Below are 144,179 nucleotides of genomic sequence, written 5' to 3' on the forward strand. Positions count from 1 at the left end.
TAACTTCAAAAAGACCTTAGGTGTTAGTCTACAATGGTGCTACTTAGTGCCACTGTGGTCACATTTTTAACAAATGAGAAAATTTCAAGACAAACTCCAGGCTATTTGTGAATAATGAGTCATAGAGAACCGTGGAACACAAGCATTTTTCTTTGTTTGTCATCAAAGTAAACTCACTTAAAAAGTAGCTAATACAGAAAGAGGACTGACTAGTGATCAGTCTGTGAGGCACTTGAGTACTCAACATGTTAGGAAGGTAAATTAGTAATACAAGGAAACCGTGAGTTTTGATCTTCCCCCCACCCCCTGCAGCTACAGGGAAATTTATAATCTATCACATCTCCAGGATGAAAAAATTGTCATTTCTTTAAAATGGCCATGGTCAGACAACAGGGAATTAATTAATTCCATTCTAACCTAAATTATTTTACATTTCCATTCTTTTCTATTGGTTTATTAATGACTTTGTTTCCTTTTGCAATAGAAATTCTATTTCAGATGAGAGCAAGTGTATTCTTTCACAGTGAGAGTTCAAGTAAACTAAGATTATATATGAAAAATCCAAAATCCAGCTAGTGGTTGAGGGGTAAGTTTCATCAGAGCCAAAGATGGAGGTAGAAAAATACTCAAATTCATCACATAAGGAGAAATGAAATTAAAAATATACATTTGTCTTGCTTAAAATAAGTGCCTTTTTATTAATTTAGCCAAGCATCTTCAAGATGTCTACATTTTTTTTCTACTTCAGAGTTGACAGAGGCTAGTTTCTTCTGGCTTCTGCACAGTTTCTCTAGCTGCTTGTCTTTCCAGAGCTATGTTAAGCAGTCCTGACCAGTGCCTACATACATATGGCATTGTCCCATCATTTTCAAATCAAAATATTACAGTTTTTAAATAGAAAGGTAAACAGAGAGGCAAAGAATTGAAGAAGAAAAAAATTGTTGAGAAGGTTCTTAGTAAGAAAATTGAAACAGGAGGGAATGGCATACAGAGAAAAATGCAAGTTCACACACCAAAGTTAGAGGATTTGGGATTAATTGAAATCCTCAAGTGGTGCATGGTAAGTGACTGCCTATTTAGAGCCAATAGATAGGTTTCCGTGAGGTTAAGGAAGCGAAAAATCCCATACGAAGCTAGTGAGATGTTAAATTCTAATTAGAAGTGTTAATTAAAAAAAAACATTTCCAATTTCATCAGTGAGAGTGCTTTTGTTGTTCTGATTCTCTTTGCTACAGTGAACCCTAAGTATCCTAACTCATTTTGTCCCAATATTATTTACCACTTCTATAGGGTATAAAAAAGTTGACTATGACTATAGAAGCAGGGATTATTACAGTGGCACCTTCTACAGTGTCTGTGATAAGAGGACTATCAGCACTTCCACTGGATGAGACTTTTCTGGGCTTGAAAACTGAAGTCATATAATTCACACTGGGCTGAAATTTGGGTACATAACTTCCCAGCCTGTAAGAAAATACCCTATAAACTTTATGCATATTAAATCGATTGAGCATTTTTTAATTAACTGCATAAAACCAGTTTGTTTCCTCTAGGTTCAAATGTTGCTCTGTGCAATGCCAACTAAAAAGTGCAGTTATTTAGCTTGACATTTTGCAGGTCATTAGCCCATGGCATGGAGTAAGTACATGGCACACAAAGAAACAGGATGTTAGTGGCAACTACTTCTTTACCAAGAGCTCTCAGTACTCACACTTCCAGAAAAAGAGCTTCTCTCCCCCTATACTGTGTATAAAAACTGCTTGCTGCCCATGCAGGATCTATGCCATGCTCCTACAGGAAGGTGGGATGGTAAAAATCCAGCAAAGAGACTGCCTACATTTAGACAGGCAGTAAATTGCAACCCCCAGATTACTGGCCTGTGTCAGGTAACTGTCCTGAAGAGAGGGATCCTTACAATTCTTTGATGAGCCCGTTGAGTTATGAACAGAGTCAACATCTTCCCTTTCAGATCTACAGTAACATTTCTACAGTATATGTTGGTGCTTATTAGCAAAGTAAACTACACAAGCTCCTACAAAGCCCAATACATACTTATTTTAAAACACATACTTAAAAAGAAATAATAATGGGATATAGCTAAGAGCACAAATCTTTATTGGTTTAGATGTTGATACACACATTCCTGTATGCTTCAAGTGCTTTGAAAAGGGGGAGACATTTTAAATACAGAGAACTCTGAAAACTACAAAGGTTAAGGAACCACAAGGTATGGTTCCTTTTGGAATGCTGGTTTTACAACTCAATATGGGATTAAATTTAAATCTTTTGAAGTACTTTGCAAAAGGAATACAAAGCCCAGTAGAAAATAAAAAAAAAAAACAAACCAGACACCAAAACACAAAAAAACCAACCAACCAACCAACCAATTAAAAAAATACCCAGAAACAAACTCAAAAACCAACCCCCAAAAAAATAGCAAACTAACAACCAACCAACACTGAAATCACTATAGCTTTGCATTAGAGAGTCTCCATTTATGTCTAATGATGAAGGAAGATCAGAAATGAGATAACTTGATCTATCTCTGAGTAGAAGAACATGAGATGCTTTCCTTTTGCATGGCTTAGCCAGAAGGCTCTTACAAAGATGATGATTTTTTTCACTAAAATGTGTACTCTGGGCATGGAAAAGTACTTCCCAGTAGAAATTTTGATAAAAATAAATTTTCTAGCAAAAACCTTAATCTCAATACTTCAAGAACAGAGAATGAAGAAACCCATTTTAATGAAAGATCTCTGTCCAGTTTAATCTAGCATAGTTGGCCTTGTTTAGCTTAGGAGGGTAGTCTTGCATATTAACAAAAGACCACAGCCGCTACAGAAAGGTAAAGCAGCAAGTAACTGACTTGATTTTTATGACTTAACGCATGTACATGTATTTAATCTAATGCTTTGTCATGTATAATTCAGTAAGTTAAGGCTAGCTTCTGGTGGCAGATCAAAACTATGACAAATATATATACAATTCCCCTTAGAAAACATAAGATCAAATTCTGTATTTCACTTCATCTGGAAAGGAAAGATCATTAGAGAAGAACATTTCAAATGTGTAAAGAGTATTTAGAATTTTATGTTTTATATCACATAAAGGTGAGGTACCTTTTCAGCCTATGAACTACTATCTCTTTCCTAAAATAATTCTGCATAATTGGAAATTATGTATTTTTTAAAAAACCTCTGCCATTCTACATTCCCTCTCATTTCATTACATAATTAGAAATTGTTATTCTCTGTATAGCAGGCAGTTTTTTTTCTTGGCACAATTACTGGACTGTATCTTGTAGATTTTTCTCTGAAGTACTGAAATGGAAGGATACCCCCATTAGCCCTTGCCCCCAGCTCCCTTAACTCTCCAGGCAAGTTTGATGAGTCACACTTTTTTCCTTTAAAGCTTTAGGATCTTGTGCCAAATTCAAGCAGTGTTGCCAACTCCAGTGATTTTATCATAAGTCTCCTGATATTTAAAGCCCTAGCTCCAGTACTCATTTGGTAACATTAGAATCTCTGCTTTCATTAAAAATAAATAAATACACAAAATCAAAGCTTTAAGACTTGAGAAGTGTGACAAAAGAACAAAAAAAGCCCCATTCAACAGCAAAACAAAACAAAACCCCACAGAATATGTAAGGCTCAAAGAAACCCAGATGGGAAATGAAAACAGAATCCTGCTTAATAGAAATGTCTTGCAATCTGTACGGTCTTTTATACAAATTGTAAAAAAACCAAACCCATCCCCATTAACAGAAAAATCTTGCAATTTGTAGTGTAATTTACAGGATGTAAGGGTTCTCCTGGTCCTGAAACAGCTAAGGCTGGAAATACTGTAATCACTGCTCATGGTAAGGAAGCACCACCAACCTCAGGCAAAGTTTGACCTAAAAATAGTTTGATAGTCTTAATCATGTTACTTACCTAGTTCCTGGCTTCTGAGCATAAGCACAGGCAAGAGTGCAAGAGGACCTTACAGGTTTGTAGTACACTGCTGTTCCTTGGTCACTGGGACAAGAGAAGGACAGATCAAGGTACAGGGCATAGCTGTGTTTGGAGTCCCAGGAAACTGCTGGGAAAATTATAAATTTTCTGACCCCACCCACTGTGAAACGTAGTTCAACTTTCAACCATGTGGTTCTCTGATGGCCATGGAAGAGTGGGGGGAATAATCCAAATAGACACTTGTATTACTTCTAACCTTGAGAAATTACAAGTTCTTGTGTTTGTGAGATCCTTTACACACTTACAGGGAACACATCCTGGCTTACATACCTTAAAGAACATCTTTCCAAAGTCTGTCTACTACCTTCTGGAATATAATTTTTCCTCAGATAAAACTCAATGTTCTCAGCTTTCAATATTGTTAAACTGTTTGATTGCCTATGAGACAATGCCACAAGTTTAGTTAGAGCATTTGCAACTTTCTCCACATGAGCAATTCTTCATATTTGCTGACACAATGTTTTATCATCTGACAACTTTTCAAATTGCCTCTACTTTCTTTCTAGGCTGCCTATTTTTTCCTTCAGAGAAAAGAAAAGAAAAGAAAAGAAAAGAAAAGAAAAGAAAAGAAAAGAAAAGAAAAGAAAAGAAAAGAAAAGAAAAGAGAAAAGAAAAGAAAAGAAAAGAAAAGAAAAGAGAAAAGAAAAGAAGAAAAAAGAGAAAAGAAAAGAAAAGAAAAGAAAAGAGAAAGATTAAATAAAAATTTTAAATAACAGACTTTAACTCTACACAATATTAGACTAATCTCTATGTTCTGACATACCTGTGGTGATGTTTCTGCCATGATAATTTTAACTGAGGAATGTTTCCTGTACAAGTCACCGGAAAAAAAAATCCAACACCCAGAACCAAAAATCAACCATCACCACCACCACCACCAAAAATACACCCCAAAACAGGGTTATTTATCTGCTCTGGAATGCAAGAAAAAAAATTAATTTTTTTTAAAATTTGTTATTGTTTTTGTTGTTGTTAAGATTTTATTTTAACTTTCTTTACTATTTTTACTTCATGGAGCATGATTTCTTAGCTTCCCTCTAGTGAGGATTATATCTCAAAAGATCAAGATAATTATCAGAATTATGGAGGTTTTATATCAGTGGCCATTCATAATTGATAAAAACTCACAGGAATAGGGTTCAAGAAGGATTTCCAGTAATGTCTACATCTGCTCAGAGATTTTCCTACAGCATGTTCCACTTCGGTTTTAAAGATGTCATTAGGTAGAGTGAGGTAAAACCAGACAACTGACCACATAATCAAAAGTTTAAAATGTAGAAGTGCATTCACTAGAATAGCTTACTACGCTTTCCTTTCTCCAGAGGACCTGAACTGAATTTATTTCAGGTTTTTCAGTTTCTTTTAAATATTCTGGTCAGATTATATTTCAACTCAATAATAAAATGCAGATCAGCTGTCAGTGTTGGAGAGGAGGTAAAGATAAACTGGTTAGATCTGCTGATTCATCTCTGTGTAGCTGACTCCTGAAGTCTACCATCCTTATGATTTTGGGTTCTTGTGGCTGTGACCTTCAAGACATGTCCTCTTCCTTTTACAAACAGAGAAAGTAGACTTAATGAACAAATTGTTTTGGGCTGGTGGAAGAAAAACACAGCAGCAGAAAATTTGTCCTTCTTAAAAAGGCTGTTTGTAGCTCCACTGAACTAACACAATCACCTGTATTATTAAAACGGATCTTTCTAAAATACGTTATTTTCTCTCATTAAGTCTTTATATTCACAGTATGACCTATGAGAAAAATACCTTCTCTTTACAAAATCTTCAAATACTCTGGAAACCCTAAGATTTAACAAGATGACAGAAAGAACACAATCATTTCTGCTTTGAGTCATACCCTATAAAATATGACAGTTCTGAAGAAAGGAAAATGTCATTCCACCTTGAATCAAATTTTGAATACAGTAGTAATGAAATTATCACTTCTCTCACACAAATACGTGAACAATGCAAGTTTCACACAGCTCCAAGTTTAATTTGCTAATGGAAAAATTGCCTACTGCTCAGAGAAGTCAGTGTGAATGCTACCGTTTTGTAATGGGGTCTGCATTATAATATTTGATTATATTCTAAGGGGTTTTGTGCGGCAAAAATATCCACTGATGTAAAAATGAAAAAGACTAGTTGAACTATGAGGAGAACTGAATCAGGGTCTATGCTAGTATTGCCAGGGTTTATTTCTGCCTTGACAATACTAGCAGGTCAGGCTCCTATTAAATATCCATTGCAACTTGACTTTTGGCAAAATATGTAGTTTTACAAGGGAAACAAAAGCCACAATTCTCTAAATGAAAGCAGAGGATACATTAGGCTTCATGTAGCTTTTCTTGCCAGACATGATTGGTGAAGCCCATCTATTAGATTTTATTTATTTAGTAATTGTGCAGCAGTTTTCCAATTCCATGCTGACTTCCAGGAATTAAGAGCTACAATAATAACACGCAGTACAGTGTGGGTTTTTTTTTCTCTAACTTGCCCACTTGCATGATGGCAGGATCAGGCATTGGGCTGACCTTTGACCCAGTCTCGGTGGGAAGTTAGAGAAGATATTTCTCTGTTACTCTTCTTTTTAACAGAACACCATTTGTCATGCTCATTCACTGAAGGTTTCTTTGCAGATGATGTCATAGCAAAACCAAGCAGGCTTTGTCAGAGCTGCATCCCATGTTGTTCTTGAAATTGTCCACAAATCTTTTGCTATCACAAACTTAGTTGCTGAGTTGGAATTAAGCATCAGATTTCAAATTGAGGTTTAGAGCTGATTTATTTCAAAGTTTTATTAGGAGTGAGGAACTGAGGCCAAAATCAAAATACCTACCAATTTATAAAATGTGGGGCATACTATAAGAAAAAAGAAGAGGATTCTAACTTCAGAAATTGTAAGGCACACTAATGGAAAGAAGAGGAGGGTTCTCTTTTTTCCATCAAGTGCTCTTGCTCTGTTAAGACCAAAAGATATATACGCACAATAAAAATATCTTCTGACAGATTTTTATGTTGATTTGCTTTTCCATTAAAATATATTTTTTGTTTATCATCCTATTTTCTATATTGGTCGAGGCATTTTGGTCTCATAACTTCTCACTTGGTTTCATAAAGACTTTATTTAACTAAAAACCTATTTCATTTAATCTTGCACCTCCCTTCAATCTCAGCATACTTCCCTTTTAGTCTTGTCTTGATTTTGTTACCTCATTCCCACCAGGCCACTAGTGCCTCCAAAACTAGGAAATCCCATTTTGTTACATAGTTCTACTACAGCAGACAAACAGCAGTTTTTTCCTTCTTATCCAATGACCTAGATCATCAAAATACAATCTACTCTCAAATAGAATTACTAATTTTTTTAGTAAGATAAGGCAAACTTCAACAACTATTGTATTTGTTGTCTGCATAATACTAAGACACAAACATTGATCTTTATGTAGATTTTCTTCAAATCTTTATTTGGTTGTAATTTCAGTTATTTAGCCCAAATAAAACCATTTTGTTCCAGCTCTTATCAACATCAGTGTCTTTTTTTGCAAACTTCTTGAATCAGCATTCCTGTGTCAGTGATTACAGATACTCCAGATAAAAAATGCTGCAACTGCTATTCCTGTGTGGGCACCTTAGTTTTTGTGACACTCATTCTTAATTGCTGAATCAGAAGAAACAGCCTTTTGACACAGACACTTTAGACTTCTTCACTAGCTGCCTTTCTCCCCTTAGGATGTTTTGGTTTGGGTTGGGTTTTTTTTTTTTTTTTTTAGTAGCAGAAGGAAAAGAAACTTCTAAACAAAAAAACAACCAACCAACCAACCAACGAAATAGAGAAACAAAATCCAATGTAGAGGCTACAGCTGGGATCAAAATTTTTCCAGCCTAGAGTCAACCCACAAAACTCCATTTAGTCAAATTCCAATTTCAATGGCACATTCCCCTCTTTCCTTTTGTTTTCTTCATCCATTGGAAAGAGGTGTGACAGTCTGGCTCTACTGATTGTTAACTCTCCCATGACTGAAAGCCAAAATATATCCCGTAAAATTTTGCTCATACAGAAAAAGCATCCTGCATTAAAACATTTCCTCCTTCAGTTCTTAGAGAAGGACATTCAAGGAAATTTGGTGAGTAAATCAATGACAAGGTAACGGCCTATACAGCAAGAGGCTAATTATAGCGAGACAAAATGGAGGAACAATTCTTCTGTATTTCACCTACCATGTGTTATCCTGAGTCCCCACTACCTTGCATGCAGGAATCCACTAAACTATGCAGTATTCTGGTAATAGTGAAAATGTTGATTTACTTTACCATAGACAAATTGTTTATACAATGACACCCATTCTACAAAATAAATATATTTTTATTATATAAATATGGGAAAGAAAATAGGAATTTTCTAAAATAAGGTCACTCATGCAGCAGTCTGTGAAACAAAATCTTTCGTATGTTTTTCACATAAAACACTGTTCTAAATGCAAGTGGATCTGTAACCTCAGAGATTAATAAAAGAAATCCTTTGGTTTGTTTGTTGTGGTTGCTTTTATTCGGGTGATGAAAATAGAACAAAGCAGACTATGTTCAAACAGCAGTTATTCAGTAGTCTTTACAGATATTGTCTGAATCTAATTGGATTTTAATGAAATGATATTTCCTTTGTGATAAGTACATAAAAATTATGTTTTTAATTAACATCACAAGGTATAAGCTATAGATACCAACCCTCAACTGAAATAATATTACTTTAATGTTTGCTTCATTAAAAAAAGGACAGAAGTAATAACAACGTAGCAAGAAACGTGTGTAAACTAACTGGACAATGATTAGTGCTGGACTCTTTTCATCCCAAGGAGCTGAGCAATTTTCCTCATGCCTTTTTCATTTGCTACTTCTCAATTCTGTGGTGTTTAGCCATGAAAGACTTTACAGAATTTGTTTACACACTTGAAATTCATTTTGGGGGGGAACAGACACTTGGACTGGAATATCAATATGACAGGCAAAATATAAAATAAAATAAGTTTTCAAGGAGCTTTTGTAAGTGGTACAAGTGAAAATCAAATCAAATTGAATCAAAACAAAATAAAAAAACCAAAACCAAAACAAAACCAAAACAAAAAAAATAAGTGATGAAGAAACAGTGACGTCCTGGCACAAAAACCCCTTGAGATACTACGCTCGTCAGTAATTATTTCTATGGCTTGTTACAATGTAACACTGCAAACATAGAATTGTAGAATAACTTCGGTTGAAAAACTCCTCTAAGTTCATCAAGTCAAACCAAACCCCCATCACTGTCAAGTTCCCCATTAACCCATGTCCCCACATGCCACATTTACACATCTTTTAAATACTTTCAGGGATGGTGACTTAGCTAATTCCCTGGGCAGTCTGTTCTATTGTTTTAGAACCCCTTTGGTGAAAAATCTTTCCAAATACCCAATCTAAACCTCCCCAGGCACAACTTGAGGCCATTTCCTCTTGTCCTATCACTTGTTACTTGGGAGTAGAGACTGAAACAACCTCACCACAACCATTTTGAATGGCTATATTAGGTAAAACCAAGAGTCTATCTAAAATTTCCTGTCCTGTCTCAGGTAGAGGCTGGAACTGATCTGTGAAAAAATAATACAGCAAGTATAGACTGATATGCTGTCTCAGTGTCTGCTAATTGATAGATTCATTCTCCATGCCAGCATGATCTATTTGTTCTGTTTACTCAAATAACTCGGGAGCAAAGAAATACCCTGTCAGGGTACCACTTTGACTTATATTTTCCAAGAGATGAGAGAACAAACAGTCAGGAAAAAGGAAAAAAAAAAAAAAACAAAAGAGCTTTTTCCTCCACACCTGAATTGTGCTACCCATTGGGCACAAAATCATTAGCTTATTATTTTGCTTCGACAGCTACAATGCAAGGGAAAGAGTCAGGATACAGAACTACTTCTACTCCTGGGTCAGAGCAGCCCTGTGTTGCCCTTTTTAGTAAAGCTTGACAATAAATTTGATATAATGTGAGACATACATCAAACAGATGGCAGTTCAAGGTATAATGCACAGTACTCAAGTGGGCAAGAGAACAAAGAAAAAAAAGCTACGTTAGCTCAGAAGTTTAAGCCACAGCAAGTTATTTATATTTCCAAGGTGTTCATCCTGGCAAGAAACTGACAGTGAGATTTCCCTTGGCCAGAATCTGGGTTAAGCAGAGTGAAGGAAAATCACTTTATCAGTTTAAAATGTGTGTTGTAATTTAGACCAAAATCCTAATCTAGATGGTTTGACTTGGTCCAAGCCCTACAGTCTGTCTTTACAGCTCTGTCTCTAAAGCAGGGTGGGGTGGTGTGTCTCATGTCCTTGAGGTAAGGAAATACTGACATCAAGGCACAGCTCTGAACCATGAGTCCTGCTTGGCACCTTTTTTCTTTCTGCTTGCAATTTTCATCCAAAGGAAGAATTGACAAATATGAATCTCTAAAGGCCTCTAGTGTTATGGATGTAACAGAGCATCCTTACCTGGTCACTTCACCCTGGAGAACCTGGATGAAAATATCCTTGCTTGGAAATATTCAGACCTTTTTCTTCCAACAGTGCCTTCATTTGGTGCTCCCTGAGACTCCCATGATTTATTCATACTGAAGTATACTTACCATTATGTATCTGCAGTATCATTATTTCAGTTTTTTATTCCGTAACATTAGGTTAAACATTTTATAAACTGCTGTGCAGGTGACAAGTTTATTAAACCAGGAAAGATAATCATTGTATAGAAAGAGCATTACACCACAAGTTTCACAGAATTCTATTGTATTTATCCTATTTGTCATGTGACAGAAAAGGACAGTGCTTTTCCATAGCTAAAGTCACAAATGTAAACATTCAGACATTCAAAAAGGGACTTTAAATCATCGAAATACAGATGATGAAACATGAGATTTTTATTCAGCCTTGACCCACAATCCTGTGCTTAGAAATTCATTAGGTATCTAGATCTTTCTGGGCTTGTACTAAGGAAGAAGGGAAAGCGACCCTTTGTCTGTACCTCTGATTGCAGAACTAGTCAATTAAAGTTAATATTCTGATCTCTTTGCATATTAGCTTTGATAATTTAAACTGGAATGTCTTCTAACAAACAAGACATACCCTCACGTAGAGAGACTGCGTATAAACATCAGGGGTATAAAAAGGCATCTTCAAGTTGTTCAAAGACATCTAATAAAGTGTATGGTATATTTTAAACTTATCTGTATCAGGCTTTTCACTACAAATTAGACTGCAGTCACTTTCATGTAGGTATATACTGACTGGAATAGAGTCATAAGATCATTTAGATTGGGTAGTATAGGAACTACCTTAGCATGTAATAACTGATAGTAATGTTAGCAGTAAATCCTCTAATGAGAGCATAGAGAAATATAAGCAAATTAATTTTCCCCATACTTTTAAAATAAAATGCAATGATTTAAAAACAAATAGCAGAAATAACTACTCTGAATTAAAATTTTTACCTGACAGGCCTATTCCTTATTCCTAATCTTGTTTCCTTAGTGTGTTGTCTAAAATAGTTCATTGAAACTGAGGGTTGAAACTGCAGTTCTGCATTTAAGATAGTTGTAAAAAATGCATTAAACTCTGTGAAGGATCTGGAAATAATTGGTGTCTCTCAGCATATGTCAGTGACAGAAGCACAAACACAACTGAATTTGAAAAGACATTTTAAAACTATGTTTGAGAATGGTTATTACCTATTTTGTTTTCTAACTGGATAAACCTGCAAGATCTCATATTTGTAGCTAGCCATCTGAGAATAAAAAAGCCCGATTTCTGTGGTGCTTAGTAATGTGCATATTTTCTTTCATGCTAAAAATATTTTATCTCAGTGTTTTATTGAAATCTGATGGGATTATCTTCTGTCAGTGTTTTCACAATGGCAAAACTGCCCAAGAGCATTTGAGTGCACCCTGTATCAACCCAGCTGTGCAAAGCCCTCACTGATCATGGCAGATACTCTTGTGCATGTAAAATATTTTTGAGTAAAAATGGCTTTGTGGAAGATGGAGGGAGAAATTAGTGGGGGGGAGGGTGGGGTGTGCTAGGGGGGTTGGGCTGCAGAGTTGGTAATTTAGTCTTTGAAACAGTCATACTATAGTGAAATGGAGTTTGATCTGCAAGTGGTGCAAGTAGGGAGGTCTTTACAAGCAAGGTAGAAACTGGTAACTGCATAAAGGCAGTGAAGAAGCCCACTCAGTACTCCCACAAATTAAATTAAAGACCTGGAAACCTTGCTCTAACAGACTTTGAATGGTGAAAAGGTGGACACCAAATTTTTATATTATTTTTTTCCCAACAAAATATAAATCTCTCATGAATACTCATTTCTATCTTGACAACAATTTTAGCAAGCAGTTCTGAGCTGTTTAATAAATGTTCTGCAATCACAGGCAGAAACAAAGCTGCAAGTATTGGCTTAGGCAAATAAAGCTCCTTCAGAGAGCTGAGACAATTTCATATTTGTAGTGATCTAGAAAGTACAAGGAAGTCAAGGACACACATGCAACTAAAAGACCAATTTTTGTAATACCTGATTTATCTTTGTCATGTGACTGTAGATAGAACAAAATTATGCCAGAGAGTGACAGAATTAATTTGAGTCTAAAAGCCACTAAAATATAGTCATATTTTAACTGTTTTAATAAAAATCCTATTAATTATAATGTTGTTAAAAATATACACGATACTTACTTCCAACTTGTGACTCATCAAAAAAAAAGCTTGAATTTTTAGTACCTTAAACTATTTAATATCACTGTCATTAAATACTAAGAAAACTACTATTACATCAACACTCATACCCAAAACATTACTGACTACACTCATCAGACTTTTCTCATCATCACAAAAATTGTTCATGACTGAGCATTTATTCTTGCAAAATTTTTATTCCTGCTATACATGGAGCAAATTGTATACAGTCTTGAAATGTCTCTTGAGCAAACAGTTGAGAGCTATTAATAAACAAAATGTGACATGAAAAATCAGGGTATTTCAAGTGCCCCAAAAGACATTTCTTGGCAACTCTCTAATGACTTATTGTAAAAGTATTTATATATCATGTTTTTTAAAGCATATCAATAATCCTGGAAGCCTCACACAATTATTATAGATTATTCATGATTTTCCATTAAGAAAGCTTCAGGAAATATAATGGAAAAAAAAAGCCAACCAAAATTAGCCCAGTTGATCCAGTCATCACCATTAATAAAAGGTAGCAAACATTTTTCAAGTAACACACAGAATGAAGATGCATTCAGTAAACGAACAATTTTTAGAGGTGCTGGTTTTTTGTCGTCTTCCATTCTTTCCTTATTGTGTGAAGTAAAATAACATACAATAAATGAAAATGTGAAACTAATCTATGAAGAATTTATTCTGATCACTTTGCTTGTCTGACCAAACATGTTTTCTCTTGCTATCTCTGATTTTCTTTATTTAATAGCATCCTTTGCATCTGCCAGAGTGGTTCCATGACCAAAAGGATGATCTTGGTAGGTAAGAGCAGGCAAATGCTAATTTTTTTTGCCAATCAATAAAAAAATGAAGGGGAAAAAAATAGAGGTTTTTGTTTGGTTTCCTGATATTAAACATTGAAAAAGAAAATATTTTAAATTTTAGCTAAATCCATGTATGTTTTTTACATTTTTGCCACAAACGGCCAAATCCACAAATAATGGTTGTGTTTGGCACAATGAACATAAGACTGTAAACAAAATACTGCTGATTTGGCAAGCAGAGGGAGCAAAGTCGTCCCAGTACATCATGCAAAGTGCCACACAGAACAGGCTTGATAGACACACAGTGTCCACACAGTGACCAGGAGCAGCCCTGTGACATAAGCCATCTCTCAGGTGCTTTTGCTGTCCACAGTGGGGGCACCCATGACCTTAATTGCAAACGCCCTTGACTGCAAGAGTAACAGCAAGCCTTGGGATCTGTACGGCTTGTAGCACTGACTCTGCTTTCTGACACGTAGACAAGCCCTCGAGCAGAAGCTGCTGTATTACTTACACTTCCATTAAAGGAGCTCACAGAGCTCGCCTCTTCCTGGCACTTGTCCTGGTTCCTTGGTCCTTCCAGAAATTGCCAAATTAAGATGTAAAGGAATGAAAGAGTAGCTTTTCACTTCCTTGTCATTTCAGTGGGTTCCTGCAGGGTTTGTGCCAACTCAGATGCTCAAGTCATATTTGATTAAGCTAACTACAATCAAAGAGGAACATTTCCAGGCCAACTCTAATAATTAAATAACAGAAACAGTACTACCAAATCTGTTGCCCATCATGGTATGCAATCAGAGTGCCTATGCATGTAAAGTAATTACAACTGTGGTTATCCCAAGCATAATTCTATACAATTAAAGGCAGTAGATTTTCCAGCGTATTCCCCTGATGTGTAATCCTACAATTGATTTTTTTCTATACTCTGTTAGAAATCATATAAAAGTGTTGCAACTCAAAGGAGAAAGTATTCTAAATATTCCATCTGTGGTATATGTTGGTTGAATCTTATGAATCATGTTTATTTCTTTTTGATTAAATATGAGTTCTTATTTCAGATTAGATGGTTATGTATTAAAAAACTTAACAATGCTACCTTATAGCATCAGTGCTAGTAGATAACAGATTGTAGATTACGAATGCATATTTGGCATAGGCAACAGTGTTCAATGGCATGAGGTATCCTAACAGATTCATCTGGTTTTCAATCACTTTTGACTGCTTGCAAATACGATACCTCTTTCAGTAGGTGTCAGAGTTTGCAGCTCTCTGCCATGAACTTAGACAAATTTTGTGACAGACTGTTGTCACTCACAGCTGTTTGTGTCTTAAAAGCTGCTAGTAAACAATTGTCAAGGAACCAACCTCGCGTACGCCTAAGGAAAGTGTGTTCTGAGTGAGCCACCATTTGGATGTCTTTATGTTCTAGCCCAGATTCATTCACAGCTTGTGTTACACTACACTTAACTTTCTTCAAAGTTAATCCTATATGATCCTTAGCATATTTAAAGTTAGGTCAATTTATTTTGGATATGAGGTCTGTTTAATTCTTTTGTTTGGTGTGTTTGTTGTGGTGTTTGGTTTTTTTAAGAAAAAAGATAATATATATGTAGTCTTACTTACAAAGGGATACAGGTGTGTATGCATATTTGTGCAGGTGTACATACATATTTGGCTATTATAACTCTGATTAGTGGGCAGTTGGTAAATAAACACCAAGTAAATAGCAAGAAAAACTAAGATATGTGCAAGAATAAAATGAACAAGTAATTGCTATGTTTTATATGAAGCAGCATACTTAATGCATTATCTCAATACAGGTTGCTACACAAGGGTAAGAAATCTAGGATTAGTGCTGTAAAAAACACAGTTGCCATTTCAAATTATATTAGATGAGTTGAGATCAGTGCATAGTGGTGGTGAGGAAGGGCTGCTCTTTTTTTCAGTACTTACTTGACATGTCCTATATGTTAGAGATTTTAAATACATCTTTTACAGGTAACTGTCTCGTGGCATGGACTCTGTTGGAGTCCACAACATAATATAAGCAAATAAGTACATTTTTAGTACAAATACCAGCATTTCAGACTAGGGCTTCAAAGCAAATCTCAGCTGTAATTCCCATGTATATTATCAGAATAATTCTTACTGAATACTGAAATCCTGTTACGTCTTACCCTTTTGTATGACTACCTAGGAGTCTTTAGCCTGACTGCATGTCAAAAACCAGCAGGGTGATGAAAATCAGTGTGCATGTTCCATATAGTCATCTGCTATTCCAGATTAATTTTAATAATTTTCGGCTTGCTTTATATGATACCACTGAACATATGGCAGCAACTTCAGAAAAATAACAGGTTCTTAAGACTACCTGTAAAGATCAGAACACAACAAAATCCTCGTATGCAGATACATATGAACCAGTATAAGTTTTAGTTCTGCATTCTAACTGCTCTACTTTAGTGCCCATCTAAGTATGATAGCTCATTGTGAAAGATACCCATGGAATTAGAATCACTCATGTCTTCCATAGTTTCAGGTTTACTCTGGAAAGATCAGGGAGAGAAAACAGGGAAAGCTGTCTTTTTTCTTTAATTTATTCCTCTAGAATCTGGACCACAGTCTGTGACGGCAACTCCTCTTTCTGAGGAGGATTATTAATTGGAATACTGCTCTATCTATAATAGTAGGCTTCAACTGTAACCCACGACAAAAAATTATACTTGCTTATCAGCTACCAGATCATTTTTAGGTTTTTATCTCGAGAAGCTCATTTTAACATCATCTGTAGCACCTACAATAGAGCTGTGGCCTACTTGCATGCAGTTACAGCTTCCACCATTTTCTAGGGCTTACTAGTTTAGAAATAATCATACCTAATATCATGCATACCTAGTGAGAAGTCATGGGGACAGACATGAACAATACCATCACATAATTTCCCTGAACTTTATTTTAATTCATCCTGTGCCTTGAACCTATCATGAGAGTGTAAAGCTCTCAGCAAAACAGTGCAGTCCATAGATGGTAGAAACTTTGTTACATAAAAATATAAAACACTATGAAAATACTCTGTCTCTCATCTGAACAGGTTACTATAAATTTATCTATGATGGTTACCTCTTACTATTATGCATTTAAGTTCAAGAACAACTCCATGATATTGAATGAAATTGAATTTTGATCTTTCCATCATTCTTACCAGTCTGCCACCACGTAATTCAAATGAAAAAGAAATAACATGTGTTGTGCTCAAAGCTGAGTAAAGCTCATCGTAGCATCAATATGTGTTGTATTTTATTTTAATTTCCTAAGGTCCATGCCAAGGAGTTGTGCATTCCAAAAGTGTCAGCTCATGGTTATGCTTAATTCAATAAGCTTCTCAGAATAATATCATGTCACTAATGTTTGCACTCTAATTGAAGGATAAATTAGTAAAAACAATAAAAAGAATACACCAAAAATCTTCAATTCCGTTCCATTTGACTGAATTTTCATAATGGCCATTTTTTCTTCTTCCTTCTCCACCCCACACACCCCCTCTCCCAGATCAGTCTCTGTTTATATTCTACTGGTTGGATTCTGGTCCAACTGCAGGGTCTTGTAAGGAAAAGCTGACCTCAGAAGCACACTAAACAATTTTGTACAGATAACAAGCTGGTCTACTAGTACTGAATACACAGTTTTGTGACTCTAAGAGAAAAAAAAGATATCAGCAAATAGTGCCTTATTTCAGCATCAACAATCATAAAGAGGTTTGTCACTTTGTGCTCAGTATTCCATTGTTTACGATAGGAAGATTAAATCTGAAATTTTTGACTTTCTGCAATTATAAACTCAACCTTAAGCATAGCATTAATGTCATTATTTGCATGAAATAATATATATAAAGAGAGAAAAATCAAAGCAAGACAGAGGGTATTTATTTCTCACCCATTTTGTCATCTTTTATATGTCAGTTTTCTGAGCCCTACATGAGCTCTCCTCCATACAGTGACTGTGGCCTGCTGATCCTCCTTGGGATAGTATTGGGGTGTGAACATGGGATATTTAGTAGCCCTGATCCAGCAAACAAGCTTCAAGATGTCTCCTACAGAGTAACTACTAAAGGGAGCAGAAAAATGAATTCACACTGCTTAATCACAGACACACAGAGCTTTCAAGAGAGTAAGACACTCCCTCCACCATAAACAAAGGGGGATAAGTGCCTCCAGTGAGTCAGGCCTTCTGCTTAGGCACTGACCTTAAGCACTTAAGTGCTCTAGTTATGTGCCTAAAATTAGACAGTATGAACCCCCCCAAGTCTATTGATAACCATAATAGCATGACTCATACATCTATTTAAGTCTGTGCAGTGTTCAGTACAACTCAGTCCCAGCTGGGACCGTGAGGTTCTAGCATGATGCGTGTGGATCATAATAAAATGCATGGAATCCCTTTCCCCTAAATATAACTATGCAAAAGATCAGCATTTTCAATTAATTCTGTCTTATATATCTATTTTAGAATAGTATAAAATGTCCTTTGGAAGTGCCTACTTCTCTGCTGACTCTAAATGGGAACTAGAAGATTAGCTTAGAGTAGATACCCAACTTTCAGGGGATTGTAGTCAGGTGAGTCAGATCCTACCGAGCATGATTAGGATTAGAGTTTTGTTACAACAAATGCCAGAAGAACATACTGACTGGCCCTGATGCATATTAAATTAATGTCAAAAGTCACTAACTAAAAATAGCCTTTGTTTCCAAAGACTGCTGAACAATGATCATATGAATGTTACAATAATAAGGTAGTCAGTTTGAGCAGATAATAGCTATTGCCATTTTCTTGCACAAGTCAGAGAGGTACCATATAACATCCACTTTGCATATGTTTAAATGACACCAAAACCAGTTTCTCTCAGCTTTCTTTTTAAGAACAGAGAGACATATGTGCTGAACATTCAAGGTAAGATGTAGATCCTGTAGCACCATTTCTTTCCATTCCAGGAAAACTGCTGACAGTAAATGACAAATAAAGGACCTTTCTTTCAGTCACTGAGAAGTACGTAAGGAAATGTTTGAAGGATTAATGGAGAGAGAAACCTCCTGACCTCCTTCCTGTATAGTCTGGGTCACGGGAATGTCCTTTTTCAGAGAGCATGTAGGCAAAGAACCCATCTCAAATAAAACAGGGAAAGAGAAAGAGCAAAATGCTTTTTAAAATTGGCTTTTCTCCACTTCCTAGACATTCAGAACACAGAGGGCATGCCTGAATGACCATCCAACATATTTCTTCTGAAGTAACTAAAATCTGAAAAAACCAACCTGCCAGGAAGCTGCAACTTTATGAAACCAGTAGGTAAGCAAGTAAAATGACTGCAATCCAATTGGACAGAATGACAGAAAGGTAATGCTCTAAAGGATGCATACTGCACAAAGGTCTAAAGGCTTACTCTTACTTGGTTTGAATTCTGGTAGCTGTTCAATGATCCATGTTTGGATACTGCTTTTTTTGCGTTAAAGGATCACGTCACTGCAAAACATACACACACGAACATACACATAAACACTCAACAAAATCAAGGGCTGATGCCCCATGAAAGTTTCTAAGGCACTATGTGCTAATAGTTGCTTAAATAGCACTATAGTTAATCCAGACTGACAGTTTTGCAGAAAATCTGGCAAAAACAGTAATCTGGGATCTTGTTCTAATATGATAGGAAACAAATGGGGAACTTCTAGCTTGACGTACAGCTGCCACCAGGTGTTACTGCTTTGTGTATTTCTCTGTGGATACCCTAACAAAGGTGCATCAGCATATCAGTTCTTTTTTCAGTCCTTTGAGTGTTTATTTTTGTTGCTAGGAAAGTAACATCCAGAGTTTAGGAACCTATTGATTTAGAGCTGGCACAAATAAAAAGGCCTTGTCACATCACTGATGCTTATAGTGTATGACCACACTGCAAGCACTGCAATATGCTGTCAACATATGAAAGCTAGCCTAAAAATTAGCTAATTCAGATGCCACAAACCTAGCTGGAACAACAGGGAGCTCACTAAGTGCTTCCTGAGTGAATATTCACCCACCTCTCTGACAGGCAAAGCTCCATGCTGTGTGAAGTTGCTAAACTGCTCTTGGTAGCAATAATAAGTAATCCCGTTGTGCCTCCTCTGCTGTGGTCACAGCAGTGATGGTGGTATAGAGACAGATTTGGCTTGTTGACTGTGGAGTGCTAAAAGAGTCACAGGTTATTTTTGCACAGCAGCCAGCATATGTGATTCAATCCACAGAGAGCTGTCACTGAGGAAGAAGGTGCTATTTTAATGTCATCAAGATGGAACAGGACTTCATACCATTTTCCAGCTCCAGTTCCCTGCACAGATGTTAGAGATGTCAGCCTACATTTCTGCTGTAATTTTTCAAGAAGAAAAGCTTTTGTTTTAAAATCTAAATATTCTGTGTAATTTTAATTTTTTTTTAGAAGGAAGACTTTCCTTGAAATTGTATCAGATCCAGAGATCCTTGAGGATCAGTATACTCATAATAATACATGGATCATTTATACACTTAGACCATATTGTCTCTTTCAGAGTCATCACAGTCTAATATCAAGGTCTCGTGTTCACATGCTGCACTGAGCTATTATAGACTATTGTGTCAGGCTTGCCTGGAAGAGTGGGGAGCACTTGAATGCATGGATTATTGGCGCAATAGACTGTAATGGTATGTCAATTGTCAAGGCCTATGTGGGATACTTTCCTATGCGGATCATTAACAAAGGAGCTGACACTCTATCATGTCAGTGCAGCTGCCAAGTGCACACACCAGCTCTGCATATTAACACCCCTTATGAAATTCTGAATAAGGAGAGTGTGTGCCCACTCCTGGCACTTGAAATTCACTCCATTTATGTATATTTAAATATTACATACGTGCTCATGCTGCAAAAAAACTGGGGCAAGAAAAAGTGGAACCCCTTTTAAAAAATTAAGCAAGACAGACTTTATTAATGAGCCATGACTTCCTCTTCTATAGCACTTCCCAACAGTGACCTCAGAATGCTTTATAAACAAAGTAGCTTAGGTTATCCCCAGGTGACTTGTGGTACCCCTATTTCATACATGGAGAACTGAATCACAAATAGTTACAGAGGATGCTCAAGTTACAACCAACACTTCTGAGACCCAGAAGAAGAGGCAACAGTGTACAATACATAAAAATGCATTGTGAGAATCTTTAGAAATACATGGAACTATCCATATCTCTCTCTTTTCCTTCTCTGTGTTTGTGAGCAGGGTTCTGGTTTTGCTCACAGCTCTTCTGTCACAGGTACACTTTTAGGCATTTCTCATTTTCTCTCTTTTATTAAGAAACTTAATACTTCATAAAAGTATTTCAGAACTTCAGAAGATATTTACTGCATCCAGTAGATGACAGTAGAAAGATGGTTCTCTTTGGTTTGTTCTCTTATGGCCATAGAAAGCAAAAAAATGAAACTTCTGGTTGCAACAGTTTTGTCCTAATATGTCTAGATCTTGATCCAGTCCATTATCACCATTGTTAGTGAGACCAGATTTTACACTTGCTCAATGCTTCAACTGCAGGTAGTAGGTTCTCCGCTTATGGAGATGCATTTTCTTAGTGAAGATGGTCTGTTTTCTGTAGGCTGGAACATTTTTTGGTTTGTAGGGAGTATCAAGAATAACCTTTCTTTACAGGTAGAATGTAAAAACAGTCATCTGTATCAAGACATTACCTGGACAAGCTCCATCCACCCTTGAACACTGTAAATTATTTTGAGTCAATGACCATGATGATAATGGAAAATTATTTATTGATATCTTTGATGCCAAACCTACAGGCTGAAGCAAAGCCCACTGAGGAAAGCAAAAATCTTTTTACTGTTGTCTAATGGTCAAGAACTCAAAGCTTGGATTTGGGGAAGATATTCATACAATAGCCAGAAGATAAAGCAGAGAAAAGAATTAGTAACACTCTTAAAAGTATTTACTTAGGTGACTTTACTAAGACTAAAATAATGAAAATTTTATATGTAGCCAGTAAATATTTCACTCAAATAACTTGTTAAATTGTTTAGTGTTTGTAGTGTTTGGTTGTTGATGCTCGAATTGGTGGGTTGTGGTTTTTCCTTTTTTGTGGGGGTGAGGCATCACAATATTCTAATCAAAATATCAAAAGGAACTGAAAATAGTCCACTGTTCCTAAATCTATTTTTATGACATTCTTGCCTGAGTAGATATTTCTGTCTGAAAGAGTTTAAATCGAAGCAACTTTTTCAAGTCCACAGGCACGGAACCCACCTAGTCATTAAACAAAAGGTAGCACAAACTTCTAGGCAAAGAAATGGGAACTAAAAATACAAATTAATACAAAACCCATAATTTTCCAGCAGTCTATTTGGTTTAAAAAGTAGAAAAATAAATCTGTACAAGGTAAGAGCTAAACATAATAAAGAGTTTCAATTAATTTTTGCTGGAATTTATTTGTGGAAAGATCATGAGGCAATCAAAGCAATGGATATTATAAAAGGAAAATGAGTGATGAGAAAAAGATATAGCCAGAAGGTTTGAAGATTACGATTATGAGACTCCAGTCTGATTTGCTAGAGGATGTACTCATCTCCTGGAGAATGAACATTCCCAATTATTATTTCCAAGTTCAATAGAACTCAGGAGTGAGAAGAGCAGTGAATACTGGACGTGATCAAGGTTATGCAAGCTGGAAAACATAAATAACAAGCAAACGGCATTTGTAAAGTAAATGTTGCATCTGAAAGAAAGAGATTCAATTTAGTACAGGTATATTTAAATTTATAAAATGGTGAGATGCTCTTCTATGTTAATCTGTCTGCAGAATCACAGACAACAAAATGGTTGAGGTTAAATAGGACCTATTGGGATGATCTAATCCACCTTCCCTGCTCAGACCAGGATTAACTAGAGCAGGTTGTTCATGGCTGTGTTCAGTTGGGTTTTGAATATCACCAAGGATGCAGACTTCAAAAACTCTCTAGGCAACCTGCCCCAGTGTTCAGCTATCCTAACAGTTGAAAACATTTTCTTATGGAATTTCCCAAATTTCAGTTTATGCTTGCCACATCTTGTATAGTCAGTCACTGAGCACAAATGAGAAAACCCTGACTATAGTCTTTACTTCCCCATCAGGTATATATATACATGTGGGTAAGATCTCCCTGAGCCTTCCTTTCTTCAGGATGGACAATCCCAGCTCTCTCAGCCACTCCTCGTATGAAAGATGCTCCTCTCCCTTAATTATCTCCGTTAATTATCTATACTATCTCCAGTATATCTGTGTCTTTGTTGTACCTGTGAGTGAAGAGATGGACCCAGATACATCTGCTCTGCCTAAGCATATGGGAAGGGTCACTTGCCTAGACTGGCTGCCAATGCTTTTCCTTATGCAGCCCAGGAAGCAGTCGGCCTTCTTTGCTGCAAGGTGACACTATGGGCTTATATTCCATCTGATGTCCAACATGACACCACGGGTCTTTTTTTTTTTGTAAGACTTCTTTCCAGCCAATCAACCCTCAGCATGTACTGGCCATAGAGTCAGATGCAGGACTTGTAATTTGTCTTTTCTGTACTTCATTAAGTTCTTGTCAACTCATTTCTCCAGCCTGCTGAATGGCAACACAGGTATATGAACCACTCTTCCCAACTCCATATGATCTTCAGCTTTGCGGAGGGTCTATTCTGTCCTAATTCTCGTCAGTAATGAAGGTGTTACCCAGTATTGGTCTCACTATCAATGTCTTGGGTGCCTTGCTATTGACTGACTTCCAACTGGACTTCATGAAGATGATCACAACCCTTTGAACTTTGCGGTTCAGTCACTTTTAAATACACCTCCCTATCTGATTATCTAGCCTGTATTTCATTAACTTATCAGTGAGGATAGTGACAAAAGCCTTGCTAAAGTCAAGGTGAACAATATTCACTTCTCTCTCCTATGTGTTCCCTGTGTCAAAAGTCTTTTAGGAGTGACAACTTACCGAAAATCCAAGCATGGGACTTTGTGAATGGCAAACAGTTAGACAAGTCTTTCATTGCAAGCACTGCTACGGACACAAAACTTACATGAACTTAGTTACATGACCTACTCACATGAACATTAGCATTGTTTTGGGGGATTTGGGATATGTCTGTGTCAAACCAGATGAAACTTACTTGCAATATTTTAATGAGTTTTTAAATTTTCTTTCTGAGCATGAAAAGACCAGTTTGGATGAAGGCAATTGAATTGGTTGAATTCTGCTAGGTTATGATATTATGGTGATTTCCTTGTAAGGTGAATACCTCTGTTGCTGTTAATCATTTCAGTCAAGTGGGGCATGCTTAGTTTACAGCCTATTCTTGACAGTGCCAGTGGACATCCATGCATGTGAAACTTCCAGAATTCACAGCTATTTCCATTACTCTATGGCAGTCATCCAAATGCCTAACTGCATCAGATGTAGTAGACTCAGATGTCACAGGGAATCAAATTCACCAAAACATTTATGGAAACTTTTCTTATTAATATTATCATTGTTATTTGTCAAGGACTACATGAAACATGCAGTATTCTCTGTTACACAAAGGAAAGCAGCATTTGGTGCACGGGATACAGCAATACCAAAGAGTACAATTTCCAACTGATCATGGCTGCTCACTGCTTACTGTAATATTCTAGAAACACTGTTCAGTATAACACTTCTGATTATCTGCATTTGCTTGAGATAAAGGAATGTGCTTTGATCACTTGAGACTTTAGACAAGTCCATTAGTTATCTCTAAATCAGTATATTGATTTTTGGATTGTTTGTTTAAAAGTGTGTAAAGGAATTGCTTACAGGCTGGTCATTCAACTTCATAACCTAAAGGAATGTGGCCAGCAGCTACAAGGTATTGTGGTAACAGAAGTCTTACAAGAAATACATACATGGCATTGCCTCAAGACACTAAAAGATTTGGAACATTTGATTTGGAAACCAGAAGTAACAAACTCTGTGCTGTTGGCTTTCAGCAGGCAACCTGCTTCTTTTATTATGATTATGCAAACCACTTCTTATTATATAAATAATAATAAATTAATACATATATTTGATATATTTATAAATAACATCATGAGATCTGATTTTTTTTAATAAAGTCTTGAAAACATCTGCCTTTGCCTGCTATTGCATTCATGTTAAAAAGAAACACCTTTCTTTCAGACAAATGGATCACTTGGGCCCAAATATTCTAAACATCAATAAAGCTAATCAGGCTTAATATTGAAAGGAGTATTTAACTGAAGATTAAGCTGAGAAAACAAACTGAGAAGCAGGTTCTTCTCTTTCCTCAATTGCGAACTGAAACTGAAGAAGCTTATCATAATCAAGTGACAAGTTGAACTTAGCACTTACAGTGTCTAGCCTTATGAGCAAATAGTGATATTTATTGATGGTATTAATGTTTTTAAATAGGCTTAGACCTTTTATAATACCACCGACATTTCATTTTATGGAACATGGAATGTAGAGGCTGTAAAGTCATGATTAATATTGCTAACAGTAATAAGTGGAAGTGCAATAGTCATTTTTGTGCATATTTACTTATGTGAATGGCTTCAGTGTCTGAAGAAACTCTATAGGGATGCAAATTTCCCCAGGTTTGGAAATTGATTGACTTCTGAAAACATTGCCCGGAGGGACAGAAAAGAGTTCAGATCATATACTTTAACTGTTAACTGACCAAAGGCTGTGATAGTCACTTCAGAGGTATGTATCCTAGCTGTGCAATTAGCTGTATTATTTAATGTTTCCCAGCATGTGCTGCTGTTCAGTGGTGGATTTGAATGTGTTCAGCATCTCACTTCTGCAGAAAAAGATGCTAATCATCGAAAGACATTTGAAAGAAAATTACAAGATCAGAATAAAACTGAAGTAAGTTTTGAGCAAATGAAAGAAATCAGAACAGAAAATCAGCTCTACCCTTGCCTAGCTTTGTGAAAGACTGCCAATTTCTGACTGCTGCAGCTGAGCAGTACAGTAAGAGTTCTGAAAGCGAAGCTCTTAGATTACCATTGAAGAAGGTCATCCATACATACAAATAAACAAAATTTGTAAAATAATAAAGATTATGCTATAGTAGAATGGTACAAAAAAGAAAAAGGTAACAGGATGGTAAAAAGAACTTTTATCACCTAACCTTCAGACTAACGTGAAGATAGCCAATTATCAGCTCATCTATGCCTCAAAGATCTTCATTCTGCTTTTTGTTGTTATGTTTCCATTTTATGGTTAAGTAAATCTCAGTACAATGACCAAAAAATATACCCGGAACGATATCCAAGATCATAGATTATAGACTGTAACTTAACTGACTGAAGTGACAGTGCTTAGATTTCAAGACTTATCAATTTTTTTTTTCCTCTTACTTGTTTTGTTTTTTAATTTATGCAATTTCAATGAGTGCAGGTAGTGGTTGGGAAGAAAGCCAGAACGGATAGGGAATTTCTTATATCTAAGTATTTTAAGATTTATAAAATAAGGGGGGAAAAAAAGATTATTTTCCTTTGCAACTTAATTGAGCAATTTTTTGTCTGTGGAAATGGTTAAAAATTGTCTAGAATATCAGATATATGTGCAGTATCTTGTTGTAAAACCAGTCCTTTTCTTCTTGAGTGTAAGATAACGCAAGCCTGTTTGACGTACAGGAACTGCTGTGAAACAGTGGCAACTCACTTCAAAGAATGTACAGAAAATTCTAATTCTTGGAATACCTCTTTCTGTGGCTGTTTTTCAAAATGGAATAATAATCAGGGAACATCACTAGAGATGCCACACTTTTTGATTTCTTGGCTAGTGGTTCAGCTCTGTCAGTAATATCGATACCCTGTTCTATGCTTTCAACAAGGATTGTAGTTGTTCTCTTTAAAGAAGGAGAAAACACTTCTCAGTTTTATTCTGATATTTAAAAACTCCCTAGGGCACAGACTACCCTCTGAATACATAAGGCTGCATCTCCTAGTATAGACTCCCATAATGATAGAATATTTTATGTTGGAAAAGTTCTCTTAGATCACTGGGAATAGCTGGTAACCTGGCATTGCCAAGTTCACCACTAAAACATGCACCTAAGTACCACATCTACCTGTCTTAAATACTACCTCCAGGGAGGGTGACTCAACCATTTCCCTGGGCAACATGTTGCAGTGCTTGACAACTTTTTCCATGGAGAAGTATTTCCTGTTCTTCAATCCAAACCTTTCCTGGTGCAACTCGAGGTCAAATCCTCATGTCCTATCCCTAATTACCCGTGAGAAGAGACCAGACCACACCACCTACATCCATTCATGTACTTGTAGAGAGTGAAAAGGTCTCCCTTGCATCTCCTTTTCTCCAGACTGAACAACCCCATCTCCCTCAGCCTCTCCTCATGTGACTCATGTTCTAACACTTCACCAGCTCCATTGCCCTTCTCTGGACATGCTCCAGCATCTCAAAGTTTTTCTTGTGGGGAGGGCTCAAAACTGAACACAGGGTTTGGGGTGTGGCCTCACCAGTGCTGAGTACAGGGTGACAATCACTGCCCTGGTCCTGGTGGCCACAGTATTGCTGATACAGGCCAGGATATTTGTCATTGCTTCTGTGTACAGAGGATAAAGTTCATGTATATCATAAATAAACTGACATGTTTCAACCTGGTTTCTTAGTCCCTGCTTCATATTAGTGGATAGCTATCAAAAAGTTTTTTAGGTGGATAGTGATCTTATCCTCTGCTTTTTAATCATAGAATTTTAATTGTTTAGTTGAGAAAGAAAGCATCCTGAATGGTAAGAATCTCATAGCAGTTATTCAAGGACAAAATAGTTATTAAAAAGGCAGAAATATTCTCTCCATGGAGTCACTGTCTATCTGTTTGATCTACTGAGGAATTAAAGATTTGATATACTGGGTAGCCATGGTTTGTTTTTTGGGTTTTTTTTTCAGTGATAGTACTTCTTCTTACAAGCGCTATGCATTTAGATATCTGCAAAAACAAAAATGGTTTTTGGATAAATCCATATATTATATTTATCTATTGATATATGGATGCTTACTTTGAAAACTTGACTTCTGGCCATGAATAAGGGTATCTTTGCAATATTCCTCTGAGGGAAAGAAATACAATTAGATCTGTTTTACAGAGATGAAGGAAAGAGATTAAGGACTAAACTTAGAAAGGTACCTGAGGACTATTCACAAAAGGTAGCTGTAGTCAGACATTTCCAGAGCATAATTTACAGTGCTTGAAGATGGGCTTTGAATCAACTCCTGGAGTTTCTCTCTCTTTGTCTCACTTTGTGGAGTCATCCTGGGATGATTAGTTCCCCTAGGCTAAAGTTTGCATTTGACAATATGCAGGGCAAGCCTGAGTGTTTCAGACATGTCTTTTCAATTGCCTATTCCCTGTGCTGGCATCCAAAGCCTTAGTCTACATTTTGGGTCTCTGTGCAGTGAGAGGAATTTGGGGGCAGGAACAACCAAAATCAGGACTCTGCTTAGGGAGTCCAGTGGGCAAGGATGTGCTTTGAACACTCGTCCCAGGATTTATGATTGCTTTATTCACCCACAGCAGGAGGTCTAAGGAGTCCTTTCTGGAACTGCAAAACCAAGGCAGTAAACAAGTACTTCTTAGCCAGGTACCACCAATGTACTTAGCTCTGTCCCCCTTTCTCCCTAACTCCACTTCTTGCATGACTTCTGATGGTCCCCACCCATCTTCCTCTCCCCATACAACAGCTGCAGGCTAATCAGTGTACTGATGATTAGGATACTTCACTTTGATCAAGAACACATCCAGGAGACCAGAAAGATGAACTGGGGAGTATTGAGATCTCCCAACAAATGTGGTAAGGAGAGGAAATTCATTTCATAGAACACTTTGTAGCATTTAGGGTACAGACTGCACCTAAAATGGCTTGTTGAACTCTCTGTAACTGTCTTTTAAGATGGTGAAAATGTTTGTGGCAGATTACCCACCTGTCTCCTGAATCTTAATCCACTGTCTCAATCATCAGATAATGAAATGAAGAGGAAATACGTTAGAAATGAAATAAAATGGAACTGTTTTCTTTGTGGAGGCTGGAAGAACTGTCATATGTATGAATGAACCACAGAAACTTGACATTTTTTATACCATTTCTAAAGGTTGAATACTGTCTTCGATACACTTGTTTTTACAGCAATATTCATTTCAGCCTGAGAATTACCAGCTGGTTTGGTTGCTGTTCTTCTGCCTATTGAAGCCAGAACCTTGTTTGGTTCTCTATTATTTGCCATTATTAAAATAGAGTTTTATGCCAGATTTTTAACATGTGAAAAACATAGAGTGACATCTAAAAATCTGTAATATGTTCAGGCTGATGAGAAATAAAGTGATTTAATGCACATAAATACTGATTTTAAAGATGGAAAAACCACAACCTTTTTTCTTTTTTTTTTTTTTTGCTGATTCATTCAAATTTCAGTCAAGAATAAAATAATGCAGCTGAGTATCTGTAGCAAGTGGAAACTCAGGGTATGGATTACCAGAAGCTGAGAAATCTCTTACACCAGAAAGGTTGGAAAGTTAGATGTTTTCTGCTGAGTTTGTTCTCCTTCATTTCTAACACTATTCTTTACAGCCTGTGTCCATGTAGATCTGTGGAAACTGAGGGTATGGATTACCAGAAGCTGAGAAATCTCTTACTCCAGAAAGGCTGGAAAGTTAGATATTTTCTGCTGAGTTTGTTCTCCTTCATTTCTAACACTGTTCTTTACAGCCTGTGTCCATGTAGATCTGTGGATGCTGGTCATGGTGGTGTGTCTTCAAACACTCATCTCTCAGTGATCCTATCTGGGATCTTTATGAAACTCACTGTTGCACAGCTGAGTTTCACCAAGCTTGTGGATGTCACAGGCATCAGGGCATAGATAAGTGGGGAGGGGAGGAAGAGTGTCAGGTACTATGCCTGTGTTCCAGTGTGACAGGGAGACCAACACCTTCAAGGAACTTGAGAGCTCAGAATTACTCCTGTGTCCCATAGCTTAGATAAAGTGCTTGACTTTGACACCAGAGCCTCAAATGTGAAGACAATGCAGTAAATACCACTGTTGCATTGTGATGCTTCCATGAGATTCTCATCATTGACAGTACAGCTTTGATACAGTTTAGTTGTGGGCACATATCCAGCTCGCCACTGCATGAACCTTGGGGGTTCAAAGACAACCCAACAGTTCTATTTGGGGCAAAATCCCATAAGGAAATTGAGTATATGTTAGATCAATGTCTTCCATCATGTAGGTGCTATTTTATTTATTTGAAAGCAGAAAAGGCAAACTTGGAATTACCAAACTGTGGCCTGAGTCTCATGCCTTTACCATGTGGATGTTAATATAAGGCCTAACGAGTAGACATTTGGATTTGGAAGTTCCTTGAAGATGTACTTTCACTTCTACATGAAAAGAGTATTTGACATGACAGGCAGTGAGGATATATATTAAATAATTATGTGAATACTAATAATAAATCCACATCCCTATATCAGCCTTGCATTAAAATACACTTTATAACATATGGGAATGAATTTAATCAAGCACCATGCTACTTTTTTATTAATACTCATTTCTGAATGGGATATGAAAATTCCTACAGACTGAAAAGAATGTTATTCATCTGTACCCATAGGCAGGTTGAACTGCATCACTTGGAACTTCTTCCTCTGTCACCAAAATCCCAGGAAGTCCTTACTGCTTTTTGGAGAAAACCATATGACAGAGGGCAGCCCACAGAAATGAATAATGACTCTGCCAAATTTATCTTGTGTTTTTTTGCACATTCAGGCTTGTAAACCTCCACCACATCAACAGTCCTGGGGTATTCAATGTAGGCCTGGTAACATCTTAAGTGGATCACAACCAGAGCAGCTTGAGAATCATGAATAGGTCCTCTTACCCCACCACTGTTCTTCTGTGACAAAGACATTGTAGCTGTAAATTGCTTATTTCAGGTTAATATATCAGATTTCTTATGGTTGAGGGCAGAAGTATATGCCATTGGCACTTCCTGCTTGGGTCCCTTCTGCCCTCTCTTCATGCACTCCTTTGTGCAACTTCAGAATTCTAGGACCAAAGGGAAGAAGTTAGCAAGAATCAGCTATTTGGGTACTCTGTGAGTGATATGATGAGTGTGGGGATCTCACTCAGCAGCAGGCTATAGAAGCAGAAAATTTTATTTGCTCAATGGTTTCTAAATCAGATTTAATGCAAGCTAATTGGACAGGCAAGTGATAGTTACATTGAGTTTGGATCTCACTATATGGCCCAGGTAACCAGCATCATATCCTGCTTCTCAGATCAGAATTGCAGAGGTGATGTTTCAGTCATGTGGGAAAGATAAGGACAAAATATTGGGAACTCAGCTGTTTTGATAAACAGGTAGCAAATCTCTGCACATACACACCAATGAAAATGTTGACTCAAAGAGAACATTTTCCTGTGTACTTTCAGTGCTTCACTTTTTTTTTTTGCAAAAAAAAAAAATCTTTATCAGATAAAAAAATTAGTTTCACTGGTCTGGGTGGAACAACCATTCCCTATTGAGCTGTAGTTTTCTCAATTGTACTCTGATTTCTGTTCCGTAGAGAGGATAATATAGAGATCACTTTCTCTGGTCAAACTTTTAAGGAATAAATAAATTAATATTCCTCTCACATCATAAGCATTAGAACTCTTCTGTTTGACAATTTGGAACATTTAATGTAGCCTCTTTCATGCTTTCCTGTGTAGCATATTTCTCTTTAGTAAAATTAGGGGGTGGGGAGACAAATTGCAGTAATAAGGGTCTGAAAGGTGTGCAAAACATACAGCAAATAAAGTAATTTTCCAGTGAGTCTGTGATATTGCCATTTCCTTTAGCAGTGTTGAGTCTCCTTCATAATAGAAGTTGCTGAGGGCTTAGAGTACTAGAAAATATAAAATACCTAGGGGACATATTCCAGTACTGTACATTAAATTTGAGGATTTTACATGTGATAAAGTATGTCAGTGTTGCTTACAGGGAATTCCAGTGATACCTCAGCTTTCTTGGACTTATTATAAATCCTTTGTTGGAATTATTGCGGCTGGTTCAATAATTCAGATTAGCCCTCATGTTTATTAATGCACTACATCTGTGCAAACAACATGTCAAGCAGAGAGTTTATTGTAATTGCCTGAGCAAACAGAACCTGAAAGAAGCAATTTCCAGTTACAATGTGCTATGACAAGTAATGAGGTAATTGGCATTCTGTCCTGATTACTTCCACCTTCCTTTTCATCAGGTCTATATTGTGTGTGATAGATAGTTTTATAAGAAATGAAGGTGTTTGATAATATGGTCTGCTGCTGCTTAAGGTTAGTGATTAAAGACAATCATAATTTTCTCTCAGAGATCTTATTAGCTTTAACATTATTTATTCATATGTGTAAGATGTGGGCCCAGAATCTCTCTTTCAGTACTATACATACACTTAAAATGTAAACTCAACTACAATCCTATTGAATGCAAAATATCTTTGAGATTTCCAAGCTCATACAGCACATCAACTTCTTGTGATAAAATATATGCTCAAGCAGAAGGATTAAGATGAACTACTTCATGTCTATGGTTAAACATAAGCATTTCTGGTATAATATATGTTAATTTAATATCTCATTTGCAGTGTATCAATATTAATAAAATACTTAAAGGTATGATCTATGGTTTTACACAGACCTTCTTTTGGGGTGAAGCTTTAACTTTCCAGAAAAAAAAAAATATTGTGCACTGTCTTTTGTTTAATATTTAGTTCTTAAATATTTGTCCTCGACCAAAAGCAAATAGTTACAGGCTGTTTTTGTTAGGTATCTTTATTGTCCTACTGTGGGTACTGAACATTTGTCTAGTTATTTTTCAATCTTACTGAAAGTATTTTGAACTTTACTGGGAGAAGGAAGTTCAGAAGAGAAATCTATGCAGAAAACTCAGAAAAGAGCAGTGTGCTTTCTCACTTCAGCAAAAGTATTTTGGACATAAAGTCACAATAGTTTTTGGGGGGTTTTTTTGCTAAGTATTTGGACTTTAATAATTCACTATTTCTCATCACAGGCATGAAGTGTTGTCAAACCCTATTACACAAAAATAAACACCAAAAAAAGGATATTATGGCAAAAAGCATTGTAGCTTTCAAATCAAAACAGGCACATAACATTTCATTTCATTAAGATCTTTGAGCAACAAAATGAGAGTTGCAATTTAAGAATGTATGAAAACACGCAGATACATAGAAAGAAAAATCTTGCCTGTTCATTGAAGTTTGTGGTGTATGAACACAGCCATCAGTAAAAAGACTTGAAGAGGATGTTTCTTCCTATCTCAGCTAAAGGCAATATTTACCCAAAAGTTGCAAAAGCACCTTCACTTATAGCACAGAAAATGAAAAAACAGATGACCACACTGACTATTTCAGATGAAGCAGATAGGCAACTGCAGGTATGAGAAACCAAAAGATGGTAGGAATGAAGTGTAAATTTCAAAAATATAGTATCCCATTAAACCTAAAGTATAAAAGAAGCTAAAATTTGCGTATCTGCATGTCAGTACTCCATACAACACTAGGTCAAGGGATCCTGCTGTTATCTCTTCTACATGGTCATTAGTGAGAGTGTTTGTCCTTTCCATGGTACACCTTTTGATGGAGATGTCAACTAAGCTCATACATTGCTAAGCCCCAAAACTTTAGAAAACTTTGCGCTAGACAATTTCCCCAGTGGTCCTAAATTATCTGCTTGTGTGTGGACATGACTCCTTACACCCCCCTGCTCTAGGGAGTGAGGAAGCACTGTTAGGAAGTGGGCAAGGCAAGTCGCTCTGAAAAAACTTCTGATTTAGCAACTTGACTGGCCAGGACATCTCCCAGGTTGATGTTGTAGCCACTGTGCCAGAGATTGTGATGGCTGAGGGGCCAAAGAGCCCCGAAATAGCAGAGGCCTGCTGGTGGACCAATTCCGCAGTTTAAGAACATCCCCTGACCTCATGGTGAGAAATGAAAAGCCTCTCCTGTCAGACTTTGCGGCGCTATGCAGACTCGGTCTGTTTGAAGTGGCTTGCTACCCTCCACGCCCCCAGAGTTTCCCCATTGGCTCCCTTACCCTAGTCCCGCCTTTGTACCGCCCCTGTGCCCTCAGATCACTGGTTCCTGATGCTCTCCTTGCTCCTGTATAAAAACCCTGGGACGGCTTGGTCCCGATCTCTTTTGCCTCTGGTCCCCTCTGCAGATGCAGCAATAAACCATGTTCTGTGCAATGCCATGCGGGAGAGCCCTCCTGACTCTTTGCTTCTGGTAACACGCAAGCTATCCAGCTTGAGGGTGTGATGAGAGGCCGCGCCAAGAGCCGCGCCGGTGAAAGGAGTAAGCTTGCTGCAGTGCTGTACTGCACCCACGGAACAATTCCTTTGCCAGGGACGTTTCCCTGGAGGGAAACGCAGCTACCCTTCATGAAAACACACACAGTGCGTTAGGTTGACTCTTACCTACCAGGCTTAGTAGAGATGGTAGGTGGTGGTAATAGTTTAGCCAAGCACTGATGGTAAAATGATACAGTATTTTTCTTTCCTCTAGAGAATTAAATAATTTCAAAATGTTTCATGCCTCCAGATATGCAGCATTATTTTAAGATTTGATAATTTTTTTGTACAACTTTGTAAAGCCAGCTAAACTCATTAACTTTCTTATTTGTTCTCTTTGACAAAGGATTAGTGCATCTCCTACCTCATCCTTTAATTTTCCTAACACGTTTGTACAATAGTTTTAGTGCTTATTATTTTGCCAGATATTTTGTTCTACTATGTTTCTGCTAGATGTTTCTTGCTGTTTGTAAGCAGGTCAAGACTGACTCTTCCTTTTTGAGTACACTAGTTCCTGTTTCACCTGTTCTTATGCTGGTTGCATATGTGAAGATGGGGTAAAAGAAGAAAATTAAATATGATACACCTAAAGATTACAGCAAATGAAATACAGGAAACAGACAAGTTGAGAATCATAGGTGTTTTCTTCAGACTTGTTTAATTATAAAAATACAGTGATAAACACAGCAGTTCAATAACCCAAGTGTAGTGCTTACAAGGATAAGAAATTTATACCTTCAGCTACTGCAAAAGCCAAGTTTTGGTGACATAAGCAAAACTAAGCTAGAAGTTTAGTAACATGTGAAGTTATAATATCTGAATAATACCCACCTCAGTTGTTTGTTTTCTTTCAAAACCCAACAAAAACACATGCCCTGGTCATCCAGGCTGTCCATGGGAAATTGCCACTCTAGTACATCAATAAAAATTTGGGGCAGAGCAGTGGAGTTGTCAACTCCTGATTGTTCCATTCAAGAAAGTCTGTAAGACTCTTCCATTAGCATAGCTGCTCTTGAGCCACTGCATAACTTTATGTATTTCCACTGGGAATCGGTCCTTTATGTTATCAAAAGCAGGAGGCATTTCCTCAATTGGTATGAAGGCTGAGGCTTGTAGGTAATGGAGCTTCAAATTGAATTCTGGATTAAATCCATGCTGAGTTGCCAATCCAGTACTTTGTGTTCTTTGCCAATAGCTTTGGCTCAAGTGAAAGAAACAGGCTTTGTTCTAAACTGGTGCAAATTCCTTGGTTGCCGTGATTGTAGCTTGTTCAAAGTGAGTGATCACATATGTGAGTCTTAAGTAGAGCTGTGCAAAACTTGGCAGCTTGAGCGCACAAGGGGTTTGGTGAACCTTCATTTGGCTTCTATGTTTATGGGTTTGAATTAGTGTTAGGAAAATTAAAGGATGAGGTAGGAGATGCACTAAAAGGAAACATCTCAAGGAAAATGAGTCACAGAGAGACATCAAAAGTAGATGCAATTAAAAGTGAGGGACTGTAAAAATAGTTTACTACAATTTAGATATAGTTTTATTATTTAAATAGATTTGATTTAGTTTAGACATAATATACAGTATGCAAAGGTACAATCTTAAAGAGAAGCTTGCTTTATTTAGTTTCTTTTTTACTTTTTTTCCTTTTTTCCTTTTTTTTCTCTTTTTTTCTTTTTTTTCCTTTTTTTCTTTTTTTTTCTTTTTTCTGTGGAAGTGTCTTCCTCACCCACTGGAAATAAGAGCAAAAACATAACTTTCCTGAATGAACACCGACAATGATTTACTTAGTTCTGCATTGCTCATATTAGGCTTTATAATTTGTATGTATTCCTTGCCAGAATATTCTTACTCATTAGCTGTTTGCAATTCTTTTTAATTTAAGATTTACACATTAATAAATTATGTGTAAGTAGTAGGCTATGGTAAATGGTTCTGCTAAATAGCTGCCTTAGCATCAAACCGTCTTGGAGGAGAACAGGCCCTTTTAATTGTGTCTTCAAATCTTCTTTGTCCTCCAATGTTGCATTAGAGTGAAGAACTGGTGGTAGGTTGAAATTCTTTATATTACATGATAGTAATTTAGGGTGAGCTCATTGAGTAACTAATGAAATATACTTAAAAATGTAACTTTATAATGTTGCCCTTCCCACTCTAAGCACTGGTATTATTTCTTAGTAACAATGGCAACGAGATATTCTGATATGTTACGCTTTTATGGATCATGGTGTTCTCCTTGGAAGAAAACATACTTTTATGGGTACCACTGCCCTTGTTTTTGTACCCTGCAAATATAACTGGTTGACTAGCATTTTCCACTCCGTCTCCCTATTCAAAATTACCCTTGTGACATTTTCAACCACTCTCGGTGAAGAAACCCTGACCAAGACAGAGAGACAATCCAAAATACTCCTGTCCACCACCTCAAATTCTGACTTCATGGGGCCATTGGAGTGGTGAAAATGGGTGATTTACTCTTAATTTCTCCTGAGGATCAACTCTACTTGTAGAATAACCAGGGAACCCTTAAGTTGCTTTTAAGGTGAGAAGGATAGAAACTAGTTTGTATTAAAGATGTGACTTTATTTGGGATACCTACGGGAATGCCATCAATGTGACGATATAAAATGCATCTGTATTTTCAAGGCAAAAGTTCAAGATTTCAAAACCAATAATGAGCAGCATAGGGCAAAAAGTAAAACAGACGTGGATGAAAATCTAGGCTATCTATTAGCATCTGATGTTGACTCAGCAGGGGAATCCTTCCTCTGAGTTGTTCTGTAATCAGTGTTCCTGTATTTATGCATCTCATTTTTCCAAGAGCAAATGGAGCAGAGCTGGTGACTCTCACCAGTCCTTTGCATGGTAGCAAATCAGAGGTTTTAGCCAAGTTTGAAGCAAATCCCAACACAAAATTATTTTAGCACAGATGTGTAGCACAAGACTTGTGGTAGAAATAGCAATTTATTTCCAAGGACTTTTGATATGAAAGGGGCTGTCATTTGTCAGTGATCATGAGAAAATTCATGTCCATCAATTCTACTGGTTATAGTTTTATTTGACTGGAAACATAAACCATCAGTCTAATAACAAGAGAACACTTTTATTTCTTAAACATTATAATGCGATTCAGAAATTAGGGTATAGTTTGGGATGCACCTGCAGAATTTCTGATACACTGGTTGTTTTTGACTTACAGCACACACTTAAATATTTTAGAGCTAAATACTTAGATATGTCTAATTTTACATTCAAGAGAAGATATTTAAATATTGCTATTATGAAATTGAAATCAATTTCTAGGAATGAAAAAATCAGCTCCCAAACTAAGTTGAAAACATACAGCTAAAGAACAAAATAAAGAGGAATGTAGGAGAAGTGATGTAAAGCATTGTTTTTCTAAATGGAAAGTCTTGAAAAAAAAAAAGGAAGGTATGTCTGTTATCATTTATATTAAAATTATCCTATTGCATTAGCAAAAAAAATTTAAAAATACATTCCTCCTATAAAATGCCATAGGATCATTCAGTAGATCCATGAAAACAACACAGCTTATTAAAACTTTCTAATTTTTACAACAGTTTGGAAAGAAACATTACATTTTTATCTGACTGTTTACATTTCATCCCTTTAAGAGCTTCATTGTGAGATTATATACTTTGGTTAACCAAAGAGGAATTATAATTTTGGGTGTAAATCCCTACAAAGTAAATGGTGATTTAAGAAAATCACAGGGTGAAGTCAACTAATTTGGTTGGCAAGAAGTTTCTGTGAGGAAAGAACTTACAAAATTCTTTAGAAAGAGGAAGGTAATCCATGTAACAAGAAAATAGTCTCACTGGTTGAAGTAAACACCAAAACACTTACTGAACATTCACCTTAAAAAGTATATTCATTTGCAAGATACCTTGAATTTAGTTAATGTTCACATAATTTCCTGAAGCGAGAAAAATGAGCAAATGAAAATAGAGATAGTCTATAGCTGTATACCTTTCCTTTTTTTTTTTTTAAGACACAAGATATATTTAATAAAAATAATAAAAACCCCAAAATACATTTGGGATTTCACTGAATTGCTTTCTCACATAACTCTGCTAAAGATAAATGACAACAAAACCAATATGTTGTTGTTGACTGTTAGTATTTTCATATGAGATTATCAATAACAGTAAAAACAATCATATGAGGCCTTTCCTTATTACAGCAGTTTTATAATCCTCCATAGAGTTTAAATAATATGAATTGGTACAGTCAGTAGGGGAAGTGATGTAGGATGACTTTACAGGGGAAGATTTTAGGCCTCAAAGATGTGAACAAATTTTTTTGCTTTTCCGTTTCATGTATTTCACAAGAAAGATTATTAAATCTTAGTGTCACCATGGCTAGCACTTAGTAATTCTATAATTTTTCTAATTACAGTATTTCTTCAACCTGATGTATTGCCAGTTAACAGTTCATTTTCCAGCCAGCTCTTATTCCAACAAGTCATAATTGCCTGCTACACAGAGCTCTTTACATAGGATCCACAATAAACTCTTTCCGTATAATTAACTACCCCACGAGAAGGTCTCTGGTCAGAAAGTTTTGAAAACCATTTCTTGTCTTCCTTCTGCATCTTACTACTACTGTAAGGGCCCAAGAAACAACTCATCATCTTCCTATGCGTGCTTATGACTTTAAAGAGAGACTGGTTCTGGGGAAAATATTTTTTCCCCTTTGTCATCAAAGTTTACCTTGTATTTATGGAAGCCAGATATTTTCTGCCTTTCTATAAACCAGTATATATGGCAAATTAATCCAAAGTGTGTCTTTTATGATCTGTTCACTGAAAGTCAAATGTTTTCAGGAAACAGGACTGAAAAATATTGTGAAAAAAAAATTACTTGGATCTAGTTTGTCTGGGAAAAAAAGCAAATCTCTCTTTTGAAAAGCTAGAAAAACATTTATGCATTTATGTAATTTTGAATGGTGCTGCTCTTCATTCCCATACTTTGTGACTTTTTGTTCAGTGCCTGCTTGTGTTTCTTTTTATTAATTTTCTTCTTTTGCAAAAACCTCACTTGTTTTCTTTCCAGGTTTCCTCACTTTCTTTCTTTCCAGTTCCTCTGAAACTTGCAAGATGGTCCTGTGCTAAGCTGGAATGAATGCAGTTTTGCAGTCATATTCACAATAGTTTATCTTTCTACAAACATTCCCAAGAGCAAGATTTGATCACATGAAAGCTCAAGAGGAAAAATAATTATGACTATCACAAAGGGAATTCAAAATACCAGCAAATTTACAGTTTTTACATAATGAAGTGATAGCCTTTTCATTTAGCAATTCTACTGATTTTCTCTACCTACTCAACACTTACTCCAACAGTTACTAAATTTGCAATGTATCTTCTTTATTTATTTTGCTATGATTGTCTTATTTGCTTCAGTGTATTTTTGCTGTGTGTGACTTCTGGCTGAATCCATTCAGGGATTGAAGTATCTGTGTGACAAGTTTGTTATGCAAATTCACCATTTAAGAATTACTATTATTTCTGAAACATGTAATTCTTTGATATGTACCAGTTGGCAATTCACACTGCAAGATATTTGAGCTCCTGAAGGTGGGAAGGGAACACTCCCAGAATGTGACTCTGGGCCCTCACACAGAACCTCTGCTTTGAGGAATCTCGTGTTAGTAGTCGAAAAAGTGACAGTGCCAAGTTCAGTGAAAATTAGTAAAAGGGAGAATTGGTATCAGGTTTCTTCAGTGAGCCCATACTGACAAAAGATGTGTTCATATGAGCTCCTGAAACTCACTAGGAAAGTGGCTTGGGCTGACTATGCAAACAGTTTCTTTAGTGCTGTTTGAGTTACGTGGAATTAAAATTTTGGTGATAAGGGTGGAGCGAAGTCATAAATGTGAGCTTCAGGATATGGAGATAGCTCCAGCTATTCAGCCCCTTAAAATATATCTAAGATGTTGTGCTCCCTCTGACCCTAACTGAATTATCTAACTGAAATAAACTAGGTTTCATTACCCACTCTTTCTTTACTCTTTCCTGCTGATGAGGTTTGGTAGCATTTCACTCCTTATCTGCTCTTTTCTAAGTTTCAATAGGTTTTCTATAGTTTTCAGTTAAGGGTCTTGGAATTATGTCAGAATCACAGAATGGTTGAGGTTGTCAGGCACTTCTGGAGGTTGTCTGGTCCAATATCCTGTTTCATCAGGGCCACCTAGAGCCAATTGCGCAAGACTTTGTCCAGATATCCTTTAAATATCCCGCCTGCGGAGTCATCCTCACCGTAAAACCTGTTTCCTAATATTTAGAGGGAACATATTTTCAGGTTGTGCCCATTGCCTCTGGTCCTGTCAGTGGGCACCACTGAAAACTCTCTGCACCCTGCCTTCAGTTATTTGTACACATGGATGAGAATCCCCTGAGCCTTCTCTTTTTGAGGCTGAACAGACATAAGTCTCTCAACCTCTCCTCATATATGAGGAGCTTCTGTCCCTTAATCACTTCGATGGCCCTTTGCTAGACTCTTTCCAGAATGTTCGTGTCTCTCTTGTAGTGGTAAGCCCTCAACTGGACCCAGCACCCTAGTTATGGCCTGACCAGTGCTGAGTAGAGAGAAAGGATCACCTCTCTTGATCTGCTGAAAATATTTTGCCTAATGCGCCCCAGGATACTATTCACCCTTGTTGCAACAGCAACACATCGCTGCTTCACGGTCAACTTGGTATCTAATGGGATCCCCAGATCATTTTCTGCAAAGCCACTTTCTAGCAGGGTGGCCCCAGCCTCTACATGTTCCTGGCTGTTCCTCCCGATGTGCAGGACTTTGCACTTCTCCTTATTAAAATTCTTGAGGCCCCATCAGGCCATTTCTGCAGCTTGCCAAGGTCTCTCTGGAAGACAGCAGAGCAGCTTGGCTTATCATCCACTCCTCCAAGTATGGTGTGATCTGCAAACTTAGTGGGGGTAGACTCTGGCCCATCATTCAGAGCATTAATGAAGTTGTTGAATAGAACTGGACCTACTCTTGACCCCTGGGGTACACTGCTAAGTGCTGGTGCTGGCCTCCAACTAGAATTTCTGCTTCTGATCACCCCCTGGGCCTGGCCATTCAGTCTGCTTTCAATCCACCTCAAGAATGAGCTGAACACCTGAGTACTTCAGAATAGCTATTATAATGCCAATTTTTTTAATTTAGTGTTTTATATTATAAAAATATTACAGTGACTCTTAGATTAGTTTTATCCCAGTACAATACAAATAATATAGTTTGATTGTAAATACCCTGAAAACTGACTTAGCTGCTTTTTGGCTAAAACTTTAGTTTTCTAAAATGAGCTAAGGTCAGGAAGTCTGCAAGCTGAATATTAACTCCCAGGACACCAGGAGCTGAGATTCATATAATTGAAGAACATACTTAAAAGTCAGAGTCATAGCATCACTCTAGGGAGGAAAAATGGAAAGTAGCCTTGAACAGATTGTAAATATCAGCACTTTAGGTATTCTCATCTAACAAAACATTACTTAAATTCTTTACATGTAATTACTTCTTCCACAAACCCTGTTTAGAGCAGAGGAGTCCTCTGCTGAAATTAAGATATTATTTACCTAACTACTAATATAGACATTTTTGTTTTATTTTAGCTGCCAGATTAATTTGCTGTAGTTAGGACAAAATGAATGGCAAGGGATATTAACATCTATCAATAAATAAATTAACTCTTAAATTTAGATCTAAACAAACAGGCATCTTAATCAACACTTGGGAAGAATTTTGACGTCTTTGTCCATAATACAAATTTTAAATCCAAATGTTGCCCGATTCTGGAGGAGCACCTCACCTGGGCAGGGTGGGTGTGATGTGGAAGGGGCAGGAGAGAAGACTAGGAGCAGGACAGAAAGATTTGTCATTTCACTACTCCCTAACAGTGGTTGTCATGGATTCTGACCTACATGTAAAGGACTGTCTCTGAATTTTACATCTTCATATATGTCTGTAAAAACTGTGTCCAAGACCTGAACTGCAGGAGTGTCCTAGCACAAAAATACAGTGCCAAGTTTCCCCTTCAGTTTTCATTTTCTGTTCTTATAAATCCTGGTCTTGTGTCAGTCCCATGAGACTTCCAGCAGATTGGGTTGAAATCATCTCACTACATTGCCAAGTGCCCCACAGTGTTCTCTTTCTGGAGAATACTTGTCAATTTTTAACAAAATAAGAAACTTAAGTCCATTCTTGAAGTCAATAGGCCACGAGATAATGATTGGTCTTAATAAACTTGATTTTTGTATTCAATTGTAATTACTCTTATGTATGGATTTTCATATACACTTTTGTAGAAGTACTCATATTTTCATAATTCTGACCAAATTCTAAAATAATCAGTATCTTCCACTTATTCGAAAATGAATGAAATTGTAGTAAATTATTTCTAAATGTTTTCATCCCTCCTCAGCAGAAAGATAAAGTACTGTTGACCAGAGGAAACGTACCTTTTTTTTTTTCCTATGTTTTGTGAATTTTAAAATTGGACTCATATGAAAACATTAAAAACTTCGGGGATAATGAGAAGGTTGAAAGTGTGGATTGCAGAGACTCCAGAAGCAGAAGTTAAATGTTTAAACTGTACTTAGTATAAGGGTAAAAATTAATGTACAGAAATGGGTTGTCTCTTTTCTTCTTTAAATAACAATAAATGAAGATAGGCAGAATGAACCGAAAGTTAGAAAATTTACTTCTGTTTTTTTGTATGTATTTTATTTGCCCTAAAAAATATGTCTTTTTTTTCCTTTCACCTACTAGTAGTCATAATGTCTATGCTTTCCTTTTTTTGCAAGACATGAGCTTATATCTCACAGGTCTGAGACATTCCCCTAATGACAAAAGCTTAGAAAGATTTTGGGGAGGGTAATCAGTATTTTTGCTCTGCAACCTTCAATATTTAGGAAATTACATAATTGGTGTTTATTTTTATACAATAAGCTCTAACAATACAGTAAGGTGCTACACATTACAGAGCTAAAAATATGTACATGGCCTGATAGCTCTTCTGTTTTTCTGTATCTCTAGAAGGCAGTTTGACTGCAGAGGTCAACCAAGGGATAGGAAAAGAGTAAAAGAGATTATGGATAAAAAAATAATATCTTAAAATCTCTTCAAACCTTTTGAACCTTCCAGTATATCTTCAGGCAATGTGCTAAGATTTGTGGCCATTTGATGAAAAAACAGGTTAAAAATTACTTAAAATATATAAACACAACTGAGTCTATATATACTTTAGTATAAGGGGAGTGAACTTTTTGTCAGAGTTGTACTATAGAAAATTCTGGTTGCACTGCCTTTTTCTGTCAGATACTTAAATATTTTTTAAAAGTGTGAAGCCTTTCAGGGTTTACAGTAGGAGAGAATAGGGGTTAGTTTGAGGTTTTCTTCATTTGTTTTGTTTTAAAGAATGGTATTCTGCCTAAATTTAGTTGTCTTTCAAGCAAAATAGAAGGAAAAACCCTGGTAAAGAAAAAACCAAACTTTATATAATAGTGAAAATCCCAGACCAAAAGAAGAAAATGTCTTCTAGTTCTAGCTGGTTAGCTTGGTTTTGTAGCAGAGCAGGAATTGCTATACTTAACAGATTTCAGGGCTTACTATGGCCCTGGTTCAAGTATGAGAGGTCAGCAGAGGCCAGATGAAGGGCCAGGCTGGGATCTGCAAGACTTTCTACCTAAGTTAGAGACAAACTGCTGGATCCTTCTGTGGCTGCTGTGGAAAAAGCAGCTGAACAAAAGCCTACATTTCTCATTAGAAGGAGGAGTGTGATTCCAAAGGAATCAGTATCCTTTACCTCTGACCTCTCCTCCTGCTTTTCTGGAAAAAAAAGCACATGGATATTCATCAGAATTAATACCTGTACCTAGCAAAGGGGGATTAACAGTCCACTGTTAGTGGGTTGCCATTGTGCTAAATACTGTGTTAAGGAGAAGCCATGCATTTAAGTAAAATAAGTAAATATTTTAACTCAGAAGCTTTAATTGGGTTCTAATTTGATTCATAAGGAAAAGAAAAAATAGCAGCAATTGTGGATGATAAATGTAAGATAGAAAAGACTAAAGAAAAAATAAAGACAAAGTCCAACAGTTTTACATTATGCCTCATTCCAGGGTCCGAAATGAGTTGGACCTGACTTTGCTCAGTAAGATAATATCTACCTTCATCCTGACTTCAAGTGAACTCTATTGATGAATGGAAAAGGCTGCTTGTCACTGGGAAAGTGCCTGAAAACAATCTGTTCCTGAGAGCAGCTGTGAAGTTAGCAGAAAAGAAAAAGAGACAGTCATCTGAGATGTTCCCTCATGTGTTCTATTGCTCTGAATATTACAGAAAATTAGATTCTAATTCTTAGAATGTAAAGATTCTAATAGACTACTTTTAGACAATGGAAGTTTTCTTTTTCTGTGATTTTTTCCATTATGCTCCATCTGTCTTGTCATATTGTAAGCTCTAGGGGCAAGACCTCTGCATTGATATATATTTTTAAAGCACTTGGCACTCTCTCTGTACTTAATACAAACACTAAAATCCAACACCGTATAAAATATTACCTCTTCAGTTATATTAAATCAGAATGATTCACTTAACTCCTCTCTATCTTCTGTGAAGGGTACTAATTAAAGTAGCCTGTAAAAAAAGGTAATGATGGGGGTTTTACCCCAGATAAATTTTTGTTTCATGGTGTTGCACTCGGAACTTCTTTGTATAACTGAAATTAGAATCCAGGTTACACAAAAAAAAAATAACTAGCTGAGAGAGGCTAGTCAGGATGTAGGCTATTTTCTTCCTTGCTACTTCCTCATAATTTGCTAGAAACAAAGAACTTGTCATGCTAGTGTCCTTTCCTGGCTCTAGCAAGCCTGGAAACAAATAAAGAATAAACAGAATGTTTCCTTGTAAAGATTTTTCTTTCTATTGTACTTTTTAAAGTATTAGCCTCACTAGGAATTGTGAAAGGGAAAAGGTAAATAGAAAACAAACAAAAAAAATGTGAGAGAGGAGAGGAGGAGGAGAAAAATTCCTCCACAAGAGGAGAAAAATTCTTTTGAATTCCATTCTAGGATTCCACTGAGTCTCACAGACAAATATTCAGCTGTGGTCTTAACAGCTTCTCAGAGGTCTTATTTTAAGAAAGTGAGTCACACCCATCTTCTGAAAAAGCAAATTATTTTAAAACACTCTTGGTTGTTGAAAATCATTATTCTTCTTGAATATCTTAAGGCTATATTAATTGCCTACAGATAAAGATATATTAATTACCTACTGATAAATTCTTCTTTAAAAATGTTGAGTTCCGATAGCAAGGCACTTGAATATAATTAAGAACTTGGGATAATTGAGAAATCTAGGGCACATCCACATACACTTCAGATAAGTTTATTCAAGTTAGTCCCAAAAGAGACGATACGTGTATGCCACACTGCTGTGCCACACAGGTATACTAGCTCATGTATAGGAAGCTGTATAGTCATGTGAATGTGGTATTTGCACTGGGACTAATTAGGTCACTTCACTTTTCATATTGTGATTGTTTCCAGTTTGGGAGCCAGCTGGGTATCTTTTCATGGTGCAATATTGTTCACTATAGACATACCCTTAAAATTATTGTGTATACCCCCTCACCTATTTGTCATGTGTACTGAATGAATTAGGATCCCCATGGAAAACAGCACACAATTATTCATAAGCCATCACATATTTCAGGATTCTTTATTTGGGGTTTTCTAACTTTAAATGTTTGATTTTTGCCATCTGACTTTTGAAGAAAGGAGGAAACTGAAACGTATTTTTATATGTTGTGACAACCCTCCATTCTGTGCTCTAACAAGTATTTGAACCACAACCTTCACAGCTGAGACTGCTATTCCTTGTAGTAGGAGACAACGATTATCTCAGTGGGGAATAGACAAACCGATGGTGTTTAATCATGGGGTTTGGAGGGGCCTCAGCATAGGCTGACTTCCTTTCTTCAACTTCCTACCGTGGAAGCTTTTGTCCAGATGTGAGGAAAGAATTATTTGGATTACTCTGATGCTAGGAAAAACAGAAAAAAACTTTTCTTTTTCCATAACAAATTTTAGCATATATTGCTCTGAATATATATACAGTACCCAAACATCATTGCTTACAGAACCTAATAGTCATTGCATCAACCTGTGACCAAAAAAAAAAAAAAAAAATTCGTAAAAACACTACATGGGGGTAATGAAAATTGTGTTCGGATGATGGATTCAGAGGTATGTACAAGATTTTTTCCCACCGTGTAGTTTAGGATTTTATCCCTGAAGAAGTTTCTTAAAGAAAAAAAATTAAAGATAAAAATATTTTTTTCATAAATATGCATTTCCTTTTTAAAGAGTTAGCATGAAACACTGAATTTTTGTATCTCCTATGATTGAAGTATGAGTAATTGCACATATAATTGAACTGCCAGATATAATTTCTCTGATTAGGAATGTACAGATTTCAGTTTGGTCTTCTAGCTTGAAACTGATCTAGCATCATAGATTTGCAGGTTAATATGATCTATTGAGATAGATTTCCATTGGTCTCTTTGTGCAAAATAAAGTCAAGCCATTCAAAAACACTTAATTCTATTAAAGATTAATTCCATTACATTGTTGTCATCTTTCTGAAGTGATAAATGTGGCAGCAATGAGCCAGATTCATGCCTGGGATACACTGAATTTTACAAGCCTCATCTTTGAGGGCAGATCTTTCAGATAAAGAATTTTTTTCTGAATGTGGGCTACAACCACTCAAAAGCACATATGATTTCAGGAAACTGGAACCAAAGTATTCAGTATTAAACTGCCAGAATGTATGACTGCACATTTAAACTGTCAGCGAACTATGGAAACATTGAAAAATCACTATTTACATTCTTGTGAACCTGAACCCATCCTTAGTGACTGTATCAATCTCAGCCTCAAGTTCTGGCTGAATTCTGGCAGAATTCTTGACTTAAAGGCTTTTTGTTCAAAGTCATAATTTTCATCATTCACATATGGCTTGTTTAGACCCTGTTTCATGAGACACAGCAGAGAAAAGCTCAGGATATTTTGTACAGCACTCACATCAGCCCAGACCTGTCCAGGGGCACCAAGGGAACGTCAAAGACATTTAGTAAGAAAGAACCCCAAAACCCAGAAATTAGGTATCCAGTGAAAGTAGGGCTTAGTTATCTTTAGTATCTTAAACTCCACAGGCTGAGGAGAAAAATAATTATATTAGCAAAAACTCCCTTTTTCAATCCTACTTCTAATGGAGAAATCACAAGGCAAAAGAGTGGAAGAAGAGTCATTGCAGCTTTTAAGTTAAACTAGAAGATGAAAAATAACACGCGTGTCATAACAAACAGTAAAACTTTCCAATGCAGTTCAGACCTACTTGAAAGACAGAGATGTTGCTGAAATTGGAAATACTGATTTTGCTGAAGTGTAATAACATATAAGTTTTTCCAGAACACATATATTCTTCTAAGTACAACCAATATAAGAAGTATATAAACTCTGAAAAGGATACTTGCAAGATAGGTTTAATTAACCTAATATGCTTCCAGTCTATCAACTAAATGGTTCAAATATTTTCAGTATGCTAAATGTAAATAAGTGAGGCAAGGTTCATAAATTCAACATATTGCTTTGTTGTCTGTGAAGTTGTACTGATTTTCCAGTTGGAGATTGGAAAATAGAGCAATGTCATTTCTTTAATAAATCTTTTTATTAATTTTTGATGCATATAAATACACAAAAGTCATAAATATGAAAAAATAGCATAAAAAGAGAATAATGCTAAAGAAAATGCAAATTATGTCTGTTCATAATACCAACAAAAATCTGCATTTCTAGAACACTTTCCATTTTGTTGTCTCTAAACATGCTACAGATATTAACTAGTTGAAAGTCTTCTTCAAGAAGAGGAAGATTTAGTGTCTCTGTTTAAACTGGCTTCAGTTTTTTAAGTGCCAGATAATTTAAGGACACATTTTTGGAGAAGTGGGTGACTACAGGCGGAATGAACTACCCATACAAAATTCTGATCGATAATAAAAATGCCTCTTTTTATCACTGATTTCCTTAAGGATCTCCTGGGTCTTTGGGAATAGAGGAGAATTTCATCTAGAGCGTGTGTCAGGAGAATAATATAGTCGAGGGCTACTAATTTTCAGTCTCATGTTCTATCCACCAAATCATCCTGTCCAGCTCACAGCATGACACTGTAGCTCGAAGACATCAGCTCTGTGCTGTTTGTAGTAGAGCTACTTGTCCAAGGAAACTCTTTTTGCAATGGCTATTGAGACAGCCTCACTTTGCTACCATAAATGAGACATATCGTCCTCCTCCTGTCTTTTTTACATTCTGTAGAAATTTATCAGGTCTTCTTTATTTTAGTCTATAACTCTATATTAAAAGGAATATGAATAATTAAATGATAATATTCTCTATATGTCTTGTAAGGGACATAGAGTCTGATAAAACTTCCTCACTGTGCAAAGTGTTTGTCTGGAGAACAATGGCAATTTGAAATATTAATATAATTATTTCAATAAGCACATTAACAGAGAGAAATTTATTTTAAGAAATAAAATAATAATTTAAAAAATAAAACAGAAAAAAAGAAAAGGAAAATAGGAGGTATGCCCTGCTCAATGTGTTGAATTTTTATCTACTAGCTCTGTACTACATCAATAGACATGACAGAAAAATTTTCCAGCAGTTATTTCAAGACTCTGTAACCCAAATCCATATTATGATGTTGGGGAAATGTCCTGGTTTCAAGAAATTAAACGAGCCTTAATCATTTCAATTCACCAGTCTCTTATGATTTGTTCATATGATTTCACTAAGTAGTTTGATACGTTGTTTAAGAATATTCTGTTAAATAAGTAACATTTACAAGATTTTCTCTCCATCCCTGCAGGGATAATAGAACATTATAACAGTTCCCTCACAGAGAAAGCTCTCAACTTTTAGCTCCTTTTTTGTTAAATCTAAAAATCAACTTCCTTTCTAGCAGCACTGACAAATCTATTCACAGTAGCTCAAACAAAGGGGTGGAAAATGAAGTGGAAAAAGTCAGGGAGATTGGTAATGCTAGAGAGGACAATAAAATCACCAGAAAGAGGACCTGGAGTAGGAAACTTCTGTACAGGCTGTTTCACAACAACTTGCCAGGATGATGATACTTTTATAGACAATTTTGGGTTTTGTCATGAGTTTTTATGTACCTTCTGCAATGCCCAGGGACAATGGGAGCCATGCAGGAAGCCAGAATACGATACGCAGACAGGGGTTCTGGTGTCTCCCCTTTCACCTGCTCTCCTTTGCTTGGCTCAATCATAGTACATAGTATTTCTTAAGTCATAACTTTTCACAAAACTTATTTTGGGGAAATGATAATGGATCACAGAAGATGTAAATATCACAGAAGAGCCCCTTTCAATCCCCATACCTACATGCCCATGCATAAAAATCATCTTGGCGTTGACTGATGATTTCTTCTAAATATGACAGATCACGAATTTCTAGCTCATTTGTTTCTTTCTCTTTCATAGAAGATCTGATTATCGGCTATGAAATTTACCTAAATAGAGATTGTGTGTGGAGCAGATTTTACGCCTTTAATTACAAAGAAGAGTTAGTTAACGTTGCTGTACCAGCCTTCCCCTCTGTTGCACGCTGATTCCACGCAGCCCTGTCAGAAAAAAGGCTACAAAATGGAACTGCAACAAGGAAGGCAAAGCTGGGAGGGGATCTGTTGTAAATGCCTAGCCTAGGTGCGTCTGTGGAGGTTTTCTGGCAGGAATTTGAGCTTGCAGAGTCCTCAGTTCAAGTGTGCTTGTTGGGAGATCCTGATTGCAAGCCTCGGTTTTTAGAAGGTGAGCGGGTGGTTCATAATTTGGGGAGAAGAGGGTGCTGAGTTGCCTTGCCGTCAAGCCTTCTGACTGCAACGGTGGCAGGTCTGGCTTCAGTTCTGAGAAGAGAGAGGGGTTTTTGCCAAATTTCCTAACCCAAGTACCTGCATTGTTACATGCTTAGCTCTGACATGCAAATACTGACGCTCATACATATGTATGAATATGTCAGTGTCGGTCTTCAGCCGTGGATAGCTGTATGCTTGACTGGCATGTGTGTTGCTGATTACTTGATTCTTGGATTCCAATGATTTTTTGAGACAGCTGAAACCCCAATTTTTTGCATTTTGTTTATTTAGTGAAATAGCAAAAAAAAAAAAAAAGGAAGAGAAGGCGAAGGTTGATTTAAGTTTGGAGGTTTGTTTTTTTCAAGGTTTTTTTTTTCCTTTGGCTTTGGTGTTTTCTCTTAAGCTGTGTTTCAGCTTGCAGCAAGTGGTTGGCCACCCCTACCCTTCTGGTTCCTTGCTTTCTTTTACACTCTTCCAGAACATGTTTCATGCCTTCCCTCTTTCTTGTTTAGACTAAATTAGCCAATGAACAACCTGACCCAGCTGCTTAGCTGTTCCCTGATCTGCATTTTACTTCTTAATGAGCTCAGAGTGACAAGCTATTTAGGCTGCTTGTTCCAGCATCAGCTCTGACTCCATCTGTAACTTTAGTGCCACTTCTTTGTCAGCAATGCCAATTACAAATGTGTGCCTTTCTAATTTACAGCACTCTAGTTATAACGCCCACGCTGTGCTCCGTGTGTTCTCTCTTTGCTTCTACTGTTTGTAGTCACCTGAGCAGACCTTCAGATTGTCAGAGCAAGGGTCTGCTACATGGCTGGCATTGATCAGCTATCTATAGCACCATATACAATTTGGCACTGCATAGATCGTTTGCTCCCTTTCATCTGCCCTGAATTTGGAAAGCTCTGTCGGTTCACACGGGGTTCTACAAACCTGTCTGTGCGTTGATCCTTCTGTGAACTGGCAATCCTGGAGCAAATGTGTTCCCTTGCATATGATACCACAATATGGGAAAAAGAATTACTTACTATGCATCTGTAGGGCTATATTATATTTTTCTTGGCCTCCTCTGCGTTCATCTGCAGAAAAATCTTAAATATGTTCCTCTTTTGCCTGTGAGCAATAACTAGTACTTGATCCATTTCTTTGTGTGTATTGTTAAAAACGCAGAACATCCTCAAATTTCTTCTCAGGCAAATACAATATCAGTAAGCAGTCTCCATTTCCACTGATTTATAATATGGTTTACTGAGTAGCTGAAAATTGGTCCGCTCTTTTCTGTTGCTGCTGCTGCTGGGTGTCCATTGCCTGTTGACCAGTTGGTCTTCTGAAGAGTAAGACTCATATCTAGAAAGATGTTTCAGGGAGCACTAAAGCAAGCAATCTGTTTGACTTCTTAGATTTTCAGACAGACAGTTCCTCAGATTTAATAGCTGGTGTACTTCACATTAATTAAAAGACATAACTTCTTCATGTTAGTCATAATCCACTTTTTGGTTTTAGTTTCATCATGATTCTCTTGCTGTTCCAATTGGTGGCTGGGTGTGAAAAGACCATTATTATCTCTAGCAATACCAGATGATATGAGAACACAATCTTAGACTGTCTGATTTCATTTGAAGATTCACTATGAGTGTCTTTTCCACTGAATTTTTTGCTCCCTGTTTGCACTATTTCTTAGTGACTGTGGAATACTCTCAATTATTGTAAGCAGAGAGGAATGAGGGAAATCCCAAGAAAAGCATCAGGTGAGACTTGGTGCATATCTGTTAAGTTAGGATGACAAGGTTGCGATAGTTACCAGGCTACATTTCTTTCATCAGATCCCATGTGGTGCTTTCAGCTGAAATGAGTGTGCATCAGCCAAGGTATTCCTGAAATGATTAAGCCCTTTATCTCCCATGGACAGTGGATGTAGAATTTGGTTTGATGTGCAGAACAAAGAAGCAGTAGTGAGCAACATTTAGCCTCTATTTCTACATTGTTATTTTGTCTTCAGGGGAAAAAAATCGAGTCTTGAGATAAAATTGTTACTCACAGGGTAAAAGTGGTAAAAGGTGTGTGTTGTACTCACATACATAACAGTCAGACACTGTAAACCAGAAAATTTTGCATTAGAAAGTTTGGATTTTGAGTCTGTAAAACTACACATGTAGGTTCCTGAGTTCCAATGGCCCCAAAACCAAGGCTGTGTATGGGTTGATTTTGGACCATTTATGATCTGTCTCTAATAACTCTTCCATTATTAGAATATTTACTCAGTTTTTCAGGAGAACAAAACAGTAATGAACAAGCTGCTCAGCATTTAGATTTTCCTGAACAGCTGATTACTAGACTATGCAGTTTGTTTAGATTATTAAAAATGCTACCAAATTTTCAAATTTTATCAGAAATTCTACTTCAAATGTTTCTGTAAAGGGTAAATACCATTGGGAAAAATCACAAAGGCTAACATATACAGCAAGCATGGTGGAGATCTGAATATCATATCTCATTTTTTATATTAAACAAGCACAGAAAACGTAAGTGATGTTGGTGGCCAAACCTGTGACCTTTAATTTTTTGTAGTGGAGGATTCAGTTTCTTTATCCCTTTTTTGAGGATTCCTCAGTAAAATAGCAGAAAAGCTGTGAAAATAATGATCATAATTCTTAAATAGTACCATCAGAATTGGTGGGTTTGTCTCAGGAAATTAGATTTGCTTTTATTTTCCTGTTTTGAGTAACTCAAGTTCTTCTGAAAGGGAAGAATTACAAAGGTTTTAGTCTACTTTCCACAAGAGAGAGTGTGTTGATGTCTATAACTTCTTCTAAATTCTACTCATTTCTAAGAAGGATTCTGTCCTGTAAGAAGATCCTGTCTTTATCTTTTTTTTTAAGTCTATTTCTAGTAAGAATTAAAGAATTTATTTTAGATACATTATTTTAGCTGCAATAAGGAAATGTGATTCTGATCACAGTGACTCTGCTACTTCTCCTTCTACTTTTCCTCTGTTTCTCCATGCTTTTTTGGGAAATGTGCTTTGGGGACTGCCAGAGGAATGAGTGTAGAGGTCTATGGATCATGTTGTGGCCTGATTATTCATCAGTACAATGACAACCAGTACAATGGCTATGGAGCACATATGCCAGCTAGCACAGTTTAGGGCAGTCCTGAGGCTGCTCAAAACAACACTGGGGATGAACGGTCCCAAGAAGGACCCAGGAACTGGGGCGGTCTCTGTCACCACTTTTCACTACTGCACTGAGTAATTTAGCCAAGGCAGGAAAATCTGGCAAGTGAAAAAATCTGGAGTGCTATAGGCATGTTATTTTTAAATAGTCACTTGTAAAATGTATGGGATCAAGATTTCCTTATTAATTTCCATTGGTATTACATCAGCTGCAGAGCTATTTTGTTAAGATGGGTCATTCTTTCCCAACTTTTTCCTTTTCCTTTTTCTTTTCCTTTTTTTTTTTTCTTTTTTTGTTGTTGTTGTTGTAAATACATATTTTTTTTATCATGTGGGCTGAAATTAATAAATTAATAGATTTTAAGTTCAAAAAGCTGCATGACAGTATTTTAGTTTTGCCTCCTGTAGTACATAAGTCATTGAACTTCATCTTGTAATTTCTGCATTGAACCTTATAAAGCTGCAAGTTGCAGCTGAGCTAGAAGATATCTTTTAAAAAGCTATCCAATATTGATTTAAGGACTCCCACTGAAAGGGAATCGGCTATGCCCCTCAGTAATTTACTCCAGTGATTAATTACCCTCAGTATTAATATTGTGCATCTTATTTTCAATATCTCTCTTTTTTAATCCAACATTTTCAGTGGGAAAGATAGGAGACTTTTTACACTGTTCTTTGGAGAACTGCTTAGCACTAGTCTGTATGAAGCAAACGTTACTCCCTTATTGCTCCCTTCCAGATGTAACAATTCATCAATAACCTTATGAAGCTCATTGAGTACTACAGACATATCTTGAAATAGGGGCTCAGGTATGACATAAGCCCATATCCGTACCTCCCAATGAATGCCAGAGAAATACTTTTACATGGGATCTGGATAGTGAGCTGTTGTCTGTATCAGGGGGGCTAAGACTGCAGGTACACTTACTCCCTGTCCTGTATTAAGTAACCTCAAGGAGGTAAAGTCCTTCCTCTAAGTGCATGTCTGAAAATAATGTGATTATACTGGTTAGTTTTCAGAGAACAGAGTTTTTCAGGTAATGATTTTTCATATATTTTCACAGAAGTTAGCATGGTGATGGAGATGACTGGAGGGTATCAGCCTCTCCCCTTAATTATGAAACATAATTGCTAAAAGGAAATCAAAACCTTTGCTTATTTACAGGCTAAATTGATGCTGCAAGAGTAGCCATTGGTTAAGAATTGGTTGCATCACCTTCAGTGCAGGCTAAAGTCTCTTGTTCACAAATTAAACAGTACCTTTGGTGTACATTTTTCTCTTCATTTCTTCATCACCAAATGTGCTTTAGTCCTAACCTAGAGGGACCACCTGTGAGCGAAAGGGTAGTTTAGTCTCCATGCTTATTCACTCCTTGGTCTCTCTGCTGAGACTGTCAAGCCAAGAATGCCAATTAGTTCAGCATTAACAAGCCCCTTTATGTGTTCTATTGGGCCTAAGAATTGACAGCTTCAATTCTGAATTTCCTTGGTTATGTGGATTTATGTTAAATTCTTGTTTCTCATGAAAATGCTCTCAAGCCTCTAGTTGGGCTGTAACTAATTGTTTCAGAATTAAAAGTGGGTGCAAATGAAAATCTGGTCAGGTTACCCTTGGACTTGGATACACTATCAAAGCTAAATCTGTATAGATCTTTCTTAGCTGTGTTTACAGTGTTCCTCTGAAATAATTTTTTTTTTGTCTAAAACTGTGAAAGGTCTTAGTTTTATATTGATGGACGTGCATGTGCCTGATCCCTGAGCAAAGAGTGGGGTTTGAAGCAAGCCCTGTTCAGAAACAAATTTTGAAAAAGAAAAGAATTTTAAATCCATGCCCTATATAAACTGCCTTGTACATTTGGTTCAGTGTTAGCCCATGCCTGCAAAAGTATTGCAAGTGCTGACTACTTACAGGCTACATAGGGTAGTGGCGCTTTCTCCTGTGTTACCCCACATGCTTAGGAAGAGGTATGGGTAAACTCCAGAAAACCATGCTACCTCACTTTCAGTATTCATCATGCCCTCTTAAAAGCCTCCATCACGGGAATTGCAAAGTAAAAGAAGAAAAAGAAAAGAAATGGCAGTGGTTAGGCTATTGTGTTGCTGAGATCACAGCATGTCCCAGGATCCTGTACTTTCTCATTGCTTCACTGTGCCAAGCCCTTCCATTGAGTTCTTATACTAGATTTAACAGGAGTGAAATTTTTGTTCGCAAAGGTTCTGACCCCTCCTGGGGTAAAAGTTTATGACATAGATCCCCATGCTTCACAGCAACACCAGTATGCAATAGTCTATAAGCACCTGCAAAAAAAAAAAAAAGGCAAAATTAGAGGGATTTTTTCTTACTCTGCTTTTCCATTGACTGTACAACAGTAGTCAGCATGCCTGAAAAATGTCTCCATGCATGTTGTTTATAGCTCTGTTGCATTAGTCAGCTTCCTTTAATAAATCAGATACAAGTTGTGACATGTTGTTAATTCGATCACTAATAACCTGCTCAAATTGCAAATCTATGTCAGCAGGTTGGTGTTGATTAAGTCATAGTCACTACTAACATATTGTTTTAAATGACTGATAAATTTTATTTGCTGCGGTGATAGACTGCCTGCTCTGCTGTGTTTGGTTGTGGGCTTGTGGGGGATTTTTTTGGTTTTCTTGTTTTTGTTTTTGGCTTTTTTTTTTGTTGTTGTTGTTGTCGTTGTTTGTTGTTTTTTTTTTTTTTTGCCTCCTTGTAAGCTTAGAAAAATGACACAAATGGCCCTGAGGTGGTCCTCTATAGGCCTTTCTCTTCCCCTGTTTGCTGCAAAGAGAGCTGGTAGCCACTAGAGGGGAGGAGACTGCCGGCTTTACTGAGCTCTCCACGCTACAGCTTGAAGGTGCAGAGGCTGTCATCAGACTGGTTGCCCAACGAAATGGTATAAAATATGTTATGAAGGTTAGTAAAAAAATAAAAATAAAATGTTTTTCCCTCATGCCCCCACTTCCCTTAATGCATTTGAAATATTAACTGCTCAGCACATTGGCTCTCTTTGGAGGGTTACTATCTCAGGTGGTAGCTGGGGGAGGGAAAAAAGCCTACGGTAACAAACATTTAAAATGTTACATCTGAAGGTAATGTGTTAAATCTTTCAAAGCAAATGTTTAATTTTCTATGCAAGGATGCTGGAAAATAAGGGTGTAGCCGAGGAATAACAATCATTTATTTCCTATGTGAAGTGAGAAGTTTTGATTTTATGCGTTTGAAGTTTCCAGCCATTCTGTCCATTCCCCTCTTCCCTCCCTCCCCCCGAACTATTGATGCTGAAGAAATGTCTAAACTAGTAGGAAACTTAAGTATCATTCTACAAACTTTTTGAAACATATAGTCTGTGTTATAGCTAACCAAATCTAAGCCAGAATAGCAGAAATTCTCATTTTATCATCTGTAGATAGATAAATATATATTTCTTTCTTTATATATACAGTTGACCTTTTTATTTTATTTTTTAAAACAGAGTAAAATTCTTGGTATTGTTAAAGAGCTATAATGTAGAACTGTAGCTTGTTACACTTACTCTCCTGAGTGTAATTGCACTAAGATCATTCAGTTTCCATTTGGAAAGCCAGTGGCAATTACTGGAATACAATGTATCATGCATTTGCTCACTGGATATAAAACGTATATACTAATTCGCAATAAAATGTAACAGCTGTCAGTGCATTTTCTGCTCTGTTACTTCAATAAATTGGAACTCTGACTAGAAAATGGGAATATTGCATTTTTACACACTTCGTAATGTGTTTGCTTTTTGCAAATACAATTTATTTTTTTCATGACAAAAATTGTGGTTTGTTATTACTGCTAGTGGATAAATATTCTTATATCAGAATGAATTACACATGGTATCTGTAAAGAAGTAGTAATATTTTCTGTGTTTTATTATAGCCTGTCTCCAGTAAACAAAATGCACTTAACCTACTTCTGTCATATATTTGGTATTTTTTTTATTTTATTTTTTTTTTTAGCACTGCAATGGTTGAGGGATGGCAGGAGTCTATTTTACCTTACCTTTTCAGATATTTGGGTAACTGGTTAACATTTTATAGGAGACCGTTATTTCTCTCTTAGATTTATTTTTATTTTTATAAACATATATAGAGATAAATAGTTCTGGAAGACAGTTATTAACCATGACTCCTCACATTATGAACTAGTGCATCTGAGTTTTATTTAAGATAAAATGCCTGCACATTTGTGTAATTTTGTTACTTGAGGTCAGACTTTTCACAGATAATTAGCCTTTTACACACTGTGAAATCAACCTGCATTGGTTATTTGGCTAGACTCTTTGCTTCTGTTCTTTATTTCCCAGAAGGTTAACGTGCTGAAAATCTAGCTGCAAGCACATAGTACTGTCTCTTTGTGTTGCTAATTATCCCGTTGCATAATTATTAATATCAGGAGCAGGAAGAGGAAACAAGCACACCAAATAGTCATGAATGCTAGTGTTCTGGCAGGAAGCTAGTCCTGCATTAATAAAATGTGCCTGTGCCAATATCACAGAAGATAGGAGGGTTCCTTGTTAAGGATCATTTATTAACTGAGATCATCTTTTAGTTCGCCTTGGGGTAATGACTAATGTCAATGGCAAATTTCACAGTTGTCTAGAGAAATGAATTAAATTTGTAATAAAAAGCCCTTCGGCTTGTTGTACATGTTCATTTATTGGAGTAGTTGAACTAGGAGAACTGTAAGGCAACCAAGAACATTGGCTTAATTTTCCTTACATATAATAGTGACCTTTAGCTTCATATTGAAAAAGTTACCTATTATAGACTGGTAAATTAAATGAGAAGTTCCTCTAATGCAAAATAAACTAAGTGACTGAGCTAAGTTAAACGGCCCTTGAGCTTATGAGGTTTTTGGCAGAAACAAATTCTTTTTTTTGCTACATCTGTTCTGCACCAGCCTTCTGAAGGTGGTTTGGTATATAATCAGTTAGATAAAACATTACAAAGTGGGATACTAAGTAGTAGTTAGAAGCCCAACCTATAGGATACCAGGATGATTACAAACTTGGGATAGTACAGTGGCATTTTTCACATGGAAAGTGTGGTTTTGTTTGAAAACTTTCAAATGTTCTTTATATGTCTTATTTTATTTAAAGTCAAAGCTACCTGCATCCATTAATAAAAAGGGTGTGTTGGGATTTGCTTTTTTTAAAATTTATGTGTGCATTAAAAAATAGAAGAAAGTCTTAAAATATTATCACTGCAGAGAATAAATATGAAATTTACCGGAAAATATCAAAATGTAAAGAGAAATGGCATGTACCACAGAACAGACAGAATGAGATTAAAATAGTTCTCTTTTCCTAGGTCAAAGGACAAGAGAGTTTTTGATATTGGGGCATGTATATTTTAGTTTTAGGAAAGATAAGCCCATTCCACCACCAATTTAGTACAGACTGTATCTAATGGTTAGTGTGGTGGGTTTCTCTCTTTTAAAGAGACACAAGACGAGACAAAACACAAAAAAAGTATGAGGAAAATCCAGTAGACAGCAAGAAAAAAATATTACAGCTGCTGAAAGAAAATGGAGGTGGGAATACATTTACTTTGCCATCAAGACCTAGTAAGGCTCAGGATGTGCTTTTATGGTGACTCCCCAAAATCATACTGCGGTGCTTGGAAAATGGTCAAAATCAAAACAAGAGTGCTTTCTTACTCTGCATGTTTGTCAAAGTTCATGGCAGAATTGTAGTACCAATGTTCTCAAAATCACTTTTCTGTTTGTAGAAATTCTCCATTTAATTCTGCAGAGTGGGTGCTTTTGTGTGATCTGGTGCTGGAATCCTGTGGTTTTTTCCCTCAAATTTAATGTGACAAACATCTAGCTTATTTACTCTGAAGGTTCCTGAAGTTTTAAAAGTTTTGTAGATGTGCGATTTTCTTTCTGGTCTATGCAACAACATAAAATAACTCTTGGAAGTCTGGTGATTTTAATGGATACTTTCCCCATAAAATAATATTTAAAATATATTTTCGTGTGAATTGAAGGATGTTCTTACTATAACTGATGAGGCTGAGCAAAAATTTGGAGTGACTAATAAAATCATGAAAATACAACTGTCAATATGAATTCTTAATGGCTCCCAGTGCAAACCATAGGTTGTTGACAGAGATGCAGGCATAAGAGGTTTTTACATAATTTTGGCAACTCTTGTCTACAATATTAGTGTGTGACCAAGTCAAGAGTGAATTATTTCAAATATAAAATTAGGCTGTGGAGGAAAGGTTATAGTCAAGTGTAATATCCAGAGATTGTAATATATCCACAGGGAGTCAGTATTGCTGGGGATCTTTTTTGCACCAATCAGTTAATGGACCCAAACTAGGGAGGCAGAAGATAGGGAGTTAAATGCAGAGGTACAAAGCTGCTAATGGTTACTGTTTATTTTTTCTGACAGAGAAGGTCAACTTTAATTTTGTATCTGTCACATGCCTGAATTCTAATGTATCATGTTAGCAGCTTTTAAGAATATTCTGGAGATGGTTACCAGAAGATAATGCAGAAATGAAGCATGGTGGCATTCATAAGTGGGGGAGGGAAAAGAGCAGGCTTACATTGTCCTTCCGTGTAAATCATTGCTAAGTTTAGTGGGACAGCTATCTTTCTTTAAAGTCCAGACTAATATTCATTGCACAGACAGGATGGTAACTAATTGAAGAAAACTACATGGCTCTGAGTAAAGTCTGAAAGTTTATCTTTTATTCCATTTTGAAATTCAGAAAAAATACTTGAGAATATCTTTTTCTTGAGCAGTAAAAAAAGGTTTTGTTTAACTGCATGTAATAAAATTGCATTTTCTCACTAGTAAGAATGTATAGGCAGGAGACTTTCGTTTCAAAAAGGCTCCTCTAAAATCCAGCCATTGAAAGTTGTGAATATGGTGAGCAAGCCCCGTGTTTTTAAAATAAATACTCTAGTGCCTGCTCAGAATGTGGGCATGGGTGTGTATAAAAAGTGTGGTTTACATAAAGTTTTCAGTATGTTGATTTAAGTGGTTTTTTGTTTGTTTTTTTAAGGAAAGAAGAAAAAAGTATAATCAAAGCTAAAACTTGATCTAGTTACAAAAAAATTCTAATTTTGGGGTTGATAAAGACAGTGATCATATACAGGTACTTATAAATTTCCATATGCAGTTCTAAGAAGAAAACTAAGATTTTTTTATGTGTAAGGAAAAGTAGAGTAAGTCATACATAGTAAGTCATACATAATTTTTTTCCACAACTTTTTTTCTTTTCTAGGTGATGTATGACCAATAATATAAAACCTTTTCAAAAACTCAATGAAACAAATGTCCTTGCAGCCAGAAATATGAAAGTGTGTAATTATTGCGCAATTAAATGAAATGATTAAATAGATATTTTCTTAAAATTCAAGTGTGTCAAGCATTTACAAAATTAATACCTGGAGTACCTGGAGCATATGTCAAAATGTTTCAGAAATTTTGGTGTGAGGAATATCTGAAATTTGGGCTATCATTAAACAAGTCGGCTAAATATGGATTTAAGTGGCTAAGTTTCAAAGTGCTGGCTCGCTTTTGGGCTTTTTGTATTGTTTTATTCTTTTTTTGCAATTCTATTAGCCCTTTAGGAAAAGATCTTTCATCTCCGCTCTGTTTGCTTAAACTAAATTTTGTATTTTCTACCAAGAGGCATATTCTATTCTGGATTTGTTTGGGTTTTAATAATTTTTCCACCTCTAGTGAACTGTAGTACTTACTTTTCACAGCCTTAGCTGACCAAGAAATACAGCAGCATGGGAGAAATAAAGCAGATATGGGTGGGGTTCTCTGAAACAGATTCATTTTCTTTCTGTGCATTTCTATGCTGTGGAAGAGACTTTATGCTTATTCACACAGAGGGAGTTTAGAAATGTTTTTAGAAAATGCAGATGTGTAAAGCATTCTTAATAAGGATGGGAAAAGAGTTTGCACTCCCCTTTTAACCACTCTCTCACCTCAGCCCTTTTCAGCATGTAACCTTATTCTCTGTGGGATTACTTGGATGAAAACCAATTAGAGAACTGCTCACACAATATAAATGCATACAGATTAGTACAGATTGAACGGTACCAATGCCAACTAATCATACAGTATATAAAGTCCTAAACAATATAGATATTAAGGAATGGTGGGGAAATGGACTCATATTGTTATAAAACTGAGCACAAAATGGAAGCAGCATAAAACTGTTTATTTAAATAATAAATAAAGTATAGGTTTTCTTTTGCTCCCTCCTTTTTTTTTCCCTTTGTGGCAATCTGCCCATAGACAAAACTAAGTATACCAAAGAAAAGTCAGCCTATGTGTTTTCCTGGATATTCCCCATGCCTTCATGGTAACTTTACTTTATTGCTGTTGTTTTTCGTCCTTTAACTGTCCGTCCCCTTGATAACATCGAATGCAGAGCTTATTCTCCAGCTGGGATGGGAATGAGAAAATGGTCTCCTCTGAGGTGGATGCTGATGCCACTACAAAGGTGTCTGGGAGGGACAAATAGAGACTGTGAATATGACTGAGTTATTTTAATGCATGGCCCCCAAGCACTGTGTGACCTGAAGGGTTTGTTTTGCTGAGGGAAGCCTGTAAGAGGATGAGTGCAGAACCATGAGATCAGCCATTGTTTCCTTTTGCGTTGGTGTTGTCAATTCCTGACATTCCAGGGAGGATATTTTGAGGAAAATATAGTACTTTTTTCTCTTCACAACTGTTTCCCAGCAATGGAAATGGGATGATAAAAAAATGCAAGTCTCCTTCAGGTTTCATGCTGTCTTCATACTACAATGTCTGTTCTGGTATGCCTACAGCTTTGGTCATTTGTTTTCCCTTTACCTTTTTTCATGCTTTTTCTGTTAGCATAAATAGGAAAATGTTTTAGTAATTAAACTGTAGGCTTTCTGATGAGCAGTAAGTTCTTCCTACCTCCTTCTGCAGAGGTTTCTTTGCTATATATAATCATGGCAAAACCTTCTGCATTTTAAAGTAATATGGACAATTATCATTCTGTTTGTAAATAGAGCCATGTGAGGTACCTGTTATTTACTTTAATACTGAAAAAGCTTTTTAATCTTTGAAAAACATGTTGGCAACAGTCTTGAAATAATATGCCAAAATTTTGAGTGTCCTGCTTTATATCTTCTCCTGGGCATTTGTCTGACTGATCTCTTAGCTGCTGAACTGAATTGTCCACTTACTATTGTACTCAAAGTAATAGAGTAAGAAGTCTATCTAGATATAGCTACAAATCAAAAGAAACACACATAAAAAGAACTGAGTCATACTCAGTTTGGAAAAAAAACCCCTAACATAACTAAAAGAAAATGGAATAGTTTACAGGAGAGATGGGTGTGTACATTGGTCTTCTCCAGAACAGCTGTCATTTTTAGACCAGCAGTGATTATGCATTGAGTTTTACTCTGAAAGTGTTTACTATAGCATTCAGGAAAAAAAAGGCTAATTACTGTAGTCACTCTCTGTACTATATAGTGTCTGTTTTTCTCTAGCTTCAAAGAAGAGAGAAATCTTTCCTACCATGTTTGTTACATAATTTTAGCTGGATTTTTGTGCTCAACTTTTGATAGAGATGTGCACGAACTAAAATGCCTGCATTCATTAAGCTCTCACTGCTCAGTTCTGTAGCTGCAATCCAGAGCCAAATCCTGACTGTATGCTCAGATATTAATTATGTCCTAAAAGGAATATTGGATTGGCCCTTGTGCATGTGACACCCTCATCAGATGATGTCTAGGTGCCGTAAGTTCCTTAGCTGGAGTAGTCTAATAATGATTCCGTATCGTGAAAGAAAGTCATTTTAGAAGTGGTGGAGAGAGAGAGCAAGAGCTAGTGGAGAGCGTAGTACCTGAGCAGTGTGACTTCTTAGTGCTACACAGCAGGAGAAGGCAGCAGGGGCCTAAAGTCTCACAAGAGTTCATATAATCCACTCATGCCTTCATGGTTTGCTCAGGCTTTGGGGACTTCACCAATTGCTGCTTTGGTGGAACATTTCATTTCAGAAAATTCACATGAGCAAATATGACTATTATGTTGGAGCTTCTGGATTTTGCCTGGAGATGGTATCACTGGGGTTATTCATGTCAAGTCTTAGTGAATTTGAAGGAATACTGAGCTTTTCCAAGAAAAATTCAGACCTGATCATTTGATCTTTTAGAGGTAGTAATTTTTTATCATTAATATGAATAATTTCTCAGATTTTCTAGAATGAGATTTATTTTTTCTCAAATGCCTTTCATTGCCATTGCCTTAATATTGCCCAGCTCCTTGGTCCAGCTTCAGGAAGGAGCCAGCTGTCTCCATTGCATTTCTATGGAGTGAAAAACTCTGACCCTCCTCAAAAGGCAAAAATGTGCCTCTTCAGTTCATCTGAATGTTTAAGCCATATTAGGAAAAATTATTACTTACTATAATAGCCAACACTGAAGATGAAACTTTTCATTTAGAGCACTTTGCCACATCACCTATCACTCCAACTTAAAGTAAGCATACTTTCAAAGGAATTATTCACATATAAGAAGCAGGACTATGTTATACCATTGGTCACTGAAGATTTATTCTTTCTTCTTATCTGTCACAGATTTGTCAAGGACCAGTCAGGGAAATGAAGTATCGTAAATCTGAAGGGTTTAAAATAGGGAAAAACCTACTAGGTCATCAACTCCTCCCTTCTGCTAGGAGAGATTTGTTACTGACAGTATAGTCTGAAGTGCTCTGTCCACTTCAATTTTTAATGACGCTTGCTGTTGTCTCGAAGTTCTGGCAGGAGAAACAACATTTTTCAGAAAAAAACCCCATCAGTGGACAAAGACTACTAATACAGGAAATTATATGGAAGTTAGAAGTTTTATGTGAGCTTTCTGAAGTCTCAGAAGGCATCTGTCCAGAAACAGTGAAAAAAGTCTGGGCCAACAGAGGGAAGATATCCACTGTTTTTGAACATAAACCATAAATGATAGCAGAGCATTGATTTTTTAATAACCATTTTTATGTTATTCTATAAAAATGTATTGGTAGGAAAAAAGTAAGAGATGGAGGGTTGCATTTGAGTGGACAAAGAAGAAAATTAGCTGCCAAGGGTAATAGCATCTGTGCAGTACAACACTATTTCTGTTTCAAGCAGAGGATGGTGTGAGAAAGCAGCACACTGCTTACTGATTCATCTCAAAAAGCATGCTGAATCCCGAAAACCTGCCAGAACTAACAAGATATCATGGGTGAACTCCTGTTCCCAAACAAGTGAGCAAGGATCTTGCCATTGACTTCCTTGGGGTTAGGATTTCACACAGTAGTTGAAATTTCTGTTGTGCATTGTGGAGCTGAGGGGTCACTGAGACTTCGACTCATGAATATGCATACACAGTGCTGTACTGGGAAGTGAAATGTGGGCTTCAAAGAAACAGGGAGAAATCAGTCTGGGATGCTTTCTGTACCATCTCCTGACCGGGTCTCATTTCTACTAGGCTGATACTAATCCCAGACATTCCTTATGAATTTGCATTCCAGAGAACAATAACCTACCTGAAAGACTGCATTTTCTCTAATTCCCTTTTAATATCCTGTTTGTGTTCCTGAGTGTGTAAGTAATTGATATGTTATTGTTATGCTTAGACTTCAGGGGTATTTTTGAATGCTATCTTCAAGGAAATGGTATCAGGGCATCATGTGAATTGTGAAGGAAAGGAATGCCATAGCTGACTACCTCCTGTGGCCAATAAAGCTCTGTGCCATGCTCTTTCAGATTTCACTCTGTCATTGATACTGTCAGTTCCAGGCTTCCTGCTGGTCATATTTACTATCCTAGGCTGTGGGGGTGGGGAGGCAAAACTGCCCTCCAAATAGTAGAGATCTTATTCAGTGGGAATCCTGAAGATCAGGCTGAAGACCTTGAGTGGATTACTGGTATATGCCTTAGTAGATATGATGCTGCATTTTGTACTGTTTGGAACATCTGCATGTGCTGGAGCATCTGTATGTGCCTTGGATACTTTTGTAACACTTACAGCAATAATTTTCATTGAGCTCATTCTCATCTCTAGTTTTAATAATTTAGATTCAATAAGGAAGGAATTATAAATATGGCCTCCTAGTCAAACTGTGAAAGATATTCAGTGTATGTGTTCATGAAAACCCCACATTTTTATAGATTGTTCACACTCAATTCTAGAAAATCTTGACTGAAGAAAACAATACTCTTTGGAACAGTAGAAATAGTGTGTTTCTGAGTATAAAATGTTTGGAACAGTATTGACTCAATCTGATTTTTCTTCATCATTTTCAAAAATAATCCTTTTTTTCCACTATTATATTCCCCACATCAAAACATAAAAAAATACTGTCCATTTTTATATGTTTCTGGTACCCTGAGAAGAGTTGAACAGAGCATTTTCATATTAGAAAACCCAGAAAATGTATATCAAAAGACATAGTATCCATCAACAACTGAAGATAATTTTTAAAAAACCAGGAAATTCTCAGCCAACATTTGTCATTCATGCTAAAATTCTGCTCCCTTTATCTATTTTTCATTTCTATATCAGAAAAAAATTTAGCAGTTCTAGTCATCCATGAACACTCCCCACCCAAAACATAGCGCCACTATAGGGAGATCTCTATTCAAAATACCAATTTTGCTATATAACTTACTTTGCTAATAAATTTTGCAGTGGTATAAAGAAAATTAGACCACATTTTTCACTCGTCCTTCCTCAAGGCAGCACAGCTTTTTAGATTTGTGAAGTGGACACTGAGGAACAGAATGGCCCTGTAATGTAGTTCACCACTTGCTCTCTACTGGAAATTTAGAATGGCTTCCTTAAGAGCAGTTTACAGTATAGATATGACCTGGGTCCCTTATGTAGCTGGGCAGTTTTCTACCCTGAAGTCATTAGTAGAATTAGTAGAATAAGAGCTGACTAGATCTTGCTCTTACTGAAGTCTGCTGCTGGAGCTGATAGTCTTGTAAATGTCTGTATTGCAGAAGAAATACTATGGGTGAGTCTGTGTCTGAGGACAGAATGAAAATACAGATAGTAGGATTCAGCTGGCCTTAATTCAAGTCATTGTTCCCAAATGTCCAGTAATGGCCACCTACTGATCCTAGTCCAGCTGGCAGCATGTGCATATAAAAGTCTCCGTGGAGATAAACAGCAATTAAATCACAGACAGAGAGAGAGAGAGAAAGCAATTGCTGTTGAAGAAGCTAATACTGGGAAATACCACGAAACCAAGTTTCTACTGCATATGTAACATTATTTCTTACAGGATTCAAGCTGCATGCACCAAAGTAGAAAACACTGATTGCCTAAGCATATTGGGGAGGAATAGAGCTGGATATGATTTACACTGTTCAAGGCCACAGTGCCTGTGCTACTGTGATGGAAAGACATATGGTGCTTGCTTGAAGCAAGCTGAATACAAGCAGAGGTCAGTCTTGCACTGGTGAACAGTATCTTGCATGTGGATATACAGTGCTACTGGAATTCAGCAGTGGTTAGCACAGCTTGCTTTTCCATTGTGGACATTGTAGAATTGGGGTTACAAGATGCAACTGTGCTCATCACTGGAGAGGTTATCCTGAAAAATGTATTTGTCTGCAGCAGTGATGGTATAATTTCTGTTATAGGAGCCTTGTGCCTTTGTTAAGAATTTCTGTTTCACCAAAATATGATTCTTTTAGACTCTGCATTCTCATGGTATTTAAAAGAAATAGAGTGGGTTAATACCCAGGAAATTCCTTCTTAGAGAATGGAATTTACTATTTTGGATATTTACATTAATTTTTTTTTTTCTATTAAAGTGTCTGTGAAGGAAAAACTATCCTGGAGTGAAACATTATTTACCTATATAGAGGATTTTTACAGGAATTTTGTTTTCAGGTGCTTTGACTCAGCCAGCCTTTTTGTTGGTTAGCATTTGGATTTTGTTAAAAATCTGAATTTATGTCTCTCTTTCTCATGCACTCTCCAAGTTTAACTCACACAGAGCCAGTAAATGGTAATTTTGTTTCCATCCTCATACAGTAAAAAATAACCTCTTAGCTTTAAGATGACTTTGCTTTTTTGCAAAGATGTGGTACGCAGGTCAAAATCAATATGTATCCAAATCCTTTGTGGCAAGAAAAGATGGATAAAATGCTTTGAGACAAAATTTTAAAAACAAACACTGTAATTAGCTTTTATTTAGTCTTTTTTTTTTTAAGACAATGATTTTCATTTCATATGGAAATGTAGATTTCTTCAGAGTAATTTCATGTTCTTTTTGGTTTAAAGCAACTTTTTTCCTTTGATTACTGAAATATGCAGTTCTCTCTATTTAACACGTAATATCAAATCAACATACTTCCCCCTTCCCTTTTTTGCTGATGACAGTCAGCAGAAATCATGTTCCAAAGTGCCCTGAGAACAAGGACATTGATCTCAAGTGAGACTCTTGTGCCACCTTCCCCTTGTCACTTTCAGCTGTAATTTGTTAAGATACCAGCTCTAAATTATTAAACACTTTATAAGTATAAATAATTCAGCAGTCAACAAATAAAGTGACAGCCCATTAATCAGTTTCTGTTCATGTACATAGGTGGTATGCTGTGGTCTGCGGTGGGGTATGAATTCTGCCGTAGTCCGTGTGCTTTGCAGCAGTGCTGCTTCTTCTCATATCAGGAAAAGGTTTATGTGCATCTTCTAGGTTTGTCATTTCTTTGCAACAAGATCCAACAAGTTCTTGCTAAACTCTAGGGAGGGTCAGTGGTGAATTGAGGCTTTTATTGTATGAGACCACACTAATATGCACTCTTTCCTTCTGGCCTGGGTTTAAATCTTTCAAGGGCCAGCCCAGCTTGGGAACACCAGAAATCAGGCAGTGTGCCTGTAAGCAGGAATACTGCAAACTGACATGGTCCAAATGACAGAAGGAACATGTCTTTGCTATTTCAGGCATCACCTGAACAAGGGAAGCAGTGTGTGAATCAGGCTGAGATTCTTGTATGCTGCCCATAAGGTCAGCAACCATCCCCTCCTCAGGATTTCAGTAAAGTTCTTGTCAAACACAAGCAGCATGTACCAATGAAAGGCTGTTTTCAGAACAGCATATATTTCAAATCCAAAGTATTATTAGGGTTTTTCAGTACAAAGGTGGCCTATTCCTGAAATTCTACCAAGAAGAATTCGATGGACTCAAATGTGGTACAAATGTCCTCGGACATTTTTATCCCAATATGTCACAAAAATCTAGGTAAACCTATGTATGAGGATTATGCACCGTGCTTAGACGTGCTGTTATTTTGGGGGAAAAAAAAGAAAAGAAAAATTCTCTGGAAAGTCTTTTTAAAAATGCTGTATGAATTTTTGTGGTTTTAAATCACTGTTTGACAAACATAAATGTAGAGTGAACGCCTTTAAGTCTTCATTTTCAACACCGCAGGTGTTGCAAATTTGGATTGGCAGTAAAAAGTTTCCTCAGGAAGAATGGGAAAATGGTTGTTTAACAGCTTTCCATTCTCATCTTGCATAGAAAGCCTGGGAAATTCTTGTTGTAATGGAGAGACTACAAAGAGGCAACTGAAATGATCCTAAGTCAAGGATCAATCCATCACACATAGGAAAAGATTATGTATGTGTCAATCTCTCTTGCTTTTTGATGCAGAACAAATGGATGTTACCCTTTGTAAGTGGTTTATATGAATGCCAGTGCAGCGTTTTAATAGAACAGGCCAAGGACAGGGAGACCTCAGACTTCAGCACAGTCAGGGTTTCTTGCTGGATAAAGCACTAGACTGGAACTCGCAAGACCTAAGTTCTGCTCTCACCAAGCTGTTAGATGACCTTGAGCAAGTCACTTCACCCCTACACAGCACCCGTATAAAACTGTGATAATGATATTGACCTCTTTTGTTACAAAACTGTGAGGTCTAGTGTTTAAAAGTCCTGCTTAAGAGCAAGTGGTGGTGTCACCCTGTGCGTAGTTGGAACTTGGATGAGACAATTTTTGGACCACATACATGCAAGTGAAGAGATTCTAAATTACACTGGCGATTTAATTTGCATAAGTGCTTGAAAAGAGAAAAGTGAGCACCTGTGATGAAGCTGGTCTGAATAATATGTAGTAAGTAGGTGCAATGGCAGTAACAAGAAAATAATGTGGTTCAGAAACTGAATGTGAGAAATGACAAGTAAAATGGCAAAGGAAAACTTTCACTAAAAGGAATGTGTTCTATGGTGAAGCTGGGTAAATTACACAGATTTTGTAAAAAATAAAACAGTTTGGATTTTTTTTTTAGAGTGGGATCATATTAAACCTGTGAAGTTCTCACATGTAAATAAAGGTTAGGCTCACATCTTTCCTGCAGTAGAATGGATGCAGAAATCTGTTGTCTGGTGGAGAACTTACTGGGGCATGGGAGTGTTTATTGCAAAGTCAGAGCATCACTGAGCTAACTGAGGGTGAGGGAAACATATATGACATATTACTTTTCTGACTATTAAAAGATAGTCTCTGGTCAAGGGATCAGGTTTCTGGATAATGAGTGCTTTTAAGGTCTGCAAGGTTAAGATGATGTGGCATCAGCTATATATAAAATGCTAGTGTTGCCACTTGAAGCGGAGCTCAAGGTGAAAGTTAAAACTGTCATGGAACAAGGTGGCTGAAAAAAGTTGCAAGGCCAATTGACTGGATCAGCAGTATGGTGGCAGTTAGAAAGACAGGCAAACTGATGATCTGCATCAATCCAAAGGACCTCAATAGCATACTAAACTGCTTATACTGTTCCCTGCCAACAGTCACTGAAATATTGCCAAATCGAGCAAACACAATAGTCTTTTCAGTCATGGATGCCAGAGATGGCTTCTGGCAAGCAAAACTGGATGCAGCAAACAGTTACTTGACAACTTTCTGGACCCTGTTTGGGTGCTATCAGTGGCTGACAATGCCATACAGAACAGAAATTGCTTGAGGGGGTACCAGCAGAGATTGCACACAGCCCCTGAGGGTTGTCTGCTGCAGATATCAGTGCAGATGACATTGTTTATACTCATGTAGGAGGGCAAGGATTGAGCTATGGCCAACCATGATCATAAATTTTCTCTGGTAGAGGCAGGAGACAGCAAGAACAGTCACGAGCAAGCATAGGAATAGCTGTACCAGCTCAAAACAAAGCTCTCTAACCCCTCTTTCTAGTGGAGGCTGGTGGAGGAAGTCAAGAAGTACAAAAACATGTCAAGCACCCAGTGATAACCCCACAAATTTCTTCTACAGAGAAATTTGAGAAGCCAGAGATGGCTGTAGAGCAATACACATCCTTGCATATTATCACTGCCATCTGCAGGACCATCAGTATCTTCTGAGAGGCATTATTTCCCCCTGCAAAAAGCTCTTTTGCCCTTCCCTTCCTTTCCCTTCCCATTCCCTTCCCATTCCCTTCCCATTCCCTTCCCATTCCCTTCCCATTCCCTTCCCATTCCCTTCCCTTCCCTTCCCATTCCCTTCCCTTCCCATTCCCTTCCCTTCCCTTCCCTTCCCTTCCCTTCCCTTCCCTTCCCTTCCCTTCCCTTCCCTTCCCTCTGTATTATCCATGGTTTTCTTAATTCTTTCTTGTCTTGTCTTCTTTTCATTTAAATTCTGCTTTCTGCCAATTTTGCCTTTATGGGAGTCAAGTTTGGTGATTCTAATTTACACAAACATCCCCAAATTCTTTTGAAAAATTCAATTGCCACTTTATATTTCTCCTGTACAGAGGCCATTTTGATAATGAATTTCTTTCTACAGTTGTTGGAAAAGGCCTTACTATTAGTTTTAGGCAGTTGGGAAGCTATTTATAAAACCCTTTTGTCTTGTCTTAACTTTTAGCCAGACTTTTTTTAATTTGAACAATGCTTTTAATTTTGTATAATTGAAAAAAATAAATAATTTTTGAGTAATTCAATAGAAGACTGTTAGAAGGTATCTTCTTATCATCTGATAATTCTATAAATTATTGACAAATATTAGTTGTTATTTGTTCATGATAGATTTTGGTTTTTCCTCTTTGTGTGTGCAATCTTGTACAGATATTTTTTTTAGTAGATGATGTTAATTTTTATTTATATTTACTACAACATCATGTCTTTAATGTCTTTAAACCATCCACCATCTGTATTTTACTTCTCTAATTTTTATGTTGTCCTCCTACATAATATTAAATACCACTCTAATGAATTTTCACTGGTTTTTTTGAATTTACGTTTATTGAGTTTGAGCATGTTATGCTCAGTCTTTTACCATAATGATTTGAAGTTACATTTTTTGAGCTAAGGCTTGTTTCATAACTAAGTAAAATGCAATTTCTGCTGTGGATTCTCTTTCTAGCTATTCCAAGTGTGACTGTCTAAATTGTGTTGTGCCTTGATGCAGTGTTTACCCACAAGGTAAACAGGGTTACCCCATTATTGTGCTTTTTGTTTGGTCATCAGTGTCTCTGAGCTTTCCTACCATCTCATTGGCTTTACCACTGCCCTGTGTGGAAGATAGTAGAACAGTGTTCACTATTTATTTTTTTCATTTAGGAATGGAGTTGAAATTCTTCAGGATTCTACTTTATTTATGGGTATAAGAAACTTTTTGTTCTTACTTCACTTTAGGATTCTTTAATGTGTTGACCTAATTTTTTATACATTTATATTTTTATATGTGCTTATATTTCTGAATATGTATTGTAAGAGAGATAGAAAAAGGTCTTTTTGCTAGGAAAATAACTCTAAACATTAAAGAAAGCTAAAATTTAAATGAGAAAAATCATCTATAAACAACAATAAAAAAGACTCCCAAACCCAAAATATTTAATATTGTTTCTGATTATCCTTTAAATAAGTTCTCTCATTTTTGATAGATATACCAGTTTACCTTTTTTTAACCTAAAAAAAAAAAGCCTTACTTAAACTATTCACTGCTGAATTTACATTGTCATCATCTTTGGCTTCTGTTGCACATCAAGCCAATGCTTTCAGAGAACTCTTAATGGAGGATCCAAGACATCTTTCCTGAGTTGTAACCACCAATGCAGAATCGTGTAGACTGCATTGGCATTTCCCAGATGCATTACCTTGTATTTTGCCACTAAAGCCCAGCTGCCACCCTTCTGGCCACTCTTTTTTGTGGGAAGCCTTTGGAAGTCCTCAATATCTGCACAGCTCAAAAAAAAAAAAAGAAAAAAAAAGAAAAAAGTATGATCTGTAGAGTTGGAGATTTTAGTGTTTACACCCTTTTCCAGACCACTGATGATTTACATTGGAAAACAGCATCCCACTGTCTTCCATCTAGAAAATTAAAGAATATTTGGTCTATAAAGTCTATGTTAGGACGTTTTCTTCGTATCCTTTAATCAGCTTTTAATCCATAAAAGATCCCCTCTACCAATCCTGCCACAGTTTAATTTCTTTAATAATTTTTGGTGTCAAGGACTTTTTAAAAAAGTAAGTACATCCACATTTCTGCTGACATTGTCAGTGCAATAGGGTAGCAAAGAAGTATTTTCTTTACAGAAATCAGGTTCTTTCCCTTGCAACAAGCTTCTTTTTTTTTTTTTTTTTTTTTAAGTGGGAGTGGAATCCTGCATTTCTTGGGATAGGAGGAGCATTGGCAATCTGTCAGTCTTCTGCCACAGTGACCTTTCATAATGTAGCTTACAGATTGTGGCCAAAAGTCCTGTAAGTTCAGATCTAACTTCAGAGCTCTTGGGTGAAGGCCATGTGGTTTAATGTCTTACTTCTTGCATGAAATTTATCTATCTGGTTCAACCTAATACCTGTTCAAGATCTTGCATAAAAGTCCAACAATAGGAACAAAAAAATCACAGATTCACAGAATATTCTGAGTTGGAAGGGACCCACAAAGATCATCGAGTCCAAATCTTAGCCCTGCACAGGACATCCAGAATACCACACCATGTGCCTGGGAGTGTTGTGCAAATGCTTGAACTCTGTCAGGCTTGGTTCCGTGACCACTTCCCTGGGCAGCCTCTTCCAGTGCCCAACCACCCTCTGGGTGAAGAACATCTTTCTAATATCCAACCTAAGCCTCCCCTGACACTGTTTCAGGCCATTCTCTTGGGTCATGTCACTGGTCTCCACAGAGAAGAGATCATTGCCTGCCCCTGCGCTGCCCCCCATGAGGAGCTGTAGACTGCGATTAGGTCTCCCCTCAGTTTCCTCCAGGCTGAACAGACCAAGTGAACTCAGGTTCTCCTCACACGGCTTCCCCTCAAAACCGTTCACCACCCTCGTGGCCCTACTTTGGATGCTTTCCAGTAGCTTAATGTCTTCTTTGTATTGTGGCACCCAAAGCTGCACACAGGACTCGAGGTGAGGCTGCCCCAGTGCAGAGCAGAGCGGGACAATCCCCTCCCTTGCCCGGCTGGCGATGCTGTGCCTGATGCCCCCCAGGACACGCTTGGCCCTCCTGGCTGCCAGGGCACTGCTGACTCATGTTCAGCTTGTCATCCACCAGGATCCCCAGGTCCCTTTCCATGGCGCTGCTCTCCAGCCTCTTGTTCCTCAGTCTGTACATCCAGGGTTGTCCCATCCCAGGTGCAGAATCCAGCACTTGCCCTTGGTAAACTTCATATGACTGGTGGTTGCCCAGCTCTCTAATTTGTCTGGGTCTTCCTTTAGGGCTTCTCTGCCTTCCAGGGAGTCAATAGCTGCTCCTAGCTTTGTATCATCTGCAAACTTACTTAGTATACCTTTAGTCTTCTGTCCAAGTTGTTTATGAAGACGTTGAAGAGAAATCTGTTTGATGTGAAAGCAGACCCTGATATTTAAAATGCTTTAATTCAAAATTAATTAAAAAATAAAATTACAGTGTGAACCGAATTGAAGGGAAAGTTTCAGAACGTAATGGAAAAGAAGTGAGAGTATTCATTCACCTGTAATATAAATCAATTCTTACCTGGTAGTTACGGGCTTCATGTTTCCCATAATATTTCTAGTTGTAGCTTCTTTATGAATTTTGCTACACATATTATTGCCCTTGCATATAGCAATATGCAATGAATTTTCAGAACTGATCCATGGTTAAAATCTACATATTTTTATACCTGGTTTTTATTTGAAAACTGTTTCCTAGGAAGACATACATATATTTATATTTGCCTTTTAGAAGGTGAAGAATAACACCTGGCATGTATTTCTCTACTGAAAATGTTTAGCTTCACATCACACATCTTCCTTGTTAGGAAATGAAGAGTTAATTAATCTCTCTTAGCTGCTCTCCATTTATAGTTCAATCAGGGAGTACATTCTAGAAGAATCAAATCCAGTACAGTTCATAGACATTGAAGTAATTTTGTACCACTATATCATGCTACCAGAGGGGATATCAAGATTAGAGTTTTCATGCTGAATATTGAACACATCAGACTGAAGATGTGGAGTTCTTAATTGCCAGAGTGGGAGTGTCTATGCCCAAAATAAACTTGCAATGGAGAAAGTTCACTCATCAACTTGCAAGACATAAGACTTGTTCCTTTTATCTTTCTTTACACTTAGACAGTAAATTCTCCGAAAAAAAATTATAATTCTTATGTGTTGTAAAGTCTTGGCCAATCTCTATGTAGAAGGGAGAGTTAGATATTGGCCAGTGTCTGTGAAGAAGGGAGGGTCTTATTTTCATGAACCAACAAGAGCTCTTTTTATCCATGTTTTATCCCACAGAGGGTGTCCTAGCTATTTTCTCCTTCTCCTGGAACAGTGTCTTAATCATCAATGTTGTTACCAGCACTATATCATAGAAAAATTTACATTCTCATTTGTAGAGCTTCTCCTGGGAGTTGAACATTTCTGCAGCTTCAAGTAAAAGTGGCAATTTAAATTGTTTTGTCATAGTACATAGGTGTATAATATCTAAAATATTTAGGTAATGGGGAAAATGTGTCTTCTAGCAATTTTGAAAACAAAAAGTTCCTCACTCCTTCAGTTTTTATGTAGAAGTGCCCAAATGAATACAGCTGATTTTGGATATGTAGAAATATAAACAAAATATTTCTGAGTTGTTTACTCTGCTTCTGGTGCAAGGAAAACTCAAAAGTCTGTGTTTAGTTTAGATTGAACGTTTTTCCTTCCTATGTTAGTTAATTAACTTCTTGCTTCCATCAATTCCTCCATGTCCCCCTCCCCCAAATAACCAACATTCCCAAAATAGTCACATCAATCTTAATAAAGAATGAGTGTTTTGTGATTTTTGGATGAGTCTAGCATTATCTCTGAGGGAAATCTATTCAGCACATTGTGTTTTATATAAATATGGTAGTATAGCAAAAGGGAAAAGATGAGATTTTAGATTAAAGGCTGAAAAATCTCTCTGGGAAATTCTATTATGAAAACAAAGTAGAAAAAATCCTTTCTATCCTGCAGAGGAATGAAAACTAGCAAAAGCAGATTTTTTGCTCACAAAATGATGAAATTTTCCCCATAATGCTTTGGGCCAACTTATTTTATTCAATGCAATTTAAATATTTCATTTTGATTTCCTTATTAATGATTTTCTCTAAAAGCAATTTCACTCTGGGAAGAAATTTTGAAATAAACGTTCAATTCAAAAAATGCTAAATAGGGCACTTGGGTGTTATCGAAATACCTAGCTTTATTTTCAAGCTGACATGCTTTACAAATGCTGTAGTTTTTATTAAAATTTTATGTTAAGTAGTTCAAAACTGTGTGATTATAAATTTGCGAGTCAAGTCTATTGCCGGGGAAATATAATACTCCTTAAAGAAACAGGTGGTTGGGCATGTATAACTTGCATTGTACTGATCAGGAACTATTTAAGTGATACATGGAACAGAGTTCATTGTGCTGATACATTTCCAATTTATGGGCAGAGTGGGTTATTGGGTTTTGTTTTTGGAGGGAGGGCCAGGGGTAGAGATGGTGGTTACATTCTTCATTTCAATTATAGCAAGAATTAATATTCAGTAAGCACAACATGCATGTGTTCTACAGACTGGATCCAGCCCCTGGGATCCACAAATGCTAAAGAGCTTCCAGGTTTGTAATCCTGACATTTGGAGTACTGCAACTACAGGGTGCACTGTGCCATGAAGCTGCTGATGGTTTAGATCTGACCTCTGGAAATATTACATGGCTGTTGCTGTTTATTGTTCGCATCTACACAGTGCCAGAGGAACGAGGACTCTACAGTGCCAGGTGGTGCAAAGAGGTCGGACAGACCACCCTCACCCCAGAGACCTGAAGGACAATAGAAATAGACTCAAATAAATAACCAAGCACAAGGAAGCAAGCAGCTTACTGTGATAGTAGACCCTGTGAACACATCAAGATTGCAAGATGCACTGTAGAGGGTGACTTAATGAGAAATTGAAAGTTGAATAATGAATCAGTTTAAATACTTCTTCCAGAGAAATCCTCTTTAGTCTAAATGAAATGAACAACTTGGAAAACAACACCTTGGTGCTTGCAATGAAGTTTAACAAATGAGAGAGTGGATGTTTGCATGAGTGATTTACCAACTCTTGTCTCTTAGCAGTGATAAATAAAAATAAAAAAGTATCCCAGGTTTGGCAGTAAGGCAATCTGACAGTGTAAATTTATATTTAGTGCAATGGTCAATAGCAAGCTCAAGAAAGGATACAAAGGTGAGAGAGGATTAGCACTGATGAACCTGGCAGAATGAATCTTATAGCAACAGTTTGGATTGATATGAGTAGGGCAATTTCTCAAGGCCACATAGAATAATGTAACTGTAATTAAAATTAATGCTAATTATACCCTACACAGAAAGGATTACATCCCGGCCACATCATGTAGAAGATGGATGTAGTAACAACCTGTGGCAAATGGTCAGACCTCAAAGCAAGAACACTGGCATGTGGTAGAGACACCTGCATCCACAATGGTACTGAGGGCTCCCTTGCCAGGAAAACATCTCATTCCTTTCTGAAGGAATGCTGCAATAGTTTTCCATTGATAATGTTGATATTATTTTGCTCAAATTCAGCTGAATTCCAATTTGATTAAAACAATGAGGTAGATCTTTGCCTTATACAAACAATCACCACTCCAACTGTTTTAATGATTGTGGTGAGTCAAGAAAAGTTCACTGTGGACTCCTCAGCATGAAGATTCATTTTCCATCCATATTTCAGGGAAATAGATAGACATTTAAACATACCGCAGACATTGCCCGTATAGATCTGAATAATAAGAACTAAACAAGATCAGTACTAGGGATATAATATTTAGTTCTGTATTAGGAAAAATATGAATCTTCATTACTTTAAAGATATTTTTGTAGTCAAAAATAGCTGCATTTGTTAAAGATTATAAATTATCATCAGTTACTGTTTTTGGTTGATTTAAATATGACTGTTTTTCAGTCACTGTGAAATTCTGGAGTAGGTTTGGAAAAGTAGTTAAAAAATACAACCTATAGGAAGCTTTCAACTTTGTATGTATTTAGAGACTTAAAATGAGACAGCATACTATTTCAGATAGGCATAAAATTAGAAGCATCAGCTAATGAGATGTTATGTGTTATGACTTTTTAATGTATTATTTATGGAAAACTTTTACCAGGTTATCTATCACTCAAAATAAATGAAATATAACCATTTTATTAATCATATTTATCAATCACCATTGTGCTTGAGGAATAGGTATTTCATGTCAAGAACAAGAAAGCATACATACTATTTTCATTTTATTCTGCATGGGTAGAGCTTCATAACGAAAATGATATACAGGAAATAATTTTAACTTCAGTATAATATTCTTTCATGCTAGAAATTCAGAGCAATTCAGAAACATTAAAGATATGAGACAGAAGGTGCAAAGAAAGGACAAAATTATCCAAAGAATAAGCAGTAGAATATGGAAAGAATATGGAAAGAATCAGATTTCATCTGATCTTGGCTAGAAAGCATCTTTAACTGAAAGGTAGTGACACTTTCTGGAAAAAAACAAGGGTCTATAAGAAACTGAGAGATTGAAAGTTGCAGAATCACTTTTCAACCTCAACTGTAGCTGAAGCAAAGCATAACTTCCTGCATACATGTCTTTGGAGATGTCTTCAGCTTTCAGAAAGCCTGATCTCACCACCGAGGGGCTGTGAGTCTGCACCAGCCTCTCTGGGCACCTATCTCTGTGCTCCTATACACTAACACTACCCTTGCTGCAAATATACAGTGGGGACTACTGACCTGTGCTGTTATATTTCAAAATATATGGAAAAAAAAATAGGTGACTGAGAAAAAGAGAATGCTTTTGAGCCACTGAGAGCAGTCTAGTGCTGCTTCAAGACAAAGTTTGTCTGAACATATGACTAGACAAATGGAATTGAATTAGATATCCACAGGAAACCACAACTGAGTGAATTTTTATTCCTTACAGGAAAACATCTGAAAACGACCTGGGCATCCAAATTTTGTAACATGTCTAGTAGACATCTACATATTTTTTTCTTGTTATTTTTTCTTATTTTTTAACAGGAGATGACTTTGTGGCTCAATAAAATTGGAAAGAGCAATTTTTGGTTATTGCTTAAAGTACACGGAAATGACAAAAGCAAAATGCCGCAAAATATAATTACTTATGTAAAATTATTACATGGTTATTAAGATTTAGTATTCATGATTCCTATATTATTCATATGAAAAATTAGCCTGCAAGTAGGAGAGAGAAAGGATCCCAAGTATCAAAACAACTTCAGGAACACAAACATTTTATTTTGCAGCAAAATGTATATCGCAACAGTGTCATAGATCATTGTCCAACATACATAGCAGCCTGGTGCCATGGAAAATAGAGGAATGCAAGCCCTGTCCTTGATGTTTACACTTACAAGGGCAAGTGGTTAGCAGAAACAAATGACTATATCCTGTAATCAATAATTACCAACAGGGGAAACTGAATGTAATCACTGAACAAAATGGTTATTTAATCAGAAGGTATTACTATGTATTATTCAATATTTAAGCTCATTGGGTATTTACTTTGTTATTTTGAACTTATATAGTTTTAAATAGGTTTTGTTCAATAGAAACAATAGAAGACTTCGATAGAAGTCTGACAGTCAGTAATTTTTTTTGAGGATGCTTGAAACCAAGGTGGGCATTTGATCTTGAAGACTCCTGTGAACTGGTTTCTGCATACTACGTACATAGCAGCTTAATTTTTTGTAATTGACCTTCAGATCAAGAGAAATAGAGCTCTGATTCGTTGCGTTTCAGAATTTCTCTTTGTATATCAAAGTTACAGGTTGCTATTTAACAACAGAGATTTTATCATACTGCCTTTTACTTTTACTTCTTAGAATCCCTTTCAGCTCCACTGTCATTGGAGTTTCTTTGCATGATGTGAGTTTTTTGTATGCCTGTGAGCCTCTCTCCTCTTAGGCAATGTTACCTCATTTAACTGCAAAAATTATACTTAAAATGTGTCACAATAGCAACTCTAATTTTGCCCTGGCTTTATCAGGAAAAAGCTCTGAACATCTAGGGTGCTGAGCAGTGTGTGAAAAAAAATATTGGATGAAAGACTGTATACTTCTAAGTGACTTTTTGGGATAGTAAATTGCATGCTTCGTGGGAGCCTTAGGGCACTGAGGCAGTATCTCAAGGGTTTAAGGTAGGTCTCTAGACTCTGTAGACACTGGAGAATATTTGGTGATCTACCACAATGCTATTCCTGTGTAAATACTTAGATTACATGAACTGAGCTCTGAAAGTGCATTATGTCTAAAGAGAACCTACAGGAACCTTAGTTCCTAAGAGAAACAAGGCTTGATCCTGCCTTGACCCTAATGGTCAAGTTTAGACTACGTGCACCTTGCTCAAAGATATGGCAGGAGAACCTAATCCCAAAAGGACTGCATGTGTTGAATCATAAACTAGCAGTTATGGTACACAGTTTATCTTTTATAACTTTTTATGTCTCTTCCACTATGCTAAAATGCTTCTGCACAAGTGTCCTCTTTTCTTTACTAGAAGGCAGATCAAACCAAGCTTCCTTTGCCATTCCCAGTCAAGCTAATCTTTGATGGATCTACATGTAAATCCATACTTCACTGTCTGGACTCCTCTTCCTTTAGCACAACAGAGAAGTTTGGAAGATGTAAGCAAACTTGCAGATGATTGCAGTTTTCTCTTGTGACTTAATTTCATAATAATAATTAATAATATTAGTAATAATAATAAATGGACTACTGCATTTCCCAAAAAGAAAAATCTAAAAAATCAAATGTAAAAACTACTTCTGTGGTTGGTTCTTCAGATCTGATGCTTTGAAGGTCCAAATATTTTTCTGTTCAGCTCTCTTGCCATTATCATTTTCATTTGTACAGAATTTTTGTGTTCTTTGCACAGAATGACATGTTCTTTGTTCTTGGAGAAAAATAAGATATTGACATAACTTCCTATAATCTCACCTTTTATCCATGAATGAAAAGCAATTCCAAAAACTAGGAGTGGAAAAAATGTTGCTCAAATTTTATTTAATTTTTTTAAAAGATTTTGTATTTTAAATTCCATATCCACTTCCATTCACCTCAGTAAATCATGCATAACAGTGAAAAGAATAGAGAATGCAAAGGATTTACTGAACAGAATCTTTTGTAAAAGGAATAAGCATTTTCTATTCCAGAATCTGATGTGTGTGGAAATAATAATGAAATTAATATTTTTTCAGTTGTGATTGTGTGATACTAGCAATCCTTGAAAGTGTCCTACTCTGGCACATGTGAAATCTGGTACCTTGTGTGCATTTCTTTACACATTAACTTGCTTTTCCTGCCTTCCTCCTCATTTGTTTGCAAGATAGATACAAGTAGACAGATACACACCAGTCCTGAAATGAAATTCCATGTTTAGAGAGTCTCTGCTTTCAGAATCAGCTGAGAGAGGAGGTAATCCCTTCTGGTCCTCATGACTGCAGTCTGTCAGGAGGAGCATAAGATTGGCAGTGGAATTCTTTGGATTGTTGATTTCAATGTTCTTATAATAAGCAACATCATAATGCACTCTCACTGAGATGGTTATCAACCTCAGTGTTGAGACTACACGAATTTCCCTTTGTCCCTTGCACCCCTTGCCCAATACTCTGCTGTGCACTGGTGTGGCCTCACCTTGAGTCCTGTGTGCGGTTTTGGTCACCACAATATAAGACATAAAGCTATTGGAGAGTGTCCAAAGGAAGGCAAGGAAGATGGTAAAGGGCCTTGGAAGGAAATTGTATGAGGAGCAGCTGAGGTCACTTGGTCTGTTCAGCCTGGAGAAGAGGAGACAAAGGAGAGAACCCATCACAGTCTACAACTTCCTCACAAGGGGAAGAGATGTGGGAGGCACTGATCTCTTCTCTGTGGTGAACAGTGACAAGACTCAAGGGAATGCCTTGGAACAGTGTCAGGAGAGGTTCATGTTGGATATTAGAAAAATGTTCTTCACACAGAGGGTGTTTGGGCACTGGAACAGGCCTCCCAGGGAAGTGGTCACAGAACCAAGTCTGACAGATTTCAAGAAGTATTTGCACAATGCTCCCAGGCACATGATGTGACTTCTGAGCATGGTCTTGTGCAGAGTCAGGAGTTCAACTCTACAGTCCTTATGGATCCCTTCCATATCAGCATATTCTGTGATTCTGTGAAAATTTTCATTGGAAGCTGATTTCTGTAGCAGAGAGGAACACGGTAATTTCCAGATTAAATTTTCTCATCTTGTTTTTATATCTGTGTTTTCTTATTCTCATGCTTTGCCTTAAATAGATGGGTTTTTTTCTCCTTCCTGTCTGCTGTTAGATTTATGAACAAGACCTGTAGTCCTTCTCCTATTGTTCAATCATTTCATTCTGGTGTTTCTTCATAAAGAGTGAAATCTTCATTGCTTTATCATATTAATTTACCTCCTTTTATAAATTCTAGTTAAAATTTACCTTTCATGAACATGTCTGTAGAGACTGTTCTAAGCAAGGTCTTATGCTAGGGTCTTAATACTTGTCGATTGCTTGTTCATCTCCCTCCTCACTTCAGATATTCCAGAACCACAAACAAGTTTCAGGCATCTGCATGAGATCAGCAGCTTGTCATTATTTTGTGACCTAATGATTTCTTTGAGCCTAGATCTATTAATCTACACCACTCCTCTTTCTAAGAAAAGTCATTGCATCTCATTGAAAAAAGGTATCTTCATATTCTAGCACAATGAATGTTTGGTAAATAAATGTATCATTTTGCAGTTACATCCATGTTTCTCATTTTGAATTCCATTTTATTTTGTTCTAAGTCTGTCATGTTTTGATATGGCTAACCAGCTATCAATTTGCTGTATTCATTAATTCTACCTCTTAAAGGTAAGTGTTCTTCTGAATCTCTACAATTACCCAACAAAGATCTTTGCTACTGGTCACAAGACCAGTGTGGGTGAGAGTCACAGGAAATTTTAGTTGGAAGGAACTTCTGGAGGTTTCTAGTATGACCTCCAGACCATAGCAAGGGCAATCAAGTTTTTTAGGTTCTTGTCTGGTCAATTTATGGAAACTTCCAAGGCAGGGCACAGTACTGCCTGACAGAGACCATCCTGTGCTTCAGACTGAGTCCACTGCAGCTTTCCTCTATTTCAGTTATGAGTATAGATGATGTGAAATAAGGATTATCAATGAACAGATGTTTTTGTCCCCATATTCAGGCAAGGGCAGATGTATCTTTGCTCTAAAGATAAGAGAGAAGAGGGATGCTGACTTCCGCCCAAAGAATGCAATGTGTGGACACGCTGTCTGGAACCCAGCCCTGACAGGAAGGCACACTAAGATCTTTTCATAGCAGTGGCTTCCCAAACTGCCCTCTCAGACCTCTTCCAATAAAAATAGTACTACAGTTTTTATGGGCAGTAATTTCTCCATCTTTGAAGATTCACAGAAGAGTCTAAGAAAAGTTTGAATCATGTCAGTATTTGTCAAGAGGGTGAGCAACAAGGAAAGACTTTAGATACTAGTGGTAGCTAATAAAGGAATGATTGTTTGGCATATCTTCTTTATTGTCATTTGCCAGATTTCCTTTTTCTGTCTGTTAAAATGGACTACTACGCTATTATTTCTTAGTTAAAATCTCTTATCAGTCAAGACTGTCTCAATCCCAGAAGGCAATAAAGATGCGAATAAGTAACTTTGGAGCTCATATTGGAGCTGAGATTACTGCTTAGGGACTCTGATACATAATGTGTGACCTCTATATCCCATCATTATTTTGTCTACAATAGACTGCTCTCATACTGGTGATCAAGCTAGGAATCACCCGCAGAAATTTATACATTAATTTTGAATAACAAATATGTTTGAGAAAATTAGTCTGTTCGCAGATAACTCACAGTTGCCACCCTGTGATAACCCCTTTTTTTATTTATGGTGAGTTAAAAGGTTGGAAGCAATGATTTTGTGCCTCTTTTTCTCAAAGTTTAAGGTCATTTAGGGAACATACGTTTATAAGACAGAATTCTTTTGTACTGTGGGTTTGTATTTTTTGATTATTGAAAAGAAGCATGCAGTTTTAAATAGCAAAAATTATAATACCCTGCCTTTCAGGTAAGAAAGCTTTAGATTTTTCCACTCTAGAAGCTGTGACTTGTTCTCACATCTGAGAAACTACAGTAAAAGAGACAGCAGATATCCAATGCAGTGGAAACTCTGCAATGTACTGGCATATGCAGTTTGGTGCAATATATTCTTTAAATGTATGCCTGTGCTGGAGTCTGCAGTATCCCATAGGTTTTGCACATGTCAAAACCACTGAAGATTGTTGGAAATTCCTATAAGGAAAATATAAGCTAGTGGAGTTTTGGTCTCTCTTGGGAGAAATATCACTAGGTATGCCAGGAAACTGTTTATGAACAGAGGAAGGGAAACTTGAAAGACAAGGGTCATTTTTTTTTTTGCTTAGAGCACCACTTATATTCTTTTAAGAAAGACAAGGAGAAGAGAGCTTCTATCTTACTTTGGCAATAGATTATAACGTAAAAAAAAATTTATGAGATTTAGAAACCAATTAATTAGTAAACAATTAAATGAACAATAGGGATCAAATTCAGGTGAAGATACATTCTATATGCTTCATTATGATTCTCTAGAGTAGAGAGATGCTGATAACATCCTTCAAGTCATAGGTTATCACTTCTGACAGTTATGATTAGAGCTACTTGAAAATTAAGTTAGCATCAGTACAAGTGAGGACAACAAAGCCTGATACTCAGGCTGATGTCCAGTCAGCAATGCAGGATCTTTAATTTTGTTTTATTCTTTTTTTTTTTTTAAGCATCAAACTTGCCTTATTGACATATGGAAAGCCAGTAAAAGGCACTGGTGGAACCTTGGGAGGGTCAGAGATTATTACTGTGTGCCTTCAGCTTTAGGCTGATCTTGATCTAATAAATACAAGCAAGTCAGAGCTGGTTCAGTTTACCTTTTTTTTTTCCTTTTATTTTCTTTTTTAAGGTGTTATAGTTCTTCTGGATCGAGTTATGATCAAATTTTGATTTTCAGATTTATAGATACTTCCTTGAAATTCCTGGTTGGTCAAAGCAATTTCTTTAGTCCCCTTCCTGAGTTTACTGCTACACTAAATCAGGCAAAAAGCTTATGCTGACATCTGCAAAAAGAATTTCTTAGAGAATTTCGTGGGTTTTTTTTACAAGCTGATTCTGCCTTTTTCCTTCAGACCTACAATATGTGCTTTCATTGTTCACACACCAACTTATGAATATGTTGATGCCGTTTTCTCTTTTTTTAAGCTCCCATCTGAGTTCTGTTCATCACAGATGTTTAGACACACAGCTGTCCATCTACAGTGGTTCTGCATGAAAGACCATGGCTGTTGTGTACAAAAGAAGGGATTCAGGCAAAATGTACTATAAATAGATAGCATTGTCTGCCTCTTCATTCTCCACTGGAGTCCTAAGTTCTGGAATTGGAATATTTGCTACTTTATCAAAATAGTTTTTGCCTTCTGCCTCCTGTGAACTAAAAGATGAAGTGCAACCTGAGCATTTATTATGGCTGTTATTTTTGAATGGTTTCCATTCTCTCTGAACCAAGTAAGCTGGCTACTCTGGCAGGGTCCCAGGCTACATGTAGTGCATGGTGAACATGGGCACATAATGTGTGCTGTTACACAATGTGGCATCTTCACCTGTGCAAGTCGGCAAACTTCACATAAGATAAACTGCTTAAAAATTTTTCAAGGTCATGCTATTAATGTCTTAAAGCATTTGATGTAGAGAACAGATCTGCATGCAGCATGATAAGCCCCTCTGAAAACTGTGGAGCAGCAGCATAATATCTGAGAGCATTGTGGCAAATTGGGAAGTTGAGATGGAGCTGCTAATTATTCCAAGGCATATTTCTGAAAGGACAGGAGGTGTGGGATGTTCTCTGCCAAAAGCCCCTATTTCTTGAATGCTCTCACCATCTCCATATGCACATATGAAACTTTTAAGCTATGCTATGTGTGTATAAGCTGTAGATAATGTGGTCTTATCTATTGCTTGAAACCTTGAAAATCAGTAAGATACAATTCAATAACGATGAGGGCAGCAGTGGAATAATTTGGGTAAGACTAGATTATCAAAAAACAAAGAAGAAACCACAATTAGCATCTGTTACAGACCCCCAGGACTATAAGAGAGTGAGGAAAAATATTCATAGAACAACTCTGGAGTAGTTCAAAACCACACAGTACTGTCCCAGAGGGGACTGTAACTGTCCAAACATCTGTTAAATTATAAAGCTACTGTAAATATAGATCAGAGATTCCTATGCACAAATGAAAGTGTGTGGATCCTAAAAAAGATCCCTATCTTTAGTAGTGGAGCACCTTATCAAAAATATCATGCCAATAAGTCAATAAGGAGAAGCTACTCTGAAACAGCTGGAACTATGCTAAGGATACATGAATACAATTGGAAAATTCTAGTGAAAATGTGCCATTTCAAGTCAGGAATATATCAATAAAGAAAATTACAATGTCACAAGAAAAAAAATCTTTTTAGTATGAGACTAATGTTTACTTGATGCAGTGCTGTTGCAAGAACAGTATCTAAATATATATATCTATATATAGATATATAAAAGAAATTAGTAAGCAATTTGACCAGGAAAAGCATTAATGGAGGTTTATAAATACAAGTCATTCAATAACTCTGTGAGATGTTGTAGAAGGTTTCATGATAGCTGTACCCACCTTGAAATTGCTAGAAATGAAATAGAGAGGAATTCTCTGAGTAAGATATTTCCTTCTTTTTTTCATAGAGCATATCCCTCTAGTTGTCTTTTTCCTGGTTTTTTTTGCCTTTGAAACATAGGCAACTGTTTCTCTTCCATATTGGATAAGGATTGGAACACCTGTGGAAAAAGTTGTTTGACATCCTGGCATTTAATTGTATCTACCACCTGCTTCCTGCCTTCATTGGCCAGTAAGGATGAACAAATGTTTGACTTTGGAGAGGTTTTGAGATATTTGGAGAAGGTTGTTCATCTGCCTTTTAAACCATGTGATTTCCACAGGATTTTGATGCCAAGTCAAAACAATCTTTACTGATGCCCCAAGCTTTTGTTTCCCTTTTGATGACCTCCGGCACTTTCACCAGAATTCCAGGATTCATCTCTTGGTCCTTCATCCAGGTAAACCAAGGTGTATCTGACTGAGGTGGAGCTGCTTGACCTCTGTTCACTTGCTCAACAAAGGTAAAGCAAAGAAAGCTATTTGAGTGACCAGAAAAAAAATTACTGGTCACTGAGTTACATTTAGTCTTTTATTGACCATTTTTTGCTTCTTCCAGCAGCGTGAAAAGGTGCATGCTGCAATTTATAATGTTCATGAGATATGAGAGGCTCACATAAAAAAGCACTTGGTTCACACTGTATATCTGCGAGAGGTACCCATTTTTAAATATCTGTATGTGGTTCACTAGCACAGGTAGTTGAGTTCCAATATATCTGTCCTTTGACTCCTTCTAAAAGAACGGTCTATAAAGTAAGAAACAAAGAAAATTACTTTTAAAGTACTGTGATTTTTTTTTTTAATTTGAACCATAATGGAAACTTTTTTGTCACTCTACTATAGTATTTTCTTTTAAGGGAATATTTACATATCCAAAAAGAAGCCCTCTCCATACTCAGAGATAAGTACTTTAATACAGCCACTTATGTTGTGTATTTAAGCAGGTGTTTTGCAAAAGAGCAAAATACTTGCTTGTAATAGGCTGTGATGACATGGGCATCCTGAGAATATAAATTTTTATGAAGAATAAGCCCCTGGCAATTACAGATGTGTTAGTGACTTTCTGCTTTCACTAAGAATATCTCAAAATCCCTTCACTCTGTGCATTTCTGGTTTGCAGGGGTTTTTAAATGGAAGAGTAGACATTTTACTTTCCTTCTATAAATTACAGTTTATTCTGGGAAGCCATTTCATGCCCTGCTTTTATTTATTTCTAATAATGCATTTTTTTGTCAGGCTCCAAAGTGGGAAGAGAAGAATTATAATGCGGGGCTTCAGAACTTCTTCTTTTTTAATTCTTTTTTTTCCTGTGGTTGTTTAGTTAGTCTTATAATTGTCAGGATATGTCACAGAGTTGAGAATTCAGCTCTCTGAAGTCCCCATTACCTGCCTTCTTCATTATGGTAAAAGTGCCACACTTAACTCCTTCTCAAAGTCAAATTACCGTGTTGTTCTCCTCAGTTATGATTTTGGACTTCGTCAATAAAAATGTCTTCCACCATATACCTTCCCATACTTCATAGTAAACTTTTTCTCTTGGGATTCTTTTTCATCTGTGGTTGTTGAATTAATTCCCAAGCCTTTATTATTTTCTATGAGGCCTGCCTCAGTTCTTCTGCATACATTGATGACTTGAATATTTCGTTGCCTCCTCTAGGCACTGAATTTCCTCTTTCAAGTGCATGGGCAACCTGTAATCCTGAACTCATTGACAGAGACTGCCTATTTCTGGACTTATCTCTATCTTTTTAGGTAATTTCTGTTTATTTCATCCAAAATACTGTACTTTTGGCCCCTAGATGAATCTGTCTCTTTCCAACATGCTCTGTTGATGAATTCAGTCATTCTCTTCATAAAACTATGAAAGTGATAGAACAGAGTAGTGCAGTGATTTTTTTTTTTCTTTTGTGGGAGCAGAAAGAATTTATTTGCTGAAGAAACTAAATTTCTGGCAACTCAGAACTGTTTATAACTTTAGTTTCAAATGTGTGAAGTAACTGTGCCTGAAGAAACATTTAGAAATATTCAAAAAGCACTGCCATTGGCTTTTTGCTACATGATAAGGCATGTACCTCAGATAGCTCAGCTGTCTGAGGTGACTTGGAAGTAGAGGAGAGGAAAACTCTGCAGCAGCTGCTGTTTAACTCCACTGGGTCATGGAGAAAAAGCAGCACTAAAAGAAATACAGAGGCCTTGTGGTTGATTGGAATTGAAGCTCTTGTTGTCATTGAGGACAGCATTAACAGCAGAGCATGTTAAGAAACCCATCTTCAAATGTCATATGACATCATGGATTTTACAGATGTGACAGAAGGAATGTCATTCTGCTCAGACAAACGTGCTGATCTGAACTTGGGTCTTCCATGACCTGGGGGAATAATCTAACCACCCTGACATTGGAGGGATAAGAGGGGGGACAAGACAAACGGGGATGTCCTTAAACACAAAGCTCTGGAGGATAAAACAAGCAGTCACAGGGTTTATTACCAGTAAAGTAACATCTAGTGAAATGCATCCCAGTCATATTCGCATTCACGATTTTTTAAGTGTGATATATATCTATAAATTCTGTCCATGGAGAATGTACAGCTTAATTGACAGGAAAGGCAAAGGGTGAAAAGGAAAATAGAGGCACAAAGACTGCAAATTGTATTGCTGAAAGTAAAATGGAAGTAGAACAAATGTTTCTGCTGTTTGCCACAGCTAGCACCCATCCTTCCAAGCAGCATTTGACCACTCCTCTTAGGTTATCTTCTTATGTTCATAATACATACCACATAAACTTTACATTTGCTCTTTTGTCCCACACTTCCACCTCCTTTGATTACAAAACACACTCTTAATACTCTACAAAGATGCATTTTGTGATGTAATAATGATTTGGTTGTGATATACAAATGATGTTAGAAATGTTATTGGGTCACTTATGGACATTAAAAATATTCAAAAGTCAGTGGATCATTAAATGAGATTAATTCAATTGTGCACTTTTGCATAGTATTTGACAATGTTTGTAACCCCCATGCAGTCTGGATATTCATAACAGGGACTGATCTCTGTGCCCCAAATGGTATACTTACCTACGTAAGCTGAAGGTGTTTGTCTTCCAGATGCCTCTCCTGATGCTCAAACCTGAGTCTTGTAAAAGCTACTGCCTTTCCATTCTGGATGCCCCATTGCCCTTGCTCAGTGCTGGCCACAGAAACAATGAACTCACTTTCAGTATTCACAGGCAGCAATGAAGGAACATCAGTCTTAGTTAGTCAGAAAGAGAAGATTGTGTTTAAGGTGCTGGTTCAAGAAAAACGCAGAACAAAATGACATCTATCAGTGAAGATGAAGGGAGCCTGCTTCTGCCCAACACAATGATAAAACTTTGAACAGTTCATACCTTTCTGTAAATGACACCCACACGACCTATTATTCCCGTTCCCTGAAAATAGTGCTAGGGTCAATGAATTGCAGTGCTACCATCTATACTGCCGTTAAACTGGTGCACATCAATATTGCTGTATCCTGCAGCCGTAGGGAGGAGGAGAGAAGATCCAGCAGGCAGGCATTGTGCAGCAAGATTGATTTATTTAATTATTTTATAAAATCTTTTTTTTATTTAATTATTTTACAAACTCTTTTATAGACTTTTTTCTTCATAGTCTAATTGGACAAAGGATCAGCCACCCCCTGGGTCAATTGGCTAGAAATCCTAAACATCCATTGTCAAAATATTTTCTACTGTACCATAAACATAGTTCTACAAAGTCGCAGGTGTTCATAGTTTATAGAACTCTATTACTGTCTTCCATGAGAGAGAAAAGTATCCCACGGCTTAGAAAGAAGCAGGAAAATTCCTTGCTAACAGCATTTTTGTATCCATACATCAATTAGAAAAATAAAAAAGTTTTAATCTATGAATTTCCATTATTGCTTTTCCTTGTCCACTGGGCCAAACAACACCATGTCTGCCCTTCTCCTCCCACTGCTCCTCTTCCTCCCTCTCCCCACAGTCCCTCACATAAACAACTCTTCTGTCTCCTTTTGGACTTGGGAATCCTCTCAAAGGGACTAGCAGGGGGGTATGCTAGTTTGAGGGTAATCTTAGACAGCATTCTGCTTTAAAATACACAAAATCCATGCTTATGTAGCATAAGAACTGTACTTTAACAGACTGGAGACTGTAGAATAATGTCTGGGTGCTACATTTTAAAGTCATTGCAAGTATTTCAATTTGTGTATTTATTAAATTTTTCCAGTGGTGCACAATCCATCCTCCTGGTTTGTTTGGATTAGTGACTCTACAGTATTTTCTCTGATCACTCACTAGGTTTAAATATTATGAAAAAAGCTTTTCTGAAGCTTCTATCTGCTGTGTCTCTTCCCTCCACACCAATTAGACATTTTTCTGTGCTTGTTTCCAGAATAAAGGAGCTCCTCTGAAATTGCCACAGTGTTTGAATTTATGGACCTACTCTTTTATATTACTTGCTGCCAGTGATGTCTCATGCTTGATCAAAGGTGACAGCTGCTTTCTTCAAAGGGACAATTGTGCTCAAGACATTCAATAGGTGTTAAGTGAGCAGTTGTTATCTATGATACTGCTAGTGGCCAAGACCTACCAAAACAGTAGAGGTGCTGTTACTGCTGCTCATCTTGCCTGCTGCAGCAGTTGGCAAGCACTGCCAGTCAGCAGGGAATGGTTAGGGTGAAGGAGACCCAATCAGGCATACTGTAATTTGCATCTGATTGATGAATGCATGAAGAGTGTGGAAACACCAATTAGGAATAAAATTGTGGCCGCGAAGGATTTTGAATGTGCTTCTCTTACCCTCTGCTCCTGAGTATAACCCAGAAAACTTGGAAGGTCTGACAGATAAAAGAAATTCAAAAGGCAAACTCTGTGTGCATCCACAGCTTAATTTGGATTGCATTGCAATGTTTGTAGTATTTTCACAAAATGTATTAAAAGATGTTTATTTTGCAAAATTTTTAGTCAAGTTTGAAATGAAAATTTAATTTTCAAGTAAGGCTAGAATTATAAATCATTTATATTCTCATTCTAAGCATGATTCCTGATTATAATAATTATCTAAAACTAACTTTTGATATGCTTTTGAAAATTTTTATTCAACCATAATAGAAACTGGAGATAAAATTAGTGTTTCTTTTTTAGAATGCTCTGCTTTTAAATACATCAAAATAATTTTTCAGATTTTCCATGCTGAGTGAAACAGCCTTACTTTAATGTTTTGTCCTTAAGCCAGTATTGTCAGTGCTATGATTTTGATCTGTATGACCTGCTTTCTGAGTCTGAATCCTACCTCTCTTTCTGTTTTTGTGTGTGTGTTCCCAGTAGAGTGATCGATATCATTTATCTCAGTATAGAAGAATTGGAGTTGATATTGATTACGCTGTGTTAGATTTTGAAATTCCGTTGTAAATGTGTAAAGCCTGTGAACATCTACCATTCATCTACCAGCACCTTAAAAGAATCATCCTTCCTCTGACCACATAATTGTTAAATTGTGCATGCAAAATGGCTAGAGGATATTCTGTCCCTTTTCCAGCAGGTTATCAGGGAAAACTTGCCAGAGAACACTGTGTTGTTTATATATGCTCCCGTTTAAGAACTCAAAGGTCAATATTTGCCAAAAGCAGTTTCACTTAGTAACTTACTACTTTTCCCAAGCTCTGCAACCTGCCTCACCAGTGATCCTTATCATTTATTAGTGAAAGTGTACATATCCAGCTCCCAGATCTCTACCCATAGGCAAGTAATCTTGGTTTACTGAAATAATCTGTCCACTTTCCACTATAATTAATCATGATGATTAATTACCTGAATAAGCAAATATTACCTGTAAATACAACGAGCTCACATTGTAATGTTTTTGTTTCCTAACACTTCTTACTGACTGAATCTGCAGTGCAGCTTGGTTGACTGAAAGTTTTCCCTGGGTTGGATTTAGCCTTTTTTATTTTTCTTCCATGAAATAACTAAGAATTGAATCGGGTTTGTTCTGTTTTGTTTTGCTTGCATGCTTTTTAAATTAAAAAAAAATCATTATACTAATTTTCTTAGAGCATGAGATAGAGTTTTACCAAATATTTAAATTGCATCTGCTTTCAGCAGCTTGATTTTGTCTGCAAATGACTTATGACACCCTATTGATTTAAAGGAGTTGTTTCTGTTGCATGCTGATGGAATTGAAATTAAAATAAAGGTTATCTTTTCTGGCTTTTTTGTCAGGGGGAGATTTTTCTTTTTTACAGGTTTTCCAAACTGTTGATTTAAAAGGAATAAAAAATATATATTATTTTTCATTCTAACAGTCATTTCAAAGGACACTTCCAGGCAGGAAGTTCTATTTAAGTTGATAGATTCTTATTTAACTAAAAGGTATTCCAAAATGCTGATAATAGTCCTGTCTTTGGCAAATGCTGTTAATAATTCTGTTCATTTCAGAGGAGTTTTCCTTTTTTCCTGAGCATTTACCTTTGGTAATTCTGGTGTTTAGCTGAAGTTATCTTTTAGTCAAAACTCTCCAATAATTATTGTTGTTTAAACCAACTCTGTGCTGAGAGTACCCAGGTGAAAAGATGAAGAACAGAACTTTATTTTTAAATTTTGCAGCTTAAAAAGTAAAGGCATTCATGCTAAATCACTTCATAAAAATTCCAAGTGAAATTACCATGGTGCTGAAATTTGCAGATCAATTGTGTACGTAACTTAGGGATTTTGGAATACTGCTATCTTTTTAAATGTGTGTTTTTAAACAAACAAATGAAAAGGCACCAAAGAACCCCCCAAAACCAAAGCCAAACTCAAAAATACGGAAGCGTTTACAAGTTATCTAAAGGAGAGTGCTTACGGAGTAAATGTAAGATTCTGTTCAAATAGATTTGGATTTGTTTCCTTCTAATTGTGATGGAATCATTTAATCAAATAATATAGTTAATGAACATTAAAGCAAAAAAGAACAAAAGAAACCAAATGGACAATGATGGGAAAGCAGTAGCTGCAGTACTAGAAATTGATCTAAGAAAATAAAACAGATGAATTTTCATGGAGCATCTGAAAGAAAATAAATGGAAACAGATTGTCATCAGATCCTTTCTTGTCCCCAAAAATTTGATACCATTTCTTTAGGGAATACTTTGCAAATTATATATATATGTGTAACACAACCATAAACAACCATGTAATTTGCCTCACTTACAATCTGTTCCATGATCTTTGTTCATCCCAAAGAAGAAAGAAAAGGTACAGATCTTGGAACAGGAGGATGGGGAAATAAATCAGAGCTGCAGTTAATAAAACTGGTTTGGGATATTACAATTGTAAATGTTTGCCAGTTTTTCTTTGTGCATATTCCAAAATCTATGCTAACTTTGGCTTTTCAGCGTCTTTGTGGAATGTTTGTTAACTCATTTTCACATAGGTAATGTTAAGTATAGCAAACAATGAAGATAATCGGGGGAAATTTTGTTATATATATTAAAATCTAGATTTTTGTTCAAATATAGAAATATTTAAAGTTATCTCCTTGTGACATGGGCAACAAAGTATTTATCCTCTGCTTTTGCTTGGACTTTGTTAGATCTGTTTGAGTGCCAATAAATGAGCAGGATTAAGGAGAAACCTGTACTGGAGAAAATTACCTATCTGAAGAATTAAATGGTCTATTCAGTGATATTTACAATTTCTTTCACCAAACACATGTTATTCTCAGGTCTGTAACTCATCTGCACTTAGACTTTTATGGCTCTAACTGCCTTATTTTTAGCTAAAAGACACCTTACTCTGCAGTGTCTGTGAGAAGGAGGGAATGTCCCCAATAAGTTGCTGTCAAAGCATGGAAAAACAAAATGCCATCATTTTTGTTGCCCTTGTTCCACTCCACTTCATCCAGCCATCAGCTGTTCATGGCCACTTTCCACTGCCCGCTACCTTGTCCCATTTTGAGGCTCCACATGACTGCACTGAGCAGCGCTGCATTTGGGAAGTGATTGCACAACATTGTCCAGCAGAACCTGGGCAGAAGCAGGAGTAGCTCATGCAGACCCAGAGCCTTCAGAAGTGGTCAGCCCAGGTGGTTTGCTGTTCCTGACAAACCTGATCGTGTCTGCTCCAGGCTGCAGGATCACTGAAGTAGAAATGCAGGATGTGAATCTTAGCTGGGAATGACTAAGGAGAAGTTTTCATCCTATCATAGAATCTGTGCTATTTCTGCCATTTAAATTGTTTCTTACTGGGATACAGCTCTGCTTCTTCTCTACTCTTGCTTTGCCCACAACTTCTCATCAAAAAAAACAGTCAAGGCAATCAGAGAGTATTTATTGCTATAAAGGCTGATCCAGTGATACTGTTGATTCTTCAGACCTGTTTAGTGAAAAGTAAAATATTTATTGCAGTTAATGACATTCTGAAGCAGAAAATGAAAATGGCAGCAGATAGTGGAAAATGGTTTTATCTGAGTATTTAATTTAATTCCATTTTAATACATATCTGAAATAATCCCTTAAAAAAGTCCACTGTTTGACCTCTTGCCTCCATACAAGTGAAAAACAGCACAGTGAAGTAATGGCATAAATGAGAAGAAAAATACATCCCTTGTTTAGATTTATATATTATACTGCCTACATGTAAGCACAGTGATGACTGAACAGTCTTAAAGGATTAATACATATGCAGGTTCTTCATTTTTACCCTTAAATCATTAGTTTTCTGTGGAATAGGAACAGAAGGAAAGCATGCAGTATAGAGCTGATCAAGCAAACAGTTTAATTATTGTTTTCCATATGTATTTAAGCAGGGTTTCCAGGCATGTTCTTGAAAATAAACCTACTTCTCTCAGAGAAAATGGTAAAATTTGTACATCCTTTTAAAAATCAGTATTTGAATTTAAAATATTGGATTTGATGCCATTTGAAGTAAAATTGTTGATCATCTATCTGAATAAGATTCAGAAATTAATTTCTGCTTGGCCTCATATTAAAAAGAGAAAAATGTGAAGCATGTTTATGATGTGACAGCTGATTGAGTGTATACATGGATGCTGTGACTTTTGTGTTTTGCTCCGCCCACCAAAAAAAAAAAAAAAATCTAATAAAACATGAGAATCTCTAACAGGTTAAAATGCAACAAAAATAATGGTACAGGCTTAAGGTATTTAAAAATATTTTTTTAAGTAATGGAAAATGTTTTATTCCATTGTAATGTTGAACACAGCATTATTTCTCTATGGCAAAACATGCAAAATTCATGAAAAGAAAAAATAATGTGGTTGTCTTAACATTGTTGTTTTGTGCATATGCCTTGCAATAAAGGTATTTAAATACAATAAGTTTCACAAATACAATCACATATATCAGTTTCTCAGCTTGCATATTTTAATGCAAGCTATTACATACTTTTGCATATTGATCCTAGGGGGAAAAATGCTATTTTTGTATGTGTGCATTAATGTTGTCATAATCATCGATCTGATCTAATTGTCTCTGGGTAGTGACCCAAAGAAGAATTGCCTTTTTGCAACATTTAAAGATTAATGTAAAAAGTCTTATCTTTTTTTTTGCCTGATGCATAATTAAAACCATTGCAGGAATAAAGGTCTTTGTCTATGACAGCTACCTTGTCTCTGCTTGGATCCTGATTTTTTAAATTTTTCTTTTGCCCTATCGTCCATATCATGTTTCTACCTTTGGTCTTATGCTCTGACGTCTCAAAATAATAATAAAATGTGCTTTCATAATACCTCTTTCCTTCTGTTGAAATATTCCTGCAAAAGTCACAGTTGAGGAAGCAAGAGATACCAAGGACTGGTAAATCCTCACTGCTTTTCCTTGTTATTACTCTTTCTTTTCTGCCACTACCTGAGTGACCTCTCAGTGTCTACTGTTGAAGTACTATTGTCATTTATCACAGATTCATAGCAAGTAGGGCTGGAAGGGAGATAGAAAGAATGTTCAATCCCTCCTCCTACCCCGAGGCAGAACCAGCTGTATCTAAATCTTCCCTGACAGATGTTTGTCTATCCTGTTTTTAAAAACCTCCAGTCTGGGGATTCCAAAAATTCCCTAGGCAATCTATTCATTTACTTCATTGTCCTCACAGTGAGAGAGCTTGTTTCTTCTTTGTCTTTTCTAATGTCTAAACTCAATAATAAGCTCCATATTGCAGTTTTCAGCATTATCCTCTCTTGCATCTTCAACAAACATGGACAGAAATCTGCAGTCTTTCTCCTTGAAGCCACCTTTCTTATATTTGAAGATTAATACCAGCTTTTCTATTTTCTTATGATTAAGAGACCTAGAATTTGGTTTTCTACCCTTGTACATCCCCATTTCCTTCCTTCCTTCCTTCCTTCCTTCTTTCCTTCCTTCCTTCCTTCCTTCCTTCCTTCCTTCCTTCCTTCCTTCCTTCCTTCCCTTTCTTGCAGGCAAGCAGTTTTTTGTTAAATCTTATGATTTGGATCCAATATATCCACATGAGGTAATAATTGCAAGGGGAAAAATATGTGATCAGTGCAGGATCCATCCTACAGTGAATGCCTACATCCTTTACACAGCCAATGGAAAGGCCAGCTAGATGGCTTCCTGAAGGAGATCCTGAGTTTGTTCTACATTAAGTAAGTGAATAGTACAGTAGGTCTTTTGAAGGAGCAGTGAACCGTGGTGACTGAAAGAGGAAGGAGGAATGAAAACCATAACAATTTATGTGTAAAATTAAGAGAAAATACCTACTGGTAACTAATTGTGTAAATAGAATACTCCATGCCCGAAGTCCTGAGAAATCACTGTCTTCCTAGACATTATTGGTCCAACAAATGGATTGAGAACAAAGTGGAGAAGATCTGTCTCTGGAGCCATTGCCTTACTAGAAGGATTCTGCTTGCTGCAGGAAAAGGCCTGAACTTTCATTTCAACCCTTAGACAACTGCACTGACTAGAGGGGCTGGTAAAAAAAGTGACACTGTGTGTTTGCTCAGGGACAAACATGGGAGTTCCTACCTTGTTTGCAGATTAACATTTAACCCATGGGACTTCTGGGCTGATTTTTGTGGTGTTGTAGTTATAAAAGAAAAATAAATGCCCTTTTTTTTTTCTTTTTCTTTTTCCTTTTTAATGCAGCTCACATAAAAAACCCAATGGAATTTAATTTCTGAATAACCATTAATATGTTGCTCACATTTCAGACAATTCTACTTTGTTTTGGGCATATTAGACTGTGTTCTTTTGATATGTTTAATTTTTTCAATTGAAGCTTTCTGAACTCACAGTGAGGTATTTGTAGAAAGTTAATTAGTCCATGCAAATTCACTAACATCTGTTTTCTACTTTAAAATAATTGAAATTGTCTTTTATGGTACAGTTAAAAAAATTAAATAATTAGTAAAATTTTCTGCTATACAAATGACCCAGGCTGTGTTGGAGCCTTCAGACAGGTTTGATCAAGTTTCTTATGGTTCTGATTGGAAAAAAAAAATCAATTTTACTAAATTGAGTAGCATATTAAAGACCTGATAGATACCTTGAAAGATAAAATAAAGTTGGGCAATATGCTCCCATGCCTTTCTGTAAAGCACATTATCAGTCTTGGTGAAAATAAGTCTGAGTAGCTGGTATTATATTTTAAGTATTGACCTTGCACAGATTAGGCCATAATCTTGTTATCAAACTGATGTAGAAGGAGGTGGACATTTTAAAGATCAGGAGACAGCAGCATTTTCAGAACTAAACCCAACACTACTTATTGGACTAATCAGAACATTTTTGGGTGGAATTCCTTCTACTTAACTGTAGACACCAAAATGAGAAATGTACCATGACTCCCTCTGCAAGCTAAGAAAAAAAGTCAGGAGACTTCAGAAGACCAAATTCCAGATGTTCTAAAAATCCCTAGGCCTGAGATCATATAAGTACTCTGCTAACTTCATCATATAGCAGGGAAGTCTGTGAAATCTGTCAAAATCTAACAGGTTAGGGATTGGAATCTGGGAAATATTGCAGCCTTTTCCCATTACTTGCATTTGAGTCCATGTGTCTTCTCCATGTTAGAAAATTTTCCCAGCAAAAAACAGACATCAGACTTAGGCATTTAGAAATCCGCAGTAAAGGTAGCAAAATTTAGTATGGTTATGTTTTCTTCAGCAATATGATTTCTGTTGCCCCTTAGAATGGCATCCCTTAGTAGACAAAATGTTTAGCAAAACTGTACTTTTATGGGAAATTCCCCTTAACTTTTCCAATTTCAAAATTATCTCTTTCAAGGACATTGCTGTGATATAGGGTTATCTATACATTTTAATGTACATTTTACAAGGTGTCTTAGGGAATTATAATAATCTTCTCTCACAGTCTTTACTATATGAATATTCAGTGTAGAGGGGGCTACCAAGACATTCATTAAAATATATCAAGAAATATTTAGATGTGGAAATCTGGAGTTCTAGGGCAATAAACACTGCTGACCCCCAAAGGGTACTTCTGAGGATGGTGCCACAAAATGAACAACTGTGTTATATAATTGCAGCAACAAAGATTACAACCAAAAATGGATGGAAAATGTTCCTGAGAATATATCTTAGTGATTGTACTGGTCAATATTAAAAGTAAAAATGCCTTTCAATTTTTTTGATAATCATCATGGATCAGTGGCAGCAGGAGGGGTGGCTATGCTTGCATGCACCTCTCCGTGGAGTTTGCTGCTAGAGGCTGCCTATCTCACTGCCACTGTCTCTCTTTGCTGAGCAGAAGAAGCTACAAGGCTGCATTTAAGGACTCACATTAACCTATACTACTTGGCAATCAGTTTCAGCAGGTATCCACCCAGATCACCAAGTTATGAATGCAACATAACCCCTCTGCCAAGTGTGTAGCACTTCAAGTCTCTGCAGTGCCTAAGAATCCTTTAAAATCTGTTTGGCTCCTTCCCTGATTGATAGCTGTAAGCACTACATGCCTTAGAAACTTTAAAAAATAAACATCTGGAATTTCTTGACAGGTGATTTTTTCCCTTACTTGCAAAACACTTGGGAATCCTTCAGTACGTGAATAACTTTAAGTGGGAAAACAGATAAATAACAAGTTGTGTATTAAAATACTTCCTCAAGAAGTACACAAGGGTAATGACAGTCTTCCTAACTTCAGTTCATAATACTTACTTATGGGTTAAGCCCTAGAGACAGACAGAGGATGCAATAAGTTGCACCCTCCCCCAGCCTTTCTGCTGCCATTCAGTGACTTGGCACTGGGCACCAGCTGTCTCGATCAGCTTCCATACAGTCAAGTAGATCAGCAGGCATTAGCTGTGGGTGGCAAAGCCCCCAGTTAGGTCACCTTTGGCCAGTTGTCTGAAATTAAGATTACTGGGGGCCGTCGGTCTCGTGGTGATGTATCAGGGATACCACCAGGTCAATCAGTCTTATCAAGGTTTTGGCAAGAAACCATAGACTCCATATTAAAACAAATTGATGACATTTTAACTAAAATTTGAAGAAGGAGGTGAAAATGCATCATACTGAACCAGTTTATTTGTATTCCTTGTATGTCATCTACATTTGTAGGGCTCCTACATGAAAAAACACATCAATGCAGAACCTAGATTGTGCTGCCATTTCTAGTTTTTGCTATGATGGCTATTCATTTGTACTTGAAAAGTGAATCTCGGTTTTCAGCTCCTTACTCTGGAAATAGCCAGGAACAAAAAGAGCATGGCCAAAGGACATTTTACTTTTGCTAAGATTCTTATGAGTATTAAAATAATCTGTATATGGATCTGTGTATGCAGCTCTGAAGCATATAGAGGAGGACTTGAATTTTTCAAGAATGCAACTTCACTGCTTATTGATGGAATCTGAAAAATATGTTACCGTCACTATTTGACAGAGGAAAATAAACTTAAGTTTCTGATTGTCATGCACTGATCCTGATAATCCTGATCTATGTTCATTCTTAAATTCTTATTATTTACTACTGAGAAATCTAAATAACATCAGATTTTGGTATCAACAGATTTTGCAGTTGAAGTTTCAGAAACACAAATCACAAGGATTTTGGCTGTGACTGCCAATATAAAGAGTTTCTTCAGACAAGGATCTAAGAAATCTTTTGCTTCAAAGAAGAAATCTGGCACCTCATTTTTTTCACCTTTTATAGAAGAATTGACAGCAACTTCCAAATGGCATACTGAATTTCAGTACTTTTAAGAGTCATGAAGATAAACTAATTGTAACTTGCTTATCCCAGTCCTTAACCAGTGCCACCACCTAAAATTTAAATGAAGAAGTCACTAAGATATTGACAGATTATGTAAGTGATTTAAAAACAGGACTTTTCTTGAATTTGCATTGAGTTGTATTCCTGAATTATTGTTTTGCTCTTAAAAATCTTCAGACCCTCCCTTTTGTTTACTTTCTTGTGCCCTTAATCCTGAAAATAGCCCATATTTTAAATCCCAGCAGTACTAGTCAAGCAGTTTGCAGAAACAACTACAATATATCTGTTTTACCATTGAAGCTAATAGCATTCTTTATTAAAGCAAATGATTGTGCACTAATTTCTCAGTGCAAGAAAAAGTGATGAAAACAAAATTGTCCTGAAACAGCTTGGTATCTTAAAACAGTATGTAATATTCTTAAATGTTTGTAAATTATGACTTTATTCACTTTGGAAGACAATCTATCTTCATCAGTGAGGATGCAAAATGTAAAAGTGAGACTGTAATAGCTACTTACCCACCCTTTCACTCCTACACACTATTTAGAAACACTAGAAGCTAAAATTTCTGCCTCTGCTGTGAGATAGAGAAGTACTTCTTCTTACTTCAGATACCTGAAAAGGCGATTTATCAAACTCCTTCGTCTTCATGTGATACTATAAAATCAGATAGCATATTGAACTGATTGCTATAATTCTTCAAAGTTTGTTTTCCTGAGTATATCATGAGATGCATATCATGAGCTGTTTAAATATCAAAAGGTGTTGCTTATGGATATGTTATTACATTTCTATACTTGTGTTTCCTTCTTAATGACTAAATATGCATTTTCATATAAGTTTTTGCTGATAAAGTACTTTAAGGTAAAGGACCTGATTGTTTCAAAAGCATTTATCAACAGATATAATTAGCAAAATATTTTAATCACTATAGTTTATGTAGACTAAATGTAAGCATTTATTAATACAAGCTAAGCACTCATTATAAATTTTCTCAGAAAATGATAAAATATTATGTATGAAATGAATCATTAGCATGGACCATTAAGTCCTCTATTTTCCTTTAATTGAATTTGTCAGTAGTACCCTCTTTAACTGAAAACCAGTCATAACCACAAAATTAAATAATAATTAAAGAAACAACTATTCAAAGAGTTGCTTGGTAGCTAAGGTGCCATTTAACCAAAACAGCAATTTAATGTAAATTGCAGCCCATGTAGACATAGTTCTGAAAATTATACATCCTGTGGTTCGTATACGTTTGAATTAGCAAAACATTTTCACAGTCTAGATGTTCTTATAGTGGTTCTGTAAGCATAAAGGAAGACTGAATAAATTGGTGAAAATAGGTATAAATAGACCTATGGCAATTAAAGCTAATTAAGACTTTACAGAAATAAATTGCTGGCTGTTCCATAAATTTTTAGCAGATTAGAAAATGTACCAACTTACAGAATAGGCATTCTGTCTCTCTACACAGTCATTCAATAAAGATGCACTGAATGTGGAACCAAAAATAATGCTATGCCCACTGGTGTTTTCTTCTAACTTTACCCAATTTTTAAAAGATAGGTGGAACCTTCTATTTACAGAAACTTTGTTTCACTACCCTTTTTAATCACAAAAAGAAAAACAAAACCAAACAAACCAAACAAACCCAACCAACCAAAAATCCCCATACAAATGAAAAACAGGAACAAATCTGAAAAACACCACTAGCATGTTTGAGAGGAAAGTGGATCTTGCTCTCTCTGATTAGCCAAAGATGCAGCTTGAAAGAGGTCCAAGAGCCTCCATTGCATATATGGAGATCTGTTGTTGCTACTTCAGAACAAAGATTGGGACTATACTTTCTTATTGACTGTGATTGTCTCACACCAGTTACCTTTGGGACAGTGGTTTTTTTATTGAGAAATTCTGGTTTGCACAACCAGTAGGGGGAGGCAAGATTTAAGGAAATAAACTGGGAAAACTTCATGGAAGCAAGTACTTTCGAAAAGGGGAGGGCGGTTGAAAGCTTTGAACAAAAGAGAGAGGTGAGTAATACAAGACAGGAGGGTTAAGCTGGTATTTTGATTGCTATTTTCATGTCTATCAAACCATAACATGCAGTTGCCACATGTGTGAAATTCAAGAGAGCTTGCATCAGTTTGTCCATTTTCCCAGTGCAACCCATTTTTCTTACTGTGGATATATAGCTGTAGTAAAAAATATTTTATTTCCATTTTCTAGTAATGCAAGCTAATACGAAAGAACGGGGCTGTAAGTAAATGATGTTACAAGTTTCAAAGACAATGTCTCTTGTTTTAATATTTCACATAATTGACTACTTGTGTTTAAGAACCAATGAAAGAGATGCACAGCTGGACTGAATGCCCTAAAATTATTTTCAGAAACACATATCTCATTGTACTTTTCAATTCTTACTTATACAGCTTTCATTCTTCTGAACAATTTACAAAACAACTTGCATAGCTATTATGGTTAAATTTTGGTTCTGCTAAGAGCACTTCAAGATATTTTCAGAGAGAGGACCTAATGTCTCGATGTGTATTCATGTCTTCTCTATGATTGTTATAATTTAGGGGCACAAGCCACATGATGAGGAGGACTAATAGTCAATGTGTGTGCTTGTTGCTGCACAGGATCTATTTTGCAGAGCAGGAAAGGGTGTAGACCTGCTGTGAACAAAAGGGCTGTTTAGCTGTGTGACTATGTTCTGCACCACCCAGGGTGAAAGGTACAACCAAACCATAAGAGCTTCCTTGGTAAACGTGCACATGCAAAGCTGCCTGCCTAATAAGTAGCCCATGAATTTCTTCAGGACTTCTTACACGTTGCTGGGTGAACAGCAAAGTATACCCTGTGGACCACAGATTACTATCCTGCTGGGTACCCATGTGGATCATGAATGAGTCTTTTCAGCTCATTGCTCCTTCTGTACTCCTCCATAGATCCCAACTGTTATCTGCCTCATAGGTCTACTTGCCTCCACACAGTCTAGATTACTCTTTACAAATGCCATTATAGTGTGTATGCATGTCTGTTAAAAACCCTATTAATGATATGTATATTTATGTTAGATGTATAAACCCGTAAGAGCATATAGACTTAAAAAGGAGGTATATGTTACCATTTTCACCTATAGACCAACATGGCAAAAGGGCAGCAGCAGCCTGCTGCCCTAAGTGCCTGAGGTACAGGATGCCATTTGCACAACAGACCCTATGAACCGCATGGCATGGCATGGCACGGCATGGCACAGCATGGCATGGCACGGCATGGCACAGCATGGCATGGCACGGCATGACACGGCATGGTTTGCTACTGTTATTTTCTTAATCATAACTTTCTAGTCTCTCATGATACCCAGTCCCAAAGAAGCATGCAGATATAACAGTTACTTGTAATTACAGCTTTGACGAGTTATTTGAATCAATGTATTCCAGAGCACAGGAAAAGTTCCAGCCTCATGGCTTTGATACTGACAGATCTGGTGCAAAGTGGGTGTTTGGATACAATGCCAAGCATAATTGGTGCCAGCAGTGGGGATTACATGTGCTGGCTCTATGGAAGCTTTTAGACTTATACAATTGTTGGGAACAGGGCCATGCATGGTAGCACACATGAAGCACAGCAGAGCACAGCCTTCATGTGAAGGCGATATTATTAATTTGGTCTCAGACTTCAGTTTGATATTTGGAAATAAGAAAGAATACAGACCTTATTGCTTTGGTTCTGCACTTCTGTCAAGTTCTTCACTTAAATCAGAGGGTAGATACTGGCACCATCCTCCAGATTCAGCTGCTCTTCTTCACCAGGTTTCAAATATAGCATCTAGAAATTTTTATTTTACCTCCTCCAGTAAGGCCATCTGTTCCCATAGCTTTCCCTCAAAACACCTGGTGTTATCTTTTTTAGAATTTCTGGACTCCTATGAGGTTTTTTTTATTATGTTTAGGGGAAAATAAAGATTTGAAAATAGACATTTAAATAAAGCAGTACACATATCTCTTTTGTTGCTGTTCCCATTTGTCATGCAGGAGAGTGGCAGGCCATTCTGGCTGAATTCAGAAGTCCGTTTCACCTACAGTCCTGCCAGGATAAGATGCCTATTGAAGATGATTTACAAGGTGAAAAGGAAATGTGTGTGGAAACTGAGTGACAACAATACTTCAAAGCTCAAACAAAGGATTATTTTATTGAATTTCTTGAAAGAAATAGTTGGTTTCATTCCCTTTCTCCATAGCAAGAAATTTTAGCACACTGCAACAGTTTTCCATAAAACTTATTGTCTTAACAAAAATATATTATTACTTAAATAACTAAAGGTCCAGATTTAAAACCACAAATTCACAACCTGGAAGCACCCCACAAACCCTTTGTGATTTTACAGTTGCATGACAAAGATATGAAGGTTTGATGGATCTAAGAAGGGATTTGTGGTCTGGAGAACTCAGTGAAATTCCTTGGCCTGTCTTATGCAGAATGTCAGACTAGACTCTGGTGATCACTTAAAATAGAATAATTTAAAACAGATTCAGTTCCAGCAGTTTCTAAAAGGTCTGGTAAGACTTAGTGAATTAGCATTTGGAAAGTTAGATCATACTCATACTTCAAGTAGTCACAGCTTCTCCTCGGCACACTTTTTTTCCTATGTGATTAATCAGGTATGAGTAATGTTTCTTGACCAGCAAAAGGATCTGCATCTAAGACACCTGAACCGCACCTGCTCCTCTGCTGTCTGTAAAATTTGAAGCAGGAAGACTTCTTGGCTGACAAGCTGAAAAGTTTTGGATCCAGTGGCTGTCCCATCATACGTACCATTTTCACATTACACTGCAAGTGAACCTGCCTAAAGACTTATTTCAGGGATAACATTTGGGACCAGTGACAAATGCCTGGCTGATCCAGTTGTATAACTTATGCTAAGCTACAGAGACAACCCAGACAACCCTTAAGAAATTGTTACAAGCTTGTGTTACAGCACTTCTAAAGAGGGAAGGATGCTCCAGAGCCAAACCCCATCAAGCCAATGTCTTTAATATATGATTTTAAAGATAAAGCACTGAAGTAATTTATAAATTGTCTGTCACCAGTGGCTGAACAACACCTTCTTTCCAAGCAAGCTTGAGTTACACTTGAGAAAGTATGTCCTGGCTGAGCACTGAACATCATTCAACTTGCTGAAGTTGGGTTTGAAAGTGATATGGGCACAGATGCAGTGTTCAAAGGCCAGTCGGCTGTGTCTGACACCATATACCACCATATGCTTTTAGACAAAATAAAGTACATGAGAGAAAATCAATGCATATTATGACTGATAAAATTTCTATCTAAAAAAGGACAAATTTCCCCATAATCAGCAATGATTTCTATGCTTAACTCTGTAAGAAGAACTAAGAGTGGAGGCTACAGCATGACCTACCACATGGGTATGTGCTTGAGTCTGTATTATCTAGCATCTATGTGAACAACCAAAAATCCATTCTCATAGCAGAAGAATTATTCCTGCTACTAATATTTGTAACTCTGACTAGATTAAGGGCTTCACGTGATTGCAAACCAGATTTATGTCCATATTCCTCAGGTTTTCACATTTTACTAACAAAACCCAATAACAAACCAATCCAAACCAATCTGATTAAACAGCAAGTCCCTTTTTTTTTTTTTTTTCTGAAATCACAAGTCCAGTAAATTTAGTGTAATTTGGAACAGCCTATTGTTTGCCCACTGTTGCGATCCTGTTTATTTTGAGCATATGCAGAAAAGAAAAAATATAAGTTCCATGCATAGAATCATATATTGAAGAAGCTCACAAATTCTAAATGGACATTAACCAGAGAAAATTATGAATGACTACACTTGCACTCTCCACGGGCTTATTATAAAAACAAGAAGGGGTCGTTCATGCAGAGAAGTTAGACACTGTTAAGAGAATGTTGCTGCTGTATTATTTAATGCCTTTGATTGGATGAATGGAACAAACTGCCTGGGCATTTTGGGATCATCCCACTGAAAACCAAAAGCAGAGTTGTGAATAAAGTGGAATCCTTCCAACAGATTGAAGACCGAGGGGCACGCTGCAGCTGTTGGCCAGCTGCTGTAAGATTTCCAACTACAATGGAGCCATTTAATAAATCATCAAGGGTTCTGCATCCCATTCAGTTTGTTTAGCAAAGAAAGAGAAAATGATCACTGACTTTTTCAAATACCTACTTGGGAGTTCAAGAATAGACTGACCAGTCTGGAAATGTTTGACTTATGTTCAAACACTGTTGATGGCACAGAAGATTTGTATGAATATAATACATAGACATGCCAACGTGGAAAATCACAGATCAAAAAATATCTTAATGTACCATGGATGGTAATTCTTCTATGGAGTACATCATATCATGCAAACAATTTTGGAAAAAACACACAGTGACCCTAGAAGGACATAGGAAAAACATCCCTGGTGCTCAGAAATTATATTACTCTGTTTCCCTGTGCTATTGCATTTCAGCCAGCATGCATGCTTCATATTCCAAATAAGTATGGAAAGATTTTCCAGAGAAATTCATACAGATTAATATTAAGAAAAATAGTGTTATCCTGTATTAGATAAACTCTTTCAGTAACAAGTTCAGCTTTTCTGTATGTTTGTTTGTTTTTTAAATTCTGAGACATATCCACACCTTAATCAGAGGTACCATAGGACAATTCAAAAAATACTGTAAGGCTTTTGACTTAAAGATCACACTGATTCCCTATCTCAGGTAAACAATGTTAATTATTAATTTGATTTTTCTCTTAAAAATGAGCTGGTTGTTTCAGAGCAAGTTCAGATTGCTTGGCCCCATTTATGCTTTTATGTCTGTCTCTGCATCTCATGACTTTGCAAATATATATCACTTCCTTTTCAAATTGAAAACTCTAAAAGATGTTTCTTTTTCTGGTTTTGAGGGAAATTAATAATATTATTTTATGATGTTATATAATAATGACAATTGTCCAAAAATGCTTAGGAAAGAGGATTTGAAGTAAATTTTACATGTCTTACCTTGGTGAAAAAAAACCCTAACAATATAAACACCCTACAGTGTTATTAATTATTTGCGTGTGTTTTTGTAAAAACTATATTTTATCAGTATAGATTGCTACTGGTTTTATATATTTGATCTTGAAATCTGGTAATGCAAATTCTGCTCAGATGTTACGTTTCTTCCATTTGTTTATGCCTTTCCTGCCGTGAAGATGGCCAGTGGGATTAGATTTAGAGGGTACTTTCAATAGTGTTATGCAATGTTTTTATTGCAACGGTGTGCAAAAATTCTTATCAAGAGGGACCCACAATATTAGAAGTTTTACAAGGCCAAATTGGATGTGTTGTGCCCCTCAGAGCTTCACAAAGTGCAAAGGAACAAATAAAGGGACGAGTAGTTGATGTTGATATCAAAGAGTAAAGAAAACTCGGTAGTGAAGAGTATGAAGTGGAAGCATCACTTGATAAAGAACATGTCAAATATTAAGTTCCCTAAGTAATGGGGAAAAGTTCATCCAGAACTGGAAAGGAAATGAGAAGTCAGGTGAAGTTAAAGAGTCAGAGAGGCTATCATTGTGGAAACAGAAGTAATCAAAGATGGCAATTTGGCAGCACATTGCAGAAGAAAAAAGAAGGTTGAAATCACTTGTAAATTCATCAACTGAGATTTCACTTTGTCAGGACAAAATCTTTTTCTCCATAACTATATGCAGGAAAAATTACCTTTAACAGCTCACCCCCCATATTCCTCATATTCCTTCATTTTCACCTCATATTCCAGATGATTTTACACACCTTGATAAAGCAGACCTTGTACTTGAAAAATATTTTGATTTCAGCAGTAGGTTAACCATTGGTAACAGCCAAATTCCCACTCAAACTGTCACCCATTTCCCCTGCCTCAGTAGGATGAGAGCAGATAAAAAGAAAACCAGGTAGAAGAATGTTTGTGGACAGAGGTAAAGATAGGAAGATTGCTTACCAATTACTATGGTGGGCAGAGCAGACTTGTCTTGAGAAAAATTAATTTATTGACAATTAAAATTAAAATTGATTTGGATAGTGAGAAACAAACAAAATAAAATGACAAACATTACAGCAATAACTTTTCTCCCCCATTTCCTAGGCTCAACCTCACTCCCTACTCCCGTCTCATTTACTCGTGTGATGTGGTAGAACGGGAAATGGAGAATGAAGGCTATGGTCAGTACCTGTCAGTTTGTTCCTGCTGCTCCTTCCTCTTCATACTTTTTCTCTGATCCAGCATGGATTCTCAGTGGGCCTCCTTGTCCCTCATGAAATATCCACTGTCTTCCAACTTGAGAATCTCCTCTGCTTCCTGCTCTGACATTGCTCTCTCTGCTGTTTCTCCCCCTTGGGTTATATTTTTTATTCTCTCCTCTGCCTGTCCATAATTTTTGTCATTTATTTAGTATGACTTTCCATAGGTGACACTAGCTTGGCTGCTGAGTCCTGCCATGAGTCTGCTGGAGGTGTCTGGCATCATCTGTGTACAGCATAGGGCAGCCTTTGGTCTCTTCTCACCCTTGCAGAATGCCGTGGCTGATATAAAGCCACCTACACCCACTGTGGCTCTACACTGCTACAGTGAGGCTGCTTCCACTGGAGGCACAGGAATCTGCAGGACTGAATTAGTATTTTGTAAGTGAGTTTCTGCTATGTGAGGTGTGTGTGCTTTTGCAAGGTACTGTGACAGAGGTGAAAAGTCCATACCTGGAAAAGAGTAGTAGGAAAGAGAAAGGACCTAAATATCAAAATCATCTACTTTTGCTCTCACAAATCTTCCTGGGTATCAGTGTTAGTTCTGAAAAATTATGACTGACATGACCCAGTAGCAAATTTTTACTTCTCAGGACAGGAGGAGCTGGTTGGAGTGAATCTTGACACAGCAATCCTCCTCTAAGTCATACTACCTTCAAGTTTTCAACCCGGGTCACAGAATATTTCCCATTCAGTCTCTATTTTCCTTTAGTCAGGGCTCTAACTACAGGTCTGACATTGCCATAAGACTTTGTTCTAAAGGCAAGTACTTGTCTGACTAGTATTTAAAAGGAATATTGTTAGTAAAATCATTAATAGAACTCCAAGCATATTTTGCAATAGAAAATGTCCTGTATCACATATTAAAAGAAAATCCCAGCAAATTCAGAACAAGGTGAAAAAAATGGGGTCAGCAGAGGAATTCAATAGAATTATATAATTTCAATTATTATTACACTTCAATGGGACACATAAGTGAAGGGAGGAATAATTTTGCATCTTTCTTTGAGACTAGTCATTTCCTGGTTTCCACAGCACTGGAGTGGGAGAGATCTTTATGCTCCCTTGAGGAGTAGCAAGGTTGAGATCTTCCTTAGAGGGTGAAAGAAGTTGCTGTGGAAACACCTAATCCCAATTCCATATAATAACAGTATACTGTTTGTTATTTTGAGCAAAAACATATTTTTCATAATGATGCAATCAAAAGAAAAAAAATAAGTAAGACTTAGCCTCCAGGCTCTTTGTGGGTAATTAGTAATGTGAGCAAACCCAAACCTCTTTTAATATAATTCCTGAATGTGTGCTCAGCTTGGATCTTTATTTTAAAAGTTCATAACACATGACATGATATGTCATGCAGTCACTTTGTAAATGTCAAGCTCTTAATGGAAAATAAGTCTTTCATTGCTTATTCTACTTGCGTTGTACATCCAGTAGCACTCAGGACTAGATTTGTCCTGCCTAGTTGCAGGTTCATCACATGTAACTGAAGAGCAAGCACAGTTGCTTTAAGGTTTGGGGTTTTTTGGGGGGAGGGTTTTAGGGTTTTTTTTGTCCCAAAAGCAGTGGAGAGGCTGAAAGGCTGTTAACAATCAAGCAGCCTGACTAAGAGCTGAATAACCTTCAGAAGAATTCCTTTTCCTTATTTTTCTCTATTTTTCATCTGTAACAAGAACTAAGGGCTGTTTCTAACTTAATCCCATGGATAGATGGATGAATATGGGATAGTTTGCATAGTTGTGCTGATTATTTTGTCTGTCATTTCTGTTTCCTCTTGGATAGAGAAGGATGTTCTGCTTGAGCTCACGAGGATGCTTCTTCCCAGAACTCTCTAGGATTTTGGAATTAGGATAAATATCTCCTTTTTTCAGAAATTTTTGAGGAAAGCAAGTCAAATAGGGGGTCATTAATTGATTTCACCTGATAATCTGAAAACAGATTAAAAGTGTTAGCATTCTGGGCATTAGCAAAAGGAAATGTAAATTTTTGGTTGGCTAAGTTCCCTAAGATTCTTAGGAGTCAGAATAGCTGAGCAGAGACAAACAGCTACTGAACAGTCTGGCAAGCAGATGTGGATAAAGAGCAAAACATAACAGGGTGATGTTTGCTAGTGGCACAATTATTATGTGTAATACCCTACTCAGAGTAAAGCATTCTTGCTCAGGGAAACCATAGTGATTCATATGTGGTTGTGAATGAGATTCTAATAATGCTCTAAAATTCTCTGGAGTTTGTAAAGGAATTCTGGCATTGTTCATTAATAAAAACCAACACATTCCCTATACTCCCTGCTCAGTACAAACAAAAACTGATTCTACCATTATTAATAGAACCCATAAGGAAATTACTTATTTGGGGTGTATAGTAGAACTAGTAACACAATAAAGCATGGGCAAATATAGATGAGCATTGAGCTAGGAGACTAATTTTAACAAAATAATGAATTGCATTCCTCACAAGGAAAAAAAAAAGAAGGTAACCAACAGTAGAAACATGTTAATTAGAGCTGGTAAAACCATCAGGTCTTCCCTACTTTGCATGATTTATGCATTTGGCTTCTGCATGATGTGTATATTTAATTTTAGACCAAACACTTTAAAACCCAAGCAATTGGAAGGAAATTTGATGTAGAAACATCAAATCTTCATGTTTTTCAAAGAAACCTGGTCCAACAGGTCCATGTCTTCCCCATGTTGAGAACCCCAGAGCAGGACAGAGTACTTCAGGTGGAGTCTCACGAGGGCAGAGTAGAGGTAGAGAATCACCTCCCTTGCCCTTCCAGTCACACTTTAGATGCAGCCCAGGATACAGTTGTCTTTCCAAATTGTAAGTCCACATTGCTGGCTCCAGTTTTTCATCTACCATTATCCAAGTCCTTCTTTGCACGGCTGCTCAAAATCTATTCATCTTTCATCTGTATTGATACTGGTGATTGTTCCAACACAGGCGCAGAACTTTGCACTTAGCCTTGTTAATTCTTGAGATTTTTATTGGTTCTCTTCTCAAGCCTGTCAAGGTCACTCCATATGGCATCTCTACCCCCATGCATACCACCTATATATACTTAGTTATTCACATTAAGTACATCTTTTATGTTGTAGATAATTTCAATTTATGTAGCATATGTAGCGTAGTGGGCTGACCCTGGCTGGATGTCAGGCATCCACCAAAGATGCTCTACCACTCCTTTCCACAAGTAGTTCATGAGTTGAGATAAGAACAGGCAAAACAGACTCAACTTGGGGATATTCATTAATTGATTTTATTACTAACAAAATCAAAGCAGGATAATGAAAAGTAAAATAAGTCTGAAAAATACCTTCCCCCACCCCTCCCCCCCTCCTTTTCCAGCTGTACCCCCTCCCCCTCAGGGGTGTAGGGAGATGGGAAGTTGAGGTTACAGACAGGTCATCACACATTGCTCCTGCCGCTACTCAGAGAGAAGTGTTCTTTTACTGATGCAGTGTGGGGTCCCTCCCATGGGACACAGTCTTCATGGACTTCTACAGTGAGTCCATCTCACAGGAAACAGTTCTCCACAAAATGCTACAATGTGGGTCACTTTTCGACAGCTGTCCTTCAAGGACAGCCTGCTCCAGCATGGGTTCCCCACAGGGTCATGGATCCTACCAGGAAAACTGCTCTAGCATGGTGTCCTCTTTGCATGGGTCCACAGGACCCAGCATGGGCTTCCCATGGGTTCACACCTTCCTCTCAGGCATCCACCTGCTCTGATGTGGGTCTTCTCTACGGCCTGCAGATGGATCTCTGCATCCTGGTGGTCCTCCATAGGCTGCAGGGAAAGAGCTGCCTTAGGATGGTCTTCACCTCAGGGTGCAGGGAAATCTCTGCTCCAGAGCCTGAAGCACCTCCTCCTCGTCCTTCTGCACTGACCTTGGTGTCTGTTGAGTTGTTCCTCTCACATATTCTCACTTCTCTCTTCTCTGGTTGCAATTACATCTGTGCAATAACTTTTTTTTTACCTTCCTAAATGTCTTATCACAGAGGCATTACCACCACTGGTGGCACATCCATCCTGGAGCTGCCTGGCATTGGCTCTGCTAAACATGGAGGAAGCTTCTAACAGCTTCTCACAGAAATGACCTCTGTAGGCTCTGCTACAAAAACCTGGCCATGTGAACCCAATACAGCAGACCAGTAAAGATTTCCACAAGAACCATAGTTTTGTAAAAGGTGACTTACTATACCATCACTTAAGTGCCGTAAGACTGTACTTTGTTTGTCATTACTCAAACCATTTGCATAACTCATTTCCTAGTACAATGATGTTTTCAAAATCCATGTCTGAACATGGGGTGACGTCCCTTAAGAAATAATTTTTAAAAACACTGATGGTCCCATATTGCTACTGTGAATTTGGTTCCACAAGTCTGCTTGGTGGTGCTTTCACCATGACAAACCATTTCCTAACAGTCTTGGTGGCTAATCACTGGCTACACTTTCACAGGTCATTTTAGTCATGTGAAATGAGTGTGCATTGGCATGATGCTTCCACATGTCCCAGACCTGTACCTTCATCTTGAAGACACTCTGTTTTGGTTCTGGAAAATTGGAATTTGTCATCAGAGTGGAATAAGAAAGGGCACACATGTAAATCTACATAATCTTTCAGAGCTTTGAAGTGATGTCTGAACCTCACATATTGTCAAATATTTTGGTCTAGCAACAGGCCAGTGGAAAGTGTAGACTGGCAGTAAAGCTAGTCAGAGTTTTCCAGCAAAGCAAGTGCTGATTTGTTTATCCTAAAAGGCTTTGTTTGAGGCCCAGTTGGAACTAACATATGTCAATAATATAAATTAAGGCACAGCCTCACCTTTCCTTCAGTGACATTCTGTGTAATTTCCTGCTGATTTCAGATTAATTTGGTGCCTAATAATTTGCAGTGACGTTTGAACTTCCTCTACAATGAAAATTACTGACATGTAGAAAATCATGCTAACTTGCCAAAACCCCTCACAGTTTCATTCATTTATCCTGCAGAAACAAAAGAGATTTATTGGCGTCTCTTTCTCTGCATAATGCTTGGGGTAGGAATTCTGTTATACTACTATTGACAAAAAAGTTGAAAATTGTTAGACTTCACTTGCTTGTCTATTATGTGCCAAGGAATATGTATGTGTGTAACTGCATCAGAACTTTTCAAAATGGCGTAAGATATTTAAAAAGAAGAGAGTTATTGTCTCATCAGCTAATAATTAGGCAGTATGAACTGGTTCTGGCCAATTAGCCTGGAAGTGTTTTCATTTTCTAAGCCAACAGAACCTATCTATAGCATTCCATAGTAAAACAAATTAATTAATTTAATTAACAAAACATAAATTCTAAAATGAAACATGATTTTGAGTGGGTAAATAGCCATGCCAAATGGTGTCTTATAACAATAAAATCTTATTCAACTGGTTGGACAGATTATTCATATGGCTTCACGCTTTCTTACTTGCTGGCAAGCAACAGGCATGCTTGGTTACTTTGAAACTTCTGCTGTGTGGAGAGATTGCCATTCAACTATAGACAAACTCTGGTGTTGGGCCTATTTTTCTGTAGCATTTTTAAGCTTTTCATGTAAGACGAAAGTAAGTACTTTATATTTGTCTCTCTTTGAAGAGAAAATGCCAGAAGGGTGATGATGTTCCTGCTGTTAAAATCTAATGCCACGTCATAGGCTCTTCTTTACATGTAGTTGGTCCCAGGGGCTTACAAGTATGAGCATGAATGAATTTTCTCAACCCTTGACTCATGGGGTAAACCTATCCAGAGACATTAGACCACTAAAATGAATCTGTAGGAGCAAAAGGTCTACCAGGTCACTGCAGCAGTTCAAAGCATGCTAGTGCCAGTCCCAGCGCACTTACACCAAAGCCAGAAATTACACAGATATAATAATCTTATTGTTTTCACTTGCAAATTCTCAGTGATTTAAATTCATTATCGAAACGACACTCTTGTAAAGCTTCTTCTTCTGATCTTGTCCCAGGTGCCTGATTGCAGTCATCAAACCTACCATACTAAGTATTCATATAAATATATCATAAAATAATCAAATATGATGAGCTATTCCCTTTGTTCCTTTATGTTGATACACTTTTCACAAAATATTTAATATGCTTCTGAAAATGATGATGCCAGTGATAAAGCTAGTTTGCAGTTTCATAGATAATTTATGGAAGTTATAAAAAATGAACCAAATTGTCATAACAACATGACAATGTGAACATTCATGTTTACATAGTGTCCACATACCGTACAAATACTGAATATTAATATGAAATGAGAATTTATAAAATTTGCAATAAACATAATGTAGAAAAAATAACAATTTGATACAATCTCTGCTTATATTGCAACCTATAAAAAGATCTTACTTTATGAATGGCTTTGACATTTCCTTTAATGTGTATTGTTTTACACCCTTAACCACAAATCCTGGTATATTTTAAATGTAAATGAGATCATATCTATCCTGTTTCTCTTTTCAGATAAACAGTCACTCTAATTCAAGAGAAGGAAAGAGACTTCGTAGACAGCATTTTAAGTGTACTTGGCACAAATTCATCCCAAGGGGTGCAAATAGCAAAATATGTCTGGATCAGATTCTGCTACCTCTGTTCTCATAAGGCAGTTATTTGTTTGTTCAGTGATTGTGTTGGCTTGCAGTAAAGTTATGCACAGTCTTTTGCCTAAATATAGGCATTTATTGTTGTTTTGAGTTACTCTGAGGCATTGTCCTGGGCGCGCAGGTGGTGCACAGGATGTGTGTGAGACTCACACCTTCACGACGCTCTTCAGGAACAGCAGTTATGGCCAGGCAGGACACAATGCCAAATGGCACTTGATACTTTTAGGCAACCAGATCAACCTGTATTGATACCCAGTAACATAACTCTTCTGAGGACAGCCTTTGCACACGACCATTGCCTTACAGTCATGACAAAGGATGAAGTATCTGTCTGCTAATTGTTTGTTCTGGTGGCATCTTCTCTGTGGTTCACTGATATCTGAAGAAGCTGAATGAATCATGAGGCCTGTGCCTTTGTACTGTGTGAATACCCTGAGAGTATTACAGTTATAATTACAATGCTTGGACTGTGTTTATTTCAGTAATCTGTTGATTACTCTACTAGCAACTGGGAATGAGTCCTGAGGTTTTAATTTTCCTAGTGACTCTAAAGTCAGCTTGTTCTAACACTTTTCACCAAGGACTGCTGAGCTGTGGGTTTAGGTAGCAAATCAGAAGTTGCACAGGCCACTGGTTGCCTGTACGCATCAGTAAATTTGATACTTTGGGTCAAAATGTGAGCAATATCTATCTAGTATTAGATAACACCTCACAGTTCCTCCTCAGAGGTTGGTGAGAAGACAAATGTCACATTCCTTCATGGCAGAATTGCTCTTGGGTGTCCCAATCTCTTTCTCTTTCTCTTCACTTACTGTGTAGGGATCCCTAACAGTTGTAAACATGAAGTTAGACACCCTAAAATGGTTTTTAAATTTAGATGAGATAAAAGTAGGCTTTAATGGCTTGGTTTCCCCATTACATTGATGAACTGATGTTATATATATTTTTTTCTGTTGCCTCATTAGGTGTTTAAAAGTAAAGTTGGGAAGTCCTGATTAACATGTTGGGCAATTTTATTACTGATACCTGGAATGCAAACGTTGTAATTCTTGAAATACAAATATTTCAGGTGGATGTTGTAGCCCACATCTTCTAGGGTGCATACTGCACACGCTTTTTCCTCACTTGGTAAATCATCCACGTACTACCATATCAGCTGAGCTGAGGGTATAATAATCATAAGAGCTTTGTGTAATAATAAAACTTGAAATATTATTTGAATATTGCTAACCTTCAAAAACATTGTAGGGGAATAAATGACTGAAATCACTTATACAGCAAAAGGTTCCCCGCTCCTTCATTCTGTACTAGCAAATAAGATACTACTGAAATTTGATACCCCTTTCAGCCTCCTTCACTACGCAGTGCCCAGTATGCTTATTTCCAAGGACAATACTATGCAACTTGGCTCAAAGGGAAAAAAGGTAATTTTTACTTTTTATAATTAATTTCTATGCTTGAATTTTATCTTGCTTTTAGCCTAAGTGGTGATGCTGTTCACAGCTTATTCTTGCTTTTACCATTCATTATGTAAAATTGTATTAGTTATTTCTATCTATTTTTTAAAAATATTGTGTGTGCCATGCACTATTCATGTTTATTTTAGAAAGCCTGGGCAAAAATGCACACAATTAGACTTGCTTCTAATTTACAGAGTCTTTCTAAAAGCTGAAAATCTTTCAGGTATAAATCAAAATAACTGCAACAGTCTTTGGCTTATTTCTGTCTTGGCAAGTATGAACAGATCCATGGTAATCAATTCAAAAGGTATTAGAGCCATTATTGGTTGTAATTATCATGACACCTGGGTCCAGACTTGTGAAATAATTATTAAAGGCATCACCAGTAAGCATAGGTTTTGTTAATCATTGATTTTATATCAGTAAGTGCTTAACAGATTTTGTGACTCTTAATATGAAGCTGAGTGTGTTTCACTTAGAGCAGCATCAAAAAAAGGAAAATAGCACACATTATCATAGAAGTGAATCAGAGGTAAAGAATTAAGGTGAAGATACCACCATCCTTGAAAACTTTCAAGTTTCAAAATCAGAGCTGACTTGCTTGAAAAATGTCAGTGTTATATATTGAAATAGCTTGCTGCCAAATAAAATATATGCAACAGGATTTATAGCGAGAGATTAAGCAAGGGGCCTTGGAGTCTCCTTTTTCTTAATGCTATATGTGTGCTTGACTCTTTTTAGGTTTTTTTGCAGCTGTGATGCTGAATATCTGAAACTGAGTGTGTACTAGTCCCTATTCCTTCTTGTTGCCCCCACCATGGGTTTAGGGGCAGATAGTAGCAATGGGAGTTTAGAGGCATTTGCCACAGTCTCTGTAGCACTATAAGGCTTTTCTCTGGACACCTCTGTAAGAGTTTTTGCTCCAGGGTAATCTGTCTTTCTGCACTGAGTGATTAGAAAAATTAGCTCCTAAGTTAAGCATTCAATACTAACAAGTGTGAATATCCCCTGCTTTTTCCCTTCTGCGTTCTTCATATGCTATTTTGTTCAGTATGCTACTGCATATGTTGTGTTTGGCCTAGAAGTGATGTGTCCATCGATCTTCAGTGGTGACAAATTGAACAATGATGAATGGGCATCCTACAGAGATTAAAATCATTACACCTGTGGAAGATCAAATCTACCTACGTCAGGAAACTGAGGTCTTTTAACACCTATCTTCTACTCAGTCTTGACATGTAGTGTTACCTGCCTTGAGCAGTGGGTCAGTCTTTTATTAGTCAACACTTCTTCCACCCTTTTGATCATTTTGACCTTTTATAGGCCTAGTTAAAACTGGTTTCCTGCAATTCCTGCAGCAGAGATCAAAAGGTGCATTTCATATCTTATGTGTCTAGAAGTCCTGAAGCCAAACAAGTTGATGTGCAGGTCCCTGTAACTACAGTCACACATCATGCATTCAGGGGGATAGCCAAGGGATGTAGCTTTATGAGGATACTAGGTCACACTCCATATCATTTGGTGTGCATACAAGATGCAAAATATCATTAATCAGGTCTTCATTTGGCCACATCTTAAAAAAGGAAGATACAAAGCATATATCAGAGGCTCAGCAGTTTCAATGTCACCAGTTCAGGAGAGTGAATCAAAGAGTTAGGTAAAAAACCTTGTAAGTAAGGGATGATGGAAAGTAATGCGTTTCTGAAGACTCCTGACTAGCCAGTAGAGAAAGTTACAGATTTTGCAGCAGTGACTGAAGAAATCCAGCCCTGAAATGGAAATAGTAGTGGTAACATTTGTGTCTTGTAGATATTTTTACTTAAAAGTCTAAATAGAAATGGAAAATTAGAAAACAAAAAGCAAAAACTGACTCCAAAATGCCTAAATAAAGCCCATCCTTGTTTTATGTGTTGTCAGAGGATGACATCTCTAAAACTGATGGCGAACTGAGTGTCATAGGAGAAAAATGATCCCGCATGTTTTAGATGCTTCAGTAACAAAACACATTAATTGTCAAAATGGAGAATAGGAGAAAGGAAGTGTGAGTCAAAGTTGCATAAAATGTGTGAATCTAAATGACTGCACATGTATATCAAACTGATTATACTGTATAGCTCCTTTGGGAAGTGACGGAAGTCCTTGCACAAAGAGAATTCTTGGTTCTTCCAACCATCTGTGAAATAATATAAACTAGCTTTGGCTGATGAAATTTTGTAGAAGTTCATCCGTGCTGTCTCTGTGTATGTATATACACAAGCATGCACTACTCATACACAAGTAAGCAATATATATATATATATATATGTGTGCATATATACACATACATGTACATTTATATTCATATACATATATTCAAAAATGCTCCTCAAGAGAGATACAGTGGTTTAGATCCATCTATTCTTCTGGGCTCCAGAAAGTATTTTCTCCTCACCATCTACTCTGTTGCATATGGAGACATCTGGTCTCCTGTGTGAAACCACTCGAATAAATAACAAATCCAGGACAGTGTTAAAGTGTTAATGCAGTTTTTCCATAACCAGTGATATCCCTGGTAAGAGATGTCAAAGGCTGACATCAAGACTCTTCTTCATGGACCAATCTCACTTTCTCCTCTCCCCATTGTGCTGAATTCAGCTGAGCTGGTGAGATGGAATGTGTACTTAAAATCTTTTGTACTAAATTTTTTTAGCATGCCCTTCTCTATGTATTCCACATTTATGTGAACATTATACAAAAGAAAAAAAAATCATGGTGTTAGAAATAAAGCATGGCTTACTGAAACTAATCAGAAGATAGGACTAAGGACAGAAAGAATTAAATGATATTATATCTTTATCATATCTTCTTAATAAGCAATCTGAAAATCTAAATAGCTATTCATTTGCTATTATGTACCATGCAAAATGGCAGCAGTATCTACAGTGCATGGGTTGCTGGTTTTAAGTTCAGTAAAGAAGACGGAGAAAATCCAGACAGGCTGTTTAAACTATTTGAGATTGTTTGCCTTGAAAAGTAAAAGGTGAAATATTTCCTACTTAAAAAAAAAAATTAAAAAAGAGAGAGTTTAGAAAAAATGTCCTACTAAAATAACTAATAAAGGGTTGACTCACCAGATTGAAATAAACCCCATATATTTTAAAACATGGAAATGTATAAGATTTGTACTATACAGGATCCAAATCAAAAGTAATTGAAAGAAAATTACAAGTGTTAGAAAAATAATTCAATAGGATACTCAAATTATTTGACTTATCCAGATACCTAAATTGATATGACATTATTTAGAAGTGCCAGTATGCAAATCTCAGGCTGTGATAAAATACATACTTTCACCACAAAGGAATTCATTGAGAGGAGAGGAATGCCCCTTTTTTTGCAGTATTTCTGTTGAAAAGAGTGACAGAAATCCATCGATGCACATTTGCAATAGTAGTGGATTGCACCATGCAAGGGAAAAGAAACGCCCATGCCTGAGGAAGATAATTACACCAGACATTATGTTTGAGTACATCACATAGGCAAACAGTGAAGCAGTGGGAGTAATACAGTTGGAGAACACCTACAAGGAGAGAGTTTCAGCAACAATGATACTGTTTGATTACAAAACAGAATAAGGAAAGGGAAAAAGATGAAGCAAGCTTAAATACCTTGGTTCTACAGTTTTGATAATTAATATGTTCCTGGATACAGTTTGTGGAAGAAGTAATACTAACATTTACAGCTGGCACTGTGACTGAATGAGTGACAACCCAGAGCAAAAATTACAGGAAATGTCTACCTCCTGGCTCAGCAGAAATATTGTCCACATCCATAAGAATGGCAGGATGTAGACAGCATCTGTTATACCCAGTATGTGAATGAAATGTTAAATGAAAAGAAAATAAAAATGATCAAAAAGTTAATTCTGTTTGCAAACCAATACTGAGACTTGATATTAGAATTACAGAAAGGCATTGTACCTTGGAGAAAAATCAGAACGGATCTTTGGAACTAGTCATGCCGTATCTATGAGATTGTTGCAGATCCTCTGCCAATGCAAACCACTCTGTATGTGACAATGTCCTCAAAAGTCTGGAGAGAAAGAGAACACACTGTGAAGTTCACAATCTTCTAGTGGAGGAAGGAAACAATGAAGGAGCATATCTTAGCAAATCCCGCAAAAAAATACAAAAGGCAAAACATGCATCAATCCTTGCAAAAATAAAACAAAACAAACTCCACAACCTTGGATTCCACACAGAAAATTTATTTACTGTTTATGGTGAGTCTGGAGAAAAGTTCAGCAATTTAGCTATTTTCAACACTCCTTTCTGAAGATGGTGTTTTATCAGATAAAAAGGGACATGAAATAAAAATTTAAAAATGCAAAAAATGCAAATCCATACAGGTATTTGAACACACACAGTGTCAAAGAATTATGTGAAAGGGTAAATTGTAGTCAAGGATCTCAGAGATGTAAAAGCAGACATAGCTAAGTTGTAGAAGTTTTGCCATGAGATGTTACCAGTGTGAAATGCTTTGATTGCTTCCTATTCTTGGAAGAATAATCCATCAAGGACTATTAAGCCCGAAGCTGCTATCCATGGCTTAACAAGTCCCAGTGCTGGGCGCTGGGAAGTATCACTGCTGTTTCCCTGTTCTTATGTTATTCTCTATGTGTCTGCTGTTGTGCACTGCTGGAGATGGGAAATAGACCATTGGTCTGACCAATTTGACCAATTTTGTATGTACAGGTGGAGACCATTGGTGTCAATAGAGAATTATTTATTCTTAAATTAAACAAAAAAAAAAGATTGTCATTGAAAGCTGGCAACTTAATCAAGTTTCATCTGTGTATGTGGTGGAATATCAAGACCTGTAGAACTTTACAAAATCCAAGAGAGCATTCAGGACAAGGTTCCAACTTCTGCACCATCACAATATCTTACATGATCATAGAACCACAGAGAGATGCAAGTGGAAGATGAAGAGAAGCCACAGAAGAAAAGCGTGGAGTATGCTTTTTTCTTCATGTAGTTTCACAGAAAGAAAGAATGTACTTCAAAATGTTGTGTATAAATTAAAGTACATGCTACCAGAAACAAGGTTTCAAGCAACATTGTTAAAAACAACAACCTAAGAGTATGTAGTAAAAGTAAAGAAAATTTCAAAAGCCATACTAAGGTTAGTGTGTCTATTCCAAGCTTAACAACTTTGGTTTTGATACAGACTATATTAAATAAAAACACAAAGTTAACAGCGTAGTGCTGAAGAAAAAAAAAGAATTCTTCCAGAGTGAATAATGGAAACTTACTAGCCTATTTTGCTCAATGTCTTAAATTGATAGCCCAAAGCACAACAGCAAAAAGTTCAAGGATAAAGTAGCCAAGAAAAATGAGGACCGTAAAAATATTTACTTCAGCTTTGTAAAGCATCTAATCATACCTGTGGAAACCGTTGCTCGGTCTGAGTACAGACTGAAGAGCAGAAAGGTGGCATCAGTTCTACCTGCAGCGTAGTCTCTTCCCTTGTGCAGTTGCTAAGCACAGCTACTTTTCTGGATAAATGGAAGAAGACCAAAATCGTTCTGAGGCAGTACCTACAAGTAACTGAAATTTTTTATGGAAATGTTTGAATTATCAAAGTGAAGTTCCAATCATTTTTGGTATGTTAGCTGAACACGCAACTGAATGGTTTACATGAAATATGGACAGCAAGTGCACTCCTGTCTGGCCAAGGAAAAATATCCTCAAGGGATCACAGTCTGAAAGCTGGACTACCTCCAATGGGCAACAACAACATGTAAGAAAACCAGCTGTTATCCTACAAATCTCTGAAAATCCAATGTCTTTGGAAATATAATGCGTCCCAGCCAGGAGGCAGTACAGATGTCAGAAGAATCTACTGTGTACCTGCAAACATAAGGAAAGACTTGCTCAACATAAGGACAAAAATTCAAAACCAAAAAGTGGCAGTACCATAACATCTGAGATTGTTATTCAGCCAGGTTGGAAAGGTGTCTCAAAGTTTGTTTTCACCACAGCAAACAGCCCTGGTAATGCAGATAAATGGAAGAATCTTCTTGCAAAGAGGAATCCTGAAAGTGTGCATCCTTCTATCTCTTTTTTTTCTTTCTTTTTTCTTTTTTCTTTTTTCTTTTCTTTTCTTTTCTTTTTTCTTTTTTTTCTTTTCTTTTCTTTTCTTTTCTTTTCTTCATAAATAAACCTCATATTGTAAATAAATAAGGTGGATTATTTACCCACTACTTTGCCTAGGAGTAATCTAAAAAGAAGCAATCAGGGCACAGATCTATGTGCTGTAAAGATGAGGCTGACACAAATGTATTTGGTATTGCCTTCATTCTCACCAGAAGAACCCAGTGTCTGGAAAAGATGATCCCACAGAGGCAGAGCAGTTGGCTTGGGCTAAACTAAGACATCTGTTTAGCTAAAAGATGGTAATATTTTTAATTACTGGGGAACCATTAGCTGCTAGAGAATCAGACCACACGACAGCATCAAATATTCCAGGTAATAGGAATTAGGGACAAGGTTAATCCACAATGAAGTTTTTCCTTTTCCTTTGAGGAAATTCTGTTCTTATCTCAAGAACTACCTTTTCTTGAATACTTCAAGCCTTGTTTTGTCAGGATTAAATGAAAATCCCAAGAAAGGTAGAAGCAGTATGGTCTGCAGCAGTGCGTCTCAGAGCAGTGAAACACGTGTAAATGCATGTCCCCTTTCATGTCAGAATTTGTGGGTAAAACTTAACACTTTTCTCCAAGGCTATTAACTCCTCCATCATCATAAGGTGTGTCAGCTTGGGACATGGTCATTCTCTTCCCTCTCTGCTTCAGCCTGCTTTAGAATGAAACCAGAAAACAGGAATCCTGGCCTGGTTCTCAGCAGTTCAAAACTGAGGGTGTTTATGTAGAGCACAGTGCAATTCTACATCAAAAAAGTGATTTTTAAGTATTATATAAGTTAAAATTTTAAATCTTTATCTTTGATTATGAAGATATGTAAATCCAGAACTGCAGAAGGCATGTTTTAGAGAGGCAAGGATTTTTTAAAGGTGAAGTAAGGAATTGCAAAAGTTTCATCAGAGAGAAGAAACAAAATTAAAAGCATTGAAATTTTCCAGTACTAAATTTGAATTCAACAGTAATGGGTATGAATTTTCAGGTTATTTCAGATTCAGAGCTGTTCATATTTCATGTTGCTGAATAATGTGTGATTCCTGAAGAGTTAATAACAGATAAAGGGTTGCAAGTAATTTTTTTCAGAAAGTCTTCTAGATATATCAACTCAAGATGCCATATCAAATTTGGACTATTTACAGTTTATCAATCTATCTTTAAAAGTCTGTGAAGATAAGAAAGCTCTTCATATTTAAAATCCCACATAAGATTCAAAAGATTATTAATGCTTACTAGGGTTGCAAGTGAAGTTAATTGAGAAATTAAAACATTGACAGCCAGGAAAAAAAAAAAAGAAAAACAGAAGGAAAGACACTTCAGCCATTCTTTTGGCTTCCTTTAGCGAGAATATCATGATGTTTCTTAGAGTCATTCATTAGTTTTGTCATCGCGGGTGAACTTTATGGAAGGAAGAATAAAATCTTTGATGACAAATACCTAACAAGCTTCTGGAGCCAAGGAGCTGTGCCTGCCAGGGGAACTATAAATGAAGAGGGGGGAGGAGGGGGAGGGGAGAAGGAAGGGGAAAGGAGGAGAAATTAAAAGCCGGGAGCAGGGTTACCCACGTTGTAAAGGAAGAGAACGTGAGACTGGAATCCGGATGTGAGTGGCAGCCTGCCAAGGCAACAGTTACGCCATCTGCAGCAGGGTCAGAAGTCAGAGCCATCTTTGAAAGTAAGCCCCAAAGAAGACATCTAAACAGAACCAAGGAGGGCACTCTCCTTGCTTTGTGAGGATACCCAATATGCTGCTGACAGTTTCCTGCCAGAGCTGCACACAGGCACGGTGTGCAATGGGAATGCTGCTGCAACGTGGAGGAGCTGCCCCTGATCCCTCTCCCGGGGCACTGGGCACACACCGGGCGGGGTGGAGGGAGCTTGGGGCACACAGCGGGTGGCTGCAGTGCCTCATCTGCCCTGGGATAAACTGCTTCACTCACAGCCTGAAAATGGGACAAAATGGCACCAGCAAATGAAGGAGGCTACTGGCAAGCACAGGGTAGCAGCAAAGGCAACCTGGCCACAAAAGGCATTGCCTGGAAGGCAAAGGAGGGCCAGAACATCAGGAAAAACCACACTGCCCTTGGTGGCAGTTGTGCCACCCATGGTTGGTTGGCTTCTCTCTTTGTGAATGTGTCAGAGACAGATCTGGGCATTCTGATTATGGATCATTGTCAGTTTTTACTTGAACTGGGTTTTCTTTCTCCCTACTCCTCCCAAAAAATTGATATTGGAGAAAAACATAACATCCTGCTAAAAGTGGCCTCTGGTACATGATCTGAGTCAAATGACAGGGACAACATGTAGAGGCTACACTCACCCGCACTTCAGTTTATCATGCCTGGAAGCCAGCCCTTTGTAAATATTTTACATTCTTTTCTTTTTTTTCTCTTTTTCATTTTTTTCTTTTTGCTTTTTCCTAACTCCCCATTTTTCTCTGGTTTTTTGATTATTTTATTTTATGCCTTGAGGTTCATAGGTATTCCATCTTGTTCCAATACAGCATTATACGAGGTATATGAGGAGGGGTCTTGAAATGCTTCTGTTCTAACAATCCTCTTCCAGAGGGAAAGAACAGGGCAAAAGGCTAGCGAGAAATTTATTGTCTAGCAGGCAGTGTGTAATTACCATAACTTACCAAAAAAAAAAAAGAAAAAAGGAAAAAAATCCACATGTTGGTGTGTTTGATTTAATGCCATTAGAAGTGTAAGGTTACATGAAATAAATGGCTAATTGGGTTAATTTAATAGCAGGTTAAATCTTTCTTTTATTTTGTGCTAAAGGAACATTAAAATGGTGCAGTTTTCAAGTGGTCTTAGGAAAGTAGAGTTTCTTGATAAAAAATATATATATAGTGTTCCTACTGCTAAGTTTATGGTGGGAGCTACTGGCATTCTTCCAGTTCACCACATGAAAATCTAAGCTGCCTGTATAAGTACAGAATTTAGTGTTGGGTCTTAAGGTTTTGGTTGGCATGTTGCCAAAGATGTTATGTATTTAGCTGGGAAAATTGCCTAGAAGTTAATTGAGAGGAAAACACTAATATACATCCTCCACCACCTTAAAAAATGCTATGGATGTGCATATGTTTCTCATCCTTGATAAGAGATGAGTGTTTGCAGTAAAGAATTAGCTTAAAATTGGTCCAAAATTGTCTAGATTGAGTTTTTCAAGCCTCTCCTTTCACTGCATTCATAGGTAATATTATTGTTTCTCCTCTCTTTTTAATTGCCCTGCTTGCACCACCCTCAGACAGGCCAGCAGCAAGCCATAACATGGTCACAGGCTTCTTTGGAGTGGGCAGAGCTGGAGCACGACAGCTTCATGCCACCTCCAAGTACCAGGCAAGAGCAAATCTTCCCTTTCCTCTGCCCCAATTCCTTTTCTTGTGACAGCCCCAAAGCTTATGATGTGGCTGGTTGTCTTGCTACCACCACCATCCAGTGAAGTCTGGAAGCTCAGTTGCAGAGTGGGCATTGACACTTAAACCACATCAGAGGAGCAGATGGCTTTTCCTGCTACACAACCTGCCACACTGCACACTGTCACCCAGCAGAGCACTTGGGAGCACCAAGGGCCTGGAAAAGCCCTGCTACACTGGGCAGTGAAACATCACCAATTCAGCAATTTTTCATCTTGCCAGAAAAATTAGGTTTTTCATCTCAATAAGTGAAAGATTGTCTTTTAACTGTACTGAGCCAGTCTGCACAGCAGACCTTAAGTGGTTAATGATCACATCTGTAAGTAGGCTCCAGATCAGACAATAGGCTATCTTTTGGGGCAAGGAGGCTGGGAGGCAAGAGGCAACAAAATTAGGAGCTATACTGAAAGCAAATGAGCAAAAGGCTTTCTTCCAATTGTGACCAGCTGTCTTCTTTTGTACACCCACTGGATGCTCCTGATGCACTGATCTAGAAGAGACATGAGCAAAGTAGAAACAATGACATTTCGCTACTGTATGAATTCCCTCTCCCTTCACTTAATCCTGTTCTTACTGGGGCCTTGTGCTGAAAGCTGATAATTTTGATGGCCCCTGAATAAAGCCGGTAGCTTGAATTCCTGCCACCAGCCCCCGTATAATGAATTGGGCTAATGAATGCTAGTAAGTGGTAGGAATCTGTGACCAGCTGCATCAAGGCAGGTAATACAGCTCAGATTTAATTGGGAGCAGGTATTGGAAGGCTGTATTACTTTAATTGGTGCGGGGGTTTTATAAATGGAAGGGACAAAGTATAATGGACAAATTGTGCTGTACAATAGCACTTAAGCCGGGATTGTATGCATTCGTTAATCTGTTGAGGAATGAGGCAATTCTAAACAATTTTCTCAGTGAAACCAACTCCAGAAAGCTTGTCCCTTTTGTTCTCCCTTGGGAAAATGCAAGATTGAAACAGAAAATACCTTTACCGAGGCAATCATTTGCCACGTGTGGAAAGCGGATACAGCTGTAAACTATGAAAGAGGGATCTTTGTAGTACAATAAAGGATGGAAAAAGAGATAAAGCTGGGGATAAGAGTGGGCCTGTCACTGCATCCAAAGAAGGAATAAAGTGATGACATTTACAGTGACAGATGAGACTGTAAAGAGAACTCAGGACAATTTAGAGAGGGAAATTTGATATTTAAAAGAAAGGGCTCTGATAATTAAAAGTAGCATTACATTAAACTGTTATGCATGTCATTAGTGACAGAAGGGAACTGGTGCCTTTTGAAAAGTTAATGATTCGCACAGACCTGCTCTTGAAACTTTGTATGTAGTAAAGTTCACTTGAACACAGCATACTGTATGCAACACGGCATAAATTTTCTATGTGTTTCATAGTGGGAAATAAGAAAGTTATATGATAATATGGAAGGTGTACTGTAAATACCATATGCCAATGTGTGTACAGTGTGGGTGTGTATGTGTAGAATCGTTGTACACTGGAGGTCCAAGGTAGAGTTGAAAACCCAGCATACATAAATATTGTCAAAAATGCTCATTCTGTGGAATCCTTGGAAAAGGCAGGGTGTCTTTTTCTCAAGGCACAGGTTCACACGTTTTATTTTTGTCTTGTTTGTGTTTAACTAGATCTGTTCAACCTAGTGTGCCTATGGCAACAGAAGACAGCTTAAAGAATAACTTCTAAAGGTAGAGTGTATTTAAAGCGAAAGAGCTCAACACATGCAGCCAATTTATATGTCTGGTGCAGCTGTAATGGGTTAAGAGACCATTTGTAACCTAGTTCTTCTAGCAGGGTTTTTGCCCCAGTGTACTTTGTTACAGGTGGGAAAACAAGACGTATTGTATGTCCTTCAGTGTTCATGTAGGCTGGGAAGTGGGAGGAGAAAAACAAAACAAAGCTGAAAATGAGTGTTGAATGGGCTTTCCCAGGATCCCCAGGTGGGTTTCATGTATTGCCTAATGCTGAAAATGAGACCGATTCAGCTTTCTGTACTGGTTGTAAAGGCTGAATTATCTTACTCTTACTATTGTTCATGACTTAAAGTCAATACACAAAGCTGGAGCTTATTTCAGAAATTCTTTGTCAGAACTATTTTACGTTCTTCAACATTTTTCATTTTTACAGATAAGGGTAGAATTTGGTCTTAAGGTCACAAAATATTTATATATATATGCACAAGATAAATTCTAAATTAAAAATTACATGCAAGAGTAACCTTAAAAAATTCTAGAAAGGAGCATGAAAATAATACTTATCCATTAGTGTGAAAAGGATCTTTTTTTTTTTGCAGAAATCTGTGGTTAGGTCTGTGTGAACTGTAGCAAAGTTTGCTAGAAAGTAGGTGAGTTACACAATGAAGTAATCTATGACAGGAAAACAAAATACACACAGAACTACCTAAGTGGTGAGCTATCATTCTTTAGCTCTCTAAATAAGATGTTTGAACAGTGACAGGCACATAAGAATGCAGCTGGAAAATAACTTCAATTTAAAAATAAAACTTTATTTATGTGATCTGAGCACACTCTTTTGAAATCCTAAAAAGGAGTACTTATCAATTACTGAAAGTGTCCTAAGATCAATTTTATAAAATAATCATGTTTCTTTGATATGGAGAAAATACGGTAGCTTAATGTCACCCTCTCTTCTGCCCTATGTGTTATTCCTGTAGTGCACCTCTCTACCTAATCATATGACATTAAAAGACATCCAGGGAAACTCACTTCACAGAGGAAAAAGGACTTTCTTTCAAAAAACGCCTGTATTCCTGATCTTAACAAATTAAAAACAGACTAAGAAAATACAGTGACTTTAGTGGGCTGATTGAATATTTTTAAGGAAGTTGGGACCACAGACTCTATGAAACTTCTGATTATCCTCTCTCTCTCTCTCTGAGGCTCAGATGAATATCTAAACACAAAGAAAAAAACTCTTTTTCTTTTTTAGCCTGAAGAGAAATAGCCAAATTTCATTAAAGTTTGGATAGCTTGCTTTCTCCGTCTGCGCATGTGTGTACATAAATTTAAGTATGTGTTTGAAATTAAAAAAATGTTTTCAGAAGACAGGTCTGAAAATAGTAGCCCTGTCACAGAGTTTCATTATCTACATCTGCTTGCTACTGCCATTAAATTCTTATTCTTCAGACTAGATTCTTGCATACCTTGCATGATCTAAAGGAACATCAAGGAGAACAAAAACCAGCAGTTAATTTACAATTTGAGAAAGGTCAGAGATCACTGTGCCTTGGCACTGACGTCCTTTAGAATAGGAGCATGTGTTGTGTGCTACTTTTCCTAGTTAATGTGCATGAATCATGACTTTGAAAAGCCAATTTTGTGGTCTTTGGAGTTACAGTTCTCCCTGAAACCCTGCTGGAGTGCAGAGCTGAGCAGCATCACTGGCATGCAACAAAGCCACCACATTGTTTCAGTCTTCAAGCAGCTGTTTTGTAGCATCTCCATGGCACCAGTAATAGCTGGCTATTACTCATCTGTGTTAGGTGAGGTTGGAGGAGAGGAGCTAGCACTGACTGGTTGTCTTTCCTCTCACAAGATCCCCAAACAGATCTCACCACACTCCATGACCCATAACATCAATAGAGCTCTTCTGTCTCTGGAGCACCTATGGTTTTCTGTGCAAAATGGCATATAGGGTTTGTAACTTATGCTTGACACTCCCAGGAAAAGGACATTAATTCACAAAATAAGTCTATTAACTATCTTCCATAAACAGTATTCTTCATGAAAAATATTTAGTTGTGGGATTCTGTGAAGGTGGGACTGAGAGGAGATTCTGCCAGTGGTAACATGTGGTCTGTATGTTGGAAGAACTTAAGGATACAGTCCACTGTACAGTCCCTCTGAACACCTTTTGTATACTACTACCACTGTTTCTGGAAATTGATGGTTTTGGCTTCCTTTTGATAGCTACTCCTTAAAGGTCAGATTATTGTCCGACCCTTCCACTAGTAAGCATGGTTAAGTGACTGAGTGTGTAACTTGCAAATGCTTGTTCAGCTCCAACTTCTGTAGCTGGGGCAGCAGCCTCCATGCAATTCCCATCATGTCTGGGCTGCACAGGGGAAATGCCACAGGAAAACAACAATCTGTGCCCTCATTAGGATGCCAGCATCTCTGCTGACTGAGCCCAGCACAGAGCTAGAAGCGAGTGCCCAAGATGATCCCTGATGTGACTCCGAGAGCCTGAGTCCTCTCAGTGGTCTTCCCAAATAAATGCTGCCCTGAACTAGCCCCTGGAGAGGAGTGTTTGATAATGGCCTCATAATTCACCTCAAATGACTCTATTGATAAAAAATGAAAGAAAACTTCAGGTGGTAAAAGTTGTAGGAAAGATGATAAATGAAATCTGAGAAGCAAATGGTAAAGGAGTCTATTGGATGTAAATCAGTCACTGGAATTTACATCCCAGATTTTTCTCATTGATACCTGTATTTGAGATTTTGCTATCTTCATTTTGTATCAGGAAAGTCTTAAGATAAATAGATACTGTGCTTATCTCTATGTATATAAGATTAAAACAGAGGGGAGGTTTTGAGGTAATGTACATTGGTTTATTCCTCTCTCTTTTGTTGAGTGACTTCCACAGCTTATTTGGATTGCTTCTCTCCTGATTTCATAATTTCAAAATAAAATATAAAGTGCATTCAGCATCCTAGGGGAAAGAAAGAAAGAAAGAAAGAGAAGGAAAGAAGGAAAGAAGGAAAGAAAGAAAGAAAGAAAGGAAGAAAGAAAAAGGAAGGAAGGGAGGGAAAGGAAAGGAAAAGAAAGGAAAGGAAAAGAAAGAGAAAAAGAAAGCGAGCTTTGCTCTCAGAAATTAGTTTTCTCTGTCTATGCAGATCTGTTGAGACCATTTTACTAGATCCAGTGCAAGGATGTAAGCTCTTCAGAAAATGTTATATTCTGTGCAATTGAAGAATGGAAAGAAATGCAAAGGAGAATTCTTCACCCAAAGACAGGGAAGTACTGTTTTGTCAAAGTGAACAATGAAGCATAAATAACTGGAAAGACGAGAAAAAAGGAAAATCTTTACTTCTGCTCCAACAAGCATGAAACTGAAGAAACTCTGCAGAGGTCAAAGGAGTTGTGTATAATATGCTTGGATTTCATAAGGACCCAGTAAAAAATTCTACAATGACAAATTTTGCTCGGCTTCAGTGTCTTTAATGGAATTTGGAATTGTGGTTTCACCTCTAATAGACCCATTGGGCCCCCACTCACTATGTTTGAGCTACAAAAGCAGCGATGAATGTGGAAAGAAGGATGAAATATGCCTGAGTATGCCTGTGTACTTTTCAATTTAAACTGGGGAAAGGCTCTGTTTACATGAATGAAAGCCTATGAGTATTTTGGCAAACTTATTGAGAACAGTTTACTTGTCAGTACTACAAGGAAGGGTCTTAACAACTGACTTTCTAAGAGATTTCTAGGTCTCCCTTCTTTTCATTTTAGTATTTATCTTATAATTTTACCTTCCAGTTTGGCTTAAAAATAACTTTACAGGGAAACAGTACAGCTGATAACACTGACAAAATACAAAAGAACTTAAAACCCCTAAGCAGTTTAGATGAGGTTTGGATTTTGAAATGATGTTCCATTTTCAGTTATCACTGTAAATTACTTCAGTCTCTCTTTTTTCTCACTCATTAACCTCCTTCCCAGAAAGAGAGGCATTCCAGACATAATACCCCACAAAGAAGCATTGTAGACTTGCCCTGCCCAGGTATCTTTGACCTGAGAAAGGGAAAGGCAAAAGCTACTTGAGAACTAAGTCACTGAGTTTTGGAAACCTCTGGAGCCAAAAAGGGCTGTGGGTGTTTTGATTGTTAAACCTGTCTTTGAAAGAGCAGCCATTGCCATGTGAAAGTTAATAAATCATGAAAATGTTGTCAACTCTGCTTCCAAAAACTGTTGGTGATATCTTCTTTAAATCACTCTAAGAGCTTTTTTCCCTATAAGTCTTGGTCTAAATTCCCTCCCCTCTTAGAAGAAAATTGTTATCGTGATTTTTGATTCAGTATCCAGTTACAGTAGGAGCGTGTTTTTTCACTTTTTGGCAAGAATAATTTAAATCAGTTCCTGGCTGAGCTTTCTCAATCATTGTTGATTTTTTTTCTTTAGAAAAATATTGGTTTTGCTCACTGCTTATGATTAATTTTGAAGCTAACAGAATGATTCCTGACCAAAAAAAAAACCCTAAAAAATAAAAAGAAAAAACAAATACATCCAATAGTCAGCCACCTCCAATTTTCAGATAAGTTTTTTGTAAAATGATTGTGAGTAGATCACTCTTGACATGAAACACAGTACCTGAAAGTCCCGAGCATGAACTATCATAACTGTCTGAGCATTTTGATAAGCTCAATCACAGATTTAACTATAACATTTTCACTGTTTTTCTTCTGGTTCTTTCTTCCATTTTCTTGCAGTTTGGGGAAACAATATTATTTCTCTTCAGGGACTCAGTAGCAGGTAATTGACTTCTTATTGACTTAGGCAGACAGAAAATACTAGTATTAAATTATTCAATAGAGATTACTTAAATTTTAGTAGGCATGGAGATGATCTGGGATTTTTGCTGTACTTTGGCATTCTGGAAACATAATTCACTGGAGGTATTCAACATTAACAAATATGCTTCTTCAGGCAAAGGCATTAATCAACAGTGATCTTGCATGAGGACCCTCCAATCTTTTATGCAGCCAACAAACATTCCTATTGGGGGGACACACACCTCTCTTCTTAGTGCTGAACCACATCAGAAAAGGGTATCTGCTTGGACTGAGAGACAAGCCCATGCTTGCTTCCATTTTTCTCATTTTCTTTTTGGTTTTTGTTTCTTTCTCTCTCCCCAGGTTCCATTTAGATGTATTTTAAATGCAAAAGTTTTCCTGTTCAGAATCTTTCATGCTGGCTGAGCACATACAGCTGGTTGTATTGGAGCTTGCCTTACAGTTAGTGGCCAGCTGCCCATGTTTAGCACCAAACATCAGCATGTTTCATCCAGCCCTTCATACCTATTGCTTCACTCTGCTGGAAAGCACGGTGCTCTATACTCCAGTGCTCTATAGTTACATATTTATCTTCCACATTTCTTAAGGCAAATCTCACTGATGTGTTTCTCTGATGTGCTCATAATTCAAATACCATGTTTGCTGTCAACAAGTCATCTGATTTAAGAACCTTTGACCTTTTTTTTTTTTTTTTTTTTTAAAGACGAAGATGAGGAGTAGTAACCTTCACATCTTAAAAATATTATGCCTCTAGGGGACCGGTCATTATCCTGCAGTAGTTATTTCAAGTTGGCAAGTCAATGGAGAAGATCAGGGATGAAGATGAAAGACCCAGCTAGTCTTGACCCTTGCCACTTCTATTTTTTTAAGTCTCCTTCAGTGTTGATCATGCAAAGAGTTGAGCTTAGGCTTATTTTACCACCAGCCAAGGTGGAGAAAACTTATCCTTCTTTTGAACTTATCCTTCTTTTCTCCAAAGGCTTTTTGAAACAGCCTCAGGTTTAGGGTTAATGTTTTGTCTTTCTATTGCTCAAGACTTTATTCTTTGCCTAAGGAATTTGTAAGAATATTTCTTTCTTCTCATGTTGTAATGACCATCATGTCATGACAATAATGATGACAATCATGACAGACATGATCTGGTTTTACATCCCTAGAACTAGGAATCTGAGTGCAGGTATGTCATCATAAAAGCTTTTGTTCTGAAACAGGGCTAAGTATGATAAATGCATAATTTACTTTGTGGATTGCTGGAGATTGTTCCTTTAATGCAGAGACATATTCTGCTTTATAGTGAACCCTGGAGTGTGAAAGTGTGTCAGGTGTTAGGAAGCAGAAGGCTTCTCCATATGGAAGTGGACAAAGTTATTACCTCAGTTGCTCTGCAGAGCTAATTCTAAAAGTTACAAGTTATTTTGAAATGGATGAAGGCTACCTGCTATTTTGCTTCTTTTAGTCAACCTTATTTCCATTGCCTATATACACCAGCAAATCAGCAGCATTTTGAGTGAGCTAAGAATCAACTAAAATATAATCTCTGTTTTTAAAAGAGTTTACTATATATTAACATCATATTGACACTCTGAAAACAATTTTTAATTACAGCAAGATCCAAAATTAAGGTATATGAAAAGTTCAGGAACAGAAAAGTTCAGACAACACTCTGTTAAAGAGGGAGAGATATTCTAGTACCTCACTTGTAACTGCTTAAGGTTACCTGATTTTAAAAGTATTCAACACTTCCTTGAAAATATAATGCCTTTCAAATTGAGTCCTGTAAGCCTCCTCCGCCCAAGTTGTAGCTCCTCTTAGTGCAGTATTTAGACATATTCTTGATCATGTAAAATTTAGCATATGTTTTAACATAACTGGTGGAACATTAAGCCCCCAAAGTGCATTAGTCACAGTTTTAGATTAATCCTTAGATAAAACCTCAAATGAGGTTTTAGCAATCTCTTAGATTCTAGCTTCTTCATAGTCCGTAAAGATCTTAATTTATGAGATGCTCACCACTGTCTAGCTTTCTCCTCCACAGATGTGACTTGATCCCTCTTTGTGCCAAAATTGTACCTTAATTCATCTGGTTTTAGTGTGAAAGGATGGGAGGACCACAGGGGGAAGGCCACTGAACATTGTGACTTTCCAATCTAGGCATGTCTCCCGTGTCACCAAAATTCTTCTACTCTTTGAAAATGAGCAGAAAATATTTCGACTGTAAAATCAAAACTCAAACCCCATATTTTTGCATTACACGCAAATATATTCTTTCATTGTCATAGGAGCAGCAGAATTTAAAGTCTGAAGCAAAGAAATAGTTGTTTTTAATTAAGAAATTAATTGGCATTAGTTTTACCTCAAACCAAATAATCTTGAAAAATGACATTTTAACTGCTTCAGTTTTAGAGATAGTCACAGCACCTTACTTATTCCCAAGCGTGATGAGCTCTGCCTGGGAGTCTGTTCTGCAGTTGCTTTTTTAAAGAGATGTCTGAGTAACATATAGTGGCCCCTGTTTGGTAGAACCATATTCCAAACATGCTTGATCTTGTGTTAGCATGTGAGGACTGATTATAGACCTTTAAATGTTCAACTAGCTCCTCATGCTGTTATCAAGATAGTTTGGGAGTTCTAAACTAAAGTTACTGGAATGTGAGTCAATGTCCTATTTTGTTGATACTGGAATACTACATTTGACAAATATTGTAAAAATGAATCAAAGCAAAATTGGGTCTGTTCTGGGTATTTTGAAAGGCCATTTCTTTATATTTTTTTCTTCCTTTTCATGTACTTCCTAACAGAGATCTGCTTAGCTACTTATATTCATATTTCTGTAGTCTTTTTTTGGTTAACCCAGAGTTTAAGTGCTGTATTAATTCATCTTGTTTATCTTTGGTTCTTAATGGAATTGCATGAAAAAACACAAAACAACCCCTTCTCACGTTTGAGCACTGTGAGTAACAACTCTCAGTTGGTACTGTGAAGATAGAAGATCTCCTGATGAAAGTATCTCATTGTCATCTCTGAAATGTAGTTACAGCACCAGAGAATGTGGAGGCAGCATTGTCTCATTGAAGAATAAAACCAGCTATATCACTGCTTTTGTTCATGGTTTTACACTTAAGTAATAGCCCTTACTACTACTTCCACACCTTCCTTCCTTCACACATGAGGCTGAACTAGGTCACGTTTGTTTTGCTGTGAATTTTTTTACTTTTTCAGGGTTTCTTTCTTTAGTGCTCATACTTAGCACACAATCTTTTATGATGGGAAGTGTGTTGATTCCTTTTTGTAACTTTCTGTTGATTCCCATGAGCTTGTTGGACAAGGACTTTTACTAAAACTGTCATACAAACTTCATCTTCAGCTGAGAGGAGGGGTTTAAAAATTAGGAGCAGAAACAATTATGTTAATAAAGCGTATTTACTTTTTAGACATGATAAGTACTTTATGATCCGGGAACAGTCAGATTTTATCACTGAGGCAGAATTGTTGAGCACAGCAGTATTACTAGTTAGGAGGTAAAATTGATCTGGAAAAAATAGTTTGCATTATCAGTTACTTCTCTGTCAACCTTCTATCTCTCTTGATCAAGGAATGAAGTCTTTGGAAAATGAATGTACAAAACAAATCTCTGCTGTACAGCAAGATGTTTTTTAATTTACTTCCTTTTGTTTAAAATTGATGTCTGTTTAGCACATTGGTTTAGATATGATTTAAAGCAGTTGACATGACAGATTGAAAACTTAAAATGTAGCATGAATAATACACAGTAAATTTATGTTGGGATGTTTTTATTCACTAGGGAGCCCTGAATAAGTTAGCAGCACTTGCAGCCACAACTTGTATACAGGGGAATAATTTGTATTTATTCCTTTCTTCCATGGAGCTAACTTATGTATGTGTGTGTATGTGTATATATATATAAACATATATATGTATGTATATGTTTGTGTGTGTGCATACATGCATAATATATGAGTATGTATATAGGTATATGCATACAGTCAGCTAACTGAGATTCACACAAAATCCAAGCAGTTTATTAACGGTGAGCATATCATCTCTAAATGGAGCTTACTGCAATTTGAGATGTGCCCTGCTAGGAGCTAATGAGCAAACTCCTGCCTAATATTGACAATTAATCAGGCATAAAAGCATCTAGGATCAGGACCCATTGCCAAGCATAGAAGACTCATACAGACTTCAATGAAACATGATATGTGAACAAATTTGTCTAATTGTATATCAGTCCTATGAACAAATTCCCACCAAAACACTTAATTATCCACAGTACAGAAGCAATGCATCCATCTCAGAATGTTACTGGCTTTTTGGTTTATTGTAAGCCATTTACCGTAACTAATAAATTGAAGGAAGTATCATTATGTTTTCTTGCCAGTGTTCCTATTTTAATTGGTCTTGTATACTTGAGCCAATATCTGTGCATTGACTAGAGTAACTGAGTAATGATTGCACAATAGAAAGTGATCACTATTGGCTGAACACTTTTCTTCTGTTGATGTGGGAAGCTTTGCTCTCAAACTGATAAAATTAATCTCAAAAGTCGAAAAAAAATCCCCCAAACTAACAAAGAGTGCAATAAAAGGTTCAACCTTCCAGTTTATAATAAAAGAATAAAAACATTATTGCTGATATGGAAAACATGTATTAGTTCAGGCTCTATGAGCTTAATACTGATAAAATATCTGGTATACAACTTTTTTTTCTTCTAGAATAAAAACTGTATACCTCTTTCTAGTTTAAAACCATGGTACAGGCTTTTTTTTTAGCAACATCAATAGAAAGTCTGTTATGACACACAACAGAAAACCACTTGAAGTATTGCTGTTACTCACTACAGAAGAATGATTTGTGCAAAGATAAGATGCTTTGGCCTTGAGACACACACGAGTAAATTGGGTAGTTTTCCTGAGAAGCATTCTTGTTGAACTGTTTTTCTTTTCCATTTCAGTTGACAATATGGATCTGTAGTATATTGTTGGATCTGCTGTGTGATAACACAACAAAGCCTGTGTTATCCTCTCAGCAGTGCTATTTATACTTTGTAACATTTTTCAAAGTACTGCTTTAGTGTTCTTCCACTGTTCAAAAAAAAAAAAAACCAACCAAAACAACACAAGATAACCTGCCCCCAAAACAGATAAATAAATAAATAAAACAGCCATAAGTCAGATTCAAGCCTGGATATTTCCCTGACAGTGAAGCTTCTTTTTCAGTTGATTTACAGAGGAAGAGTTGCATCTCGCAAACGATGTAATACGAGCCAGAGTCCACCCTTTACAACTGGAGAAGGCAAGAGCTGCTCAGATCTTTTTCTTTAGCCTATTACTTTGATTGGAGAGCAAGGACTGTCTCTGGAATTGGGCTGAGGGTTGATGAGTAGCTGTCATCCAAAAATCTCCACAGCAGTGAGGGCACAAGCTGCAGTCTCAAGTGGAAGGCAAGAGCAGTGAAGGAAGCAGGCTAAGCATCTACTAATTTTTATTTGAAGATGGCTGATAGTAAGAAAGGTCAGTATGACTGCTGAGCTTTCATATTGAAGTGTATCTTCATGTGATCTCTGGGAGAGACCCTTCTGTCCTGGATGGCAATCAGTTGTGATCAGCCAGAAGCTGAAGTGATACTTACTCATTGCTGGAAATCAGGAAAAGAAGCAGGAAGAGATTTATGCTAGGCAACAGCACAAAGCTTAAGTCATCCTTAGGCAGCAAAGAAAAAGGGGGAAAAAAAGGCTGCTTAAAAATTTAATACCAGTATATTTTGGAATATACAGGTCACCAAAAACAAAACAAGACTAAGCATGACTTTCCCTTATACTCAGAAATTACATTTTCCTGGTCAGCACTGAACTGTTTGGCAATGACTAGCTTTTAATAATAACCATTTTGTGTGGTTGTATGATGCATCTGTACATGTCCATGCCTCACCTAAAAATCAAAAAATATGATGGCCAGTTGTTAAATGATGAATTTCCCTTAAAGTTACAGTACCTAGTGAGAATTCAAATCAGGAAAAGATATATCCAATAACTTATACTGGGGAGTGTGTGTTGTTGTTTATTATTATTGTTGTTGTTGCTATTATTATTTCCAGGTGTTCTAATAAGCAAGGGCAAGTAAAGACATAAAAAATTTAGGGTGAAATAAAATGCAACACTTCAGTAATTGACTGCTGCTTCCTTTAGCATCCCAAAATCCTGATAAAATGGCTGGATAGCCTCTGTGGCTTCAGTACAGATAACTTGCTTTTTCACAGCACAGAATGAATTTTTTTTAATAAGTGGATGAAACAAATTCATATGGAGGACATTATATTCTTGGGTATAAACTTCGGAAGATGGATTATCTTTCTATTTAGGACATCTCTCATTTTCTATAGATAGATAATTTCCTCTCTTTTTGAAACATTATTTGTCTTGGCTAATCACAATAAAAGGCAAATATATTAACAGCTGTATTGTCATAGATCTTCTTTTCTCTTAATTCACAGTAAATCAGCAGTTTCATGGATAATTTGCTACACCCAAAGCATGCAGACATGGAAATACAGCCATCACAGAAAATGTTCTGCTGTAAGGAACAGGAAGAAAAACTGCTAAAATCAGACTTAGCACCTTTAAGCTTCTCTTTTTTCTTGCTATCTTTCCTAAACTGAGTCTTTAGAACTCATGGTAACTCTCAGAACAGTAAACATTATTTCTTTTTCACCATTAAAAGTCTTCCCTCACCAAACTCACAGTCTTACAATTAAGAGTCAAGATGAAACTGTGCTAGGCTTAGCACTCTAGGGCAGCACTGTGAGGGAACAGGTCGCTGAAACTTTGATCTCTCCTTTATTCACCCTGCAGCTCATGTTACTTTGCTGAAATTTTTTGGCATGGTCACAGGACTACACTTACTTAAAAAGGAACAAGTACATTTGCCCAGCTATAGATTGTTCAGTTTTTCTACATGCTCACCCTCTTGCCCATTTGGAGTAGTCTGAATGAAAAATATTGAAAGCATTTCTGTAACACATACCTTGAAACTGAAAAAGAAAATACCCATGACTGTGTGTGTATGTATATATACACATATGTACATATAATTATATAAGCATACATATATAATAATAAATACATCTATATCTATAAAATACATATAAATGCATATATCAAGTTGAAATTTCAAGACAGCCTAGAATGGTTCTGTTAATTTTTGGCTGTTTATTTTTAATATGCTAATATATACACATTCTAAATTTTTTTATAAAATTATTTGATTATTGACTCTTCACCCTGGTTACTGAGCCAGGCTCACTGAGACAGAGCAGCAATGTCAGAGAAGGACAGTGATATCACTGCAGACTGTGAAGAAGCAGGTGACATCAAGGTGAGGAGAAGATCATCTTCCTCAGTGTTTGGGAGCTCTGATGTTCCTGGGAGAACAGTCCTCAATGTAAAGTATTGCTTGAAGAGGTAAAAATAATTAGCAATTGAAAGCAAACTTTTGAAAACCATTTTGGGCTCGGGGGTTTTTTACTTTTCTGTTGGAAAATTAATAGAAAAAAATCAGGGAAGGAATTCCTATGTCAGAAAAATTTATATTTCAAAATATACTTGCCAGCTGGCATGAGCCTGTACTGTTTTTGAGCCTTATCACCAGGCTCTATCAATTGTCTTGAAGACTGATGTAGAGCTACATGTGAGGCCTGGAGACAGAGAACTGCAGTGCCTACCTACACCAGCCAACAGGTTTGGGATACCTAGTGCATTATACTTTTTTGCCTGTATGCACTGGTGATACTCAGCTTTAAGTTTCTTTTTAGTTCCTAATTTTCCTTCTTAGTTCTGCCTGAAATCATTGGCATTTAGAGGTGAGAGTATGCACATGTTGCTTTTACCATCTAATAATGGTTAGTCAATGTAAGGTAGAACTTCTGCTAATTTTCCCTTGAAAAGCAACAGAAGGAGTGTCTGGTGGGGACATCCACTGACTCATCCAGCCTCTTTTCAAGACAACATAAAAGTAAACCATGAAGTTAATGCATAGGTGAAGTGACAAATTTTTGAGATAGCTACAGTTGGATGCATACAAAAGTTCTTGGGTTCTGAAAGGAAAAATAATTTCCCTCTGGACTAGTGAGCTTCTTTGGAGAAGCCACTGTAGTAAAAGAATTTTATCCAAGCAACACAATGTGTCTGTTCCTCCAGCAAGCCTTGAAGTACAGTCCTAACTGGAAGGTTGGAATAAAAATGTAAGTAGTCATGGGATTAGACACAAAGTTCTTTCCTGAGTTTCAGTCTCATTAAAAGGGACAAAAAATAAAGCTTAGGAAAAACTGAATAACTTTCAAGGTGGAAGGAGGATTTAGAACCAAACCTTGCTCCTGCAGACTCTTTTCCTTTGAGTTCAGTCTGTAGTACATGGTTTTCAATGGCACTGCATGTGTTTACAGTGTTGTGTATATATTGTGTGCTGTTTTGTTATTTTAATTTTTTTATTTATTGCACCTTTATTACAATATCATACTCCTAACAGTCATAGAGGAAGAAATTAGTTAAATTGCTGAGATAGTTAAAAAGCACTGAATTTTTTTTCCAGAAGCATTTATGAAGTTCCTACATTACAGAAGTTCAGAAGACTGCTGAAAAGAAGGTGGTACTCTTTGCTCAATGATTCAAAATTTTAATAGTCAAAAGTACAGAATAGGAAAGGAGAGGTAAACTGTGCAGAAGACAGCATAAAACTGGGCTTCAGTTCCTGAGAGAGGCTGTGGAATACAAGTAATGAAAACTTTGTAAAGGGACAGTAGAGCTTTTGTTTGATCAGATGATAGTTGGAAAAAATTGGCAAACTTTTAGACACACAAGATCATTCTAAAGTTCAATGAAGAAAAAAATAAAACTTCATAGTAACAGTCACAATTAAAATAAAATGTAAATTTCATATTTATGTGTCTTAGAGAAAGATATAAGACAGAACATAATACAAGAAACAATTTGTGTTAGCATTCATTGCAGTGAAATACCATCTTCTAATACATCAAAGAATGTATTAGAAGTTTGAGGAACGTAATTTTTCATCATATATCTGTCTTTTCATATGATAAATAACTTTTTATAAATTGATATAAGTTATGCTTGTAAATATCCTTTAAATAACCTTCAAGCATTTTTTCCATATATTAAAGATAAAGGAGAAACTTGATTTTGATATTTTCCTGATTTTAAATGACATACAGAAAAATGTGTATATATTTCATGGTTTAAACATGTATAAGCTTTACATTTTCTTTTAACAAGGACATTAGAAGCAAAAATGACGTGTTGTGCAATGTTGTTGCCACAGAAGTAGAAAAGAGAAAGAGCACAAAATTTAAGATTTCTGTCAGTGATAACTTGATTATTTTGGTGATTTGGATATCAACATTACTATTTTTAAGTGTAGCAGAGCAGCAACTAAAGGCAGGTGGATGCTGCCTTAGCCCTGAGTGGACTATTGGAGCCAGTGCTCCAAGCTGACTTTCGGTGGGTATCCCTTTTGTCTGCAAGAAAAACCAGGTGAACCTCAGGAGAATGAAACTTCAGCTCCCAGGACACACAGCCCACGTGAATTTTTGCACCACTGGAAATGGGTGACTAACAGAAGAAACGTCAGCAAGAAGAAGAGGGGAAAGGGCTGGAATAAGAAAAGGAGTCGCCATAAGAGCTGTTCAGCAGGGTGTTCCTTACCCACCAAACCCAATCGCATGTAATGCAACAGCATAAACACGAATCCAAATTTTTGGAATATTTATTGGAAAGGCTATTCAATGTAGTGGTTTTAACCACTGCAGTTGACTAGAGCTAATTCCACTAAAAATGATGTGATTTCAACTTTAACTGAAGAAGTGATCCAAAGTTATTTATTAATAGCAGAAGATTCAATAGATACATTTGTAGCTCACCCCATTGTAACAGAAGGCATATTTAAATCATTCCTTATGAAAATACAGGGAAAGCAAACAGAATTTTTAAATAAATTTTCTTTAAGTCAAAATAGATCTCCCTCAATTTATCATTTTGTGAAACAACTGTCCATGTCCTTGTTTTTGTTAATGTTGATTATACATTTAAAGTTTCTGGGTTCAATTGTTCAACAGGTTCTTGAGAATGACTTGAGAGGAGATTAGAGAGGATATATTTTCTCTTACTAAAATTATCCAGTCAAAGGTGGCTGCAATAAACTTCCTTGCCACTCTTTAGAAACAAAAATCACCTTTGGGCTGAGAAAAGGAATCTAAAATTCCAAACCCTGAGGAACTGATTGAGAAAACTCAGAACAAGTGAAATAGGTGAAAAAACCAACATTTCCCATCTTCCAGAACTAATGAAAAAAAAAATTCCGTGTGTATATAAAAAAACCTAGCAAAAATATATCCAAATAATCATGTCAAATGTAATTTCTCATTAGCCTTATATAGGTAAAAATGTTTAGCAACACTAAACAATACGGTATTCAAAATATAGAACATCTAGTTTAGTGCAGATTAATTTTTAACAAGAATTCCTATGCAGTAGGCAGATAGTTCCCACATTCCATTGTGATTGACAACCCTGACATATGGAATAGTTCACAAATTCCCAGGTGACTGACAGATGGAGAATAGAAAGGCGGATAAAGTTGCCTAGAGAGCTGAGGACGATTTCATATTCAGCGGTTTTGATCAAAAGGATTCCAGATCTCACACTAAATTTAGCACCGCTGGCAATTAGTGCATGATTTATTCAGTCCTTTCATTTGCTGGTTGACAAATGAAAAACAAGCACAAAATTAAAAATAAGTTTATTTCCAGCATTTCGGATATTTAAAATGTGTGTGTCTTTGTTTGCACATAAATTAACATGAGATGAATTTATAGTGAGATTAAATCTGAAATGGAGATGCAAGCAATAAATAAGAGCTTTTTTATGTATCTTTCAGGCAGAACAGGTGTTTGAATTAAGAAAT

General features: G+C 36.9%; 1 long non-coding RNA gene across 1 annotated transcript; it reads left to right on the forward strand.

Moving 5' to 3' along the window:
• Nucleotides 1-55,962: 55,962 nt before the first annotated feature.
• On the forward strand, nucleotides 55,963-107,725 carry LOC125337037. The gene is made up of 2 exons (XR_007207920.1): nucleotides 55,963-56,056; nucleotides 104,675-107,725. It is a non-coding gene; the product is annotated as an uncharacterized LOC125337037 (long non-coding RNA).
• Nucleotides 107,726-144,179: the final 36,454 nt, after the last annotated feature.

This window comes from Corvus hawaiiensis, chromosome 2 (assembly GCF_020740725.1).
Source record: "Corvus hawaiiensis isolate bCorHaw1 chromosome 2, bCorHaw1.pri.cur, whole genome shotgun sequence".
NCBI classification, from domain to species: Eukaryota; Metazoa; Chordata; class Aves; order Passeriformes; family Corvidae; genus Corvus; species Corvus hawaiiensis.